The sequence below is a fragment of the Anolis sagrei genome, chromosome 3 (assembly GCF_037176765.1).
Source record: "Anolis sagrei isolate rAnoSag1 chromosome 3, rAnoSag1.mat, whole genome shotgun sequence".
NCBI lineage: Eukaryota > Metazoa > Chordata > Lepidosauria > Squamata > Dactyloidae > Anolis > Anolis sagrei.
In genome coordinates, this window is record NC_090023.1 from 14,834,110 (window position 1) to 14,946,924 (window position 112,815).

At 39.9% G+C, this 112,815-nt stretch overlaps 1 protein-coding gene across 11 annotated transcripts; it reads right to left on the reverse strand.

Moving 5' to 3' along the window:
• Positions 1-5,334: 5,334 nt before the first annotated feature.
• PICALM (phosphatidylinositol binding clathrin assembly protein) lies at positions 5,335-106,152 on the reverse strand. Of its 11 annotated transcripts, none has more exons than XM_060771146.2 (24): positions 105,717-106,152; positions 61,540-61,682; positions 57,801-57,876; positions 56,381-56,483; positions 51,852-51,945; positions 48,782-48,893; positions 44,470-44,576; positions 42,724-42,765; positions 41,256-41,341; positions 39,614-39,737; positions 38,938-39,068; positions 34,719-34,819; positions 29,994-30,140; positions 28,764-28,847; positions 28,414-28,494; positions 25,649-25,756; positions 24,089-24,220; positions 23,944-23,974; positions 22,037-22,136; positions 20,195-20,218; positions 15,886-15,945; positions 13,934-14,038; positions 8,613-8,701; positions 5,335-6,943 (listed from the first exon to the last, which is right to left on the reverse strand). In XM_060771146.2, the coding sequence occupies exons 1-24, from the start codon at positions 105,844-105,846 to the stop codon at positions 6,838-6,840; spliced, it is 2,316 nt and encodes a 771-aa protein (XP_060627129.2). In that variant the 5' UTR covers positions 105,847-106,152; the 3' UTR covers positions 5,335-6,837. The 11 variants fall into 11 exon arrangements, with proteins under 11 accessions (XP_060627129.2, XP_060627128.2, XP_060627130.2 ...); XM_060771145.2 differs by having other exon boundaries at positions 38,938-39,074; positions 105,717-106,151; XM_060771149.2 differs by having other exon boundaries at positions 6,856-6,943; positions 8,598-8,701; positions 38,938-39,074; positions 105,717-106,151.
• Between the last annotated feature and the right edge of the window lie 6,663 nt (positions 106,153-112,815).

Sequence of the window (112,815 nt, forward strand, 5' to 3'; positions counted from 1 at the left end):
AATTTATATTGAACTGTTTGGGAGGTTGTTCAGTTTTAATGAGAAACAGAGTCATGATTCAGTAATCTGATATTTAATATCTCCTATTAACTATTGCTGGGAATCAGCAAAAGGCTCTAACACAGGTGATTTTTGACAGAATGGAGTGGTTCTGTCAGTAATCACAGCTGCAAAATTCAAGAATCAAGCTGTTGAGAAAGGGCTGAAAAAATGAAATGCAAAGATACAGAATGGGGGATGATGCCTGGCTTGACAGCAATACGTGTGAAAAAGATCTTGGGAGTCCTCATGGGGAGGAAGGTGAACATGAGCCAACAATGTCATGCAGCGGCAATAAAAGCCAATGGGATTTTGGCCTGCATCAACAGGAGTCTAGTGCCTGGATCCAGGGAAGTCACACTACCCCTCTATTCTGCCTTGGTCACACTGTGTCACTGGATCCTCCAGGGACGCAGTGGGTTAAACATCTGTGCCGGCAGGACTGAAGACCAACAGGCCGCAGGTTCGAATCCAGGGAGTGTGAATGAGCTCCCTCTATCAGCTCCAGCTCCTCATGCAGGGACATGAGAGAAAACTCCCACAAGGATAGTAAAACATCAAAACACCCGGGCATCCCCTGGTCTATTCCCTCACACCAGAAGTGACTTGCAATTTCTCAAGTCGCTCCTGATACAACAACAACCCCCCTCCCCAAAAACAACAACACTGTGTCCAATTCTGAGCACCGCAATTGAAGGCAGATGTTGACTCTAAGCTGGAATGGAACTTCCTGACTGTGAGAGCCGTTCAGCAGTGGAACTCTCTGCCCCGGAGTGTGGTGGAGGCTCCTTCTTTGGAAGCTTTTAAGCAGAGCTTGGATGGCCATTTGTCAGGGGTGGTTTGAATGCAATATTCCTGCTTCTTGGCAGGGGGTTGGATTGGATGGCCCATGAGGTCTCTTCCAACTCTTTGATTCTATGATTATATGTGTCCAAAGGAGGGCAGCTCTGATCAGGGGTCTGCAGAACAAGCCCTATGAGAAGTGGCTTCAAGAGCTGGGCATGTTTAGCCTGCAGAAGAGAAGGCTGAGAGGAGACATGATGAGCGTTATGTATAAATATGTGAGGGGAAGTCATAGGGAGGAGGGAGCAAGCTTGTTTTCTGCTGCCCTGGAGACTAGGATGTGGAACAATGGCTTCAAACTACAGGAAAGGAGATTCTACTTGAACATTAGATAGAACTTCCTGACTGTGGGAGCTGTTCAGCAGTGGAACTCTCTGCCCCGGAGTGTGGTGGAGGCTCCTTCTTTGGAGGCTTTTAAACAGAGGCTGGATGGCTATCTTTCGGGGTGCTCTGAATGCGATTTTCCTGCTTTTTGCAGAATGGGGTTGGACTGGATCACCCACAAGGTGTCTTCTAACTCAATGATTCTATGACTGCGCTGGGTGCCTTGAACAAATATATTTGAAATGGGAAGTGGGAGAGGTGAATGCTTCCCATCCTAGTGGATTCTTCATTAAATTTATACCCTGCCTTTCCATGGGAAAATGACCCACACAAAATACTGAAAAACAATGTTGAAACCATAACTCTAGTTGAAACAGAAAAACCAATCAATTCTAAACATGGTTAGAAAACAATGGAAAAGAGAAAGTCATAATGTAAATTGTTAAATATCCTACAGCAGACCAGTTTATGGGCCAATGGCCTACCTCAATAAGAAAAGAATCTGCTTCAGTTCAAATTGCTGCTGGGAGAGCCTGTTAGTCAAACTTTATTGAAAAGATTATGCAAATTAGTCAACAATAAAACATGAGATGAAGCCACTGCTATGCCTAAGGGCCCCAATATCCTAAGCCATTGTTTAATTTAATCTTTCACCCCATTTAACTAAACAGCCACAAGGTGTTAAGAGAAAACAGTGGATATGTGATTGGACAATCTAGCAGGAAGCCTTGGCCAGAAGAAACTGGCCACTCAGAAAAGTCCAAGGCTCTATTTACATAGAGAGAAAGAGGGAGAGATATGGGCAACATATGGTCCACCCTTTTCTGAGGCCATCTGACACCCTTATGATCACATACATTTGAATGAGAAGGGCTGCCATTCCCCTGTAAGGTAGGCATGGACATTTTTCTCAGGTCGCAATTGTCAACAGCATCTGCAAGTCTGCAAAAGAAATCCAACTGTCCTTTACCAAAATTTTCTGGGGATGGTGACCTAAATAAGAAGAGACCCCATACTTAGGCAATCCCTCGTTGTCCGAGTATGATGGCCATCCAAATGTAGTGTCTTGGAGTTGGATTACGTAGGTGACTGTGGAACCCTATTGTTGATCCAAATGTACTTCCACAGTGAGTACATTGGTTTCCAGGTGGATGGTGGTTCCGGTCAGGGTTGGCTTGATGCACTTTCCTCTTGGCATGTTTCTCCCTTTCACCCTCCATTTGTGCCTCTTCAAATTATGCAGCACTGCTGGTCACAGCTGACCTCCAGCTAGGGCACTCAAGGGCCAGGGCTTCCCAGTTCTCCGTGTCTATGCCAGTTTTAATTGTTGTCTTTAAGCTCATGTTTAAATCTCTTTTCCCATCCACCAACATTACATTTTCCGTTCATGAGTTGGGAGTATTCTAACTGCTTTGGGAGACGGTGATTGGGCATTCAGACAACGTGGCCAGTCCAGCAGAGTTGATGGCGTAGGAGTATCGCTTCAATGGTGGTGGTCTTTGCTTCTCCCAGCAAACTGATATTTGTCCGCCTGTCTTCCCAAGAGATTTGTAGGATTTTTCAGAGGCAACGCTGATGGAATTGTTCCAGGAGTTGAGTGTGATGTTTGTAGACCGTCCACATTTCACAGTCGTATAACAGGGTTGGGAGGATAATGGCTTTATAAACAAGCACCTTGGTATCCCTACTTATGCCCCGATCCTGGAACACTCTCTGCTTCATTCAGAAAAATGCTGCACTCACAGAGGACGGGTTGTATTTTAGTGCCAATGTTGACTTTTGTGGAGAGGTGGCTGCCAAGATAGCAGAAATGGTCAACATTTTCTAATGTTACCCCATTAAGCTGTATTTCTGGCATTGCAGAGGGATTGGCTGGTGACTGCTAGAAGAGCACTTTGGTTTTCTCAGAGGTCCAATGAGGCCAAACTTCTTGTATGCGTCTGCAAAGATGTTAACAGTGGCACTATCTGGGGATGGTGACTTAAATCAGAAGATACCCCATAATTACCAGTTACTTAAGGTTGCAGAAACTAAGGGAAAATATGTTTCTCATGAGGCTGGGCTTCACAGCTTTTCCCATATGCATGGTGAGATAGAATCACAGGAATCCCTTGTCCCAGATCAAAGATTCACCCAAAGCTCATGCTTCCATGTCTCTGAAGAATTTCAAATGCTCTTGGGTCAAACATTTAACACCTAAGAAGCAACCATTCAGTGACTAAGATGGACAAAGCATGAGGCAGTAAGGCTAACAATAGTATCAAGTAACCCAGATTCCTGAGCACTCCAGTGACGCTGTTTTTGTGGCAATTATGAGAGATTTGGACATAGCATTGGATAAGAAAGAGGGGCTAGAAGCATTGGATAAGAAAGAGGGGCTAGAATCTTCCTTTCTCTCTCTCTCTGTATATATGTATGATTTGTCCCAAAAGTAATGAGATTTTTTTGTGTACCGCATATACATGACAGGAAAAGAAAGTGGGGGTTGAGACAGGTGGAGGGAGAACCCAGGCATACATTTTTACTTTCGTCAGTTGAGTCCGCACCTTTGTAGCAAAGTGCTAACATGAATACTTCCTCCACTGATATGAATCATAGCAGAAATACTGGAAGCACTATATTCAATTACAAGGACCCTATCATTACTTTTGGGACAAACCATATATCTATAGGGGGGGGGGGGTCTTCATCTAGAAAGCCAGAAATCAGGGCACAGTGTTCTTCCCAATGTGGAGCTCGACGTTGTAAAGCTTAGAAACACTCACTAGTTCTGTGATGGCTCCCTTCATCAAAGGAAAGTTAGCAAAGACCAATGGCGTAAACCTGACACAATTTGGCCATTATCTACTGAAAAGTGAATTTGCTTATTTATTTATTTTGAGTGAAGTATTTTGAGAGGTGATCATTTTAAGAGATTAGCTGGCTGTGAGGACCTACAAGCAGTTTCAGTTGTGATGGCAGCTTAAGTGCATATTTTCCACTTGGACCATGAAGCTAGTGATAAACAACCAGGATGTCAATGTACACTTGTTGATAAACAACAGACTCCTTATAGACCAGTGGTTCCCAACCTTTTTTTGACCAGGGAGCACTTTGGCCAGGGACCACTGTCCAACATTAGTTCCAAAAGGGTTACGAATCATCGAAGGCTTTCATGGCCGGAATCACTGGGTTGTTGTAGGTCTTCCGGGCTATATGGCCATCAAATCACCTCTCAAAGAAAGATTCCCCCAGGCACTTCCAAGCCATTAAATGCTAATCAAGGTGGTCAGTTGAAACATTCACACCTAGCTCCAGCAGACAAGAGTTCTTTGTCCCACCCTGGTCATTCCACAGATATATAAAGCCTTTTTCCTAGTTCCAACAGACCTCACTACCTCTGAGGATGCTTGCCATAGATGCAGGTGAAACGTCAGGAGAAAATGCTTCTAGAACATGGCCATATAGCCCGGAAGACCTACAACAACCCGGTTACGAATCAGTTTTTGGCCAACTTTAGATTCAGAAAATTGCATTGGACAGACCACATCAGCTCTAGTTTCTGATACAGAACATATGCCACCAGTAGTCACTATCTGATCACCCACAGAATACCATATTTAATAATCTAGAGCTGATGTGGTCTACCCAATGTAATTTTCTGAATCGGCACCCCAAATAACCCTAGGAACAGGTCTAAAAACACAGACACCAAGGTGCCCCCGCTTCCAGGCATCACATGGAACGGCTCCGTTCAAAGGGAGGGAAGGGGAGGAGAAGATTTGATCCCCTAGAGAAAAAGGAGGCTTGTTATCGTGGCTTTCATGGGTAGTCAACCTCACCCCTCCCAACATCCCCATTGGCTCAGGACTATAAGAGGGTTTTGTGAGACCAGTCACTCTCATTGTAATGGTGTAGTAACGGTGAGGCCACAGATCATATTTTAGTTCTTGATCCATAGACCACAGGTTGGGAACCACTGTTATAGACCAAGGATATCAAACTTATTTTCAGCCTTATGGTTGCCTTCAAAAGGCCTTTTGTAATTGTAGGACTGTAGAAATGTACAGATTATACTTGTATAATCATACAATCCTGAAAACAAAAGCCACTCACAAGTCATTGTAGATCTTCACAACATCACAAAAGTTCTGTGGAAGCTGCATTTTATTTGAAAATCCACCTTTTTTTTTTTGCTAACGTACATTTTAAGATTTTAAACAAAAATAGAATCTGCGGAGACAATGCAGCAAGTATGCTTAATTCATGTACAGAATTGCTTTCATACCTCTGACTATCCTTCTTAAGGCCCCAGATGCCACCCGAACTGGTATGATGTATTTACACAAGCACCGATCAACAGTGCCGCTTCAAATTATGCAGAAAACTAAAAGGACTCCTACACACCAAGAGGACGGCGCCGCACCCGGACGTTCTCTGGCACAAGCCCCCCGAGAGCGGTGCTTCTGCTGGAGAACTCCAGGGTGGATTACGCCCTTAATAAAGATGCTACTTCCCTTCTGAGATTTCATTCTATGTCATGGTACATGATCACGGAGATGGCACTAGCCAAATGAAGAGGGAGGGAGGTCAAGGCGGTTTTCTTGTCACATAATACCTCAGAAGTTGCATGTGTCCCATGTGGGTTGTTTTTGTACAGAGAAGAAGGAAAGTCTTTGAAAGTGAAAGCAATTCCTCACATTCATTTTGGAAAGGCCGTACGTCAAGTGTAAGATAAATGACATGCCAAGCACAAAGCAAGGAAAGTTCATTCCAGAAGCACCGACGCCTGGTCAGAAATACTGTGCTCCTCCCAATCGGTCAGCTGCCCCCCCTCCTCCCCAAACCTCCTTGCCACAGTCCTTAACGGAACTGACCGTTCAATACACCGACACCTCTAATTCCTGTGGAAATTTGACAACGGGTGTTTTTTCAGACCTTTGAACATACTCAGTGCTCTGTGTGGTTTGGTGCGTACTGAATGACGATGCAAGTCTCAACCAGCATCGTCCTTGTGGATAAAAACGGGAAAAGGGAGGGAAAAAAGAACTCCAAAAGGGAGACATACTGTATACATCCACACTCATTTCCCCACATAGGAGACTTTGCGATACAATGTTACTTGAACTGATAATCATAAATAAATACAAACAATAATACATAAAGGAATGTCTATGCAAACGGAATATATAATTCTTTTTCTTTTAAAGTTAAACTTTTTTTTCATTATTGAGTCTAACGTTTGTGAAGATAGAAGAGAGGAAAATTGTAGAATTAGAGAATTAGGATTTGATCCCCTAGAGAAAAAGTCATTGGCGTTAATGGTAAAAGGTTGCCCAGCTCTTTGTTCCACATGGCAGTTCCAGGTACACGTTTTACCCTTCATAGGAGAACAAGAGGCTTCTTTTTTTGTCTATTATCAATTGATGTTATGGAACAGATGATGAACGTTACGGACATGTTAAGTAATGGGGAGGGGGGTAGAGAAAAAAATTCCCACACCACAATTATGGCAATTCTTGGCTTTATACCGAGTGCAGGGAGGATGCCGAGGCTTCCCTATAGTGCCGCTCCCACTGTTCTTGTTGTTGTTGTTGTGGGCCCTGGGTGATTTTACTGGATGATTTTGGTGAAGGAGAGTCTGAGACACCATCAGTTCTGATCTGGCTGGAAAGAAGGGTTTATCTTTGAGCACATGTCTCCCTGGAACTGTTCCCATTCCTCTCCGCTCCATCTGGCATGATCACATGAACTGTATCTGGAGAAGACAAGACAGCATCAGCATTACACATCCAAAATGCCATCTTCAGACCCTACGGCCAGCAAAACTCTCCTTTGATCATCCACAATCTTGAACATGAAATAAGGCTCTGTGGTGGTGGACCAGAAAGACACTGCACAATGGAAGTGTAAACCCTTTTGGGGAGGAAAAAAAGAAACTTTCTTTATTCATGCAAAGGAAGAAAAGTGTGACAGTTGGTGACTTAACTCTGCCCCAATCTCACAAGACTTTTAAACATGCAATTTGTCTATGAAAACTGATGTATATGTTCTAGCTCAATGAATTCAAACACTAGGCTGGTGCTGTTAGGGGATGAGAGAACGATTCTGCAAGTAAGATTTAATGCTGCACGTGACAACTGACTATCTTATGCAGAAAACAATCTATAAAGTGAACTTTAGCACAGCTGGTTAATCACCAGCAGCAATAAGATCATACCAATCAAAAGGTTGGCAGTTCGAAGCCCGAGTCAGGGTGAGCACTCAAACTTCAGCCCAGCTCAATGTCAATCTAAGCAGTTCCAAAACAGCTGTGAGTACAGAAATTAGGCACCACTTAAGCGGGGAGGTATTTTACGGCACCATAAAAAGGAAGTACTGGCGATCAAAGAATGGAGGAAATCTGTGATCAAGGGCTCTTTGTCATAGAGGATGGAGCGACAGCACCCCCACCACGGTGGCTAGAATTGAGCACAACCTCCAGGATGCCAAAAATGCCGACATACACCTCATCTTTTGTCTGTCCTGTCACTTTAACAGTATTGAATGTTTGCCAAGTATATGTTCTGAGATCCACCCTGAGTCCACTTCGGGGTGATAACGGCGGAATATAAACGATGTAAATAAATAAACGGCATGTTTCTACAATAAACTGAAGCATCTGAAGATGGTGAGACTTTAAACCTAGGAGACTATGCTCAAAGTTTTCACCACCAGCACAGTGAAGTAAGTTCACTTTCTGAACTATTACAATGCCAAAACATTGAAATATAGGATAAAACTACAGCTGTGCCTTATTTTTCTACTGTTTTCTTTTGCTCTTCTACTTTGTCTGGATGGCCATCTGTCAGGGGTGCTTTGAATTAGATTTTCCTGCTTCTTGGCAGGGGATTGGACTGGATGGCCCATGAGGTCTCTTCCAACTCTATGATTCTCTGACTACCAAGATTTGTGGAAAAGCTGGTTTTTTTGCATGTTGATCGAATTAATTTACAAAAATGAATAATGTGGGATGACCAACAAGTTGTGGGAGTGACTACTCTCAAAAATGGGGAGATGCAGAACCATAACAATTGCTAGCAGCTCCCTTTGGATAGAGACCCTCCTTTCTTCTTCACAATGCATTAAATTTTAAAATCATTTCAATGAACAAAAGTCTGGAGGTGTCTTTCACATTGACCAGAAGTTTTCTTTAACAAACACAGAGTAATTTTCAATGTGCTACTCAGGCTCCTGTGTTCCTCGTGAGCTGCAATAGTTTAAATGTGGTCACAGAATCAGAGCATGCAAATCTGTGGAGAGCCCCCCCCCCTCCCCCAATGTTTTAATGTGATAATAGGGAGGTGCTCGGGCTTATACACATATGAGACAGTCTGCACATCGCCAACGCTTCCAGAGTTAGCATGCAATACCTAAAATTGTCCTACAAGAAATCCTGGTGGGAGAGCTCTGCAAAAGGATCCTTCCCTGAAGCTCTGTGAGGACTCTGAGTGGATGGGCTGGAAGCTGCAGACAGCTGGGAGAGACGATGGCGGAGAGGAGGGAAAGAGAAAAAGAAGGCCTCAATGACAGAAATATGAAGGCAGAAAATGTAATGATGGAGGAGGCAGTTAGCAAGACAGTGCTTCGGGCTGAAGCAGCCTGGTTAAAAGAAGGCTGGATGCATGCACAGTTGAACCTGCTGCAATGGTATGGCAGGTGCTGGTTATGCTGGAAGTGAAGAAGCATCCACACTTGTATATAGAGCAGTTAGGGACAGAGGGAACCCTGTTGTGCAGGCCTGCTGTGTCTTTTCTTTTCTTTTTTTTTGCACTCTCTTTCCTAGATCTATGCACTGACTATTTTGCTTCCTGTACAGTATATTTCCCTGGTTACAAGGGATCTGTAAACTCCTGTATGTTTACTATTTATTTAACAGTTGTGGGTCTGTGGACCGTAATAAAGTTCTTATTTCGCTTCCTGTCTCATATAGAGACCACTTTCCCTTTACTTCTCAGAAGTCCTTAGTGTGCTTTATTACCCTGTATTTGAAAAAGGAACAGCATCAGGCTTTATTCTCAAGATAGCTAATACACAAGAGTCAACGTTAGGGACTCTTCTTCCAAAGTTAGGTAACTTTCTTTTGTCTATGTACTCTTTTATAAGAGATGTACTCCCTGGGGTAATAAAAGTAAGTCTCTACACCTTTTTAAAACCTTACCAGAGCATTGTGCATATTTTCTCTCCTCTTTCTTACCATAACCTCATATACAGCCCTGGATACACTACACTCTAGTCCAGTGGATCTCAACCTGGGGTCCCCATATGTTTTTGGCCTACAACTCCCAGAAATCCCAGCCACTTTACCAGCTGTTAGGATTTCTGGAAGTTGAAGGCCAAAAACATCTGGGGACCCCAGGTTGAGAACCACTGTCTAGTCTGTTATAGATACCAAATATTCCTACAGGTTAGAGAATGGCCAAGGTAGCCATGGTGGCACAATGGATCAAACCGTTGTGCTGGCTGAACTGATGATCTGAAGGTCAGTGGTTCAAATCTGCAATATGGGGTGAGCTCTCGTCTATCAGCTCCAGCTTCTCATGCGTGGGCATGAGAGAGGCCTCCCACAGGATGATAAAACATCCAGGCGTCCCCTGGGCAACATCCCTGCAGACAGCCAATTCTCCCACACCAGAAACGACTTGCAGTTTCTCCAGTCGCTTCTGACACAATAAAAAAAGAGAGAGAATGACCAGAGCCAAAGTGAATTGGAGGCAGCTGGAAGAAATTATCAGCACCTCGGACAGTGGTCAGACACAATATCTCAGCAAACACAAAGGTCAGGTCCAATCACATACTACAGCATTGCCACTGGCCAGTAATGGGGGCCAGGGCAAGGCAACCTTTGCTAAATCTCTGACTTCTTTGGTACTGGCACATTAAACAAGGCCAGCCTGCAGCATCAGCTGCTAAAAGCAGCAAATATTTGCAGAAACACCAAGAGTTCTTATCTGTTCTATCTGAAGGCTTGAAACAAACCTATCCCATTGGGAAGAATGCAATGGGGTTAGACTCAATCGATCTCATATGGCAATTCTGACCTGATAAATTTTACTATAACATTGATTTCTGGCTACTAAACTTTACTTTCTAAACCTATTTGTCTTGTATTCATATTGTATGATGTAGGTTCTCAAAACAGCTGCTGTCCCATTTTTATATCAGTCTAGCCTCTCTCCAATGTTCTGGCTTAGTCATCTTCTAATTTCCTCCCATCTTATGAAGATGACACCTTCTGTAAGTTATCAGAACTGCTTTCTACATCTTAAATAAGAAATGGTTGTTGCTGATGACGCAAATTCATGTTGCTACAATTATAGGGAAAATCAGTATACAAGCAAAGCATCTTTCGGATTACTTTTCACCTGGCAATGCAGAATACACTGGTGACGGAATATATATATGGGATGCTGGAGACGTATGTGATGCCTTCACATGAAGTATGAAGTGGAGAAGGAGAGAAGGGGGCAGGTATCCAATCATAAAACCACAACTGATTGTCCGTTCAGAAATTAGTAATTAGTAACACAACACAGTCTTTGCATGCAAGGAGTTCCAGGTTTAAATTGATGCCACCTCCAAGTAAAAGCTTCAGAACCAATGATAGGAAATCATCTTGTGCAGGACAGAAGAAGTAATGCAGGGCTAACATGAACTACTAGTTGGCATTGGCTAACTTCCCACCTCCTCTGAAAGGAACCAGATAAAAAGGAAGGATTCTTGTTTGTAAATCTATTACTACTGCTGCCATAATGGGCATATTCATTTAGAAGCCCATCTCACTGTGTTCAATGTTCAATTCCAAGTATACAAAGAACTGCAAAGCCTTGGGACAAGAAATCAAACTGACAATCTTTAAATTAACTGTCTTGTCTTCTTCAAATTGTCATTTTACTCTTGTACTCATGGCACACTGTGGCCTTTCACACTCACCCCAGATGCAAGGACATCCCTCCCTTTTTCACTGGGGCCCCTTCCACACAGATGAATACAATCCCATATTTTCTGCTTTGAACTGGAATATATGGAAGTGGACTCAGATAATCCAGTTCAAAGCAGATACTGTGTGATTTTCTGCCTTGATATTCTGGGTTATATAGCTGCGTGAAAGGGCCCTGGATCAACAGCATACCATTTTATCCTTCAAGAGTCATGGTGATGATACAATCTATTCAAACTCTATACACATCTCAACTTAAACACCAGGTGTTGTGTGTGTGTTCAAAACTAACACCGAATTTGATATTCTTGCATTTTCTGTTATCTATATAATTTCTTGAAGAGGGGAAGAAACCTTTTCGTCTGTCGTTCAGTCTAATCAGTCACCCTCAAGAAGAGTTATACTCAAAACATGGGGCACACAGTTTTTCTTACATTCCTGAAGTCCTCTTCTAACATTATTGTATAAATATTGAGTGTCTTCCTGTTACTACAGACAACGAATTCACCATGCGGGGGAAGCACAACATAGGATCCATTTAGCTCAGTGGTTCTCAACCTGTGGGTCCCCAGATACTACTACTACTACTACTACTAATAATAATAATAATAAAACTTTATTTATACCCCGCCACCATCTCCCCAAGTGACTCGGAGTGGCTTACATGAGGCCAAGCCCAACAGTAAATCAATAAACAAAACAGTAAATACAATACAATTAATATAAATCACATATAAACAATAACCAAAAAACAGTAACACACAAAGATTAAAAACCTATGTAATTGTTTACAAATTAAAAAATAAACACTGGGCATGAGCAAGGTATGATATAACTTGTATAGGATTTTCAAAGAGAGATGAGGGAACGCAGTCAATCCTAACCTGGTAGTAAAGTGCATTCTGAAGGCATATTGCTGAGAGTTTTCTTTATTCTGGGAAGGCACACTGGAACAGCCATGTTTTCAAGCTCCTCCTAAAGACTGCCAGGGTTGGGGCATGCCTGATGTCCTTGGGAAGTGAGTTCCAGAGTTGGGGGGGCCTTCAACTCACAGAAATCCTAACATCTGGTAAACTGACTGGGATTTCTGGGAGTTGTAGGTCAATACACCTGGGGACCCACAGGTTGAGAACCACTGATGTAGCTCCACCTAAGTAAAATGTCTGAAACTTCTCATGACTTGTTGTAGCTGCTAGCAGGTGTTGCTAACAGTTCTAACAGATGCTGCAGTTGCCCAGTTTAACCTTCCCTCAAGACCAGACTACTTCTCAGACAGGACTGCAACGACAGAACAACAGCACCACATCTATGAAGCAACAAGCTCTCCATCCATGGCTGTAGCAGCTGCTGGAGACTCCTCATTGTAACTCTGAAAAGGAGACGTGAACTGGGACACAGGCGTTTGAGTGTATGAATCCAGGTCAGGAATTAAACAATATTTTTCTTCCTGTGTGTTTGGAGGTGAGGAACTAAATGTGGAAACGAAGAGGAAGAATAAATGCCACAGATGGTTACAATGGAAGGGGAGGAGACAGTGTAATGAATGATCATGTTCAGTTTCATGGCACTGATGGAAGCTGAGGCTCATCCACTCAAGTTAGTTTTGAAACACATTTGATTCCCATTATGCGGAGGGCTCCTCCACCCGCGTCCGTGTAGCTTAAATAACAAAACATCTGCCAATACCAACAAGTGACCGAGAAGGAGAGGCTTTTTCAGAAGCCAAGCAAACACAGTGCACAATGCCTCTAGTGTGAAAAAACAGGAGGCAGAGTGAAGGCCCAACACTGCCAAAACTTATGGCACCAACAAGCTCCCACAACGGGCCTTTGTTTCCTCCTCAAGAACCACTAATAAATCTGACATCAGCAAAGTCAATCCAAGCACAAGGAGGAAGGACAAAACTCTCAATCCAATGGCCAGCTCAGCAAGTGCCTCAATTACGAATATGCTGCCAATCCCATGTGTGGTTTCCACAGGAAATGTATTTCTCCACCCTTTAAGAACACAGTCAGGACCAGCTATCCAGGTGTTCCAAAAGGCAACATGGTACAAATCCCTTTCAAGCCATATCAGTCATGGATATCTGTGGGGAGGACAGGAGAAATAGCAGTGTTCCCAGGATTCACCTGGATTTCCTTTCTACAATGATTCCATCCAAAGGTGCAGACTGTGAGGAAGAACATACAGTCCATTTTAAAAAGTGCACCAAGAGGACAACACTCCTCTATTCCAAATACATGTATGTTAGAACCCACAAGGGAATAATGCTTCTCACCGTGTGTGCAAGCAGCCCCTAATCAGCAATCATGCACTTTCATACAAAAGTTGTGCTAATTAAGAGGGAAATGTGTCACATCAGGAATATGTCTTTAAAATGAAACTGTCGCACACATTAAACTCTACATATCTATTCCCCTGCATTAGTCCTCTGTATGTGCTTTTTAAGATCACATCTTCTTAATTCCTGTACCATCCTCTCCTCCCTGCCAAGATGCCTCTTTTCTTAAAATCTGCTTTAAAGGAGACCTTCTTATGATTCCACTTTCCTCAATGATATGAAAACGTCCGAGTCTTGTCAGAGCCTCTGTATTATTTACTTTGATTGCAACTGTCTCTGCAGAGCCCATTTCATGTCTGAAGCAGAAACATCATGCTTCCAGACAAGACAACAGCGTATGTCATTAAAACACAGGAATACAGCATGCAATAGATCATGTTCTTGTGCTGCTGGAGACTTAAAGCTTTAGAGTCCAATTCAATACCCACCTGGGCTCCCGATACAGGGCCAAAAGGATTTGGAGGTCTCATGACAGGTTGGCTGTATATTAAGGTTGGTTGTGTGAGTACTGGTACTCCTCCCATTTGAGATGGCTAAAATCCAGAAGAGCACAGAGTTAATTTTATATGCACCTTTTTAAAATCACCAAGAGACAAGAATACTTCCAATAATCAGTTCACAGTGCTGTAGATAAAACATTTAGAAAATATCAAAATCTGGCTACCAGTATGAAAAAAACTCTAAAATTACAACAGCAAAACAACAGAGAGGAAACAGGAACTAACAAGCTACACCCAAAAACTGCCAGGCCATCAAATGCTAATCAAGGTGGTCAGTTGAAACATTCACACTTAGCTCCAGCAGACAAGAGTTCTTTGTCCCACCCTGGACATTCCACAGATATATAAACCCCATTTTCCTAGTTCCAACAGACTTCACCACCTCTGAGGATGCTTGCCATAGATGCAGGCGAAATGTCAGGAGTGAATGCCTCTAGAACATGGCCATATAGCTTGAAAAAACCTACAACAACCCAGTGATTCCGGCCATGAAAGCCTTTGACAATATATCAGAAGTGTTTTGGATTTACAATCATCACTAAAAGAGCACTAGATGTACCTCTCCTGAACGCTAGTTCTCTTCCCATAAGCACCTTCATTCCCTCAGGACTGATGAGTGATAACAAAGTTTTAGCACAGCCGGTTAATCACCAGCAGCAATAGATCACACAAATCGAAAGGTTGGCAGTTAGAAGACCGGGTCGAGATGAGCATTTAACCTCCAGCCCAGCTTACTGTCCACTTAAGCCGTTCCAAAACAGTTGTGAGTAGAGAAATTAGGCAACATAAAGAAAGTACCAGAAAATGCTGGTGATCAAAGGAAGGAGGAATTCTGTGATCAAGGTTCTTCATTATAGAGGATGGAGCGACAGCACCCTCATGTGGACAAAATCTAGCACAACCTCCAGGACGCTGAAGTTGGGAAAAATGCCGACATAATCTGTTGTCTGTCCTGTTTGTTTAACAGCACTGAATGTTTGCCATGTATGTGTTTTGCGATCTGCGCTGAGTTCCCTTCGGTGTGAGAAGGGTGAAATATAAATACGGCAAATAAATAAATAAACAAACAAGTTCCATGTTTCCACATACAAGATGCTTTGGTGGAATCAGCTAAACCCAAAACTTTTTAAAAATACCAATTTTAACAAATAAAAGTCTTTGGCTATGCCTTTCTTTATACACTGACCGCAGCTATATTTGGAATGAATCCACACGTGTTCTACAATAGTGTACATGTATGTGTAATCACCAATATTTGTTATATTCTGCATGAAATTTCAAAAATGTATATCCTGAATTCCCACAGTTAAAAGTGTTCAGGTCTACCTGTTCTGAAAACAATAGAATTGATTGAACAAGCTAAACCATAGACACAATAGCAGCTATAAACCCATTACAATAGCAAATCTGTCAGGTGTGCAGTGGTTTGTTTGTAGAACACTCCACTATCTTCCTCCCTACCACCGACATGATAGCCATGTATAAATATGTGAGAGGAAGCCACAGGGAGGAGGGAGCAAGCTTGTTTTCTGCTTCCCTGGAGACTAGGACGCGGAACAATGGCTTCACACTACAAGAAAGGAGATTCCATCTGAACATGAGGAAGAACTTCTTGACTGCGAGAGCCGTTCAGCAGTGGAACTCTCTGCCCTGGAGTGTGGTGGAGGCTCCTTCTTTGGAAGCTTTTAAACAGAGGCTGGATGGCCATCTGTCGGGGGTGATTTGAATGCAATATTCCTGCTTCCTGGCAGGGGGTTGGACTGGATGGCCCATGAGGTCTCTTCCAACTCTTTGATTCTATGATTCTATAAACAGCAGAGAAAAGCAATGCTAACAGCCGAGACAAACATTTAACCTTACACAAAATGAAGTTTACTTACCATCCCATATCCCATCATTCCTGTTGGTGTTGTAGCAGGATAAGCCATGACAGGTGGTGCCTAATCAGAGAAAAAGAATGTTAAACTTAATAAAAGAGGTAAAAATAAGTTCTCCGAAACAGTAATGACTTGGCTAGACTAGGAAAGTGAAGTGACAGCTAATTTCCTGATTTACCAAGACAGCCATTAACTGGCACTCAAGCAACTTCCTAGAAAGCTCACATTGCTATCCTCATAGGGAACTCTTTCCTTTTTAAGTTGAACACAGCTGAAAATACCCAAGGTCGCACATGACAGCTGGTGCCCAGCCATGACAAGGTAGAGTGGCATGTTCCCATAGAGGCTTAACTGATAATATGTGCAGTGATTACATTTTGGGAAAGGAGCTTACAAAAAGCATAAATGGAGGTGCTGTCAACTCATTTTTAAAGCTGCATAAAAACCACAATGAGGAGATTCACTCAACCACAAGGAGCTTGAATAACACCTGAATGTCTTTCCTTTTCCTTTTATCTAACTGTTCTGAAAAGGAAGCTTTAAAATTTGATCAGTATCAGTGCAAAATAGTTTCAATCAAGAATTTAAACTGCGAAGTTTTTTATATGGAAGGTTTTTTTTGGTTTTTTGGCAAAAATTGTTAGTTGACTTTTAAGATATTACAATTAATATCTGGGGTTTTAGAGTTGGGTGCCACGTATATGCAGATGACACCCAACTCTATCACTTTCCACCTAATTCCAAGGACGCTGTCCTGATATGAAACCAGTGTCTGTCATTGGTAATGGACTGAATGAGGTCAAACAAATTGAAACAGACAAGACAGAGGTGCTCCTGGTCAGTCGGAAGGCAGATCAGGAAATAGGGATTCAGCCTGTACTGAATTAGATTACACTCCCCCCTGAAGACACAGGTCCATAGTTTGTGGGTCAATGGACTCAATGTTAAAATTGGAGGCCCAGATATCTGTGGTGGCAGGAGGGCCGTCAAACAATTAAAACTTGTGAGCCAATTGCGCCTCTTCCTTGAGAAGCCAGATCTGGATATGGTGGTACATGCTTTGGATACATCCCATCTGGATTATTGTAACGTGTTTTATATGGGGCTTCCTTTGAACAGTGCTCGGAAATTTCAGCTGGTCCAAAGAGCTGCAGCCAGGTTGCTAACTAGGGCTGGCTACGGGAAGCACAATGATTTTAACAGGACGACACTGGAGATGACGTTTTCAATGGTTTTAATTATTTATATGGTATTTATAACATCAGGTTGAATGTTTTTTAATTGTACGTTATGAATGTATGGCATCAAATTCTGCAAATTTCTGTAAGCCGCCTTGAGTTGCCATAAGGCTGAGAAAGGCAGGCTACAAATGTCGTAAATAAATTAAGTACATCTATTTGCACCTTACCTAGCTGCTAGCATTCACCCAGTTAAATTGCTGTCCCCCCCCCCCCCAAATTTTTTAATGTAATTTTAGAGGTTTTAAATGATATTTTAAGGATTTAATATGTTAGTAATTATGTGGATTATTTTATGTCTTGTTTATTTATGTCCATTTATAATTTACCGAGTTGTTCTTGATTTGTTAACGGCGCTCTATCCAGTCATGCCGGCCACATGACCTTGGAGATGTCTATGGACAATGCCGGCTCTTCAGCTTATATATGGAGATGAGCACCACATCTCAGAGTCGGACATGACTGTACTTCATGTCAGGGGAAAACCTTTACCTTTACCTTTTCTTGATTTGTTTACATATTACTGTTGGCATTGAACGTTTGCCATTCTATATTTTGTTGTGAGCCGCCCTGAGTCCATTCGGGAAAATAAGGTGGGCTCTAAATAAAGTTTCATTTCTCCTGTTACAGCAGCTTCATTGGCTGCCACTTTGTTTCCAGGCACAATTCAAAGTGCTGGTTATGACCTTTAAAGCCCTAAGATGGCTCAGGTCCAGGCTATTTGGCTGACTGCATCCCCTTGTATGAACCTGCCCGGGCCCTGAGATCTTCAAGAGAGGCTCTTCTCTTGATTCCACCTCTATCTTAAGCACATTTGGTGGGAATGAGAGAGCTGGCCTTCTCGGTGGCTGCCCCTCGACTATGGAAGTCCTTATCCAGGGAAGCCAGAATTGTCCCTTCCTTGCTGTCCTTCCGACTGCAGACTAAAACCTTTTTATTCAGGCAGGCTTTTAAAGAAGCTTTTAAAGATCAAGTCAGGGGTTGTTGTGGTTTTTAGCTTTGTTTATGTTTTATTAATTTTAACTGAACCCTTTTATATTTAATTCTATTTGAATGTGTGTATATTGGCTGATTTTACATTGTGGAGAGAAAAAGTGGGTATAAATAAAAATAATAATAGGTAAATTACAAAAAAATTAAATATAATAATATAATTACAGAAGAGAGGATATCCTCTCCATGTTTGAGTCCCAATCTTCAAAATAACCTTGACTAAAAATCTTTCAGTAAAGAGGAAGGATGTAAGTGCATAAGTAGAAATTCCACTCAAAAATCTACCTCTGGCAAATTCTCACATCATAATCAAGAAATCTTTAAAAAATGTGTAAAAATTGCCATAAAATATGGTAACTTAAGGAAAAATGCATGACTATACAATCCACACTGGGACTTTATCCTGTGCAAATCCTACCAGAGCTAAGGGGAAGAAATACAAAAGCATGGTTGAAACTTGACATGGTAGCATTTCTTCAGGAGGTTTAACCCCCTGCAAACAAAATTGCCCTGGAAAAGGTGGAGGAGAAAGGAACAACATCGCTTTTCAGAAATCATTGCTTCCATGAGTCAAAATATCCACTGGACAATGGGATTTCTCATCTTGCAACTGGCTATCATGGTTAATGAAATGATACAGCAATTAATACTCATAAAGCTAAAGAAGCAAAGTATTATGCATATGCAAACATATGGCCATACAGTTGCTGGGCTGTTTAAGTGCTTAAGGATAGCTTAGGATTTTCCCCACAATGAGAAGAACACAGGGAAAGACCAACAGTAACACGCAAGGAAAAACAAATTATGCGGAAGTGAGATATAATTATACCTATAATTATACGAGCTAAAGAAATAAATATGTTGTTGAAGTCTTTCATGGCCTGAATCACTGGGTTGCTCTAAGTTTTCCGGGCTGTAGGCCATGTTCCTGAAGCATTCTCTCCTGCTATTTCGCCCACATCTATGGCAGGCATCCTGAGAGGTTGAGGGGTCTGTTGGAAACCAGGCAAGTAAGGTTTATATATCTGTGGAATGACCAGGGTGGGAGAAAGAACTCTTGCCTGCTTGAGGCAAGTGTGAATGTTGCAATTGGCCAACTTGATTAGCATGTAATGGCCTTGCAGCTTCAATGCCTGGCTGCCTCCTGCCTGGGGGAATTCTTTGTTTGGAGGTGTTAGCTGGCCCTGATTGATTCTCGTCTGGAATTCCCCCGTTACTTTTTATTTACTGTCCTGATTTTAGTGGTTTTTAATACTGGTAACCGGATTTTGTTCATTTTCATGGTCCTCCTTCTGGCTAAAATTGTCCACATGATTGTGGATTTCTGGAACATGGCCACACAGCCCGGAAAACACACAGCAACCTAAAGAAATAAAGCCATTACATTTATGGATATGAAACAATTCATAATATCCAAAGTTCGATGTGTAAAGCAAATAAGTATTTGGAATAAGTTACAAATATTAGTGACTTTATCCTTTAGCTCTTATTGCATCTTGTCACCAGTTAGGCTTACTGGCCATTTGTGTGCGACTGAGTTGTCATTTTAACTACTATTATTTGATGGTTTTTGTACAGAAATGAGATGGGACTCTTTAAAAGGAGAATTCAAAAATCATGATCGACCTTTTAAGGATCAATTCACCCTTCTTTATCGTTTTGGGACCTATTGGTCTCTCCCCATTTGAAAAGAAGTCTATACATAGTGGAGTGTGAATAGAAGCCTGTGAGGTTCCATGCAGTAGTTATTCACACGCACAAATGCCTTTTTTATTTACTTTATTCAAATGCATTAAAAAAGGCCATACGGACACGCACACCCACACCAGCTCTCCGGCAGCAAATGGCAGAGTTGAAAGCAAGAAATAAAAAATCATCGTAAGATTTTTCCATGCCGTCATTGGCGTCAAGAGACCTGCAGGACACCCGTAAGATCTGGAGCCCCTCAAGATTTCCAACATGCCCAAAGATCTTAACATAAGGAGAGTGTGAAAGAGCAGGATAATGAGGTTCTGCTGTAGTGGTTAATATCAGCATGCCGATTTGATTGCAAATAAAGGCTGCAGGTTTTGTTCACTTACGTATTGTGGAAAATGCATGCCATTCTGTTTTTCCCCGGAAGAACAATTACATAATGCAATAACACTGGATTAGAAATGAGTACTTACACAACAGAATATACACAGGAGCATTTTAGTCACAAGTGCGCTTAACAATCCTGAAAACACACATTCTTATAATCCAAAGCCCTTTATGTGAAGCATCTGGTAAAAAGGACACTGACAAGGTGGATGAGCCCACAACCAAATATTGCACTTGTTTTAAACATGTTTTTTTGAGTGAAAACATGGATTTAAAAAAATAATAGAATCCACCCATTAAAGGCCAAGCATACACAAGGAAACCAGAGGACAAATGAGTTAAAGCAGAAGATGAAGCAAACAAGTTAGTCCTTCCTGTCCTAACATTACAAATTTTAGGAACTCTATACAGAACACAGATGTTATCCTGTATCACAAACACTTGGAATGTGCCCAGAGAAAGGCGACTCAAATGATCAAGGGTCTGGAGAACAACCCGTATGAGGAGCGGCTTAAAGAGCTGGGCATATTTAGCCTGCAGAAGAGAAGGCTGAGAGGAGACATGATGAGGGCCATGTATAAATATGTGAGGGGAAGTCATAGGGAGGAGGGAGCAAGCTCGTTTTTTTGCTTCCCTGGAGACTAGGATACGGAATTTTAAAAAATATTTTAATGTACTGCTGATGGTTGTTTGTTTTATGATGTTCGGCATCCTATGATCCTTTTTTGTGAAGCTTCCCTGAGTCCCCCCTCGAGGGTGAGAATGGTGGGGTAAAAATATGGCAAATAAATAAATAAATAAATAAATAAAATTGCTTCAAACTACAGAAAAGGAGATTCCACCTGAACATTAGGAAGAGCTTCCTGGCTATGAGAACTGTTCAGCAGTGGAACTCTCTGCCCCAAAGTGTGGTGTAGTCTTCTTCTTTTGAGGCTTTTAAACAGAGGCTGGATGGCCATCTGTCGGGGGTGCTTTGAACGCGATTTTTCTGCTTCTTGGGAGAATGGGGTTAGACTGGATAGCCCATAAGGTCTCTTCAAACTCTGATTTTATGATACATGAACTGGACCTAGCATTACAATGGTTTTCTATGTGCAGAGATTGGAGAAAGCCTCTGCAGTAGGGCATAGTACAATTCAGAAAGAGCAATTATCACATAATCATCTGGCTCTGGAAGTACTGTTACTAATTTAGAAGCAACAATCTTTGTACAGGAGCAGTTAGCAGTGAACTATGAGTCACTAGAGGAATTAGAACTTCCCAATTATCTGCCCATCACAATTTCACTGGAGATTGAAATCCTCAGAGAAGAGGGGAAGACCCTTTCCTGCTCATCTTACTTGAAAACTGGTCATGTATAGAAACGTCTAACTCTTCTTCCCTCCCAAAGCTGGAATAACTAAAAGGGAGAATCAGCCAGCACAGAAATGAATAGCCTTTGCTCTCTCTTTCTGATCCATCCCAGTATAACATTCCTATGATCTCTGCAAACGCATAGCTAAAAATGAGCCTTTAGTTCCCATTTTAGAGTACAAAAATAGCAGCAGAAGTGGGCCACGTTGTCCACAAGTTAGTACATGCTTAAAACACACAATTTCAGAAGCACCTCAAAATCTGGGAAATTACTTCAGTCCCCCTGTTATGTGAAAGGGCAAGTGATCTGATGGTCCATGGATACTGACTTTAAGACAAATGACCAATGACCACTTGATGTAATATGCCCTTAAGTAATATCTATGTAGTGATCTTGGTTTTTAAATTGCTCTCCTGCCCAAATCTTTGGGTTAATTCACTTTCCCAATACATTTTGAGCTGTTGAAGTTATGTCTAGAATGGCTTACCATTGTTGGGGCATTCCATGCTGTCGTGGGTGCAACTTTGGGTTGCCAGTTGGTGCCTCCTGTTAGTTTCTTTTCTCCTGGCTGTGTCCAATTCACATCACTTGAAACAAATGTTTTAACATATTAACAATTGGATATTATTTTCTAGCTTATTTTCTTGCAGATGAAGTACAAAAGAAGAACAAAAACAAGTTACAGCCAAATCTGTCTGTCTTTCCCACAAGTATCAACATCCTGGGCGAAAAAACTGTACAAGCCTTCAAATATAGCTTAAACATTATAAAAATGAAAGTAGACAAACTTTATTCATATATTTCTAACCTGAGGTGAACAACATATCACTATCTTCAACATGATATTGATCAAGCCAAATAAGTCAGGTAGAAGGCAAATAGGCATGAAGAAGTTTAAATGCAGGAGGTAAAGCTGAGGACGTACTTAAATGAGACACCATGGTTAATTCTGAGAGGCAATGATAGTCCCAAAAGAGCGACAGATGTTGTTTTCGGAAGGCTATTTGTCCACCTTCAGGTCTCGTCTCTCTAAAAGGGTTTAGTACACCCCATTACCCCATTGGTTTAGTTCAGGAGCACTCTCAGAAAAAGAAACTCCAAGGAAGGTATAGTGACAGCAGTGCTCTCTCCTTTCCTACCAAAGTTACTGTATATACTCAAGAATTTTTTGTGTTCGATCTTTGATTTTATATTGCTGTGTTGTTTATTACATTGGTTTGTGCATTTTATGTCTTGTGTATATTGTGTCTGTGTTGATGGGCGTGACCTCATGTAAGTATTATTATTATTATTATTATTATTATTATTATTATTAGCATAAGCCGACCTGAATATAAGCCGAGGCATTTAATTTTACCACAACAATGTAATAAGAACAATAATAGTAATAATAATAGAGTAAGATAATAAATATAATAATACCAGTAATAAATAGTCAAATAATAAATGTAATAATTTCAATAATGGAGTAATATAATAAATGTAATACTAATAATAAATAAAATAAAATAATAAATGTAATATTAATAAGAGTAAAATAATAAATGTAATAAAATAATAATGGAGCAAAATAAAGGAAATGTAATAATAATAGAGTTAAATAAATGTAATAATACTAACAATAATAAATAGATTAAAATCATAAATATAATAAATAAAGCCCTAAATGGCCCCAGCCCAGTTTACCTATCCAAACGCATCTCCCTTTACGAACCACCATGAAGACTATGATCTTCTGGGGAGGCCCTGCTCTTGGTCCCACCACTGTCACAGGCGTGTTTGGCAGGGACGGGAGACAGGGCCTTCTCAGTGACTATGGAACTCCCTTCCTAGTAAGACTAGATCAGCCCCTCCCTCCTGTCCTTCAGAATGATGGTAAAGACCTGGCTGTGGGACCAAGCCTTTGGGGCAGTGCAATGAGGTAATAATAGAAACCTATTCTGCTGATCAGAGCCAGTATGGTGTCTTGGGATGGTTTTAAACAGCTGATTTTAAAGTAGATATAAGTGATTTTAATGTTTGTGTATATTTATAGTTTTATGTCCCGGCATTGAATGTTTGCTGTATATATGGTTTTGCTCCGCCTCAAGTCCCCTTCAGGGTGAGAAGGGGTGGAATATAAATGTCTTAAATATGGTAAATAAGTAATAAAATATTAATAATAACAGAGTAAAATAATAAATAATCTTGATTCAAGTACAAGCCGAGGGGGCTTTTTCAGCCTTAAAAAAGGCTGAAAAACTCCATCTTATATTCGAGTATATACGGTACTATATACGGCAGAATACTCATGGCTCCCACAATCAATTTCATCAAGGAATAACAGCCTGGATTTGAGATAAAATGCTGTTGAGGAGATGTGCTCTGATAAATTCTCTATTAAGATATACTCACTTCTTAGTTGTTCCATTTCCAATGCCCAAATCTGTTAGAAAACAAAACAAAAAATTATTAGACGCAACTGTTTATTTTTCCTTTCCTTTTTTTGGGAAAAGGCTTAACAAGAGGGTACTGTAAAGCTTGCAGAAAAAACACTTACTGCCCACAAGATTGGCTAAAGATGAATCCAGATCATCCAAGACTAACTTGTTTGGTGGTGTTTTGGAAATTGGAAGACTCTGATTTTGAGAAGTCACTGTTGGTTTTAGGAGTCCACCCAATTCATCAAATCCTTACAAAAAGAAAGCAGGGTGCATTAAGTATCATTATTACATAATTTTAAAATATTAAAATATTAAAAATTATTTTTGTATGATAAAGTTTCAAAGTACTTTAGAAGAAACTGTTCTCCAATGTTTCCAGGTGAAAAACAAAAGTAGGCTGATGTTGATTCTTTTGCAAGAAAGAAATCTTACTACAATACACTTGGAATCCATGACCCAAAAAAGAAGTGCCAGAGTAGTAATAATATTGCTTCATTGCAGAAAAAAGTATTGAGATGCTATATAGATTCATTGCAGCATTTTTTTTATTTTTGCGTGTTAATGTCTATATGTCAGTTATATTAATTGTACTGTTTTATTTGCTTATTGCTTTGTTGTTTACTGATGTGTTGTTGGGCTTGGCCTCATGTAAGCCACCTCGAGTCCCCTTGAGGAGATGGTGATGGGGTATAAATAAAGTATTATTATTATTATTATTATTATTATTATTATTACCATTTGTGAACCAGGAACTACAACATTTGGGGAGAGCGCACCATCAATGAACATTCAGGTTTCCCATGAAGTCATCTGTTATAGTTCAGCCTGTGATTGTGCCTGATGTTCACAATTGGAATAGGGATGAAGGGTTTTCTGGGCCTTGGCCTGTTGGCAATGGGGACGAGGGCTTGCCTGGGCCTGAGTTAAGCCCAGACAAGAGACCCGAGGTGTTTCATGAAGATTCACAAGGTCACATTCCTGGGAGAGGTCCTCAACAGTCTTTCTCTGAGAAACTATCTTCTGAAGATAATTTATCAGGTGCAGAATTTAATGGGAGTGAAGATAGAAAGCAAGACTTTTGTAAACAAAGACAAAATTCTCAGACACAACAAAGGTCAATTTGTTTGCAGAAAAAGCGAGATAAGAAACTTTTATCTGGTGTAAGAGCAAGAGTAATGCTTTCCTGTAGGTTCTTGGGTCTGGAAAAAGCTTTGTATCGGAAAGAACTGCCTCAGTCTCAACAACTTTGGAATTTCATGACGGTCTGGTTTCCAAGTGTTCCTAGTTTCATGTTCCAAGTTTTGCCAGGCTCCTGATCTGTGTATTGGATTTTCATGCTGCCTTGTTCTATGGATTTTGCACCTTTGCATCTTGTGTTTTACATTGAGCCTTGAAGCTCATGGACTATCCTTTATCTTGGGACTATACTGTTTTTACCATTTTTACTGCTTTGCCTTCATATATTCTTCAATAAACTGCTTGCTGATTTTACCAAGCTGGTGTGGTGTTTAAGGTCAGAGGTGTTCCTTCTCTAGTGCACAACATCGCCCATAAAACCTTATTCAAAAATGAAAGTATTGCACTGTTTTTTAAGATACCCAGACAATTTAACACAACACAGTGACATTCCCCCCTTCTTTGCTCAATATTACATAACTGTTACTTGGAAGACCTACCACTAGAATCCACTGGTACATTTGAAGTTTTGTTTCCAAACACAGACTCAAAGTCAACGTTAAGGCTTGCAGAGGGCTGCGATGGAGCAACAGGAGAGGGAGAGAACCCTATAAAAAGACAATGAAACAATGCTAAGCTCGTTTATATGCACTACATGAACTCTCAGCTTCCATACAAATAGCAGCTAGGTGGGCATACATAGATGATGGATAGACACTGGAAGAGATGTCTGCGTCTGCAAGAACTGCATGTTATGTGACTCAGAGAAAGTCTATAATGCAAGAAATGACACATTCAATACTGCTTGTTGCATATAAAATGGGTGGAAGTATTTTGAGGACCAACTTCTAAAACTGGGCTGTGGAGCAGCTAGTTAGTAACCACCTGCATTAAATCACTACTGACCAAGAGGGCATGAGTTTGAAGCCAGCTTGGGTTGGAATGAGCTCCCGACCATTAATATAGTCTAGCTTGCTGTTGACCTATGCAGCCCGAAAGACAGTTGCATCTGTCAAGTAGGAAATTTAGGTACTGCTTTATGCGGGGAGGCTAATTTAACTAATTTACGACATCATAAAACCTTCCAGCAGCGTGTGTAAGAATGAGGAAGTACTCCATCAAGGACTTGGTGTTATAAGTGGACGGTGAAGCGGCAGCTCTCCCTGTGGCCAGAATCGAGCATACACTCATGAAGCCAGAAAGCTGGAATGTTAAATTGTCTCTGTGTCTGTCTATATATGTTGTATGTCTAATGGCTTTGAATGTTTGCCATGTATATGTGCATTATAATCTGCCCTGAATCCCCTGTGGGGTGAGAAGGGTTAAATATAAATACTGTAAATAAAAAATAAATAAAACTAAAGTTCTATGGTGTTGATAAGTTTCTCATTTCCAGCGTTCTCTTTCATGCGGAAAAAGTTCAATTCTTCAAAAGAAAGGGACCTGTGATGGAAATTGAGTGTCAACTGCTACGCTATTTGAGAGTCATTTGCTGTGGAGGCCTTCAAAGCTTCCAATTTCAGTTCATTACTTCCAAATCTGCCACCCCTGTTCTTGAGGAATATCCAGAATTGCAGACTCTGGTTCTCCTGACTTTGTTGTCTCTATTACCATTTCCCAGGCCTGGCAGCTTTTAAGGCAGCTATGCCACAAAACCACAAACGGTTCATTGAGACTCAGAACCTACATCACATTTACTTCAACTCTAAGCTGCTGCACTAAGTGTCCATAAATTCAAGTTACTCACGAGCCAAGAATATGTTTTAAAGTCTTTTTTCCATCTGGCATCCATGTTACACATTACACATTCTATTTTCCTTCCTTTTACAAAACAGTCTCTTGCCAAAAAATGTACCGGAGTTTTAAATAAATGAATGCGTCAGTGTGGTACCATAACGAAATCAGAAGGAACATCCATCATATGAAAAATAATTACTGCGAGTTTCTTACAGAGCATATAGATTAAGCTTATTTCCTTTTACTGAGAATCACAATGATGAATTTCCAGCATGCTGAGTGCTCCAGAAGGGCTTCCCTAATCAAATCAGTCTGGTGCAATTCTTAAACACAGAAAGACACCAAAAGAGCTGCAAGTGCACCTATGATATGTAAATACACATATGCAGCAGTTTGGGACCTCTCAATCTCATATAGATGGAAATGAAATAGAATAAAAAGTTTTTAAAGCTAATATGATTTTTTACCTTACAAAGGAAGGCTAAAGAAAATGTGGACTTATTGTTTAGAGAAACAGGGGGGCATGATAGAAGATCATAGAGATGAACACTACAGACAGAATATTGGAAAGTGAGATACCAAAGTGTAGAATAATCTGATAAAAATAGATTTAGGACAAAAGGGAGTACTTAACACAAAATGTAAAGAAGGTGCTATTTCAGGAGGGTTTAGTGATCAGAAGAACAGACAGATGAGCCAGACTCGAACTGCATCAGACCATAATATAACGTGATGCTGATCAATAGGTACCATACAAAAACAAGGGAAATCCTTGTGTTGTCAAAGGCTTTCATGGCCGGAATGACTGAGTTGCTGTGAGTTTTCTGGGCTGTATGGCCATGTTCCAGAAGCATTATTATTTATTTGCCATGTTTATACCCCACCTTTCTCTACCCTAACAGGGGAACTCAAGGCGGCTTACAATGGCACATACACAGTGCCTGAAAACAACAAATTCACCTTAAAATATAGTGTTCCCTTGAACTAGGCAACTGGGGTTTCATGTCCATGGTGGGAGAAAGAACTCTTGTCTGTTTGAGGCATTTGTGAATACTGCAATTGGCCACCTTGATTAGCACTGATTGGCCTTGAGGCTTCAAAGCCTGCCTGGTTCCGATCTGGGGGAATCCTTTGCTGGGAATTCTTTGTTAATCGGGCAAGCTAACACCTTCCAACAAAGGATTCCCCCCAGGCAGGAACCAGCCAGGCTTTGAAGCTGCAAGGCCATTCAATGCTATCAAAGTGGCCAATTGCAACATTCACACTTGCCTCCAACAGACAAGAGTTCTTTCCTCCCTCCCTGGATATTCCACTTGCCTAGTTTCCAACAGACCTCACAACCTCTGAGGATGCCTGCCATAGATGCAGGCGAAACATCAGGAGAGAATGATTCTGGAACATGGCCACACAGCCTGGAAAACTCACAGCAACCCAAGGGAAATCATCTCTATGGTGTCCATTTGTCAGCTTTGCATAGATTAGGTGGACTTCAAATGGTTATGTTCTAAAGACTAATACTATTACCTACCTCCAAATAGACCAGCTACAGTTGAGGGCTCACTGCGGAAATGGGAAGCATTAGGGTAAGCTTGTGGACCACAAAAAGAATCTGATAAAGGCATATGAAGCAGAAAAGCAAAGAGGGAAAGTTACAGAAAGAAAGAAATAACAAACAGGACATACTCTAGTTGCACAATTAAATATCTGGAAGGTAAGGTAAGACTATACCTACAACACACACATACACAGAGTCGATATAGGTGCAACTTCTAAAAAGGGGAAACGTTACACTACCTAAAGACATTAAGGTTCAAATGCCACGTTTTACACCTCTAGTAACATAAGAAAGTGTAAAACCTCGAGGCATTTGTATTATACCTGAAGTAAAGTGACAGAGCTGAACAGTGGATGCATATTTGGTTGTCACAAAGGGGTTTGTATCAGTAAATGGATTGAAGTGATCTAGAGAACCAGAAAAAGTTAAATTGCAAGTCATATGCATGACATGATGGTCTTTAAATTTATGCTTTTGAAGTCAGGCTGCCCCCCATCTATCTTGGATTCTGAACACTAATTCAGGGAAACCAAGGGCACACCTATAAGCTACATGTGATCCATAATAGCCTGTTGTACAACTTGCTGAAGCTTCCCGAACCATTCTTATCTGGATACCCAACAACATCTATATGGAAGACTAGGTGGCTGCATTAATCCCACAGGAGATATTGGGGTGTCCTTAAATTCCTGCTAGGGGACATTCTGGTTGTGTTTCAGGCCCTTATTTCAAGGCCTTCAAAATATGGGTAACTTTCCTATGTTCAGAACTGCTGCGATGTAGATAAAGACCATGGCCCAAATATCCACCATGCCCTGTGGGGATTGAATACAACTCATAGCTGCATTTTGCCCAGGCATGCTAGTTGAAATGATGGCAGTCTCCCACCCATCCCTTTTTGGGGAGAGGAATGTCCCCAAAAGCAGTGATCACAGGGGTTCAGGGCAAGTACTATCAGGATGATAAGGAAGTACAATAAGTATATTAAGGTAAATATTTCCCCTGACTTTAAGTTTAGTCGTATCCGACTCTGGGGGTTGGTACTCATCTCAATATCTAAGCTGAAGAGCCGGCTTTATCCGCAGACGCCTTAAAGGTCATGTTGCTTGCATGACGGCATGGAGCGCCGTTGTCCTCTTGCCGAAGTCGTACCTCAAATTTGCATGTTTTCAAACTGCTAGGTTGGCAGAAGCTAGCGCTAACAGTGGGAGCTCACCTCGCTCCCCAGATTTGAACTGCCAACCTTTTAGTCAACAAGTTTAGCAGCACAGTGGTTTAACCTGATGTGCCACTGGGGGTTCCTATGATAAGTATATAAGTAAATATAAAAATCAGTAAGGTTGGGATGGAAAGGATATGACGTCCTCCTCCCACGGTTCCACCCAGCTCTGCTCTCTATTGATTAAGCTAGATAACCTTCAAAAGCTGGGCCATAGTTTAAACTAATAGGTGTTTCAGCTTATTTCATTTTTAATCTTTTGGAAATCCTCAATTTGCTCAACAAAGTCCGGTTAAAGCAGAGAAAGGGGAAAGACAGTCAGACAGTACTTTACCAACAAAGATTTCATGAGTTGGTGTCCTAGAAGTGAAAGTAGGTAGTACATCAGAGGAGACAGAGAGGTGATCGCTAGATTTTGTGAGGAAAGGATTTAGGCTTGGAATGGCATCATCGACCCCATCAGCAGAAGAAGTAAATGGATCTGCGCGGCCCAGACAGAGCGAGAAGGAGAAAGAGAAGGAGCAGGGAGATGGAGTAAGCTGTGTATTAGTAATCAGGAACAGCATTAGTGGGGTAAGAAGTTACTTTCTTTCAAGAATGCAAGCTAGCATCCCTGGACATATATTGTAAGTGTAAGTGAAATCTAAACGAATTCTTGGAAAATGTCTATGTGTAATCTCTAGGTTACATAAGCTCCTTTAAATGTGCATCTGAAAAACTTCCTTAGATCATACTGCACATTACTTTTATTGAGATCAGTTCCTCATATAAGTTTTGCAAAGCTTGTCCTGAGACTTTTCAACCCCCCCCTTTAAAAAAAAAACTTCCATCCACCCAAGTTGTAGATGGCTAAGCTTGGTAGCAAATTGGGCTTATATGAACATAGCACATTCAGAATACAGACAAAGAGGAGCCTATGCCATGACTGATCAAATATCTGGGAACTAAATGCACAATTGGCAAAGGTATAAAACAAAAATGAGGTACTATAATTCAACAGCTTTGAAATGGAGTGGCAGTATTCCAGTCATTGTTTTGGATATTATCTCTTGTATACTGAAGCAATTAGACACTGATTTGCACTTGAATTAGAAGGTGCAAACTTAAGCAAGGGCACAGTTAGTGTATGTGTCAGGCATAATGGATTTAGATTATTTTCTTTCTCATAGTACACTTCAAACAATGGTAAGAATTAAGGTGTCTCATTTACATTTGAAGACTACTTTCCACAAGAGCAGATGCATAAAGTGTTATCCAAAGTTGCCAAGTTACGACATATGTAACTCCAGAGGAAACAGTCCCTCTCCTACATATTTGGTTAGGCCTTTAAGAATTAAACAATATTCAAATTACATAATGGTTCCTCTGTTTTTTTCATATTACATCAAGATTCAAGAAAATTACTCTTTAATGTTTTGGTGATGTGTGTGTGTGTGTGTGTGTCAGGAGCAACTTGAGAAACTGCAAGTCACTTCTGGTGTTAGAGAACTGGCCATCTGCAAGGACGTTGCCCAGGGGACGGCTGGAAGTTCTGATGTTTTACCATCCATGTGAGAGCCTTCTCTTATGTCCCTGCATGGGGAGCTGGAGCTGACAGAGGGAGCTCAACCTGTTCTCCCCGGATCGGTCAGCAGTCCTGCCCGCACAAAGGTTTAACCGACTGCACCACCGGGGGCTCCTGTTTTGGTGATGAGCACATCAATCTGATTTTTAATACTTCTATCATCAGTAAAGACAGGACAAGTTGCACAAAGCCTTTTGTGGTTCCCACTGGGAAACAGAGAAGCAGGACAGTCTTTGCTTGAGTGCCAACTCCCAAATAAACCATAGAATCATAGAATGATAGAGTAGGAAGGGACTTCATGGGCCATCCAATCCAACCCCCTGCCAAGAAGCAGGAATATTGCATTCAAGGCACCCCTGACAGGTGGTCATCCAACCTCTGTTTAAAAGCTTCCAAAGAAGGAGCCTCCACCACACTCCGGGGCAGAGAGTTCCACTGTTGAACAGCTCTCACAGTCAGGAAGTTCTTCCTAATGTTCAGATGGAATCTGAAGCAATTGTTTCGTGTTCTAGTCTCCAGGGAAGCAGAAAACAAATTCGCTCCCTCCTCCCTGTGTGCTGCTTTGCACATTTAGAATAACTTCCTTGTTAAAAACTTTGGGGGTACATGTAATTAGAACATATAGTCCAAGCAAAGCATAACAGCCTGAAAAGTATCTTTCTAGAGGAAAAACCTGCAACAGCCAAGATTACAACTTTAATATGGAACAGCTGTATTGCACTGTATTCATTTATTTTCCACCAAGGTCAATTCTAGCAGTTGGGATATAGAGACTTTTGCTCAAGCAGGCACATAATGAACAAATAAAAAAATAGTAAGTATCATAAAACAATGTTTCTCCTCTTATTAACCCATAAGAGATTTTGTGGTTTGAAAAACGGGAATTGCAAGAGTCCAATAACAATGCAGAAGATGAGCTAAGTATTAAAGATAAGGAACCCAACTAACTACACTTTAAAAACAAAATCCAAAGACATATTTTGTTTAGAAGATGGTAAAGATATTGCCCAACACTTTAAAAGGCATATGAAATATGCTGTATCTCTTATTTCCAGTAATTATTGTACAGAACTATGCAACTTCTCAATTCATGTAAAGACTCATTAAGAAAAGAAAGCCAGGGCTGTTAGTATACTGACTGTGGTAGCAGATATAAACACAAATATAGAAAGTATGTACCACTTAAACCTGGGGTAGACAACAATGGGAGGCCAAGGGGGCCGCACTAATCCCCTAGGAGACCAGGAGTGGGGACAATACATGCCACCATACAACGCACCACAAAAAAAACAACAAATGTTTTTCCCCAAATGCCCACCCACCTGGGGGATATTGTAGATACTGTAGGGAGTATAGTATCACATTTTAGGCCCCCTGGTACACTTGGGGCCTAAACATTAAGAACAAGACATTGGTTCCAGCTGTCAGACTATAATCCTAATAGATGCACTAAAAAGAAGTCTCCACTGCACACTGGAACTTACTTGTTTTCCACATACCTTCCCACTCAATCTGAGGCCACTAAATCAGAACAGGGCTCTCAAAAAGTAATATAGTATGATGTGTTATTGAAGGCTTTCATGGCCGGAATCACTGGGTTGCTGTGAATTTTCCGGGCTGTTCCAGAAACATTCTCTCCTGACATTTTGCTCACATCTATAGCCGGCATCCTCAGAGTTTGTGAGGTTTGTTGGAAACTAGACAACTAGGGTTTATATATCTGTGGAATGTCCAGGGTGGGAGAAAGAAATCTTGTTCTCTTTGAGGCAAGTGTTAATGTTGCAACTGGCCAGCTTGATTAGCATTGAATGGCCTTGCAGCTTCAAAGCTGCAGCTCCCAAACACGAATCAAGGAACATGAAAGATTGCAGACTAATTCAACCAGATAAGTCAGCCATAGCAGAGCACCTGATGAACCAACCTGGACATAGCATATTATTTGAGAACACAGAAATGTTGGACCACTCTCTCAACCACCATGTCAGACTACACAGAGAAGCCATTGAAATCCCCAAGCATGTGGACAATTTCAACAGAAAGGAAGAAAGGAACAAAATCTGACTACCAGTATTAAAGAAACTCTAAAATCAGGAAAGTAAATAAAGAACAACACTTATAAAACAGGGGAATTCCAGTCAGGAAACAATCAGGGCCAGCTAACAATTCCCAACAAAGAAGCCCCCAAGCAGGAAGCAGCCAGGCTTTGAAGTTGCAATGCCATTTAATGCTTATCAAGCTGGCCAAGCACAGCCTCTGATAATGATAATGATGATAATAATAATAATAATAATAACGATTTTTTTTGTCGTGTCAGGAGCAACTTGAGAAACTGCAAGTCGCTTCTGGTGTGAGAGAATTGGCTGTCTGCAAGGACGTTGCCCAGGGGATGCCTGGATGATTTGATGTTTTTATCATCCTTGTGGGAGGCTTCTCTCATGTCCCCACATGAGGAGCTGGACTTGATAGAGGGAGCTTATCCACCTCTCCCTGGATTCGAACCTGCAACCTGTCGCTCTTCAGTCCTGCCGGCACAGGGGTTTAACCCACTGTGCCACCGGGGGCTCCAATAATAATAATAATAATAATAATAATAATAATTTGTCCTATCTCCCCTAAGGGATTCCAATAATAAAAGGCAAACATTCAATGTCTGAATCAATCCAAGGATGTCGGCCATAGATGAGGGTGAAACGTCAGGAGAGAATGCTTCTGGAAATGGTCATATAGCCCAGAAAACTCACAGCAACCCAGTAATACAGCTTGATTTCCTACTAATGCAATTCACATGCAACAGGACTTCTGATAAGTAGCCATATAGTTATAATCTTTGTTTAAAATACTCCATAAAATGAAGGCTTGCCATTCTCCAGGCAGTCTCAAGTATGCAACCTTATTCAGATTATCCTCCACAAGGATGCTCTGGAAGACTTGAAATATACTCTGGTTTCCCTCCTATGTCCTCCAACAGGGATTTGTTTATAGTTCTGTACTCAACACAAATCATCTATTTTCCTCTCAAGGTGAAATTCTATTCCACATTTTCCTATTATTGTTTGGAGAGCACACAGAAATTGTATTCTGACTATCAAGCTGTCACTCCAAAACAAACCTTGATGTTTTTATGTTGCACCTTGGGAGTGCATTTGTAAGCCGCCCCGACTCCCTCTGGGGAGATGGTGGTGGGGTACAAATAAAGATGATGATGATGACCATTATTACTACTTTACAAAATTCTTCTGCCATAAGGATGTAATTACAAATCCACAATAAAAGAAGAAAACCAAAACAAAATAAAACAGTGATTCAAAGGGAATGCAAAGATATATTCAGGTTCACTGCTTGCTTCCTGATTGTCCAAAGAGTTAGAAGAATTAACTGATTGGGACATTTAGAAAAAATCTAGTTAATTAAATTTGCAAGTAAACAGAGCCGAGATTCAACGATGATAGAAACGGCAATCTATAATCACAAATGGTATGTAATTGAATTTCTTACCTCCCCAGGTCCCTCCTACTTGTGGTGCAGAAGATATGGGATGCACAGAGGGATGAAAGCTTGGCTGCAAATCAAGCAGGTCATTTGGCAGCTTTGATGTGCTACAGAAACAAGTGAGACAACTATCAGAGACATGGAGAGGACTGCCATTCTTTCAATAAATGTACCAAGCTGTTTCAAAGAACAATCATGGAGACATACTGCTTTTTGCTTAATTCAGCTTCCTGGGAATCCAAGGTCACGATCAAAGATGCACTTTAGGCATCCCTGAGATTATCAACATGACCAGAGGGACTGGCAGATTCTTTTTGGAGCAACAGATTACACATACTCACACTATTACAAAACTGTATTCGAAAATCTCTTTCAAAACAAAGATGCTTTCTATTTGAGAAACAGACCCACTGGGCTCACAGATGTCATTGCATTGTTGTTTGGTTCCTGTCCTGGTTTTCATATTATTTTGTTTCATCTATATAAATAAAAATGTAATGTTCGTTTGTGGAATTAACATAACTCAAAAACCACTGGACGAATTGACACCAAATTTGGACACAATACACCTAACAACCCAATGTATGTCCTTCACTCAAAAAATTGATTTTGTCATTTGGGAGTTGTAGTTGCTGGGATTTATAGTTTACCTACAATCAAAGAGCATTCTGAACTCCACCAATGATAGAATTTAATCAAACTTGGGACACAGGACTTCCATGACCAACAGAAAACACCAGAAGGGTTAGGTGGGCATTGACCTTGAGTTTGGGAGTTGTAGTTCACCTACAGAGAGCACTGTGGACTCAAACAATGATGGATCTGAACCAAAATTGGCACAAATATTCCATATTCCCAAATATGAACACAGATGGGGTTTGGGGGAAATCGACCTTGACATTTGGGGTTGTAGTTACTGGGATTTATAGTTCACCTACAATCAGAGAGCATGCTGAACCCCACCAATGACAGAACTGGGGCAAACTTCCCACACAGAACCCCCGTACTTAAGGCCATCCAGTCCAACTCCCTTCACCAGGACAAGAAAACGTAATCAAAGCCCTCCTGACAAAGAACCATCCAGACATATATATAAATAGATATATATGGTTCACAGACAGATATAGTTTCATAGATTTGAAAGGGACCCTTAAAGAAGGACAATTATATGTTGCATGTTCCAGAGTAGGCAAACCAGACACTCTCCACATCAACACTGACAAAGAAACAAGAAATATTGTTTACCCACAAGCATAAAGAAATTACATATATTACAAACCAACACTTCCTCATTACTTTATTTTCCAGATCACCAGACTGGGCCACAGCAATGTGTGGCAGGGGACGGCTAGTTTTATTATAAAGGCTCTCACTCTCGCAGCTATATGTCAGAAAGTACACAGGCAATGCCAGTGGCAATGTTCGATGTCAGAGATAATAACTGAAGTATTGAGGAACGAGAGATAGGGACACCATGTAGACAAGTTGCTTTTTTTGGAACTAAACGCAATCCTCCGCATTCATTGGGTTGAGGATGTAGGACCGCCCCAACAAAAGTGGGAAAATGTGATTAAATCCCCCTGCTATTTTAATAAAAGAGAACACCATTTTCATGGTCAATGGTTGGCCACAGATTATAGCTGGGAGAAATCCTTATATAGAACATATTAATCAAATCCACAAATTTCAAATCTGTATATGTCAATGGCTGTGTGTATCTCCTTCAGAATTCCTTAGCCATCGTGATTATATGAGAGATTCTGAAAGAGACAGTCTCAGCAAGCAATTTGTTTTTGAAGCAAAGGGCAGGGATTCTCTAACCTGTGTTATTTTGGCTACCCACAACTCAAATTATAACTGTGAAAAGCGCATTCTAAAACAGGGAAAAGTAAGAAGGCAGCTTGTGGCACATTTGTAGATATCTTGGTGTGCTTCAGATCTTCAGTTAAAATGTGTTTCCTTCTGAAATTTGTTTGGTTTTATTTTTTAAATTACCGTATATACTTGAGTATAAGCCGACCCAAATATAAGCCGAGACATCTAATTTTACTACAAGAAACTGAGAAAACTTATTGACTCACATATAAGCAGCTACTGGTAAATTTCAAAATAAAAATCTATATCAATAAAATTACATTGAGGCATACAGCTTCTCCTCTCGGCACAGCAACAAAGCTGCAAAGGGGTCCTTTCAGCCCCACGCCTTCCTGTCAAGACCCTCACTCGAATATAAGCCAAGGGAGACATTTTCGGCATTAAAAATGAGCTGAAAAACTAGGCTTATATTCGAGTATATACAGGAAAAAGATGTGTGGGTGAAAAAGGCTTGAAATAGTGATTTTGGTACTGACTGTGACATGCTCAGAGGCAGACTCCTGTTTCTTGGTATATAAGTAAAGGTAAAGGTTTCCCCTGACATTAAGTCTAGTTGTGCCCAACACTGGGAGGTGGTGCTCATCTCCATTTCTAAGCCAAATAGCTGGCGTTGTCCAGTGACACCTCCAAGGTCATGTGACCAGCATGGCCTGCATGGAGCACCATTACCTTCCTATTGATCTACTCATATTTCCATGTTTTTGAACTGCTAGATTGGCAGAAGCCGGGGCTAACAGAGCGAGCTCACCCCGCTCCATGGATTCAAACCACCAACCTTTCAGTCAGTAATATATGAATCTAAATAAGCCACGATTTTGCACAGGCTACAGATGCTAGAGTAGATCCTGAATCCTGATATAAAAAACTCCTGTTCCCAAAAAATATGCTCTTGTGTTTGCAAGTGAAGTCTTAATTTTAAAAGGCTGTGTGTACTCTGCAGAAGAAAGTCAGCGGTAACACAATGAAGTAGTCAAATTGCTCCACAATACAGCAATATACAGGCTGGAGGGGGACTTGAGAGACGTGGATAGGGCCCTTCCTAAACCACGGAACTCACTAGTTGATTTTAAGCCAGCCACTCTTTCTTAGTCTTATTCTGAACTTCAAAAATTGTTGTGAAGTTAAAGGATGCAGAAGATGAGAAATATACCCTACCTTGAACTCACAGCAAAAAAGGTCAAGATATAAATATACATGTCACATTTTTCAAGTTTAAGATCAAACTCATGATAATTTTATTGGCTTGCTTAGCACATGACTGAGATTTCTGAATCACAACTCCTGATTAATATATAAATAAGCCAGGAGTCTTCAGAAGCAAAACTGAATCCTGGCATATATCTCTTTTTGGTCATGTGATAGGAAGACGGGTAAAAGCATGTGAGTCCAAGCTGTCACTCAAAATCCTTCCTTGTTGAGAAACTTTGGTTTAAGTTTTTGTAAACAAATGCAGCCCATACAACTTGAGTAAATTAAATTCCAGTTTAAATAACTTCACTTAAAGTTTTGGGGATTCTTGAAATACAGGCAGTCGTTAGCCTCTGTTCACAATCCTACAGGTTCATGACAAAACAAGTTCTTGATCGCCAAAGGCATTTACATAGATTTGCACACACAAGTATGTCTATAGAAAGAAATCTACTTTCCCCTTATGAAATATGCATGCCTTGAACAATTGCATAGTAAAATATTCTCATGCCCCAGTGTTGATGTCTGGGCTGTGGGTCCTCAGAGATTTTGGCCTTCAACTCCCAGAAATGCTAACAGCTGGTACACTGGCTGGGATTTCTGGGAGTTGTAGGCCTAAAACACCTGGAGATCCACAGGTTGAGAAACACTGATCTAATAGCTCGTGCCAACATAATGCACAATTAAAGAGCAGGCTCATATTAAGGATCCACTGTGGCTAGAATCAATCTTTTTCAACTAGCAGTACTGAAATAGTTATCTACAAATCTGTCATCTTCACTGTCTGTTTCTAGGCTTAACATGAAGTGCCAGTATTAATATTTCAAGATGGAGATGGTTCTAACCCAGGTTACCTGGAAAATACCTCTTCCCACATAAATCTCAGATCCTATCTTCTGAGATCCTCCTACATGCACCTCTGACAAATGAGGCCAAGCAGGTAGGCCTTTTCAGTATTAGCAGACTAGTTTATGGAACAGCTTCCTAGAGCAGCATGACTGATATACACACACCAGGAGAACACTTTTTATTCTCCTAGGTTCTTCCATCTTAAATATTTTATTTTTGTGCTGTGCTTTTAATTTTTTTATGAGAAAAATTACCTCACAATCTTCTTATGGGCAATTATAATTCCTGGCAATAAAAAAAATGAGTGCAATACCTGTTTGAAGAACTAGGTGTGGAGAAGATGTCAATGGCTGGTGTCGTCATTATACTCCCTGCTGTATTCGACACTGGGGAGGAGGCTGTAGTTAAGGAGGTATGAGGTTTCTTTGCAAGTTCTTTTAGACGCTGTTCCTATTCAAAAACCAAATCAGCATAAGAAACTTGGAAACAAGGTAGCAATGGTTAAACAGGAAATCCCTCAAGCAGTTGTCGTTCTGGGGCTCAACAAATCATAATAAAGAAGAGATTCTTTACTCCTCAGCAATACTGGTCATCTTACCAAATATTTTAAGGCTCTTAATTGTGAATGAAAAAGGACAGGTCAGAGAAAAAGAAGGTAGGAACATAAGATAATGTCTTTTTATTATTTTACCACATGTATTCATTTTATTCATATATATATTACAAACACCTATAGTACACTCCATTGCTTCTTGGTACTGTGTAGCCCTGCGGTTCTGTGCCACAAAAACCTTTGTGCTATAACTGTTGTAAACAGCAATGCTGCAGGGCACATCACTCAGAAACATCACATATAACTCAAATCTTGGCTGGCAGAAGACGTGCTCCCTCCACTCCCCACTCACATTATTTATGAATCTTGTATGCCCACAGCCCATTTTTCAAACTAAAAGTGCAGAGATAATTAGGGTCACAAGAATCACGCCCACCTTTAAAGCTTTTAAACGTGCTTGCTCTTCCTCTAGTGCAGCTTGTTTTTCCCTTTCGTCTACTTTGGTGAGCGACAGGCCGGTGCTTGCCAGGGAGGAGACAGCATTGGAGAGAGTGGTAGCCCTAGGAAAGGTTGACAAGAGGAAACCTGGCAATTACATACATGGCACGATAGGGAAAGATGCTCTAGAGTGTTTTTCCCCCACTTTATTCAAAAAGGTTTTACAGTGCAACACTTGTCTTTCAAAGGGACATGTTATTGTAGGTATAATTTGAGGAGGAGAGCCTTTCGACTTCCTTTCTACTACTGTATAGCTAGTAAAATTTAACCACCCTGTTCAAATGTCTAAAAGTGACCTACACTGGAGGATATATGTTTTTTTTAAAGTTATGGGACTAGCAGGGGAAATATATGCTGCAGCCTCAAAACTGTCAAGTACCGTATATTCTCGGGTATAAGCCGACCTGAATATAAGCCGAGGCACCTAATTTTACCACGAAAAACTGGGAAAACGTATTGACTCGAGTATAAGCTCAGAGTGGGAAATGTAGCAGCTACTGGTAAATTTCAAAATAAAAATAGATACCAATAAAATTACATTAATTGAGGCATCAGTAGGTTAAATGTTTTTGAATATCTGCATAAAACTGCAATTTAAGATAAGACTGTCCAACTCTGATTTAATCATGATTCTAACCTTCTTCAACATAAATGTGCTTACATATCCTTCCAATAATAATAAAGGGATTAAAATAATAAATGTAAAAATAATAGAGTAAAATAATAAATGTAATAATAAAAATAGTAAAATAATAAATGTAATAATAATAAGAGTAAAATAATGTAAATGCAACAACAACAACAATAATAATAGAGTAAAATAATAAATAACTGACTTAAGTATAAGCGGAGGGGGGCTTTTTCAGCCTGGAAAAAGGGCTGAAAAACTTGGCTTATATTCGAGTATATATGGTACGTTTTATTACAGTGTGGAATATAAAGCGTGAAGATATTAAGGCACTGGACAATGCTGCAAATGTTCTATGGGATTATGTTCAGGACTGAGATTATGAATAAAATTGCCCACAATTTTATGACCATCTTCTGGACTTCAAGGGAATTAAATGGAATAATTCTATTAAGGTTGGATCCAGAGACCATCATTACACTTAACGCAGGTCTGATGAAATAATTAAGCCTAATTTATTTCAAGAGGATTTGAAGCTTAACTTCTCCAAAGAAGTAAGACACTAGATAGCTCCCAAAATAAAAAGAAATACTGTGTGGCAGTTGCAGTTCTTTCTTATATTCAACAGATTCAAACCGTCAGGTTTTGATGGAACTATGCCACTTTTGCCATGTTGAAATAATTTCCTAGAACACTTTTTGCAGCTAGTTTTCTCTTTGATATATGACTTGATTATGTGCAGGAGTTCTGCTCCATGAGGTAACATGAAATATTTAATTATTCATCTCCAAAGAGATGCAGTCCAGAAAAGTGGTTAAGACCTGCATCTGTCAGACACAGGCAGGCTTCAACAGTTGTCTGAAGCTCCTTATTCCAATGAAAACATGCAAACCGTATTCGAGAAAGTTTCAAGCACTGTCCAAATCCATCATGAGGAAGAATTAATACATGCCTGCTTGCAGCAGTGGAGTCTTTGATTTTCTTTCCTTCCAAAGAGCCTAAGTGCTGTTCCAATGCATCAAGAAGGCTGCTCGGTGCCTACAAAATAAATCAGCAGCCTTTCAGGAATTCAGGTCAAATAACAACAGCAGCTCCCAGTAACCACTTCCCTCAACACAACTACGCAATATCCAATGACAGTCAATAGCTCTTAACTGCACTAACACCAAAAATGTATTAAGCACTACATAGAGTAGTGTGGTTCCATGATTCATTAATCAGGACTACTTATTTAAACGTCTATCCATGAAGAGAAAGCACAAAGGAAAACAGAACACTGAACGAAGGAGAAATTACTTTAAGCCATATAAACATGTTAACGCACTATAAATCTCTGCCATCCTGACTAAGCATTTGGCATTTCTATGGTTTGGTTTAATAGCTTATTAGAAATCAATAAGATGCAATGGCGCTTAACACTACAGATATATGCAACTGTACCACAGCATTTAAATTAATTTAAAATGTAGGAATCTATTGCTTTAAGGTATAATCTTTTACTATGGATCCTCAGCAGTAAAACAAAGCAAAATAGGAGGTTTTATACCAGTATTTGACAACAGATAGAACATCAGATTCAAACCCATTTTTTAAAGCCCTATACACATAACATGGTGACAACCAATTAAAACAGTGTTTCTCAACCTTCTTAATGCCAAGGCCCCTTAATATATTTCCTCATGTTGTGGTGACCCACAACCATAATATTATTTTTGTTGCTACTTTATAACTGTAATTTTGATACTGTTATGAATTATCATGTAAATATTTAATATGCAGGATGTATTTTCATTCACTGGACCAAACTTGGCATGAATATTCAATATGTCGAAATGTGAACACTGGTGGAGTTTGGGGAAAATAGACCTTGACATTTGGGAGTTGCAATTGTTGGGATTTATAGTTCACCTACAATCAAAGAGCATCCTGAACCCCACCAACAACAGTATTGGGCCAAACTTCCCACACAGAACCCCCATGCCATGAAGGGACTCGCTGGAGCAAGCCTCGCATGTTCTTCCTCGCCCGCACATGTGCACCACACTGTCATGCGCCGAGCATGCCTGCTCTCCCCTCCCTGCTTGGAGTCTCAGAAACAGCCCTCCACTTGGCTGACAAGCCAGCTAATCACAGCAGAGGAGGGCTTTTAGTGGGAAGATTTGCCATTTGTTTCCAAAAAGGATGAGAAGGACAGGCAGAGATATCTTCGGTCTTCTTTGCCAATAGGGTTCATAAGACCATCAGAAATATATGTTTTCTGATGGTTTTTGGTGACCCCTGGGAAACCCCCTCATGACTCCCCCAGGGGTCCCGACTCACAGGTTGAGAAACACTGAACTACAGCATTAGCAACTAAATCAAATTCTTTAAATTATAAAACCCCCAAAACAAACATACATGATGCGTATTACATTATCTACCTGAGAAAGATCGGGTATGTCTCCTCTGTCTATTCCCACTTGCTGCAATAAGAAATACAATCACATATTTAAGATATAGACTTTAAACATGCTTGGCTGAATCTGTAATTTAAAAAAGTACACTGAAGACCACTGAAAAGAGAAAGAAAGATGGTTTGCACATTATGAAGACTTATAGAACTCAGAACCTATATTGAGGTGGACACATGAGGCTGGTCTGGGGGCTGTTTTTTCTGCCCCAGGGACTTTTATAGGCCATACTGACTACCAAAAATACCAATCAAATAATGAAGAAAAAAGTCAACTAAAGTCTACTTCCAGTTTTGCAAACTGGATTTTTGAGGAGGTATTTAAAAGCTGAACTCTTTCCTGGAAACGCCCTGGAAAGACAATTAATTGAGGGAGAAGGTGGGGAGGAAACAAAAGGATACAAAAGGAGTTGTCAGGAGTCTGGATTGATCCTGGGGTACAAAAACAGCTTTGAGGACCCCCCCCCCCCCACTGCACCATCTCCATAGTCTTTTCAGTATCAGAATTTCAATCATTCTGTTCCTCAATTATTATTTTTATACTAAGCTTTTATCTTGAGTTCTTAGGGCAACAAACAAACAGAGCAATAACATCCATTTAAACAATTCCAAATTACAGTCAATAATTTAAACAAGATAAAAACATATTAACACAATTCAAACATGCTGAAAAGGCTTTAAGAGGCGAAAAGAGTTAACACAAGCTTCATGTCTAAAAGTAAATTAGGTCCCAAATGACCTGGTGCCAAAAAGAAACTAACTTCGGTCCTAATTGAACTTTAGAATCATAGAGTTGGAAGAGACCTCGTGGACCATCTAGTCCAACCCCATTCCACCAAGAAGCTGGAAAATTGCATTCAAAGCACCCCCGACAGATGGCCATCCAGCCTCTGCTTAAAAGCCTTCTAAGAAGGAGCCTTCACCACACTCCGGGGCAGAGAGTTCCACTGCTGAACGGCTCTCACAGTCAGGATGTTCTTCCTAATGTTCAGATGGAATCTCGTTTCTTGTAGTTTGAAGCCATTGTTCCGCGTCCTGGTCTCCAGGGCAGCAGAAAACAAGCTTGCACCCTCCTCCCTATGACTTCGCCTCACATATTTATACATGGCCTTCATCATGTCTCCTCTCCACTTTTCTCTTCTGCAGGTTAAACTTGCCCAGCTCTTCAAGCTGCTTCTCGTAGGGCTTGTTCTCCAGACCCTTGATTATTTTAGTCACCCTCCTTTAAAGGGAAGGGCATTCCACACGTGGGATGCCATAGTAAAAAAAAAAGCCTTCTTCTATATTTAAGTTAGCCTTTTATGTTACTTTCGGTTTTGTTCCTTTTCTTTTTGTAGACTGGACTTCCAACTAAAATTCAGCACTTTTAACTGCTATTGTTATATTTTAACATTCTTTTCCTGACTTATCCAGAGATTTTGTCATGAAGAGGCTTTATAAGCAAAGTAATAAAATCAAAAACACTTTTTAATAATATCAGCTCATTGACAGTTTTTGTTAGAGAGGTTGGTAAACTGCTGCCTTGAGTCAATCATTTATACAAGATGCATTCTGCACTAATAATCCTTCAGCCTGGTATGAATGATTAAATTAAACAAATTAAACTAAAGCATTCTGGTTTCACAATTTTAATTTTTATCCTCCGCAATATTTTCATTGACATCATTCTGTCAGCATAACACATTACAGAATTCTTGATATGACCAGCATTTGTTACCTCTGCAACTTTGAGAAACTCAGAAATCCTTGTCATTCTGGTCAGAAACTTCTTATATATGTCAAGGCCTTCTTTGCATTGGTTTTTTTTCATGTCGAAGTACTTTTCTACGAAAAAGAATTTAAAAATGAGAGCAGTCAAGGCAACTTTCTTCTTGTTTACAGCACAGAACCATAATGCATAACACAGCAGAAACATACACTGGGCATGTTTGCCAAAGAAATTGATGGTCTCTGTAGATTTTTCTCTTCATTGTGTCATTTTTTTTCAGGTTCAGAAACAAAGGGCTGATTGGAGGCAAATTTGGAAACTTTGGTACAAAAACTAACATTCCAAATTAAGAGTTAAGTGGGAAGACTGGAAGTCACAGAAGGAATTTAATTTGAAGTCTAAAGTATATTTTTAGAATTTAAACACAGAGAAGGCTATATTTGAGTCTCTGTAAAAATGTCACTGGAAATATATTTAAATTATGGCAGAAATTATCCTCATTTTTAAAAATTACCAATTTGCCCTGGTGAATTAACAAAGCCAGAAGCTATACAAATAGTAGAGCACTTCAATTCAGCAATCTATTTCATAACAGATACCCAAAATACAGACAGTGCCAAGAGTCAAGAGACAAGAAGTCAAAAAATTGCCCCCAGAACATGGCCATATAACCCGGAAAAACCTACAACAACACACAGTCAAGAAGGAGTTTTCTCTATCTCATGCAGATTTAATGAATGACAAATTGGGGGAATAAATTACTGGGTGTAAATAATCATGTAGCTATCATTTTTAGTGTTCATTAGTTTAACTGTTGCCCACAATTTTTTTTGCCTTCTCATTCACCCAATGGGCAAATTATCATTTGTCATAATGTATGATTGTCACCTGTGGATAAAATTCAACAGTTCAACCTGTTGTGCAAATGCACCTTTCTCAAAAGTGTATCACTTTAAACACAATAAAATATAGTATATGTTGCCATTTGTAAAGTGTTTTAATTTTCTTAATTTGCTTGACTGCAAATAGTTCCCATTTTATTTCAGAAAAATAAATAATTATCCTTGAAAATACTGTATATACTCAAGTATAAGCAGAGTTTTTCAGCCCTTTTTAAGGCTGAAAAAGCCACCCTCGGCTTGTATGCGAGTCAAGGTTATTTATTATTTTACTCTGTTAATATTATTTTTATTACATTTATTATTTTACTCTATTACTATTATTATTATTATTATATTACATTTATTATTTTTCTCTATTTATTCTTGTTATTACATTTATTATTTTACTGTATTGTTACATTTATTATTTTACTTTATTATTACAGTGACACAAAAGCACAGTATGACACAGTAAATGAAATCTGTATGCTGGATTTTGTATCACAAAATCACAAGTTGAACACTTCCCAAGCATCTAGGACTGTGTGACATATTTTTGAATGATGCGCGCAGATCCAAGTCAGGTAGCCTTTTACAGTGGACAGATCGTGATTTTGTCAATGTTTATTGTTTCCAAATGCTGGCTTAGATCTTTTGGCATGGCACCCAGTGTGCCGATGACCACTGGAACCACCTGTACTGGTTTATGCCAGAGCCTTTGTAGTTCGAGTTTGAGGTCCTGATCATGGCTGAGTATTTCCTGTTTTCTTCGTCAATGCGACTGTCACCTGGTATGGCAACACAACATCAATAATCCATTTTTTTTCCTTTTCCACAATCATGAGGTCTGGTATATTGTGTTCCAAAATGTCGTCAGTCTGAATTTGAAAGTCCCACAATATTTTTGCATATTTATTTTCCACGACCTTTGCAGGTTTATGATTCCATCAGTTCTTTACTACTGGCAGGTGGTACTTGGGACATAAGGTCCAGTGAATCATTTTGGCCACATAGTTGTGCCTCTGTTGGTAGTCCATCTGTGCAATTTTCTTGCAGCAGCTGAGGATATGATCAATGGTTTCATCAGCTTCCTTGCACAGTCTGCATTTTGGATCATTAGCTGATTTTTTGATCCTGGTCTTAATTGCATTTGTTCTGATTGCTTGCTCCTGGGCTGCAAGAATCAGGCCTTCTGTCTCCTTCAGTGTTCCATTTACTTTATTATTATTGCTATTATGTTTATTATTACTATTACTGTTATTATTACATTTATTATTTTACTCTATTATTACATTTATTTATTTATTGTATTTGTATACTGCCTTTCTCAGCCAATCAGCAACTCATTTATTATTTTACTCAATTTATTATTATTAAATTTTTATTTTACTCTATTATTACTGTTATTATTACATTTCCATTATTTTACTATTTATTATTATTAGAAGGATACGTAAGCACATTTACATTTAAGAAGGTTAGAAGAATGGTTTAATCAGTTAGAGTCTATTATTAATGCTATTATTACATTTATTATTTTACTCTATTATTATTACATTTATTATTTTACTCTATTTATTTATTTATTTTTTCAGTTACTTCTACCCCGCCCTTCTCACCCCCGAGGGGGGACTCAGGGCGGCTTACAAAAGAAGGCACAATTCGATGCCTATGTCAAATATACATACATATATAAAAGAAATTAAACAGTTAACAGGTTAAAAACATCTGTACATAACACAATATTGTTACTGTTATTATTACATTTCCATTATTTTACTCTATTATTACTTCTACTACTACTACATTTATTCTTTTACTCTATTATTATGGGAAGGATACGTAAGCAGATTTACATTGTAGAAGGTTAGAAGAATGGTTTAATCAGATAGTCTTACTTTAAATTATGGTTTTATATAAATATTCAAAAACATTTAACCTACTGATGCCTCACTTATGTAATTTTTATTGGTATCTATTTTTATTTTGAAATTTACTCTCAGCTTATACTCAAGTCAACACATGTTCCCAGTTTTCTGTGGTAAAATTAGGTGCCTTGGCTTATATTTGGGTTGGCGTATACTCAAGTATATATGGTAATAGTGCCCTACCAATGACTGCAGGACTTTGGGTTGTTGTAGGTTTTTTCAGGCTATATGGCCATGTTCTAGAGGCATTATCTCCTGACGTTTCACCTGCATCTTTGTCCCACCCTGGCCATTCCACAGATATATAAACCCAATCTTCCTAGTTCCAACAGACCTCACTACCTCTGAGGATGCTTGCCATAGATGCAGGCGAAACGTCAGGAGAGAATGCCTCTAGAACATGGCCATATAGCACGAAAAAACCTACAACAACCCATTGATTCCAGCCATGAAAGCCTTCGACAATGCAGGACTTTTGTTTCTATAACAATCTCTCATTTAAACATGTACCAAATAGATCACTATAGGCATTCATTCTCTTTATTTCTATCCCATTTGTTTTCCCAGAGTTGGAATGCAAGGAGCTTATATTGAAGCTAATGACATTATGAGAACTGGGCTATCTTGTACAAATTTAATAAACAAAGAGCTTAAAAGCCCCATGTGCATAAAAGCCTCCATCCATCAGCCAACCAGATGACTTTGGAAAGACTACAAGCAGAGCATAAAGGCAAAAAAATCTCCTTTCCCATTGTTGCCTTTGTGCCTTCAGAAATAACCCTGACAATAGGAATTCTACAAATGAAAATGAGCCTTTATCTTTTCACAAACCCCAAATACTACCAATTTTTCCTCTTTGCGCTGGGTTGTATCCAAATTTAAATACAGGGTTAGTCAAAATGCATAGGCCAATAAGCCATTCAATTGAATGGCTTATTGGCCTATGCATTTTGACTAACCCTGTATACATAGATCAAACATATTGAAATGAGACCACAACCATGGCAGATTTCACCAGGACATCTTAAACACCACTAAGTCTGGATCCAACCTAATGTGTTTGGGACAGCTTTTATTCAAAGGATAAGGAATACTTCGTTTTCCCTCGTGAGGTCTGGCAGCTAACCAAAAATCCAAATGCAGACACTCAATCCCACTAATTTCATTTTACGAAAGTCACCCTGAAGGCAGAGAGTTGATTAAAGACAGGCTAAAAGTTTAAAATCTTCACAAAATTGTCACCTTCCCAAAATAGGACGCAAAGACTAAATAGTCAGCTTTGCAACCTGGTCATGTGGCAGTTGGACATGCACAAAATTATAGTGCAAGGAAGTCACTGTTCTTGCCAAAAATGTTCCAGAAAAGCTTACATTTAGGCATATTTCTGTTTACATATAAAGAGATACAGCCCTGAAAAAGCAGCCTAAAACTATCTTTAAGGAAGTCAAGTCAGATAGATGACTACCTTGCTTACTAAGTACAAGGAAGAGATGTAACAGAGGTGGTATTTACCCAACAGATTAATAATCCCTTCATTATATGCTGCAAAGAGTCTAATGGCATCTTTGAAGAGAAGCATGAAGGCAGCATTAATTACACCATTTGTAAGCTCATTGCTGTTGACCTGCCAAGAACAAAAAAGGAATTTAGTTCAACTGGAGGAACTTCTACAGTTTTCTTTTGTGTCAGTACAGAAGACGAAGACCCTTCTTTCCCATTTTACACAATGTACTACAAGCTAGCGTAATCAGATCTTGTCAAAGCTAAACCATCTATTTGGTTTCAATTAACAAGGCTGAAACAAAATGTGTTCACTGCCTATAAGATGTCAAAGAAGACTTTCTGGTGAGCAGGAAATGCACATGAGCATACAATACTACTATACAGGTCCTTGAAAATGAACTTTTGTGATTCATGTTTCTATTACTGAGTAAATGTCTAACTCATTTACAGCACATTGTAACACACCATTCATCATTCCCAAAAGAACACATGAATTGTTTATAGAGCAAGTTACATATAGCCCAAGAGAAATTCACTTACTTCTAGTGTTCTATACTGCCCTCTGACATTGCCCTCTGGTAAATAATGAAAGGAGCTCATGTATTTCCAACTTAGAGTAAAAGGAAACGCAAACTGCTCCTTACGCAAATGGTGAGCTACTAATGGCACAAAAAAACTATGAGGAATTTTCCTAGTCACCTTATTTTATCAAATGTCAAGTTTAAGTGGAAACCTTAAGTTTGGCATCAGGGATCTCAGTTTTCCAGAAAAAGTACAACTTTTTCTGAAATGTTCTGCTGCTTTTCCATTACCCCAAATAATATTAACTGATTTAGCATGCTTGGCTTAATATTATATCCAAATATATTCAAAGCCTGTATGTGTAATAATATAAAAAGACCAGAATGTACTTCCCTATATGTAGCACTAATGACCACATCTGAAGGAATGTTATTTTTACCACACATGCTACATAGAGCTGTAGCTGATATATATACAGAGTTTAACTTTGTTTTTGATGAAGTATACAGGCAATCCTCATGTTACGAACAAGGTAGGTTCTGTAGGTTTGTTCTTAAGTTGAATTTGTTTGTAAATTGGAACAAGTACATTTTTTCAGCGTAATTCCAGCCACACACACACACACACACATACACTTTCGATAGCATATGGAAGGGTTAAAGACCCCTATCATGTTTGTTTTGCTGTCTGTTCCTCTCTTCAAAATATTTCACCACACTTTCTGTCCTTGTGATAATCGGATTTTTTAAAAAATGGCTTGTTATGGAAACAGGGATTGGTGAGAAAGCTTCAGTGGAGACACCTTTTGTCAGAAATATCAAAAACTAACTAGGTATTTTTAATTACAAAAATGTGAGTCAAGCACTGAAAGAGTTAAATGGATGCAATGACTCGGCAAAAGCTGAAGTTCTATATAAGCAGGTGTGTCTGTAGCTTAGTAGCACTCAGTTTGAGGTAAATCTCAGTGGGAGAAAGGTCTCAGTCTGTGAGAAGGCCTCAGAGTGTGAGAAGCTTCAGTGAGAGAAGCCCAAGGTTGTAAAGCCACATGTGTGAAGCTCCAGTGTATAAAGGCTGCTGTGTGTAAAAAGTGTGAAGCTCTAGTATAAGTTCGCTGTGAGAGGAGGCTCTGTGATAGCGAAGCTGTTTGTCTGCATGAGGAAGAAGCCCAACATGTAAGCAAAGAAGGAAGTATGAAAGACTTTCTTTGTGTTGTGGAAACCTTGTTATTGTAAACAGTGCAACCATATTATTTTACTACAAAGAAAAGCCTCCTATGGAAGAGATAACATTGGTCTGTGTGTTTTGTTCATTTTATCACTTTGTACATTTATGGGGAGGATCTTTTGTTAATAATTCCACTTGTCCAACACCTTTTCCCCCCGTGATAACTCTTTTCAGGAGTGAATTCTCCTTCAGAAGTGTAGATTTCCCTTCCTTTTCAGTTGTCTCACCCTTGTTCTTAACTATGAGTTATATGTAAGTCAGATGTTTGTAACTCGGGGACTGCCTGTAATGGTAGTAGTTTCAGGACTACTTATCAGTTCAAAGTCTGATTCAATGCAACCAACTGTGAAGGCTTTATTTAGTTTCGAGTGCAGTACCACAACCCAGACAGCTATAGATAATTTTGTGTGTGTTTGTGTGTGTTATGTATAGGTTTTCCATGGGAAAACATAGCATTGCAAGATTTTATGGAAAATTTCTTTGCCATTTTGGTAATTGGTTGCAAAGACAGACACATTAATTCTCTGCTGCTTAGCATCATATGAACCCAACATATACCTGCAGTTCTGGAGTGAGAAGATAAACACAATAATTTGGGAAAGAGAAACTGAAGTATACAGAGTTCTTTAGCTGCTAAGTGCTGAAATAGGTTCTAACTCCAAGTTCAGAGCTGGAGAAAGATGGGTGGGATCATTCACCCACCTGCTCAGCATATACTAATGCCCTTTTCAGCTATAGGGACCTTACATACTGTCCTTTCCAGCTGCACATGACAATGCAATGTATACCTACTTCGAAATAATATGCCCAGAACACCCTGGAAGTCATTTCCAAGTACAGACAAAAGGAAGGAGCAAACAGGGTGCTAGTAATGCAATGTATTATATTATATATAATATATTTATATTACATGTAATATTACTAATAATATTACAATATAATGGTATAGTACAATATAGTAATATATGATACTGATAGCATGTGCTATGCTAATAATATAATATATTGTATGTATATATATCTTGTAAGCTGCTCTGAGTCCCCTTCAGGGTGAGAAGGGCGGCATATAAATGCCATAAATAAATAATGTTTGTCTTAGCTCCCAAGATCCATCAAAAAGGGGAGAATACCGCTCAATTCAGACATCACACTAACAATGCTTAAGGAAGCTGCATGCTGTGGTTTGCTTGTGTATATGAAAGCTTAAACCACCCTTGGTACTGAGTAATAATAGCTCAAACTATGGTATTAGGGAAATATCTGATTTAACTACCGAGCTGATTCTATACAGTATTTCATGCTTATACATGCAGTAACTTTTTTAAAAACTTACATTGAAATCAAGAAGTGCATCCATTTGATTTTGTATAATTGGTACAGTTTTTAAGAGTTTCTCTGTATTCATTGTCCTCATGACCCCATCAGCCCTAAGAGAAAACAAAAACATAGTATAAACAAAACAAACCTATTTAATATCATTCATTTTTTCTAAGGGCCCATGAACACACATAGATAACTGTTACACAGATTAACAGATATCTTTCATCATAGCAGTAATAACTCTCATCATCCAATGTTTTCCTCAATATATACCCTATCTTAATACCAGAGGTAGCCTACATGCCACTTTATAAACTGTCCAGAAATAAAAAGAGCTTTTATGACAACATAAAAGCTAAATGCTATTAGGGCAAGTAGCACCATGTTCCTAGGACCACTACGTATTTTTAAAAACTTAATTTTGTATTTAAGGAATTCCTAGCCTTCGACACTACCTCCATTTGTATTTTACAGTAACAATGGCCAGATTTGATCTTTCTCAGCACAAGGCAGTATTTTCAAATCAATACTGAGCCAAAGTACAAGAACAAAGTAAAGGAGACTTTGGCCAGAATTCACTTGGGGACTTGTGTCTTCGTAAGTGGATTTGTGGCTGTAGGAAATCAAATCTAGCAGCTTCACAACATCCATAGTCAGCAAGAGGCTGCTATTGCATTACAATGCGGGAGAGCCACCAAAGTGATCTTTGCACATTGTAACTGATGTAAAAAATGACACCAACTGCTCATGCACAATGAGACATTCTTGCCCATTACACATCTTTGCAATTCATTAACAGGGTTCCTTAGCAACTCTGTAATTTAGCTGATTATATACAGACTCATGCAACATAAACCACCATAAAGAATCCCAGCACTTTCCCCCCTAAGAATATCAGGGGATCCCATGATAGCAGAGTCCCCATCTTACCACTGGCAATTACCCACACTGTTGTTAGTATGGCTTTCAGCTATGAAAAACACATCAAAGCTAGATCCTAACACAGATTTATACTGCAACTTAAAAAAAAACTACACAATTCCGTTGGGAGCATATAGTTTAAAACACACACATTTAAAACATGATTGAAAACATACAAGATAATAATACAGTATGCCATTTTCAAACATTGTTCTGCCCGGTGCTTAAAAATCAAAGGCCTATCTAAATATAAAGGTCTTAATCTGCTAGAAAAAAGAAATCAGGGAGACATACAATTGGACCTCAAAGGAAGCGATTTCTCCATCCTAGGAGAAGCCACTGTAAAAGCTCTCTCTTGTATCCTCACCAAATGGGTGTATAATGGAGGTGAGAAATATCCTTTCCTGATTATTTTTTGTTTGTTTCATTGTTTTGAGGCATTGAATGTTTGCCTTGTGTCTCTGTATGCTGAAATCTATCCTGAGTCCCTTGGGAAGATGGGGTTCAATACAAATAGTGTTGCTGCTGTTATTATTATTATTATTTTACAACTCACACTAACAAATTTTCAATTAAAGACACAAAACTGGGTTTTCTCAAAGATATCCCAAGGAGAGAAAGATACATTTTGAGTGGCAGACCCCAAATCTATCATTATCACTGACTATGGGTCAAGCCAACCCTGACTGGGACTGCCTTTCACGTGGAAACTGATGTCATCACTGTGAGAGAATGTGCGGATTAAGAATAGGGCTCCACAGCCACCTATGGACACACCGCCAAGACACTACACTTGGGAGGACCATCATTCTTGGGCTACGAGGGAACGCCTAAGTAAGTAAGTAAGGGGATATGATGTTTATGTAACAACAGCTAGCATCAGAAGGTATATGTACTGAAAACAAATTGCTATGGTTCAACCATGAGAAAGGGGAGGTGGGGTGATTTCAATCCACTTTGAAGATTTTAAAGGAGCATCAAGTTGGTCAGTTTACTAGTTAAATCATAGAATCAAAGAGTTGGAAGAGACCTCATGGGCCATCCAGTCCAACCCGCTGCCAAGAAACAGGAATATTGCATTCAAATCACCCTTGATAGATGGACATCCAGCCTCTGTTTAAAAGCTTCCAAAGAAGGAGCCTCCACCACACTCCGGGGCAGAGAGTTCCACTCCTGAACGGCTCTCACAGTCAGGAAGTTCTTCCTCATGTTCAGATGGAATCTCCTTCCTTGTAGTTTAAAGCCATTGTTCCATTGTGTCCTAGAGGAGCCCCCGGTGGCACAGTGGGTTAAAGCCTGTGCTGGCAGGACTGAAGACCAACAGGTCGCAGGTTCAAATCCCGGGAGAGGCGGATGAGCTCCTTCTGTCGGCTCCAGCTCCTCATGCGGGGACATGAGAGAAGCCTCCCACAAGGATGATAAACATCAGAAATCATCCGGGCGTCCCCTGGGCAACGTCCTTGCAGACAGCCAATTCTCTCACAACAGGAGCGGTTGCTCCTGACACGACAAAAAAAAAAAGTGTCCTAGTCTCCAGGGAAGCAGTAAACAAGCTTGCTCCCTCCTCCCTGTGGCTTTCTCTCACATATTTTATACTTGGCTATCATATCTCCTCTCATCTTTCTCTTCTTCAGGCTAAACATGCCCAGCTCCTTGGGCTGCTCCTCATAGGGCTTGTTCTCCAGACACTTGATCATTTTAGTCACCCTCCTCTGGACACATTCCAGTTGTCAATATCTCTCTTGAATTGTGGTGCCCAGAATGTACATCTTGCCTTTCCCCCAATATGCTCATGTCATATTTGGCTTCCCTCCCTGATTATCCTCCCCACAGCCTTCTGAGAAAGACTTGCCTAAGATCAAGCAGTGCATTTTATGGCTCACTGGGAATAAAATCCGGATATATATCCGGTTACAGTTCAGCACTAACATGGCACTTTCTCCAGTAGAACCTGGACAGTGGACCAGAATGAGCCAGCAAGGTTCTTCTTATGTTTGTTATCACATTCAGAATCTTAAGCTTTCTATGACTCCAACAAAGGTTTGTCACGCAGTACGTGAGACTACGATTGAAGAAGCATGTATCCAAAAATTATTTGGCCTGCAGAGTTGTTTGTGTAGGGTTTCAGGTGATTATAGAAACAAGTGTTGGGGTTCAGCCTGAGTTTGAACTTGAACCTGATTCTCTGTTTGTTCCTCCTGATGCTAATGAAAGTATATTTACTGATGCTAGTGGAAATGTACCTTTTGATGCCAATGCTCCTGAAATTAGTGAGGAAGAAACTGCTGTAGGTTTGGAAAATGCCAATGTTCCTGAAATTAGTGAGGAAGGAACTTCTGTAGATTTGGAAAATGAAAGTAACAGTGTTCATGAGAATGTTTCAGAGGGAGACCTTGAACTTTCCCTCCCTTCTGCACCTGTTAACTGTAATGACAACAGAAGGGGCCAAATTTGGGAAGACAGAAGTAAATCACTCAGTTTGCGTCGATCCTCCCGAATTCAAGAATTAAAAACATTGGCTTCAAAACAGAAGGGCGGTTCACGGAACCAATTCTTGAGTTTTAATTGCAATACGCCGGGCTGATTGTCTAAGTTCAGGCATCGTTTCAGAATTGATGAAGACCTTGGCAGTTCTCCCGGTTCCCTGGCCATAGTTTGGGAAGATTTCTAGGATATCAAGTACGGTTAGTGGATTGCTAACAGATTCCAGTATTTCCCAGTGAGGCTTTTGGTTTTGCTTTGTCCATTTAAATTCATGTTTGCTGATTTTGCTGTGGCTTTTGACTTGCATTTTTCCTTTATTTTGTAACCATTTTTCTTCAATAAAAAAGGATTGTTTTTCACAGCCAAGTGTGGTGGATAGTTATCTTAGGGCCTTGTTCCCTGCTCTGGATTGCAACAACAAGACTGGCTATGACCTCCAGATGCTTGTCTGATGACAATATGGCATGAAGGATCTAAGTTAAACTTCCATAGAATTTAATATATTACAAATTGCTCCTGGTGAAAAACGTTTGGGGGTGTTTCCTCTGCTCAGATTATCCACCAGGATTAAATATTTTAAACAGAACACATCCCTTGGATACTTGACACCATCAAGTACAAGAATATGGGATTAATTTTAAGAACTATACATGCCAGCATATTTTCAAGGGCTACCTTCATTGATCCATTCTCATAAGTTACTATGCTTCCAGCCTCCAAATAACATTTTGAGTGAAAAATATGTATTTTCACACAGATTGCTGATGCTTCATATTTCAAGAATGATCATGGAAGACATTCAAATGAGCACCACAGCAATCCACTGGTAAGCTTTCTTGCTTTCTCAAGAAAAAACACTTTTTTTACTTTCTGAAACGAAAGGAAGTGCATGGGAATCAAACTATCCACCAAAAAATAAAGCACAATGTGAACATTTTTATTTATGTAATGATATCTCCAGGCAACTTTTCAACCTACTTTCAGATTCTGGGTGCATGGCCAGTAGGCCTGTAGCCTTGTGGAAATTAAATTATTTGTTTCAAAATGGGCTTATTTTAAAAATCCTTAAAGAGATTTTGGAAGCTATGCACAGGGTAGATCGGCAAAGTGTTTCATGCCAGGCATTACAATCCTTACCCTCTTTTTACTTTTGTGAAGTCAAAAGCTACTTGTCTGTAGGAAACTGCTTTTTCGTTCAGATACCTGCTATACCGCCTGATAAATGTGGACATATCATATCCTAAAGAAAGGAAAAAGAACAGAAGTTAACTCCCTGTTTTGTATGGAAGGATATCAACACGAATAAGGCACATTGTGAAATTCAAGGACTATCAAGTAGTTACTGTACATGTCCATTTACTCTGTGTTACTGCAAAAACCACTGGGCAATTAAAATCCAGAAAACATATATATTATCAGTTTTAGATCATGATACTGTGTTTTGAGTGTTCTGTTTCAGTTTCCAACATTTTCTAAGTTAAAAACCGATTCCCCATCCTACATGCACACACTTCCTCCCACTCAACCACTACAGAAACTAGTACAGACTAGCACTATCAACTGTCATGGCTGGCATAGCTTGGTTGAACATAAACAGAAATAATATCTCTTCCTTATCCATAGAAATGTTAGTTTTGTTACACTCTGGGGGAAGATGGGCACTTTCCTACTTAAATCTAGTCTGACAACTCTAAATAGAGGCCAAATATTTAAGTATGTGAAAAGGTAAAGACTCAGTTAAAATTTCAAAGAGTAACTGAGCTGTGAAGATAATGCCTTGTTGTTCAACCTTCAACCTTTCTAATGCCATGATGCATTAATACAGTTCCTCATGTTATGGTGGCCACAACCATAAAATTATTTTTGTTCCTACTTCACAACTGTAATTTTGCTATTGTTATGAATTGTAAGGTAAATATCTGACATGTAGGATGTATTTTCATTCACTGGACCAAATTTGGCACAAATACCTGATGAGCCCAAATTTGAATACTGGTGGTGTTGGGGGGGGGGGGGGGGGTTGATTTTGTCATTTGGGAGTTGAAGTTGCTGGGATTTATAGTTCACTAGAGCATTCTGAAATCCAACAACAATGGAATTGAATCAAACTTGGCACACCAAACTCCCACGACAAACAGAAAATAATGGAAGGGTTTGGTGGACCTTGAGTTTTGGAGTTGTACTTCACCTACATCCAGAAAGCACTGTGGACTCAAATAATGATGCATCTGGACCAAACTTGGCACAAATACTCAATATGCTCATATATGAACACTGGTGGAGTTTGGGGGAAATAGATCTTGACATTTGGGAGTTGTAGTTGCTGGGATGTATAGTACACCTACAATCAAAGAGCATTCTGAACCTCACCAACGATAGAATTGGGCCAAACTTCCCACACAGAATCCCCATGACTGACAGAAATTACTGTGTTTTCTGACAGTCTCTGGCGACCACTTGACACTCCCCTCATGATCCCCTAGGGGTCTCGATCCCCGGGTTGTGAAACACTGTTCTAAGGTGTTATGACATGCTTGAAACAAACCAAGTAATTTACCTTGCAATCCGCTTTTGTCCAAGAAATTGCTCAAGTTAAATAATGTGTTTCTGGAAGCCAGATATTGGATGAAACGCTAGAGAAAATAAAATGACAGTTATCCATTGTTCAATGTGTATATTTTGCATCAAGAGTTACAATAGTCAGCACTCCCATGTGTCACACCTGCCACTATACAGTTGATAAAAAACCCTCTGTTGTGTGTGCTCATGAAGAGCTCCTTTAAAAACTTCTTTTGAAAAAAGCAGTGAACACAAAAGATGACAATATATAATACTCTTCAGTGAATCATCCCATGCACCAGTTATAATAATCTAATCTTTATTTTCCTACGGAGGAGGAAATAAGAGCTATTGCTGAAAAGCATGTGGACTCTGTACAGTTGCTCAAGGCTGTGGAATGCTCTACCTGACAACTGTATGCTAGCAGCTCTTTCCTTGTTTCTAATAGGATCTGTTTGGCATTCATTCCAGCTTGTATTTCAATTGGCATGCTCTTCCTTCCTTGTTTTAAAGTAGCTTCCTTGTTCTAATTGTTACTATACATCACCTTTGCATGTTGATAAGTAACCGTTTGTTTTCCTAAATGAAATTGAGACATTGTATCCTGATTTCTAAATATATATCTGAAAAATCAGAAACTCAAACACTTCCATAATACGTCCATGTTTACGTTCATGCCATTTTTAATATGTCATTATTGATTGTTGTTTTTGTTATGTGATTTATATGATTTGTATTTTATTGATTGTTTATTAATGTTGTGTTATTGATGCTGTTTGATGTACTTCGGGTTTGGCCTCATGTAAGCCGCACTGAGTCCCTTGGGGAGATGGTAGTGGGGTACAAATAAAGATTATTATTATTATTAGTAGTAGTAGTATTAGTATTAGTAGTAGTAGTAGTAGTGGTGGTGGTGGTGGTACAGTTTTATGTGTAGTATGACGACTGAACTGAAACTGTGAAGCCTGGCTACATGCTGAAATAACCTTCATCCTGAAAGTTTCTGTGGGTGTATGTATACAAAACCCATACACTTATTCTTTTCTCAACATTACTCTCTATACCTGAGAGACACTCCTCTGTGCAGTTTGTAAAAACACTTTGGGTTTTGGTGAAACCTGAAGTGTTGAAAGGCAAGAAATCTTAAAAGGCTCAACTGAGCAGTAATAGGTAAACTTGCTGAAAGTGAGGAAAAGATTAGATGTAAAGGCTCCTGCTTTGTTTTCTTGGTCTGAATCACAGACTAGTTGTCGTTTTGACCTGAGCAGATGGAAGTCTCCAGAAACAATGGATATGTACCAGTACAGTTCGAATTACATTCTAACAATGGAATCTAATCCTTACAGCAATGATTTACTCAAATGATTGGATGGGATTATATGTATTAAAGGTGAGTCTCTCTGGGCATTTAACCAGTCAACGATTTAGTTATGTGACGATGATGCACACTTCAGATGATTCATATTATACCCATTCATTTCGCAGCCTTAGGCAGTCCACAACTTCCTTTTCCTTCATTGATCAAACCCCAACAATTCCATAGACATGAAGTGCTTGGTATAAATAACACTTTTGTATAACATGAGGTAATAGCTTCAACAATACAATCATGGATATATTGCAGGGGGTGGGGGGTGGCAGCATTGTCCTGCAAACATACTCAGCAGCCCCTTCCCCCGTCAACAGAGATCAACCAGAGGCAATTGCTTTAATGATGATTTAGAAAGGATTGTGGGCTCTTCTGTGGCACAAAGTAAAGGATCCTAAAGTCTGGGGAATTCAAGTCTGGGAAATGATGTTTCTCTCTGTGAGAAAACTGGCCCGGAAAGTGCAGAGCCTCAAGGCCAGTCCGAGGAATCAGAAATAGCAACAGCAGATAACAAATTGAGTGAAGAGCTCAGGAGGCTTCCCAGGAGAAATCACCTGTAGCTACAGAGATCAACAAAAGTTTTCGTTTACAAATTAAGAGCTAAAAATTGATTACACAAGTATGAGATTATGTGGGAAAGTTGGGCAGAAAATTCACGGGAGACATAATGCTTTCATGGGTGTCTATTAAACAACAAGTTGTTAACCTTAAGGGCAGTTCAGGCAATGTTGCGTTAGAGCGAGAAGCTAAGCCTAAATTCTTTGATTTTGGATTTTAATCCTGGAAGTTTTCCATGTTCCTGTTCATGTACTCTTGTTCAAGTTTTCCTAGTTATACCTCCATGCTTGTGGACTTATTTTATACCTTTGATTTCTGGCTGTTCCCGGACTTTGTCACCTTTGGAACTTTATTAGACATTTGATTATTGTTTGGTTATCACCTGTTGCTAAACGTTTTTGGATTATATATCTTCCTTCTTTATTCCTGCTTTTTATGTGTTTTACAATAAAGTGTTTGATTATATTCCTGGACTCTTGTGTGGTATGGTGGTCATAGGGGTTTCCAGACCTGGAGTGCAACAAAACCACACCCTATTGCCTTAATCAGGAAAGGCAATATTAGAGCCGCAAAATAAAGGAGTATTCCACATAAGAGAATTCCTTGGATTCCTCCATGTTATACACATGCCTGCGATGATATAAAACTGAATAAATATGGTAGGTCCATGACATTTTTACTGAGTTTTCATTTTATTGAGGCTTGGTTTTCCCCAGTTCTTGAACTATTGCAAACTCTTCTGAAGCATGTTTTGTTGAACTCTGGTATACACATATTTAATAAAGGAAACATTACTTTCTGGGTTAAGTGAGAGACAAATTAAATCATGCAAAGGAGGAAGTCACATTAAGCATCGCAAAATATCATGTTCTGTGCTACCATTATGCATTAAGTAGCTACTCTATATGAAACATTAAATTTAAGCCATTATATATTGAAGATAGGTTACAAAATGCATACTATGCAGAAACTGATCCACACATAGGGTGGCTTATTGCTCTAGTAATATTCTGATCATATTTTTTTCTAGTTTGACTTTAGAAATGACAGCTATGCTATGAACAGACCTTCCTTTAGAAGACTGTATATAGGCTAGACACATACATCTCCATGACTTAATTACCATATAAACAATTGTAGCTGTGTTTTATTATGCATGATATCCCATTAGGCCCATGTTTCTTTATACTCATTTCTAATTTGTAACAGATAAGTCAATATACCCAATTATTGTTCTCAGTTTGTTTGTTTTTAAAAACCCTTAGGATACATTAAAAATTATATATATATATATTGCTTTGTGGCTGATATCTATTGCACTTTTGGAGTAAGTACTCAAAAATGACAATTCATTTTGAAAAGTTATTCTAATTAATGTAGAGATAATTGGGAGTTCTTGGACATATGGGAGACTTGCATGAATTGCTGTCTTTGTGCATATTTTCAGACTTCTCCACGTAGCGTTTGGACAAAGGTGCTGTAAAATTGTGCCAACAGTTTTAAAATTGGGGGAGTTGGGAGACTGGCTGTTTCAGGGGCTTAAAAAGTGGATCCAGGGATTACATGTGGTTCTATGCTGCAGTTTGTACACCTCTATGTTCAACAAACCTACAACCTTATCTGTCAGATGTAGGTGCTCTTAATGATGTACCTCAGTGCTTACAGAGCAAACATTAGGGCTCATTCTTTAACCTTCATACACTCAGGCTGTTTTTAAAGAACAATTGCTGTCCATGACAAACAACAAAAAACAGGTTGCACCGAGAAAGTAAATTCTCTAAACTTTAAGTGGTCTGCAGTAATCAGTTACCTCATTTCCATACACCATTAGATGGTGAGTTGTGATGAGCGACTTAAATACCACTACCCAGCTGCTATTCATCGTCCTTTCAAACAAGCTGTCCGCCAACTGTGGGATATTTACGTTCATCTCATTTGTGCACTGTATTAAATCTGCAGTATAAAAAATAGATATCGTTATTTCAAATAGATAGCCACCAGATCAGATCAATGAAGGAGACATTTCTCCAAAGATAGTATGAATGAGAAAGAAACATATGTGTGAGTGTGTTTTCTGAAATGCATCTTCTGATGGTGCTGGCTGTTTATGTTGTGAATGATATTAATAATAGCAATATTGCCATTCGAACCCCATAGCAAGGGAAGTCCAACTGCTGTAGAAAGGAAGGTAGATTGGAAAAATTCAAAATCAGTCTGCACAACACTGACCCAAGGCTTTAGCACAGTGGTTCTCGACCTGTGGGTCTCCAGATGTTTTGGCCTTCAATTCCCAGAAATCAGTTGGTAAACTGGCTGGGGTTTCTGGGAGTTGTAGGCCAAAACACCTGGGGACCCACAGGTCGAGAACCACTGCTTTAGAGTAAGGAAAAGATGGAAAGATCTAAGGTGCCTCTGGTTTTTGTTTTAGCTTGCTCTGAAGACATGAAACGAAGAGGAAAAGTCTAAATAAAATTATGAACATGATGAATAATTTGTATTCATTCTCCACACTAAAATATAACCCATTAGAAATTATGGTAATGAGTTCAAATGCAACAAAAAGCGAACTTTTGTACAGTACATAATGAGTATACATAATTATTTTATGGTATTTGTTAACAGCATGGACTTTAAACCCCCCCCCCCCCACAAACACACACACACAAAGAGCAGCACAGTACAAAAATATGATAAAATGCAGGAAGACACTTTTACTAGAACCTTTCTAAGCATGTTGCCTAAAGATGTAACAGAAAACATTTTGCTAATGCCTTTAACCAAGGCCTTAGATTAGAACCTGTAGCCCTTTATATGGTACTAGCTGTACCCGCCACGCATTGCTGGAGCCAATTTTCTCTCCCTTTCTCTCCTTTCTTTCTCTCCTTCCCTCCCTATTTCCTTCTCTCCTTCCTTCTCTACCTCTTTCCTTCCTTCCCCTCATTTTTTCTTTCTCTCCTTTCTTCCTTCTCTACCTATTCTTGGACTACAACTCCCAGCAGTCCTCCTGATTGATCTGTCTAGCTACTATCTATCTCTATCTAATCTCTATATCTTATCTATCTGAAGGATTGATGGGAGTTGCAGTCCAGGAATAGGAAATATGCAGGAATTAGGATGCTCTCAAAGAATTCCAAGAAGAAGTAAGCTTGCAGCTTGGAAGCAGTGCATTTGGAGCACCCCCCTCCCCAAAAGGGCCTGGTCTAGGGGATGCTGGGAGCTGTTGTTTTCGCACATGCGCTGTATCATCATTTAGCTTTTTGCGGTTTAAAGACATTTCCCCTGTTTTTAAGCAGGGGTTTATGAGTGATGGTCACTCGTTGGTCTGTTAGGGATGTAGTGTCCAAATTTGGTGTCAACTTGTCCAGTGGTTTTTGAGTTATGTTAATCCCACAAACATACATTACATTTTTATTTATTTAGATTGGAATGGGATTTAGCAGCATTCCAAGTTCCAGGTCTAACTTTGTTGCATTTGAACTGAGAAGTCTATCAAAAATGTTATAAAGAAAGACCCACTTCCTTGTACCCACAGATCTGTTTCTGTGGAGATACTAAGTAGGGATTCTAATGATGACGATCCACGAGGAAGCTCATACGTAGTCTATGTCTTAAAGGAAACAATCTAATCCCAGATCATTATGATTTTAAACACTGTACACTAGGTTACGGATTCTGAAGATGTTGTTGTTGTTCATTCGTTCAGTCGTCTCCGACTCTTCGTGACCTCATGGACCAGCCCACGCCAGAGCTCCCTGTTGGCCGTTACCACCCCCAGCTCCCTCAAGGTCAGTCCAGTCACTTCAAGGATGCCATCCATCCATCTTGCCCTTGGTCGGCCCCTCTTCCTTTTGCCTTCCACTTTCCCCAGCATAATTGTCTTCTCTAGGCTTTCCTGTCTCCTCATGATGTGGCCAAAGTACTTCAACTTTGTCTCTAGTATCTTTCCCTCCAGTGAGCAGTCAGGCTTTATTTCCTGGAGGATGGACTGGTTGGATCTTCTCGCAGTCCAAGGCACTCTCAGCACTTTCCTCCAACACCACAGTTCAAAAGCATCTATCTTCCTTCGCTCAGCCTTCCCTAAGGTCCAGCTCTCACATCCGTAGGTGACTACAGGGAATACCATGGCTTTGACTAGGCGGATCTTTGTTGCCAGTCTGATGTCTCTACTCTTCACTATTTTATCGAGACTGGACATTGCTCTCCTCCCAAGAAGTAAGCGTCTTCTGATTTCCTGGCCACAGTCTGCATCTGCAGTAATCTTTGCACCTAGAAATACAAAGTCTGTCACAGCCTCCACGGTTTCTCCCTCTATTTTCCAGTTGTCAATCATTCTTGTTGCCATAATCTTGGTTTTTTTGACGTTTAGCTGCAACCCGGCTTTTGCGCTTTCTTCTTTCACCTTGATTAGAAGGCTCCTCAGCTCCTCCTCGCTTTCGGCCATCAGGGTGGTGTCATCTGCATATCTGAGGTTGTTAATGTTTCTTCCAGCAATTTTCACCCCAGCTTTGCATTCATCCAGCCCCGCACATCGCATGATGTGTTCTGCATACAAGTTAAAAAGGTTGGGTGAGAGGATGCAGCCTTGCCGTACGCCTTTCCCAATCTTGAACCAGTCTGTTGTTCCGTGGTCAGTTCTGACTGTTGCTACTTGGTCCTTGTACAGATTCCTCAGGAGAGAGACAAGGTGGCTTGGGATGCCCATCCCACCAAGAACTTGCCACAATTTATTATGATCCACACAGTCAAAGGCTTTAGAATAGTCAATGAAGCAGAAGTAGATGTTTTTCTGAAACTCCCTGCCTTTCTCCATTATCCAGCGGATATTGGCAATCTGGTCTCTCGTTCCTCTGCCTTTTCTAAACCCAGCTTGAACATCTGGCAACTCTCGCTCCATGTATTGCTGGAGTCTTCCTTGCAGGATCTTGAGCATTACCTTACTGGCATGAGAAATAAGGGCCACTGTACGGAAGTTGGAGCAGTCCTTCGCATTTCCCTTTTTTGGTATGGGGATATAAGTTGATTTTTTCCAGTCTGATGGCCATTCTTGTGTTTTCCATATTTGCTGGCAAATGGCATGCATCACCTTGACAGCATCATCTTTTAAGATTTTAAACAGTTCAGCTGGGATCCCGTCGTCTCCTGCTGCCTTGTTGTTAGCAATGCTTCTTAAGGCCCATTCAACCTCACTCCTCAGGATGTCTGGTTCTAATTCATTCACCACACCATCATAGCTATCCTCAATATTATTATCCTTCCTATACAGATCTTCTGTATAGTCTCGCCACCTTCTCTTGATCTCTTCAGCTTCTGTTAGGTCCCTGCCATCTTTGTTTCTTATCATACCAATTTTTGCCTGAAATTTACCTCCAATGTTTCTAATTTTCTGGAAGAGGTCTCTTGTCCTTCCTATTCTGTTGTCTTCTTCCACTTCCATGCATTGCTTATTTAAAAATAGTTCCTTATCTCTTCTAGCTAACCTCTGGAATTGCGCATTTAACTGGACATATCTCCCCTTACTATCACTGTTTCCTTTTGCTTTCCTCCTTTCTTGGGCTACTTCCAGTGTCTCAGCAGACAACCATTTTGCCTTCTTGGTTTTCTTTTTCTTTGGAACGTACTTTGTTGCCGTCTCCTGAACAATGTTGCGGACTTCTGTCCATAGTTCTTCTGGGACTCTGTTTACTAAATCTAGTCCTTCAAATCTGTTCTTCACTTCCACTGTATATTCGCTAGGAATGTTAGTGAGATCATATCTAACTGGTCTGTGTATTTTCCCTGATCTCTTTAGTTTTATTCTAAATTGAGCAATAAGAAGTTCGTGATCTGAGCTACAGTCAGCCCCATGTCTTGTTTTCACCGACTGGATGGATGTCCGCCACCTTTGGCTGCAAAGGATGTAGTCAATCTGATTTCGGTGCTGATTTCTGAAGATACAGCTCTTTTTTTCATTTTGGGAATCTGATTGTTGGAGCCAGAACAATAACAAGGCCAAGAAAACCACCTAGTCTATATGGTGTGCAGCTTAAAGGGAAATGTGGCCATGCTGAAGAAATTAACAAAGAGTAAGGCATGGAAGTGGGTTCCATGTGCTAAACAGACAGTATGCAAGTCAACTCCATGATGAGCCAAAAACATCTGAGAGGCTCATTTACAGTTCTTCTTTATTTTCAGACAGACTGTACCAGCAGACATATCAGGTTGGTGCCCAATTCTCATGCTCCCTGGCTCTAGCAGAGAAGCGTAAATAACCAAACTGGCAGAGTTTTACCATTCTGAACACATGAGCCTTTCAGATTTTGTTAAATCTACCCTTCTTATACAGCAGAAGAAAGACCACATGAATCTAGTGCCACTTCTAATACGACTCCAAATATCACCCTGGGGGAGAATTAACATCTTTATAGAACCTAAGAAGTTTCCTCCCTCTGAGTTTTCCAAGTAGCAGTTCTTTCACACAATTTCGGTTCACCTCTCAAGTGCTACAAAAAATGAGTCATGGTTAGAACCATACTTATATAGCACAAGGGCCATTCAAACTAAATTCTTCCAGATTCAAGCACTGTATGGCAATAATATGCTGCAAATATTAATTCTAGCCCAATACGTAAACTGGTTCAAATCTACTGGAACACTGGAGAAGGGGAAAAACACCCAAACATGGAGGCAAGAAAAGTCAGCTACCAGCTTTGTCCATTAACAAGGATAAAGCTCAACTACACCAAGACTTTCTTCAAAGTTAAGAGATTTATGTCTGGCAGCCATCGAAATGCTTAAGTGATTTAGCAGATTAAAAATGTTAAAGCAGCATTACAGCCATCTAAGCTACCCATACTGCCAAGTTTTAGTTTAATGGCTTTAATATTAGTGCACCCAGGAAGAAGGGGGTGGGGAGACAAACAAGACAGCAAATGATCTGGGAGTGGAGCGGGGGGGGGGGGGGGGCAACATTTCCTTTTACTCTTCCCTGAAGCTTCTGAAAATAGTCTTACAAAAATAAAGCCTTAACATGCTCACTAGAAAGGTATTCACCATTTCCTTAAACCAACCCAAATAGCTTCCTGCCCCCACCTTTCATGAGTAAATGTTAGCTTCCAGTTGCCGTCAGCTGAAGTAATATGCAATAAATCCAACCACTGTTCAGCTCTATAAAAAGATGCACTATTCTCTAAGTTTTGCTTAAGAAGTATGTACATCGAGCTTCCAAAGACCTTTAAGAGTTTTGGCCGTACATAGAAGATTCACACATGCTGATCCAAGATGAAGCATTATAAAATAGATAGCGTAACGCAAAGCACTTTGGATTCGGATTTTAGGTCACATCCATAAGTCTTACATCATTCACACCTACAGAAATACACTGTAGACCAAACACACACCAAAACCATTATTTTTTTTGCTCAGTCTGCATATTATCTGTATTTTCACTGGAGCTTCCAAGTTTCACAACATACAATGTTCCCATTCATATGCAATCTGGAAATGAAAGGACGGTCCTGTCTTACAAATACAACTTTCTAGCCAGCCTCAAGCAAGATAGTCACATTGCAAAAGCTCCAAAAAAAAAAAAAAAAAAAAGCATCTTTGTAAGTACAAATGATTTTTCTTAATCCTTATATACAATACAATACAATATAATGCTATAAAGAGTTGTCAGATATGTTTTCATGGTGGATCAAGTGAACTCAAATGCCTCATATATCTAGAAAATGCAATAGGTCATAAATATGAAGTAGACCTCTAGAACAAGTGGGAGCAAGAAACACCTAGTTGTTCAAAGTCAAGGTTTCTCAAACTTTTAAAGCTGCTGAGCTCTTTTTGAAGGGAACGTTTCTCGTGTGGCCTCAAGAAACTCTCGGACACAGGGGACACATTGCATTTTTAAATTTGACAGATGGGCTGGGCCAGTGGCAAATAGATGGTGAATGTTTGTGTGAACAAACTGAAAAAAATGAACAAATTATAGAATCATAGGATCACAGAATTGGAAGAGATCCCGTGGGCTATCCAGTCCAACTCTCTGCCAAGAAGCAGGAAAATCGTATTCAAAGCTATGAACACTGCACATATCTTATTTGTAGTGCCAGAAAGAAAGAAAGAAAGAAAGAAAGATACAATATTTAAAATGAAGAACAATTTTAAGAAACATAAACTTAACAGTATTTCAGTAGAACATCCTAGAGATTATCCAGACTTTGCAATACAATGACGACAACAACAGCAGCAGTAGCAACAACCCAGGGACCACCCAGTCCAACTGTTTCTGCTATGCAATAAAAACACAAATCAAAGCACCTCCAACAGATGGCCATCCAGCCTTTGCAATAACAACAACAATAGGCTTTGCCAAAGGAGGCATTGGGAAGGCCCCGCAGGTCACTCAAGTCACATGCTTCCTATACGGGGGGTGGGTGGGGCGCATGCGGTGCCCTGCACGGCCCCTAACTATGCTTTCCAGCGCACAGTTTGAGAACTGCCACTCTAGATAATGACCCAAAACACCAAAACTGTTTAACATTGTCCTCCATCTTGCTAGACTTCATACTATGTCCTGCCTCACTCTGTTCCCCCTCTGAAACTACTAAAGCTTTGCTATAAGTATAAGAGATGGACTTGAACTGCAAGAAGATCCAACCAGTCCATACTTCAGGAAATAAAACCCGACTGCTCCCTGGAGGGAAGTATATGAGAGGCAAAGATGAAGTACTTTGGCCACATCATGAGAAGACAGGAAAGCTTAGAGATGACAATAATGCTTGGGAAAATGGAAGGAAAAAGGAAGTGGGGCCGACCAAGGGCAAGATGGATGGATGGTATCCTTGAAGTGACTGGTTTGACTCTGAAGGAGCTAGGGGTGGTGACGGTTGACAGGGAGCCCTGGCGTGGGATGGTCAATGAGGTCACAAAGTGTCGGAAGAATCTCTGGTGAACATACAGGTGTTATCGGGATCCCTACATTCTCGTCAAACCCATATAGAAGTAAATGGAAGGCATGGAGAAATTTTAGTTTTAAGTATGGATATGTTCAAGGTATGCAAAAGGTATGTAAAATTTTCATTTTTCAAATACAGTGATGCCTTGAGTTAAGAGTTTGATTTGTTACGTGACTGGGCTCTTAACTCAAATCACTCTTATCTTACAGCAAATTTTTCAATTAAATGCTATTAAACTGTTTTTAAATAAAAAATGTACTTTATAAATAACAAATAATGTATAAATGCACATTCACATGGAACAATAAAAAAGAAAGATCAACTTTAAAATGTTAGAAGCACAAAGCAAAGAGGCCGAAGCATCTTTTTCTTCATGCTGTACTTACTCCAGCCTCCCTCCCTCTCTTGCTTTCCCTCCCTTTCTCTCTTCATGAAGCCAAACATACCAGGAATAAAAACCACACAAAATCCACTAACCCAGATTTCCTCAAAGTGGATAAGAGCAAAGCCGACAAGAGCAAAGCAGACAGCTATCTCCCAAACTGGACAAGTGCACAAGGCAACGAAACATGAGGCTGCTCCTTTGAAACCCTAAATCCATGTACTCACATGCTAGCACTTAACTCAAAACACTTCTCGTATCTCCAAGCAGAACCGGGGCCGAGCGGTGGCTCTTAAAACACCTTTAAGTTGGGACAGCCTTAAGTTGAAGTTCTACTGGATTAACAACAACAACTTTATTCTTATATCCCGCCACCATCTCCCCCCACAAAGTGCCTAAAAACAAACATAAAAGTGAACACAATATAAACTACAATAAAACACATGCACATATAAAAACATTAACAACAGGATGGATTATAGGCTCAAGTTACACTAAGTCAACTCAGGTTTTGGGTTGATTTTTGTCAAATATTTCCTCAACTTTGACATGAGTACATATGGTACGTGTCATAACAGCAAATGATGCACACTACAGGGCAACTAATGTAAAATGCATATACATCTTCTAGCTTTTAGACCAGGCATGGACAAACAAAGGATCAGAGACGGGTATGAGCCCCTGGGCACTTACCTCAGGCCCTCCATGTCTCGTTTCCCTCCCGGCATAAGGATGGGGCAAATAGCCTCATCCTTATGTCAGCAGGACATCCTTATGCCAAGAGGCTGCTTGCCCCATCCTTATTCCGGGAAGACAACCTGAGGATGACACGGGCCCTGCCCTGCCTGCTCCTGGCTCCACCTTCTCACAGGCCCTTTCCCTTCCAGCTTGGCTCTCCCGGTTGGGCCCACAAAGTTTGCCCATGTCTGGGAACAGCCATCTGAAAACAGTATTTCACTATTAGTACCATACTGAGCCCAGGATTCAGTTCCTACAATTTTAGGTGCAGTTTCCCATGTCCTGTAGGCAGGAGATTTCACCCCTATTTACATTCTTTATGCAAATAGATATAATATTATAGAGAAATAAAAATTTGGCTCTTGATTTCAATGTCATAAAAAACATGCATCGGTAATACTGTATAAGCCGTCAATTTATGGATTGAAGAAGTGAAAGGGGCAGGAAAGAATTAGCATGTCTATGTTTGCCAGCCATTGTCTAGAATCTGTAAATGAAAGTGACACATCTCCATATTCCCTGAAAATTTCTACATATCTAGGCAATGAAAACATTAGATAAATCTGCAAGCATTTGGCTACAACAATAATGTTCCATTCAAACAAGCAGATCCACAGAATTGGGATAGCTGAAACTTGATAGACAATATATTGTGCTTTTTAAGATTTAAAGTTCTTTAGTTCTTCCAACAACCTGATAGTAGCTACAATAGTAAAGGTAAAGGGTTTCCCCTGACATTAAGTCCAAACGTGTCCAACTCAGGAAGCTGGTACTCATCTCCATATCTAAGCCGAAGAACTGGCATTATCTGTAGACACCTCCAAGGTCACGTGGCTGGCATGACTGCATGGAGCGCCGTTCTCACCAAAGCAGTACCTATTGATCTACTCACATTTGCATGTTTTCGAACTGCTAGGTTGCCAGAAGCTAAGGCTAACAGTGGGAGCTCACCCCACTCCCTGGATTTGAACTGGCGACCTTTCGGTCAGCAAGTTCAGCAGCTCAGCGGTTTATCTCACTGAGCCACCAGGGCCCCCAGTAACTACAATAAAGGTTAGCAAAAAAAAAAATCACATTAGATATAAATAAAAGCTTTGACCTCAGAAGCCCCATCAAGGTGTACATATACATGACCCCCTTGAAAATACTTTTTTTTAAAGTTAGAAAATTTTCCTTAAAATATACAAATAATTTAGCTGCACAGATTTATGTTATATAATTTTTAGAAGATAATGAACCTCATACAAACATCTCATATCAGTCCACCTCTGTCTTTCCATTTTGCTCTTTGAGCTTTGTGGCTCCTATTAATTTAACTACACCTTGATTTTATCTGCACATTACTTCATTTTTATTGGTGATAATTAGCCAGGCAAAAAACTAAAGGAATGCCACTGTCCAAAGGGCAGCCTTAGTGCAAAACTGACAGAAATGATGTAGATATTTCCTCTCCTTAAAGTAAAAGAGGTAAACAACCATACAGCTGCTATGGCTTAAGCAAGGTACTTTACAATTAAGAGTTGTTGTTTTTTTTTTTTTAATGAAGCTTATTTACCTTCACTCTGGGCACTTTTTCTAAGAAAAAAGTCACATTCAACTAATGAATTGCCTTGGAGTAAAAAAGGATCCCTTCACTAAATCACTGCAGCTCATAGACAGCTAGGTTACAAAACTGAGATCTGTATACAACAATAGTCTTGTTTAGCTCTCACATCGTCTCAATCATTACTCAAGAAAAAGCTATAACATAGATACTTGTTTGTAAATAATGATGGTTTTTTGAGACTGCTCCATAAATTCACTGTGGCTATTGATCAACAGCTATTGTTATGATGGCTGAAGGAAGTCTCTGAGTACCAGTTTGCAACCAAGTACCAGTTGCTGGTGGACACCATTGCCATCATGACCTGTTTGTAGTCTTCCCAGAGGCATGTGATTGATCACTGTAAATGAAAGAGTGCTAGAATAGAACTTCTGTCTGACCCATCAGGCCTTTTCTCAGCTTCTAATAAGCAAGCATCAAGTAAAAACCACTGTACTACTCCATTCTAGTAGAAACAATATATATAGTAGATTGCCCTGTCTTCTAGATGCATATCTAAGGAGTCTTAATTTGATCATTCATTCATCGGGTTTCACTAAAGCAAACGAACCAGGCATTCTGGAGAAAAAGGTGGGAACAAACTGAAGTTCAGATATGGCAGTACTACAGGTTCAGAATTCTACTCCAAAACCATCCAAATGGGTGGCTGAAATAATGATACCTTTGGCTTTCTTGCGATTCAATGTACACAAATTGTACTTCAGGCACAAAAATATCTAAAGTACTGTATAAAATGTTCCTGCTATACGTATAAGATGTAGACAAAACATAAATGAGTTTCATGTTTAGAGTTGAGTCCCATCATCAAGGTATCTCTTGGTATCTCTTGTACTTATAAACAAATACAGGCATTCCAAACTCTTTTTTTCCCCCGCGAGTTGACTAACTGCAAGTCGCTTCTGGTGTGAGAGAATTGGCCGTCTGCAAGGACATTGCTCAGGGGATGCCTGGATGTTTGATGTTTTACCATCATTGTGGGAGGCTTCTCTCATGTCTCCACATGGAGAGGTGGAGCTGACAGAGGGAGCTCAACCCACTCTTCCCGGATTCAAACAGCTGACCTGTTGGTTAGCAGTCCTGCCAGCACAAGGGTTTAACCCACTGCATCACCAGGGGCTCCTAATTCCAAAATCTATAAGAATATGAAATCCACAGCACTTCTGATCATTTGATAACCGATACTCAACTTGTAGTACTATCCTGCCAAGCTGTTTTTTCCTGGTGTTGTAAGTTCTCCTTCTGTGTTCACTTAATAACTCAAATGAAGACTAAGTCTTGATCATGCCTTTGCACCAGAACATTCTGGTGCAAGATCTGCCCAAGATCACCCAAGTACAACGTCGCTATGGAAGTGAACTAAAAAATTATGGATTTCTGCACTGCTCATTATTGTGAGTCCTTTGATTTATTTTTTAATTATATTGGAGAAAATTCTAACTGTAAATATTTGAAATTCCAGCAAGACAAAGATATCACAGATTGTTTGCTGCTTATCCAATACTAAAATGGGATTGACTTATTGTAATAGAGGTACTATGATGGGTAATTTTTTGATAGAGAGAACACAGAGGCTAACAACGGTTAGAGCATGCAGCAATATTTCCTTAGTTGTAGAAAGGCAACATAATGCAGTGGCAGCTGCTGGGAGCTGTGTAAGCCAGTAGAGATACTGATGCATTGCTACTTTTGGGGCAAGTGCAACTCAGAAAAGGAAAGCAGCCAATTCCATAACAAAAATAGCGATGATGGGTATACGTGCCTTTCACTTGTACTTGTAGCTTGAACGCAAGTAAGCAAAATCCAACTACTCAAAGTGACTGGTTATGAATGTTTTTTTTCACAGGAAAATGCAGTGTATCAAATTTCTGCTACTTTCCATTTTGGTCCAATAGTGAAAGTTAATGCCCGTTAGCATAGTCAGAAAAACATAGGGTTTTTTCCCCCATTTTAAACATTAAAAATACTGAAGACAACATACATCTATGACACATTTTGAAAACACATTTTAAAAACTAATAAACCAAGGTCTAAGTACCATTATTTTCACAATGACTATCTGAACAAGGAATACACAGATAATATGTAAATGTGACTTAAGAAACTAGAGGTGATGTCATCAGTTTAAAAGTATGTATACAATACACACACACACACACACACACATATGGGGAGAAAAAGGAATTTACGGAGTTTATCAATGCAACAGAATAATCAAGAATGCAAATGCAACACTGCACATTCCTAAAATTCTTATTCTCCTGAAATTATACCTTGGTAAATTTTATCTAGGAAGAAGGAAAACAACATTTCCAGTGGCTAAGAGGCAGGTGAAAGGTAGTCTGCCAAAAGTCCTAAATCCAAACACCAGAAAAACAAAGTTCACAGAACATGCATCTGCTCAAAGTTTATTTCTCTTCCTGCAATTAGAGAAAAAGAATGCAGAATCTAGTGTTAATTATCACCCTTTCAGTTGTAATCTAGCATCTTGCACAATCCAAGTCAAAGTTTATATATATATCCATGTATATATATGTGTATGTGGGCGCAATGTGTGTTTGTGGCCAATTTTCCTATTTGCTCCCACTTGTAGAAACCACTGTGATCCCCACCGATGACCACACTTGGCACACAGAACTCCCATGATCAATGGAAAATACTGTAGGGGTTTGGGGAGACTGACCCACCGGGTTGGGAGTTGTAGTTCACCCTGCATTAGACAGCATTCTTAACCTCACCAAAGTCAGATATGGACCACACTTGGAACACAGAATCCCCATGACCAAAAGAAAATACAGGTTGAGGAGGGATTAACCTGGCATGATGTGAGTTGAAGTCCACTCACATCCTTATATCTTTTCTTAATGGTACTAGGAAATCCCAATTGGATGGCCCCCCACTAGGGTATGCTTCCAGGGGCAAACCAAGAATGGGCAATTTGAAAGTCCCTGAACAGACTCAGAAGTGGGGTGGGCAGATCAAAAGACAACCTGGCAAAATGGTACAACCTAAAAGAATCCTCCAACATATGTGACTGTGGAGCAGAACAGACAACTCCACATCTATAGGCTTGTTCACAGTGTCCTGCCTCATGTACAGACAAAGAATAGTTGAAAGCTACAATGAGGTCACTGTTGCACGTTTTTGGTCAAGGAGTATTCAGCTGCTCCTTCTGTTTTTATCAGTTTAATATTTACTTGTGTAATGCTTTTGATACGAAATACCATTCATCACAACTTCTCCTATTTCCTAATACTGTTACAAATTACTAAATATCTAACCCGTGCATTACTGGTTACCTAAGTTAGTATTACAAATAAATGCATCTGGAGTTCAGCAAAGGACAAGAGGGATCCTCTCACCTCTGCAGGAGTCTACCGTGTACCATGCAGCTGTGGACAAGTCTACATAGGGACCACCAAACGCAGCGCCCAGACACGCATCAAGCAACATGAAAGGCACTGCAAACTACTCCAACCAGAGAAATCAGCCATAGCAGAGCACCTGATGAACCAACCTGGGCACAGCATATTATTTGAGAACACAGAAGTGCTGGACCACTCTCACAACCACCATGTCAGACTACACAGAGAAGCCATTGAAATCCACAAGCATGTGGACAATTTCAACAGAAAGGAGGAAACCATGAAGATGAACAAAATCTGGCTACCAGTATTAAAAAACTCAAAAATTACAACAGCAAAACAACAGAGGGGAAACAAACAGGCACATTAAATCACTCTCAACGAGAGATTCCCCCTGGCGCTTCCAGATCATTGAATGCAAATCAAGGTGATCAGCTGAAACATTACCCTGGTCATTCCACAGAAATATAAACCCATTTTTCCTACTTCCAACAGACCTCACTACCTCTGAGGATGCTTGCCATAGGTGCAGGCGAAACGTCAGGAGAAAAATTGCCTCCATAACATGGCCATATAGCCCGGAAAAACCTACAACAACCCATTCAGTCTTTCCCTTGAGAGACTTGCTTGTGTGTGCACTCTCTCTTGCTCTCTCCAGTGTGTGGTTTGTTTCCAGGTTGCCTTAAACAATTTTAAATTAATGTTTAAGTGAATTGTGTTTGATGTTTTCATATTTGTATTTCAAACTGTTTTATCATATATTGTGAGCCACTTTGGAGCCCATATGGGAGAAAAACAGTTATTAAATATGTAAGTGAAGCTGGAAAGTCCTGCTTTAAGAGTAGAAGCTTCATTACATAATGTTCCTTGGTATCTTCAATTGTTAACCTTGCCTTCCCCTCATTTCACTGGAATTTCTTCTTTGTTCTGTCATGTTATCATTTTCTGTGACCGCACACAGATTTCTGCCGTATTCCTCTTCTACACAATCAGCTATATATGTCACTAGCTGTGCCCTGCCACGCGTTGCTGTGGCCTATAGTAAAACTTATCAAAGTTGAGGTAGATATCTGGACTATTATGAAAGAGAGGTCCCTACCTATTCCTTCCCCCTTTTCCTCCCCCTTTCTCTCCTTTCTTCCTTCTCTACCTCTTTCTTTCTTTCCTTCTTTCACTACTTGGTTTCATCCTTCTCTCTTTCCTTCATTCCCTCCCCCTTTCTTCCTTTGCCTTTCTTCCCTCCCTGTTTGCTTCCTTCTTTCTCTTTTTATTTCCTTTTATTTCACCACCATCATAACAATAACAATAATGCAATGCATTGCCTCCGTGACCTGACACCTCTCCCATTCCCCCTAAAAGGGTCTCAGAGGAATAATAGCATAATAATAATAATAGAAATAACAACCTTTACCCGCCACGTGTTGCTGTGGCCAATCTTCCCTCTTTCTCTCCTTCCTTCCTTCCTTCCTTCCTTCCTTCCTTCCTTCCTTCCCATCTTTCCTTCTCCTCTTCTTTCTATCTCTTTCCTTCCTTCCCCCTTTTTCTTTCTCTTCTGCTGTCTCTCTTTTCTTTCCTTCCATCTTTCCTTTTCTTTCCTTTTCTTCTTCCTCTAACTTTCCTTCCTTCCCCCTTTTTCTTTACCTCCCTTTCTCTTTCTTCCTTCTTTCCTTCCTTCCTGTCTTTCCTAGATTTTGACAGGGCGGGAAGGGGCGGGGTGGGGTTTGGAGGTGGCGTGAAGTAAAAGGAGGTAAAATTGGGGCAGGGGAGTGATGGAGCGTGGGGTTGCATGTGTGTGTGCGGCAGCGGGGGGAGTGATGGAGCCTGGGGTTGCGTGTGTGTGTGTGCGGCGGCAGGGGGAGTGGGGTTGCGTGTGTGTGTGCGGCGGCGGGGGGAGTGGGGTTGCGTGTGTGTGCGGCGGTGGGGGGAGTGATGGAGCGTGGGGTTGTGTGTGTGTGTGTGGCAGCGGGGGGAGTGGGGTTGCGTGTGTGTATGCGGCGGCGGGGGGAGTGATGGAGCATGGGGTTGCGTGTGTGTGTGCGGCAGGGGGTGTGTGTGTGCGGGAAGCGGTGCGGCGGGGCTTGGAGTGGGCATGGTTTCCGCAGAGGGAACGTTAGCCGGAAGGCCATGTGCGCGCATCAGGGAACTTGCGGCTGGGCGCCAATGCGCATGCTCAGTTGTTTTGCCGTTTTGTGAGTGTGGTGTTGTGTTGTTTTTCATTTTGAGTAGATATGTTTGTACCTTGTGGGTTGTGTTATGGGCACGGGGATTTTAGTTAAGTTTCGTTGGGGTTTTTTTTAGTTTTGTTCTTTTGCCGTTTTGTGAGTGTGTTGCTGTGTTGTTTTTCATTTTGAGTAGATTTGTTTGTACCTTGTGGGTTGTGTTATGGGCACGGGGATTTTAGTTAAGTTTCGTTGGGGGATTTCTGAGTTTTGTTGTTTTGCCATTTTGTGAGTGTGTTGTTGTGTTGTTTTTCATTTTGAGTAGATATGTTTGTACCTTGTGGGTTGTGTATGGGCACGGGGATTTTGGTTAAGTTTCGTTGGGGGATTTTTGAGTTTTGTTGTTTTGCCGTTTTGTGAGTGTGTTGTTGTGTTGTTTTTCATTTTGAGTAGATATGTTTGTACCTTGTGGGTTGTGTTATGGGCACGGGGATTTTAGTTAAGTTTCGTTGGGGGATTTTTGAGTGTTGTTGTTTTGCCGTTTTGTGAGTGTGTTGTTGTGTTGTTTTTCATTTTGAGTAGGTATGTTTGTACCTTGTGGGTTGTGTTATGGGCACGGGGATTTTGGTTAAGTTTCGTTGGGGGATTTTTGAGTTTTGTTGTTTTGCCATTTTGTGAGTGTGTTGTTGTGTTGTTTTTCATTTTGAGTAGATATGTTTGTACCTTGTGGGTTGTGTATGGGCACGGGGATTTTGGTTAAGTTTCGTTGGGTTTTTTTTTAGTTTTGTTGTTTTGCCGTTTTGTGAGTGTGTTGTTGTGTTGTTTTTCATTTTGAGTAGATATGTTTGTACCTTGTGGGTTGTGTTATGGGCATGGGAATTTTGGTTAAGTTTCGTTGGGGGGTTTTTGAGTTTTGTTTCCTCGTTGGATGCCCCTAACAAATTTATATATATAGATTTCACAACCTTTTCTTTCCAGCCATATCCCTACTTTATATCTCGCTGCCTCATTTCTCTTTTCTTCTGCAAGTTCTGCAATTCAAGTGAATAGAAGTAGGTCAGAAGATATGTTCCAACAGGTTAGATAGAAAGCCTTTGGGGACTTTTCCACAAAGAAGTGATACGTTGCCACAAATAATATTCAGCATTTTCTCAGGCAGTCACACATAGGCAGAAGGAGGAGCAGAATGGCCTTCATGACCTATGTTGGGCATGCCTGCTATAGAGATCCGCTTAAGCCCAAATAGTTTCCAGCTCTTTAATATTTGAATGGGCTCTTCTAGAATTGTCAATAAGCAAGGCAGTTATAGCAGCTTTTATACATTTTCTACCGTTGAAAAACTCCAAGCTGGCATAAGATTACAGAACAGGTATATGAATTGCTGCCAGTGTGTCTTCTGAGTATTCAGTTGGAAGCAATTATTTTCCATTCCTTAAGAATGACAGAGACGGGTCAGTATGGAAAAATATTTCATTTAATAGCCAGAACAGACACTGGTTTTAACATGCTCATACTATTGAATGATTCCAGCAGGTTTTTAAATTTTGCAGTTGTTCTGTGCTGGGAAGGTAGGAATATATGAATATTTTCAATATTCTACTACATTAAGGATATATATATATATATATATATATATATATATTGTTCTTAAATTGGGAATACTGTCATTCTGAAAACACATCATAGACTCTTACTACCATGGTTACAACTGCAAATCTACTGGTGGTTTGCATCCCATGACTTGGGTATAGCACAGAAATAGGGCAATATTTCAGAGAAACATTACTTTGTTTCTATTAATACTGAATCTCTTTCGAACGTTTTACAGATATATTTTTGTACTTTTGAGTTAGACAAGCACATAAAATGCCTAGACACAGACAGCACTTGTATTCACACACTGCTTTAAAAATGAACTTTAATTTCTTTATTTCCAAACTACATTATACGAGGGGTGTTCATTAAAGATTTCCTCTGACCCACTTCCTGTGGACTGAGAGCAACGAAACTTGGCACAGTTATAAGTCCTTCTCTACATAGGTGCCACCTAGGGACACACACTTCTCCCATCTTTTTAAGCAAATGTAAACACCTCGCTTGTAGAAGTGGACAGGTTGTTTCAAAAGCCACGTTGTGACTTCAGAAATCAGAGTCTCATCATCTGAAAAATGCTTGCCGTTCAAAAATAATTTCATTGTTTAAAAGAGGTGGAAGTCCAATGGTGTGAGGTCAGGTGAATAAGGGGTATGTGGTAGAATTTCAAAGCCACGGAAGCATTCTTCTACTTGGGCAACATGTGAGTTGTGAACTGGTGCATTGTCTTGCAGAAGGTGGATACCTTTGGTGAGCATGCCACATCTCTTGGTTTTGATGGCCTCCCGCAATTTCCACAACAATGATGCATAGCATGGCCCAGTGATCATGATACCCTTTGCAGGGAAGTCAGCCATACTACTCCGTGCTGGTCCCAAAATACTGTGAGCATGACCTTGCCTGCCGAGAACTGGGCACGTGCCTTTCTTGCAGATGGTGAGTCATGATGCTTCCATTGCACCAAATGGGCTTAAGCCTCAGGATCATAGTGATGGACCCAGTTTTCATCCTGTGTGATCAGTCTGTTGAAAGAGTCCTCCGGGTTTCCATGGCACATCATCAATAGAGCATTCGACTCATTCCTGCTTCTGGAAAGGTGTGAGCAGCCGGGGGACCCAGCGTGCGGATAGCTTATGCATGTGAAGATGGTCTTGGGTGATTTTTTCCACAGACCCCACACTGATCTTGACATTTTGGGCTAGGTGGCGAATGGTGATTTTCCAAAATGGCAGCCTCCACTTGCTGGATGGTGTGTTCATCAATAGCAGAGTGGGGTCGCCCAGGAATTGGAGGTGTTTCGACTGAAGTCTGACTACATTTGAATTGATGATGCCAGTTCTTGACTGCATCATATGATGGGGAATCATCACCATAAACCTCTTTCATCTCATCGAACGTCTCCTTTGGTGTGCAGCCCTTCAAGCAAAGGAACTTGATGACTGCTCTGTATTGCACTGGGTCTACTATCAAACCTAACACCATTTCAGCACCTGTAAAATCAATAACGTTATCATTTCTGAGTTGTAAATTGCCATGTAACCTATAGAGACCTATATCATTACACATGTACATTTTCAACATCCTGTGAAATAAATCCGCAAATAAATAAATAAATAATAAATAAATAAATAGAAGTGGGTCAGGGGAAATCTTTAATGAACATCCCTCGTACAAAACACCCAGGAATAGAAGTAGATAAAAGAAGGAAGAATTTTGTGGTTTCAGAGTGCTTAGGGACAGTTAGGGTTCTTCAGAGAGAGAAAATCCATAATCAAAAAAATTGAGAACCGCTTGCTTAGAGAATCCAAAACAGAATCTACAACACCCCTAGCTGGATTTCATCCAATCACAATTAATCAGCATGAGGCTGATCAGAAATGATCACCTAGTTGCCAAGATCCAACTAAGCACTATTTTTAGCATCACGCCAAAGTGAGGACACCACTGCATATATAATAGAATAGAATGGCCATGAAGCCACTTTCAACCAACCTTTGATCCAATTGGTTCAATATTACAACATCTCCCTTATCAATTAGCTGGGTGTGGTAGCTCCAGAATTTCAGAGTCTCACTCTACTTTTATTGGAGAGTAAACCTTTTCTTTCCCTACATTCCTTGGTTGTACTCTCCCATTGGTCATGGGCTATTCTAAATGAGGAAAAGGATTAATGATCTCCATGTCTGAAGCCAAACATGGGCATGTTTGCTGTTTAATTATATTCCAACACATAGTAAGCTGTTTATCTAGGCTTAGACACCATTTCATGATCCAGTTTATTTAAAGCCATGAAGTCTAAACATAATTCATCCAAAAATCATGTAAACTGTTTCCCATTATTGAAGACAACCTGATACCATTAAGGACATGTGTGACACTGTACAGAAAAGAACACAATACTCCACCTCCTGAAAAAACATAATTACACCAGATGTGGGCTTTGTTTGAAGCTCTGAAGCTTCTGGAACCTGTTAAGACTACCACAACAATTAAATTGAGACAATTCTGACAACAGGACAAGCCTAATGTTGTGTGCCTAGAGCAGCCATTGCCAAACTGTGTTCCACAGAACCCTAAGGTTCCACGAAAGCATCACAGGTGTTCTGCGAAAATATATTTAAAATATTAATCTTTATCAAAATAAAAGTCCAAGAGCAGCTTCCAATAAGAAGAAAACTGTTGTTTCACTTGATTCCAGCTCACTTTTAATTCATTTCCCGGAGAAGTCATTGCTTAACCAGGTATCCCAGGGGTCCCCCCAGGGGTGAGAAAAGCAGTATATAAATGCTGTAAATAAATAATATCAGATGACATCTTACCAATCCAAAACAAATGACTTTTGCACCTTTGCATAATAGACGTGCCTATCAATTGTGGGTGTGACTATTATGCGAGGAAAACAAAAATACAATTTTAGCACGCCCAAAAGGAGGATGTGACTATTATGTGATGAAATACGGTAGTTTCATTCTTTTTGTATGAGTAGGTACATATAAAACTATACATTTCTGATTTTCCAACTACTGTGAGTAGGACATAGCAGATAAATACTAAACTACATGTTCAACAAGGCAATGCCACCTAAAGAGCTAGATAAGTTCACATTGTCTTTATTCTGTAAGTAAAGAAAGACAGTGTGGTTCATAATGTGATATTAGAACTTGAAAAGTTGCTCAAGGGTAGGCTAGTTCCCAAACAGTACCATTTAATTAGTTGCAGCAAAGTTATTTGGAGCTACCCATGTGATTGAAAAACATGCCAGAAAACAAATATAAAGTTAAGGAAGCTTCACCAAACTCACTTAGTTTAAATTTTAAGTATATTTTGCTATTAATTTTTTAAGTCTAAGTCATATTGACCGCTACAAGGTTTTGCTTGCTAAGTCAGTTCATAAATTCATTTATTCGTAGCGGTTTCATCCACAGAGTTCAGCCAAAGCTTCCTGTTTAAGCAGAATTATTGTACTGATATACCAAACAGAAACAAATTCAAATACATAATTCTATAGGTTTCAAATTTCTCTTTGTATTGTTCAAGGCCAAAGTAAGACATGCAGTGTTAACTGAAAGCAGGTTAGCACAGGCAATGTTTAGCATGGCACACAGGTGGAGTATAATGAATGGGTTGGGTAAAATTGTGGGTGACACACAAAGATTTGGGTTTCATTGTGTGGGTGTATGCATAACATTCTATGAATGATATCAAATTGCAAGAGCTTTTAAGGGCAACTGAAAAGTTATACAATCGTTGTGTACTGTTGCTTGTACAGCATATTAATTAGAATCCTACATAAGCACAATAAAAACAGCAGTAAAACCTCAGTTGCAAAAGATATGGAAAACCTGTTTTAACTGCAAATATAGTTATAGCTACACTAGAATATGAAGATACAATCACAATAATTTTTTTTAATTATTTCCCAGTAGTTTTTCAGTAAAGAGCAAACCACTGGTGATACTCTGAAATATGGGAGAAGGGGAGTACATACAAGTTGTATCATCTCTAAATATACTAATTCCCAAGAAAAACTGAAACATCTACTTGATAGAGAAATAAAAGAATTCCATGACAGGTAAGATCTTAATAGTTTTCAGTTGTAATTACTTAAGATAGTATGAAAAATGTAGTAGGTGAGAGTGAGTGACATCCACCCAATTTAAAGACCATGAAAATAAGTGACCTACAAATTTTCAACAATAGGGTGAAACAGGAACGCAAAACCTATCACAAGAGAGGAATACCACTCCTCTTAATTTCTACCAGACGGAAAGAAAGATGAAAAGTAAAATATAAATGCCCTGAAAGTGGCTGAGAACTTTTGGCTCAGCTAAGGATTCTAGATAGACCAGTTTTTTACTCAACAATAAAAATCAAGTATTCTTCATTTCTGGTATCTTACTATCCTTCCAAATATGACGTATTTGTTTTTATATCCAAGATGGGACATCTGTTATAAATGAAGTTTGTTCTCTTAATTAATATGGGGATAAACAGAGGCTGTAAAATTATTTCTCATTAGATATATAATTCATTAACTTCCAACAGATGTCATTTTAGCAACAATAAACACACTTTCCTTAAAAAATATCTACATTCCATTTCTGTTACTGTGGTGATCAAGTTGAGACTCTAACATAGTTATTATCTGCTCACTGTCTACTTGCCTCACATTTTTTGAAAAACAATGAACATTGGTATATCTTTTACAAAACTGCTTTTGGTCACCTACAACAGAGTTTCTCAACCTGGGGGTCAGGATCCCTGGGGGTTGCAAGGGGGTCGCCAAAGACCATCCAGGAAACATATATTTCTGATAGTCTTAGGAAGCCCTTTGGCAGAGAAGGCTGAAGATCTCTCCGTCTGTCCTCTCTTCCTTTTTGAAAACAGACAGTGAATCCTTCCACCAAAAGCCCTCCTCTGCTGTCATTGGCCAGCCTCCCAACCAAGCGGAGGGCTGTTTCTGAGACTCCAAGCAGGGGATGTGAGAGCAGGCATGCTCGGGGCATGGGAGTGTAGTGCGCATGTGTGGGCCAGGGAGAACACGCAAGGCTGGAGGGAGGTTCGCACCAATAAGTCCCTTCAAGGCTTCGGGTTCTGTGTGGGAAGTTTGGCCCAGTTCTATTGTTGGTGGGGTTCAGAATGCTCTTTGATTGTAAGTGAACTATAAATCCCGGCAACTATAACTCCCAAATGTCAAGGTCTGCTCTCCCCCCCCCCCCCCCAATTCCACCAGTGTTCACATTTAGGCATATTGAGTATTCGTACCAAGTTTGGTCCAGATCCATCATTGTTTGAGCCCACAGTGCTCTCTGGAAGTAGGTGAGCTACAACTCCAAAACTCAAGGTCAGTGCCCACCAAACCCTTCCAGTATTTTACACTGGTCACGGGAGTGCTTTGTACCAAGTTTGGTCCAATTCCATTGTTGGTGGAATTCAGAATGCTCTTTAATTGTAGGTGAACTATAAATCCCAGCAACTACAACTCCCCAATGACAAAATCAATCTCCCCCCCACCTCCACCAGTATTCAAATTTGGGCGTATCAGGTATCTGTGCCAAATTTAGTCCAGTGAATGAAAATACATCCTGCATATCAGATATTTACATTACAATTCATAACAGTACCAAAATTACAGTTATGAAGTAGCAACGAAAACAATTTTCTGGTTAGGGGTCACCACAACATGAGGAACTGTATTAAGGGGTCGCGGCATTAGGAAGGTCGAGAAACACTGGCCTACAGGAATGAGATTTTCTTTAGATGGATTCATGATCCTGACTCTGCCTACTGAGATTCACTAGGCTGCTCATGTGTCACTCTTGGTGTGGTCACATTTCAAGGTACTAATTATAATTACAGTTAACCAATAAAGTATTGCAGAAACTTAAGTGAAGAAAACGTTTTACAGCCATAAGCTTCTTATAACCAGAGACTATTGGCAAAGCTTTCTTCACCTTGCTGCCAAGTAAGTTCATTAACTTATGATCATTCGCCAAACACTAAAGCACCTTTTTGAAATAAGAGTGGTAGCATTCTGTTAACGAACTATGTTTGTAGTATGGCTGAGCTACAAAAATAATCAAAATATTAGCCAGTTGACAGTACTTGACAAATAGACTTTCAAGCCATCAATGCAGGTGAAAATCAGATCACTATTTCAAATACTGTTTACATTAGGAAGTGTATAAAATAGCATGCTTTGCTCTGTGGGAGCATCTGAATTATATCTGAGTAAGGATACAAACTGTACTGAGCCCAAAATGCCTGTTGCATCATCATACTGATAGCCAGGAATACACAACAAGCATAAGAATTCATGGCATGGAACACCACGGTTATGAAACCTCTTTTCTAAGAAATGAACCTAAGTCAGAAAGTTGTTCAAGGCATTTGGAAAATCTGCATTAGTTCATAACACAGTAGCTTGGCATGTAACATGTTGGTTTTTAAATGTAAGAGAACCACTGTCATTTAGTCTTAGGATAGGAAAGGCTGGCATTCACCAAGAACACTGTTCTATTAGACCCAAAGCTACCAGTAACTTGTAAGTAACATATCTAGTCAAAATTTTATAAGAGTCTAGCTAAACTATTATGTACACATGTACTCTTAATAAAAAATACTTTAATTTACAGAAGTCATTTACAGGCATCATATATTTTGTCCACTATGTCACATTTCACATAAGAATATACCCAACATTCTAACATGATACTATAATGCTAGTATTTGTTGAATTTACCTTCAATATCAGGCTACAAAGAGATTAGTTAAACACTTATTGGAATAGCAATGACCTGAATATGCAGAAATGTAGCTGAATAGCCATGAACAATTTAATATTCCTTGTCCCTTGAGTCCCATGTCAAAAATATACACACATCTCAAATTAGAACTGTACCATTACAGTTCTGTCTCAAATAACTGAAAGATCAGAAACAAGCATCTCTGCATGCAATAGGTGGCATGATTCAGAAGTAATATTGGCCAATCTTGCATATGTTACAAGCCCAAAAGGTTACCGTAGATCCTCAAGTACAAGACAACCCAAATATAAGCTAAGGCACCTAATTTTACCACCAAAAACTGGGAAAATGTAGTGACCCGAGTATAAGTAGAGGGTGGGAAATGCAGCAGCTACTGATAAATTTCAAAATAAAAATAAACCTGTCCAACTCTGATTAAACCATTATTGTAACCTTCTTCAATGTAAATGTACTTACGTTTCCTTCCAATAATAACAATGGAGTAAAATAATAAATGTAATAAAAATAATAAATAATAGTAAAATAATAAATGTAATCATAATAAAAATAGAGTAAAATAATAACTGTAATAATAATAAATAGAGTAAAATCATGTAAATATAATAAATAATAATAACAGAGTAAAATCATAACTTTGACTCAAGTATAAGCCGAGGAGGGGGGGATTTTTCAGCCTAAAAGGGGGATTGAAAAACTCAACATAAAGTGCAATGATTGGTTAATGAACACTGGAATGGAACAATGGATGACGAATCTGGAACATGTTTTTGATGACGAGACGACAGTGAATGGGTATTGTAGTAACTGTTTATTAATTGTGTAATGTGTTAGGTTGTTAACTGTTTCTATACTGTAGCACTGAATTTTTGCTGTTCATATTTGTTGTGAACCGCTGTGAGTCACCTTCGGGCTGAGAACAGCGGTATATAAGTAAGGTAAATAAATAAATAAATAAATAAACACTCGAGCATATACCGTATTTGTTGTAACTTTAAACCTAACGAAGTTCTTTCTCTGGTTTCTAGTCCCACAACTGGTCCTCTGTTTTTGGCACCTTGCTAATGTAAGCATCATAGAATGTTAGACAGACTCATCCTCCGGTAGGTCTGTTGAGCGAGGAACTTTACACAATATCTTCAAAACACTAAGTGAACATTTGTGCAAAGAAGCGCTAATGTGCTAACATTAGCATTTAAACTGCTCAGAAAAGGCACTATAATACTCTCACAGGTGAATAACTGAGTTATTTAACACCACCAGGGTTCCAGATTACATATGAAGGGACGTTTTGCTGACCATATGACAACCTAGTGAGGCTCCTAACCTGTAGGCCGCAGGCCACGAGGATGAAAATTTGGTCTGTGAGTCTCCTTCCTCTTTATTTATTTTATTTCCATTCATTTTGTGCTGCCTGCAAGTCCTTCCCTGTCGCTGACCATGGCATATGTTCTGCATCAGAAACTAGAGTTGATGTGGTCTATTCAATGCAATTTTCTGAATCAGAACTCCAAACTGAATCTAAAGTTGACCAAAAACTAATTTGCAACCCTTTTGGTACTAATGTTGGAAAGTGGTCCCTGGTCAAAGTAGACCGTTTGAAAAGAGTCATGGTACAAAAGAGAGATTCTCCTCTGCAACACCTTCCTCTTCACAATAACAGCAACTGAGATTAAGCAATTCCCAGCACAGCTTCTCTCTTTAATGAATAATTATTTGCATACATTGACATTTCCCTGACCAATTCCCTTATTCCTATTTAATACAGAAATACTTAGTCGATTTTAATGTTTATCACTATTACCACATTATTTCACAATTTGTTTTATTTATCCTGCTTTTATGTTTTGATTTTTTTAAAAGAAAAATAATATCACAATGCTTTTCAATAAATACAAAATATATACATTCAGTTATAGAAAGATTGATACTTATTTTGATAATGGGAATCTCTTACCCATACATTTATATATCACCAATCTCTCAGCCATTTCTTCATTTTTAAGACTTATGTATTATATTTTAAAAGGGGAGAGAACTGACCATAATTTTCAGACAACACACCTTGGAGCTCGCAATCAAGATTTACACAAGCAATCTCTGAGAAACAACTTAAAATAGAAAGGAAAAAGGTCAATTTTTTCATATGGAGTCTTAATATAAAAATAAATAACATGCCAAAAACTTAATACTTCTAAATTGTCCAGAAATATTCTGAAAATAATGTTAAATGCAATTCGTTGTTGGCACTCCTATCAGGAAAAGTGGGAAATACTCTTGTATATTCAATAAGGATAGATCAAAAAACAAATACACCAAATCTGAATGTATAGTGTTTTTTTTAACAAGCAGTTATAACTGCAGAAGGTATCTCAGTATGAGGTATCTTTAAGTATATAATTATCTGGAAATCTCTAAATGATTTAGGATAAACCAGTTTAAGCTGGATATGCCAACTACCACACTGGATGTTCAGAAGCAAAACATCTGAACTGACAGGCTTTTCAGTGGTTTACAGTAGTTAGCCCAGCAGTAAAAGAACATAAGTACACTTAGTATTCTCCGCAATTCTTTAAAAATGTGAAAACGTTCTAGACAGCAACAGAAGAAAAGAACTGAAGGCTGAATCATATCAGCCTGTCATTACAAAATGTTGACAGGTATTCTACTTAATAGCCAATAGCCATGTTGGCTGGAGAACTCCAAATGCTGGATAATCCAAAAATAAATTTGGCTAGCCATATATGAGAGAAGCAAATGTTGAAAATACTGATGCCACCACTATTACTTTTCAGAAACAATAATGACTTTGACCTCTTTCACATATTTTGAACCTTCTGGAACCAACCTGCATTCTAATCTGAAAGAGTTGGAAGATTTTTATTTAAAAAAACAAACAAAAAAAAAACAATAGCATTAGCATGTTGAACAAGGCACAACATCCTCTATTTCAGTTAGAACCTCTTAAGAGAGTAGTTCCCAACCTATGGGTCCCCAGATGTTTTGGCCTTCAACTCTCAGATATCCTAACAGCTGGTAAACTGGCTGGGATTTTTGGGAGTTGTAGGCCAAAACACTGGGGACCCACAGTTTGAGAACCACTAACTGATTTTAATGATGAGACGCTGAGGACTTGTACTTTGTGGTTTTAATTGTTTATTGTTTTAATATGGTTTCTATTATATGTAATTGTTTTTCACTGTATTATATCTTGTGGGGTATTGATTGCCAAATGTAAACCACCTTGAGTTGCCTCCGGGCTGAGAGGAATGGTATACAAATATAGTAAATAAATAAATAAATAAGCTACAAGCTATTGCTTTTGTACGGAATTTTAAACTATTAATAAATAGTTTGTACAGAATTTTAAACTATTAATAGAAACTCTGAATTAGTTATAGAAAAATCAAAGAAGTTTTCAGTTACAGTATTGTTATATTCCAACTACTTCACAGATTGAACAATAAAATAACTGAAGGTTGCAGTCCATTTCAAAATCTGAATTAGCAGCAAATCTACCATATATGCTCACGTGTAAGTCAGCCTGAATATAAGCCAAGACAACTAATTTTATTATAAAAAACTGGGAAAACGTATTGACTCGAGTATAAGCCCAGAGTAAGAAATGCAACACCTACTGGTAAATTTCAAAATAAAAATAGGTGCCAATAAAATTACAATACTCAAGGCATCAGTAGGTTAATTATTTTTGAATATTTACATAAAACTGTAATTTAAGATAAGAGTGTCCAACTCTGATTAAACCATTATTTTAACCTTCTTCAATGTAAATGTGCTTACGTATCCTTCTAATAATAAAGACAGCAAAATAATAAATGTAATCAAAATAATAATAAAGTACTAATGGGGTGAAATAATAATGTAATAATAATAGAGTAAAATCATAAATGTATAATAATAGAGTAATATAATAATAGAGTAAAATAATAAATGTCATAACTACAGTAATAGAGTAAAATAATAAATGTCATAAAATAATAGAGTAAAATAATGTAAATGTAATAATAATAATAATAACAATAATAATAATAAATTGAGTAAAATAATAAATAACTTTGACTTGAGTATATGCTGAGGGTGGCTTTTTCAGTAACCAAGTTTTCGAAAGCATCCTTTGCTTACTTAAAGTTTGAGAACTTATAATACTACAATTCCTTCAATTAACTAAGTTATCAATATAGAAGTCCTAATTTTGCAAACTTAATTTAACCTATTTTAGACAAAGGTGGGGCCTGTTCCAATTCTGGAAGTAACAAGGGTAAAATGAGGAAGCAATATAGTTCTTTAACAAGCAAATGATTTGCTGCCCAAAATACTAAATTGGAAAGTAAAGGTGAATAAGGAGTATTTCCTTTTGAAAACTTTTACTGAGTATTAAGAAGCAAAGAAGTGGTTGATTCAGCAATGCCTTTGCTTTTCATAGACAAGGGCACAGAAAAAAAGTCTCATAATCTCCCTCAAATATCACTAACCGCTCCCTGGGCAACCACCCCTGTGTCTCTGTAATCCTGAGATTATCGTTATAGCCAGAAAGCATAGTTTCAGTCATCTGCCTCAAGCACTGAATAAATAAATGTAATGAAATTAAATGTTCCAAAATTAATCAATTTTGAGATAGTTAATGCTAATTGGTTTTGGAATACTGATAAGCATCCTCCACTTTAAACGTGAAAATGAAAACGAAAAATATGAAATGAAATGAAACTATTTATAGCCTGCCCTATCTCCCCAATATGCCCAAATGTGAATACTGGTGGGGTTGGGGGAGGGGGTGTGGAATCAATTTTGTCATTTGGAAGTTGTAGTTGCCGGGATTTATAGTTCACCTGCAATCAGAGCATTCTGAACTCCCCCAACGATGGAATTGAACCAAACTTAGCACACAGAACATAAAATACTGGATGGGTTTGGTGGGAATTGAACTTGGGTTTTAGAGTTGTAGTTCTTCTTCATCCAGTGAGCACTGTGGGCTCAAACAAGGATGGATCTGGACCAAACTTGGCACAAATACTCAATATGCCAAAAACCGATGGAGTTTGGGGAAAATAGACCTTGGCATTTGGGAGTTGTAGTTGGACCAAACTTAGCATGAATACTCAATATGCCCAAATATGAACACTGGTGGAGTTTGGGGAAAATAGACTTGATATTTGGGAGTTGTAGTTGCTGGGATTTATAGTTCACCTACAATCAAAGAGCATTCTGAACGCCACCAACTATAGAATTGGGACAAACTTTGCACGCAGAACCCCCATGACCAACAGAAATTACTGTGTTTTCTGGTGGTCTTTGGCGACCCCTCTGACGCCCCCTACCAACCCCTCTAAGAGTCCCGATTCCCAATTTGAGAAATGCTGATTTAGCCCATTTTTTGTTACCACACCCAGAGACTAATAGAAGAGAACACTGCTTCCTCTTGTAATAGGAGCAAGGTCCTCCCTTCCATCCCCATCGCCACTGACCTGGCCTCAGAGAGACAAGGCAAGCAGAGCTATATCATGCCATGGCCTAGAACAGTAATTCCCAAGCTCTGGTCCTCCAGGTGTTTTGGACTTCAGCTCTGACAGTTCCTAACAGCTAATAAACTGGCTGGGAATTCTCTGAGTTGAAATCCAAAACTGGAGGACCAAAGGTTGGGAATCACTCAACTAGAAGGTCAAAGCCTCCCCATCCCAACTTCCACTAACTGGTATTAAGAGAGAGGGAGGAGGCAATGGGCACAGCTTTAGCCTGACTAGACCCAGAAACAGATGAAGCTATGGGCAAATTCAGTCCTTCCAGGGTTTTGGACTTCAGCTTCAAGAAATCCAGCCAATTCACCGGCTGTTAGGAATTGTGAGAGTTGAAGTCCAAAACATCTAGGGGGCCAAAGTTTGCCCTTGCCTGATGTACAGTGATGGTAAGATATAACTGAATTATGATGACAGAGGAACACTGAGAGTCAGCACACTGGTTCATGCAAACCCAGACATTACTCGTTAGTCATCGGATTTTTAAAAATTCTATAAGAATATCCCTGTTATTTTGGCACTTTCATATGCAAAGTTTGTGATGTAATAAATGAAAGAATATTACAAACCATTATTCAACAAGGAATGTGTGTGGAAAGTGCATCTAAAAATGTTTTGTTAGCTATCGGTGTCCCAGAAATATGATACACAGTAAAATTCTTATTTCAGAGATCACTGTTAAGATATCAGAGATCAGTGTTAACTGTAAATACAAAATGACATTTCAGTGAAGCCCAACCTAGATCCTGTTTAGTTATACTAAACAGGATCTAGATTCAAATAATGCATTTTAGAAATCAGCACTATCTGCTTAAATTTCTGGAAAGGATATGCAAAAGTATGAGGTTTATCTCTGCCATTACTTATAAAATGGTGAGCAATAATTGAATAATATAGTTTTGAATAAAGATCAAAAGCAGTACAATTAATGTATGTACAAGTTACTTGCAAAAGTTGCGCTGAGAATCTCAGTTCTATCATATGAAGTAACTTAAATTAACATATATAAAGTAAAGAATATTTTTCGGAATTTTAGATCTAAAGGAAAGAGCCTCAGGACTATTGCTCTCCCTTTCCTCATATGTTGATTTAAACTGTTGTCTGAAAATGGCTTATAAACTACCGAAACTGAAGATCACAGAAAATGATAGTTAACCGATGCAGTTTACAAAAGAAGTATAATCTAGAATTGTCGATTAATAAAAGACTTTGCTATTCAACTACACATTATAATTTTAGATATAATCTAAGCAAGTTTCCTTGACATTTTAAAGCAAGATAAGCTGTCCTGTGCACACTAATATAGAGCCTAAAAGAGCTACAAAGCAACATAATTTAAAACAAGTTTAATTGATTGGTCAATGAAATACTTTTGCACACTGATAAGTTATCCTTTCTACTGGGACCATATTCATTCTATCATTAAGCTCCCCAATGTATAAGAATGGGTTATTCATGCTTGAAAGTAGACTTCTTGTGTGCAATTTAATATCCTGACCATCCACAAAAGATGTGTACTGACATTTATTACTTAATTAAAAACTCACCCGAAGAACCAGAAAAAACAAAATGACTCAATTCACGATTTCCTAGAATGAAAAATCACCACAAATCCACAGTTGATGCATGAATGCTATATAAAACTTACAGTGGATTGCCCTTTGCCTGAGCCCCACCTGTTTGACCTGGTGTCCTCTCCAGATGCTTGTGGAATACAATTATCCTCCCTTCTATCTAGGATGAAAGCAGCTGCTGTCCAAGGTCAAAATCCAACTGCTGGTCCCACTTAAAGCACATCCACTGATACAAAGTGATTCATTTACACACTGACTTATCTTTCAGCCATTGACACAATGGCTGCACTCCAGTTATGCCTAGCAACTGGATAAAGTAGTTTCAATACATCTGGATGTATCAATGAATGCTTTACAACCTTGCTACCAGCACAGTATAATTTGAAATAATGGTTCTTGCAAAATCACTGCTCTAAAATAAAGGATTTTGATACTAGGAAATAACCACTCTTGTTAGAATCACATACAGTTCTAAAGAATCACAATCATATTCCTGCTTTAAATCAGCGATTCCCAATCTTTTTTTGACCAGGGACCACTTTAACCAGGAACCTCTCTACAACATAGTACCAAAAGGGTTATGAATCAGTTTTTGGTCAACTTTAGATTTGGTTTATTTGGGGTGCTGATTCAGAAAATTGCATTGGATAGACCACATCAGCTCTAGTTTCTGATACAGAACATATTATTATTATTATTATTATTAACTTTATTTGTACCCCGCTAGCATCTCCCGAAGGACTCGATGCGGCTTACACGGGCCGAAGCCACAAAACACAATGCAATAGAAAACATAACACAGCAATAAACAAAGCAAATCAAACAATTAAGCAAATAACCACAATGACAATACATCAAGACACTATTAAAACTGGTTCGGCCAACGCAATGGGGTACAGGGTTAAAAGTGCTGAGATGGCAGGAGGAACGTAGGATTAAAAGTGCGGTGTGCAGCAACATTAGTTGTGCTAAAGTGCATCTAGGACTTGGGATGGGGATTCCTAATCTGCGAAGGCACATCGGAACAACCAAGTTTTTAGGTTCCTTCTGAAAACTGCCAGAGTAGGGGCCTGACGAAGCTCTTTTGGGAGGGCATTCCAAAGTCGGGGGGCCACCACAGAGAAGGCCCTGTCCCGCGTCCCCATCCAGTAGTCGCCATCTGCTTGCCCAAAGAAAACCATATTTATTTATTTATCCATTTACGACATTTATTATATGTATATACAATATATTACATTATATTATTAGCATAGCACAGAAGACAAGGTGGAATGTCCCCTGGCTCCCTCTCTCTTCAAGCCTCAGTACTATTTTGTGAGACCAACCGCTCTCATTGCAATGGTGTAGTAACAGTGAGGCCGTGGACCATATTTTATAGTTCTTGCAGACCACTGGTGGTCCACTGACCACAGGTTGGGAAGCACTATTTTAAATTAAGAGAATTCTTAAAGGCAATTCTTAGTACCAGAAAAAAAATATTTTGCCTTCCACATAACGTGCATGGATAATAATTGTCAGTCTTCATAGAAGCAACAAGTGGATCATTATTACTCCATCCATCAATCACTGTATTTATGACCCACCTATGACCCAAAGCTGAGACTCCTCTCAAATAGGGAAATGAGGTTGTCAGCAATCTATTCCATGCCATTCGATTAATAGCTCAGAAAGGACTGTCCTTTTGAGATGAATGGACAAGCCAGTGTATAACACCATCTGTTCTGACATCAACAATCAGCAAAAATCTACAACCATATGCAATATACATGTGGATTTCTTTACAGTTGTAAAGATTCAGTATCATCATATAGATATAATATAAAACATGAGTTGTAATACAGTTTCTAGTCACTGAGATCACACAAGAATCCTAGGGGTCAACATACAGTTCAAAGAATATGATATACTTCTGCCAAATCTACTGACACCATTAAAATTCAATATCTTTAATCAGAATCACTAAATTTCCTTTCAAAGCAAAAATTGTCTCCATTAACATTTATTCAAATTAATTCAGGAGTAATTCAACCAGAATAGAAAAAACTTTGCCAGTTTCACACTGTATTGTACTTTATACTCAGAGGTACTGCATGAAGATGCAATGTGTTTTTCACTACCTTCCTCTCACAATGTTGAGCATTTTTTCCTTTGCACTTGGATATGCAACCCAGTCTAGAAACTGACTGACTATAATTTAGTGTTAGAAAGACTTAAGCCTCAAAGACTAGTATTTTGGGGTAACTAATCATAACTTATATATCCCCACTAATCAACACAAAAATATTTCATACACAACCTTGAGCACTGAGCCAATACAGAATCATCCCAATATATACTCCAATGCAAAGTATCAAGTACACAGACAATTTCTAAAAAACCTACAAAAGATTTAAATACTATGGAAAACTAGAACTTAAAACTTTAACTTTAACAAGGCTGTATGCCTTTTAGGAAGTATCAAAACACATGAAAACATGTTCTCCTGAAGTTTCAGCAGAATTCAACATGCTGCAATTTAAGTTGTACAGTGTGTGAGGTCTCGATGTTATACAATCCATCTAGACTTCAGCAACAGCCTCCAAATTACACAGTTCAGGTCTGGCTGAAGTTGTTAGTAATCCTGTGAAAGCGGCAATGCAATCCCACCAGGATAATTTTCTCTGCCAGATCAGTTTCCCAGAAAGATTCTCTTCACTCCTTAGTGACATCGTCTACTGCCATCCATAAAGCAATTATAACTGAGACACTGACAAACTAAGCACATACTACACATGCATAGCATACTTCTATTCTACTAACTAATGACAATGTGCTAAACTGGGGGGAAAGGCGAATGAAGCACTTGGTATTATAAAACACTGCAATCGAGAATTTTTTAATTCAATGATTCCAGAGGCAGCAGAGCATATGGTAAAAGGCATTACTGGGAAGCTGGAGTGCTCCTAGTACCAAATGAATGTTGTCAGTTAAGGGATTAGCCATTCAATATCCACATGCTGCTCACAGAATGCAAGGAGATCAATCACAAAAATCACACTGTACTGTCGGGCTTCTGAAGTCTGCAGCAATTGCAAGCCAAGATATTTCTCCTTGAACCCAATGATCCCAGTTTTGAAAGACATCACCAGGTTTACTCCTTGGTTGCCGGACAACCTTGCAAGGAACAACTGTCTATCTGAATTATTTAATGCTAAAGATCAAAGTCACCCCTCGGTGATAATAAAACAGGTAAGAACTGAAGGCAAAATAGATCAGTCAAACTTGTGCTATATTGACTCTCAAGTTTTCCTAAGAATGCACAAATACAATTTGAATCAACTACTAGAGCCAAAGGACACACAAATAAAAGTTTATGAGCCAAAGAGTCCACTCAAAATATTTATTTATGCAGCATATATACTAATATAGCTCCTATGTGAATATAGGAGCATCTTTTCTACCATTTCTAGTTGCTGAAGGCAGCAAGGGCACTTTGAGAAGATAGCTGAGAAGACCCCAAAGGCCATCTGCTTCCATTCCCAGTTAAACATTACAATCATTCACCAAGTCTCCACATACCACTCTAAACAATCCAGGCCACACTGGATCAGACTCAAAGTACAACTGTATCATATTAATGAGTCAGCAGTGCAAACAGCTCCCGATTACTCAAGCCATTTCAAGCATCTGCCAAGGGAGACATCTTTCTCCAACAAGCTCATTTAATAAATCAACATGGACCAAGGAGTCCTTCCTGGTATCACGTATGGTAGTCACACTTGACATATATGAAAGATCTCTCCATCAAGCCTTCCCAATAGAAATATTGTGGATGAGACACCTAAGATTGTTATTCCAATTTTATTTATTCGTGATGTTGCAACTGATTTTTCTCACCTTAAGCAGAATTTCTATACACTAAAAGTCTCATCTACAACTAAATTCTCTAGAGATAAACTGGGTACATATTCCTGTTGAAAATGCTCTGAACCAGAGAAGAGGGAATGAAACATTGGCAGGCCAAGAAAGAAAGAAGCCAGCTGGAACCTTCTTCCGCTTTAGCAGATCAGTCTTCAAAACCGATGAGAAAAAACTCCTAAAGTCAGATGAAGATTCCTACGGGAAATTATCAAAACACATCTCCTGCACCTATGGCTCAGCTTCACATGAGGCACCTTTCTTAAGCACAATATTAACGAGGATGCAAGAGCTAGTCTATCGACCTTTATTGTGAATAGCTACCTCAACTGTGTGTATGCTACAATTATTACAGAATCATGGTAAAGAAACCTAAATCTTGTAGCCACAAGTATGCTTCCAACAACAATATGTCTTCGATTACATTATGACAAATCTTGGAAGGAAAGAGGAACCAAAATGAGGAAGGAACAAAAAGCTTAGGGTCAAATGTAGAATGCAAGGAACATAAATAAGGAACGAATCATTCCAAAAAAGGTTGTTGGCTCTTCATCAAACATCACATGTACATATTTAAGCTTTCATTTGCAATTTGAGAACTAAAGCTAAGTAATCTTGTTTGAGAATTAAGGCTGTGGTTCTCAGAACAGATCTCTACCTAGCATAAGAACTTAAAGTACAGTGTTCCCTCGCTACTTCGCTTTTCACGGACTTGATGTTTTGTGGTTTTTCAATAAATATGAATTTAAAATATTTATTAAAATATTTTAAATATTCTCCCCCGCAACTTCCTTTCCTTCTCCCCCATAACTTTCACGCACCCTCTAAGCCCTCAGTCTCGCCTGGTACCTGTGAGGACCCCCATGCGGATTTGGTGGTCGTGGTTGGTTAAAATAATCCCCTCTGACGCCATGTTTCCCAGCACAGCCACCGCACTGACAGGGAGGCGGATAGGGGAGCCATGGTTTGGGGAGGGGGGGAGAAGGAAGATGTGGAGAGGAAAGTGAAGAAGGAGCGCGCAAGCGGGAAGCGAGAAGAGGAGGGGGAACCAGGTGTGCGACGAGGAACCAGTGGGAAGTATGGTGGGCATGGGGAGAGGGAAGGAAGGGAGGGGGAAAGAGGAGAGGAAACAGAAGATGAAGGGACTGAATGAGTGAGTGAGTGAGTGAGTGAGAGGGGGGAAGTGGAGAAAGGACTGGGCAGAGCTACTCCGAGGAAGGGGCAGTCTAAAAGTTGCTGCTCAACTAAAGTGACTGAATGATTTTGTTTATAAAGTAAATGAAAAGGGTTATATAGTGTATAAATGTGTGGGAGGGTTTATAAAGACTTAAAATAGTGTATAACTACTGAAATAATGTGTAAATATTCAAATAAATATAGCATCCCTACTTTGCAGATTTTCACTAATTGCGAGTGGTCCTGGAACATAATACCCACAATAAGTGAGGGAACACTGTATAATACTGACTAGGTCTTCCAACAAAATTAAAGTTTACTCCTCTTTTATAAAGCTACCAAGACAATTTCTCATTAAGTAATGTCTTATCATTTCAAATTACTTGGGTCTACTAATACTACAATAATAATTCACCAGCAACCCATTTCAAACTGATCCCAGGGAGATAAGCCTTCAAGACTATTTTATAATGTAAACCTGTTGACTTTAGTATATTTGTTATTGTACTGTCTTACAATACAGTCTAGGATCCTTATAAGAGAAACTAAGTTAGCTTAAGTTAGCAATCTCAGTTTCTTTTATGATATGACAAGGAAAAACACATTAATAGGCTGCTTGCTCTAGATATGTTGAAGAGTACCTTTTTGCTCTACACACAGTGAACAGTGAAGACTTCATAGGCTATTAGCTCTGATGTAATTCAGTGACAGTAAACATTCTCCAATGAGAGCTGCTAAGACCCAAGGTTAAATGTCATTGCCTGTAAGACATGGCCAATCAAGGATACAAAACGGTACATTCCTAGATATCCAAATTAACAAGTCAGTGTTTCAGATTTCAACATAACATTGTAAAGTAAGCATGAGAAAAGACACCCAAATTTCAAGGTATCTATTTCCCCACCTTCCTTGAAAAGATCACAACCAAATCAGACTTGCAACCACAGATAAACCCTCACACATAGCTGCAAACATGAAAAGAAAATGTAGGCTCAGATGCAATCAAATGACTATATAAAGTAGAAAAGGAATTGTGAAATATTATTCCAATGATGATGGAGGACATCATTACACAATTGTCTGCTCATCTTCAGCAAATGCTACAGAAGGACCAAAATATGTTTTTTTAAAGATTAAGGTATTATAATAGACAAACTACAGTAAGAAAGAAATGGGAATACAATTGTAAAAGCAGAAAACAATCATCATCATCATCATCATCATCATCATAAAAAATTCATATTCTGCCCTATCTCCCCGAAAGGACTCAGGGTGGATTCCAACAAACAACAAAGGCAAACATTCAATGCCTCAGTACAATAACAAATATAGATATGTCCCAGAATAACCCCATATGTGAAAATAACATATATGACATGAATAGATTAAATAAAGATGCCAATGTTAAAAACAAGTAGCTATGGGTGTTTTTTATCCAAAAGATATAACTGTCGTGTTATTTTTATCCAAAAGATATTGGTAACACTGAATTAAAAAACAAAACAAACAATTCTGAAGCAATTTTATTTTTACTATACAATTGTAAAAGAATAGAAAAGTGAAATATGCTGGCTGGCCTTAACAGGCCTACTGGTTGTAAAGCTTTTAAAATATTTTATTATAATCCCTTCTGAACTGTCATTAGTAAAGCTTTTAGAACTTAAAGAGACAGATTGATTAAAATGTCTGATAGTGGTGGAGACTGGATGAGGGTTGGGTGCGTAACTCAAGTTCAGCCATGAGAACTTTCAATGGAGTATTTACTCTAAAGCAGTGGTTCCCAATCTTTTGTCCTCCAGGTGTTTTCAACTTAAACCTCCAGAATATCTGACATTTGGTCAAGCTGGTTGGGGCTTCTGAGAAGACCAAAGGTTGGGAACCAGTGCTTTAAAGGAAAAATCATAAAAGGAAAACAGAAAGAATTGGTCACACATGCGAAAAGCCATAAGCAGCTGCCCTGCCTCCACCCTTCCTTCCCAACTATTCAGAAGCATTCGGAGTTCAGCTAATAGCATTTCCTAGACTTCTTCGCCTCTGTGAAAATTCTTCTGAGAGACATCCAAACCACTAGCCAGAAAATTTTCTAAGCAGTAAGCAAAAGAATTCCAAGCACAGTAGAGGAGGGGGTGAAAAGGAAAAGAAAGTTTCAAATGAAAAGCATCAAAGGAACCTAGTGAGACAAAAATGTGGAGTAAAAATACAAAAGGGGAGAGAAAAGAAGATGTAATGTGCTACATACAAGTAAGGTAGAGAGACAAATGATTATTTTTAGGCAGCAGTAACACATTCACAACATGTAAGAGAGGTGATGGGGAAAGGAAAAAAGAAGCAGTGTCTAGAAGAAACATTGAAGTAATACCAATTTTCACTATAATGTAAATTTTCTCTAGGAATGATTGGGAGATGCAGCTGATGTTATACAGGTTGACTTTAACTGGGAGATTACATTGATTATTTTAATAGAAGTAGTTATACTTAAAAATAAGATAATATAGATTTGTTCAAATATAAACTGGGGAGCAGAATGAGAAATGCATTAAGATGAGTGTTTAATATTGCATATATATGGACAATCCATATACTTTTTGTAGAGAATACACTTATAAAGCAATATAATTTTGATTTGAATAACCAAACATTATACCTGGTAGGGAGGAGGCATGGAATTAGTATAGGAGTATTGATGGATCTTATAGTTTGGTTTAATAAGAGACATTGAAGGCTGCTTTTATCTTTTTCTTCCTTTATATCTCTTCTACTAGTTTCGCTTTCTTTTTTGTCTTATGCATTATTGTTACTCTATTTCATACAATCCCTTACCCAGAATTACAACATTCCTTATCCTGAATGACCAATTCAAGAGGCTTCAAAACATTCCTTATCCTGAATGACCAATTCAAGAGGCTTCTGTGGGTCAAATGTCCACAAACTTGGTTTCAGGTACAAAGTTATTTAAAATTTTGGGTACGAAATTACCTTCTAGAAGCAGAAATGAATATTGTGTTCAGACTTGGATCCAATCTCTAAGACATCTCATTATATCATACAATTTATAGGGTGCATCTACACTACAGAATAAATGAAGTTTGACACCACTTTATCTGTCATTGCCCAATGCAATTAAATCCTGGGATTTGTAGTTTGGTGAGAAACCATCACTCTGGAAGAGAAGGATAAAGACCTTGTAAAACTACAACTCTCTGGATGTAATTGCATTGGGGCAAGGAAGTTATACTAGTGCTAAGCATCATTCATTCTACAGTTTAGATGCAGTCAGAGTTAGGAGAGACCCCAAGGCCATCCAGTTCAAGCTCATTCTGCCATAGAAGACATAATCACAGACGTCCACCTGTTTAAAAACATCTAGAAAATGTGTACTCATTACACTCTGAGGCAGCTTATTCCAGTTTTGAACAGCTCTTACCACCAGGATCCCTCCCCCTAATGTTTAGGTTAAATCTCTTTTCCTGTAGTTTCTGGGGAAGCAGGGGAAAGAAATCTGACTCCAGTTTCAATATGACAGCCTTTCAAATATTAAACAAGGGCTATCATATCACCTCTGATTCTTGCCTTCTCTCCCTAAGCTACCACTCACATGGCTTAACTTCCAGATCCTATGGAAGTGAAAATATGCCAAAATCTAAACATATTCCAAGATCCCAAGCACTTCTGCTCCCAAGAGATACTCAGCCTGTATTTGGCAAGCTTAAAATAAAAATTGTAAAACATGGTAATACCGATCTACATAGTGAAGGTTTACCTGGAATACTGTGTCCAGTTCCAGGCATGACAATTCAAACAATATTGACAAGTGGAAAATGGTTTGGAGAAGAGCGACCAAAATGATCGAAAGCCTGGAAGTAGCAGCTTAGAGAACTGGGTATGTTTAGCCTGGAGAAAAGAAGGCTAAGAGAGGACACAATAGCTATATTTAAATATTGGAAAGGATCTCCTTCCATTTCTTAAAGGAAACTCAAGATAAGAATGGCTATATAGCCTCAGCAATGCTAAAGATTTACAATTCATGGCCGATTTCTCTGGTTGAAGTAGTTTGCCGTGCCTTTCCTGTTCCTTGATTAGTGTTTGGGCAATGCTGCATTTGGTAGTCCCTCTGTAGACTTGTCCACAGCTGCATGGTATACGGTAGACTCCTGCAGAAGTGAGAGGATCCCTCTTGTCCTTTTTTGAACGTAGCATTTGTTGGATTTTCTTGGTGGGTCTGTAGATTGTTTGTATGTTGTGTTTCCTCATCAGCTTCCCTATGCGGTCAGTGGTTCCCTTGATGTATGGCAGGAACACTTTTCCTCTGGGTGGATCTTCATCTTTACTCTCGTGGCTTGTTCTTGGTCTTGCAGCTTTTCTGATGTCTGAGGTGGAGTATCCATTGGCCTGTAGAGCCCGGTTTAGGTGGTTCAGTTCATCTTGGAGGAGGTGGGGTTCACAGATTCTTTTTGCACGGTCTGCCAAGGCTTTAATGGTGCTTCTTTTTTGACTTGGGTGATGGTTGGAGTTTTTATGTAGATAGGACAAGAGGGATCCTCTCACCTCTGCAGGAGTCTACCGTATACCATGCAGCTGTGGACAAGTCTACATAGGAACTACCAAACACAGCATTGCCCAAACACAAATCAAGGGACATGAAAGGCACTGCAGACTACTTCAACCTCCTCAATATGACAATTTTTCAAATATTTAAACATTGTTATCACATGCCCATTAACTGTCACCAACTGAAAGGTTGACTGTTTGAATCCCAGGTCAGGGTTAGCTCCTTGTAAAATTAACTAAGTAGTACAAATTAACTAAGCATACTACTTCAACCAGAGAAGTCAGCCATAGCAGAGCACCTGATGAACCAGCCTGGACACAGCATATTATTTGAGAACACAGAAATGCTGGACCACACCAACAACCACCATGTCAGACTACACAGAGAAGCCATTGAAATCCACAAGCATGTGGACAATTTCAACAGAAAGGAAGAGACCATGAAAATGAACAAAATCTGGCTACCAGTATTAAAAAAACTCTAAAATTGCTACAGCAAAACAGCAGAGAGGAAACAACCAGGCACATCTTAACACTTCTCAACAGAACATTTTCCCAGGCTCAGCCAGGCCTTCAAATGCCAATGAAGGTGGTCAGTTGAAACCTTCACACCTAGCTCCAGCAGAGAAGAGCTCTTTGCCCCACCCCAGCCATTCCACAGATATATAAACCCACTGTCCTAGTTCCAACAGACCTCACTACCTCTGAGGATGCTTGCCACAGATGCAGGCGAAACGTCAGGAGAAATGCCTCTAGAACATGGCCCTATAGCCCGAAAAAACGCACAAGAACCTATTATTATTATTTACTTATTTCTATCCATTCCATTAGCCTTTCTTAAAGGAAACTCAAGATAATAATGGCTTAATACACCCAATAATGCTGAAGGTTTCGAATTGAATGAATGGCAAGCGGCTGAACTGGATATCCCGGGGGGGGGGGGGGCACCACAGAGAAGGCCCTGTCTTGATATTATATTTATTGATTCCCATCTATTCCGGTTTCCTTTCTTAATGGGGACTCAAGATAATAATGGCTTAATAACCTCGATAGTACTGAAGGTTTGGGATTCAATGCATGGCCTGGACATCTCTTGGGGGGCCTAACATTGCAATTCTATTATTATTATCACATGTATTGATACCTAACTATGCTGGTTCCCTGTCTGAAAGGAGACTCCCTCCAAGGGACAATTCGAGAGGCTGCTGAGCGAAGGAAAGGGGAAGGGATATTTCAACAGAAAGGAAGAGACCATGAAAATGAACAAAATCTGGCAACCAGTATTAAAAAACTCTAAAATGTGGGGTTGCCTTTGAAGACTGCCCGGAAGCTGCAGCAAGTCCAACGCGCGGCAGCCAGATTACTAACGGGGGCTGGATACAGGGAGCACACCACTCCGCTGTTACGCCAGCTCCACTGGCTGCCAATTAGCTTCCGAGCACAATTCAAAGTGCTGGTGTTACCCTATAAAGCCCTAAATGACTCCGGCCCTGTTTACCTCTCCGAATGTATTCTCCCCTATGAACCATCAAGATTATTAAGATCGTCTGGAGAGGCCCTGCTCTCGGTCCCACCGGCCTCGCAAGTGCGTCTGGTGGGGACGAGTGACAGGGCCTTCTCGGTGGTGGCCCCGCGACTCTGGAACTCTCTCCCTCTGGAGGCCAGAACCGCCCCATCCATCCTAACATTTCGGAAACGGGTGAAGACATGGCTGTGGAGTCAGGCCTTCGATGAATGAGACAACACCATAGGACCCTGGATAGAAGTGGATATAGATCCATCTTAATAGGACGACTGACCACTGTAGTTTTATATATAGTGTTTTTAAAGTTGTTTTTGTAATTGTGATATATGATATTTTAATGAGTGTATAGGCTTTTACAGCTGGAAACCAGGCTGAGTCCCTCAATGAGGTTGAGAAGCTCGGTATAGAAAACTGCGAAATAAATAAATAAATAAATAAAATTACAACAGCAAAACAGCAGAGAGGAAACAACCAGGCACATCTTAACACCTCTCAACAGAACATTTTCCCAGGCTCAGCCAGGCCTTCAAATGCTAATGAAGGTGGTCAGCTGAAACATTCACACGTAGCTCCAGCAGAGAAGAGCTCTTTGCCCCACCCCAGCCATTCCACAGATATATAAACCCATTTTTCCTACTTCCAACAGACCCCACTACCTCTGAGGATGCTTGCCACAGATGCAGGCGAAATGTCAGGAGAAAATGCCTCTAGAACATGGCCCTATTACTATTATTATTATTATTCCCTGAGGGAGGGAGGAAAGAAGGCAGGAAGGGCTTGAGATGCTAATGAAGGTGGTCAGTTGAAACATTCACACCTAGCTCCAGCAGGGAAGAGCTCCTTGCCCCACCCCAGCCATTCCACAGATATATAAACCCATTTTCCTATTTCCAACAGACCTCACCACCTCTGAGGATGCTTGCCACAGATGCAGGCGAAACGTCAGGAGAAATGCCTCTAGAACATGGCCCTATAGCCTGAAAAAACCTACAAGAATCTAGTGATTCCAGCCATGAAAGTCTTCGACAATATATTATTATATTTATTTATTCCTTTCTATCTCGGTGTCCTTTCTTAAATGGGACACAAGATAATAATGAGTTAATAATTTCAATCATATTAAAGCTTTAGGGTTCAATCCATGGCCTGGGCAGCCTTTGCGAGTTTAACATAGTAGCTATATAATACTATTATATTTATGTATTCCTTTCTATTTCACTGCCAACGTTGGGGCTTGTCTGATGTCCTTGGGGAGAGAGTTCCAGAGTTGGGGGGCCACCACAGAGAAGGCCCTGACATGATATTATCATTATTGCTTCCCATCTATTCTGGTTTCCTTTCTGAAAGGGGACTCAAGATAATAATGGCTTAATAACCTCAATAGTACTGAAGGTTTGGGATTCAATGCATGGCCTGGACATCTCTTGGGGGGCCTAACATTGTAATTCTATTATTATTATCACATTTATTGATACCTATCTCTGCTGGCTCCCTGTCTGAAAGGAGACTCCCTCCAAGGGACAATTCGAGAGGCTGCTGAGCGAAGGAAAGGGGAAGGGATATTTCAACAGAAAGGAAGAGACCATGAAAATGAACAAAATCTGGCTACCAGTATTTAAAAAACTCTAAAATTGCAACAGCAAAACAGCAGAGAGGAAACAACCAGGCACATCTTAACACCTCTCAACAGAACATTTTCCCAGGCTCGGGCAGGCCTTCAAATGCTAATGAAGGTGGTCAGCTGAAACATTCACACCTAGCTTCAGCAGAGAAGAGTCATTTGTCCCACCATGGTCATTCCACAGATATATAAACCCATTTTTCCTACTTCCAGCAGACCTCACTACCTCTGAGGATGCTTGCCATAGATGCAGGCGAAACGTCAGGAGAAAATGCCTCTAGAACATGGCCCTATTACTATTATTATTATTATTCCCTGAGGGAGGGAGGAAGGGCTTGAGATGGTAATGAAGGTGGTCAGTTGAAACATTCACACCTAGCTCCAGCAGAGAAGAGCTCTTTGCCCCACCCCAGCCATTCCACAGATATATAAACCCATTTTTCCTACTTCCAACAGTCCTCACTACCTCTGAGGATGCTTGCCACAGATGCAGGTGAAACGTCAGGAGAAAATGCCTCTAGAACATGGCCCTATTACTATTATTATTCCCTGAGGAAAGAAGGAAAGGCTTGGCGTCCACTCACAGTCGAGGTGCTTCTTCTTGGGGCCCATGACCTCGTGCGTGGTGGCCTTGCAGACGGTCTTGGAGACGGCCGAGCCGGTCACGCTGTGCTGCGCCGCCGTGATGCGGTCGGTCAGGCTCTGCCCAGACATGGTGGCCGTGGTGGCGGAAAAGAAGGAGGCCAGCGAGAGAGACAGAGACAGAGAGAGGAGGAAGGAAGGAGAGCCAGGCCCACCACAGCCGCCCAGCGACTCCGGTCCGCCCTCCGGAAGGGCCGGGCCTGTGCTGTCCTGTCACCCGGGAAGGGGCCTCCTCCTTCTCCTCCTTCCCCGCCCTGCAGCCTCGCCTCTCCCCTCCTCCTTCTCCTCACACAGGCATCGGTCTGTGGCCGCGGCGAGAAAATGGCCGCCGCCGAAGCCGCTCTGGAGCATCTCCCGCGTCACGTGACTCCCCCAGCATTCCACCTTTTAAAGAAGCAAAACCCCTCCTTCTCCCTCTCTCTCTTCAGCATTTGTCGCCCTTGTCACGTGACGCCCCATTCTTGGCCCCTCCCTCCTCCACACCTAGGCACGTGACCTCCTCCTCCCCCCCCTCACTACGCCCCGCCCCTTCCGTGACGCGTAATAAGGAAGGAAAGCGATGACGCTATTCTTTTTTCCCCTTCTTTGACGTCACTTCGCCACGCCCCTTTCGGGATGGGAGGGGCCGCGCGCATTGTAACGGTCACTTTGGCTTCCTGAGGGAGATTTCAAATTCCTGCCTATGGATGCAACTCATGGAGTTATAGTTTGGGGATAGGTGCTTTGTGTTGACTCTCCTGCCTCAGGGGAGCGTGCTTGCTCCATCCATGCCCAACATCTACAAATGAGCAGCCACTGCCAGAAGGGACAGAGAGTTTCATCTATGCAGATGATCATGCCATCACCGCTCAAGCTTTGTGCTGACTCTCCTGCCTCGGGAGCGTGCTTGTTCCATCCATGTCCAACATCTACACAAATGACCAGCCACTGCCAGAAGGGACAGAGAGTTTCATCTATGCTGATGATTGTGCCATCACCGCTCAAGCACGGAGCTTTGAGATGGTACAACTCTACTACTCTTTTCCACCTAATTCCAAGGAGGCCTCTCGGGTACTGGACGAGTGCCTGGCCGCTGTGTCTATCTGGATGAGGAGGAACAAGCTGAAGATCACCTACGTGGGGTTGCCCTTGAAGACTGCCCGGAAGCTTCTGATGGTCCAGCGCTCGGCAGCCAGGTTGCTAACGGGAGCGGCACTCAGGGAGCACACCACTCCTCTGTTGAGCCAGCTCCACTGGCTGCCAATCCGCTACCGGGCACAATTCAAGGTGCTGGCTTTAGCCTATAAAGCCCTAAACGGTTCTGGCCCCACTTACCTCTCCGAACGCATCTCCACCTATGAACCGACTAGAACATTAAGATCGTCTGGGGAGGCCCTGCTCTCGATCCCGCCTGCGTCACAGGCGCGTCTGGTGGGGACGAGAGACAGGGCCTTCTCAGTGGTGGCCCCTTGGCTATGGAATGCCTTACCGGTAGACATCAGACAGGCACCTTCGTTGCTGGCGTTTCGGAGAAAGGTCCAGTCATTTCGATGGCGTGGCTTCGAATCCCACCGCTGCCACCAAATATAATGAAATTAAAGGCTGACCCTAAGTTAAATATGTCAGTGACCGAATGTTCTTGGTAGTATTAGCCGCCACCACCTCAGAATTATTGGCCTGAGGAACCAAAGGTGTGAAAGTATTATAGGTAAGGGGTGTTTGAGCTCTTGATTCTCCTATGGCTTACTCACTGGCTGACTGGACTATAAAATGCTTTGACAAAGTGAGTTCTGAGGAAAAGGATAGATTGAGGCATACACCAGTTAAAAGTTAACTAGAAAGAGTTTATTGAACTTTATATTAACAACAACTCATAGAAATGAGTGGTACAGAAGCGTGATTCAGTTGCAGAAACTAGGTTACTTAAACAAATAGATTCCCTGACAGAAAAGCTTTTAACAACCGTGAGACTCCTTAAACATACTGTTCTAACTTTAGACACAGTATCCCTGGAGAACAGATCCCTATCTGTCTCCACCACAGGGTAGTAAGCTCTGGAGACAAATCTTTCTTTTACTGGCTCTCACAACACAGTAAAATACTAGCCTATTGTCTCAGCCTACTTCCCTAAACTTAAGGCTCACTAAAAGCTCTTCCCTTTCTGTCAGATCCCTGCTGTAACTTCCTATCTTAAAATCACAACCTTCTCTGTCTCAAGTCAAGACTCTTCTCCTTCTGTCAAAACTGGCAGCTTATTTTCCCTCTCTAAACCGACTCCTCCCCCAATTGCTATACCCAATCAGGAGTCAGCTTGACTCCTCCTCCTGCTCTGCCTGCCTCCCAAGATGACAGCCACTGTCATGCAGGCTTCGGCCTAGTCGACTGAAAGGTAGTTTTCATTACACTTGGCTTTATGAACAAGCGTTTGGTTAAACAGTGCAACTGTACATAGGAAGACGGTAAATGGAACATAGGAATGGCACAAGGATTATGAGAACGGATCTGATTTCACTGAGGCGTTATGTTTGTTTTTGTTAATTGTTGTTGATTGATGTTGTTGATTTTGTTGTTGCATTTGTTGCGTTTTTAACTGCACTGACATTGTTGTGATAACTTGTACCTTGTAAACCGCATTGAGTCGCCTGTTTGGGCTGAAAAATGCGGTATAGAAATAAAGCAAATAAATAAATAAATAAATAATATCAATCCCGACAAGACAGAGGTCCTCCTGGTTGATCGCAAACCGGACCGGGGTATAGGGTGGCAACCTCTATTGCACAGGGTTGCACTCCCCCGAAACCACAGGTCTGCAGTTTGGGAGTCCTCTTGGATTCATCGCTTACACTTGAGGCTCAGGCGTCGGCGGTGTCCAGGAGGGCTTTTGCACAGTTGAGACTCGTGCGCCAGCTGCAACCGTACCTCGCGAAGGCTGATCTGGCCGGGGTGGTCCATGCCTTGGTCACCTCTAGATTGGATTACTGCAATACGCTCTACATAGGGCTGCCCTTGAAAACGGCTTGGAAATTTCAACTGGTCCAACGGGCAGCGGCCAGGATGTTAACTGGTGCTCCCTACAGAGAGAGGTCAACCCTTCTGTTCAAGGAGCTCCACTGGCTGCCGTTTATTTACCGAGCCCAATTTAAGGTGCAGGTGCTTACCTACAACTGTCGATTACCACTGGGACCACCTATACTGCTTTATGCCAGAGCCTTTGCAGTTCAGTTTTGAGGACCTGATAACGGCTGAGTTTTTCCTGTTGTTTTTCATCAATTCGACTATCACCTGGTATGGCGACATCAATAATTCAAACTTTTTTCTTTTCCACAATCGTGATGTCTGCTGTATTGTGTTCCAAAACTTTGTCAGTCTGGATTCAAAAGTCCCACATTATTTTTGTGTATTAATTTTCCACTACCTTTGCAGGTTTGCGATCTCACCAGTTCTTTACTACTGGAAGGTGGTACTTGGGACGTAAGTTCCAATGAATCATTTGGGCCACATAGTTGTGCCTTTGTTTGTAGTCTGCCTGTGTGATTTTCTTGCTACAGCTGAGGATATGATCAGTGGTTTCATCAGCTTCCTTGCACAATCTGTATTTTGGGTCATCAGCTGATTTTTCGATCTTGGCCTTAATTGCATTTGTTCTGATGAAGATGAAGATGATGATGATCATTTATATCCCGCCTTTTTGCTGCATAAGGAGACTCAAAGAGGCCAACATTAAAAGCATTACAATGCAATTTAAAATATACAATATTGAAACAGCATGATTAGTTTTAAAAACAATTCAGATTAAATACATAAAACATATAAAACCACAGCAAGGCCCATACAGTCCAATTCCTTGCCATGCAATTAAAACACTACTGACAGATATCCATCCAGCCTCTGTTTAAAAACCTCCAAAGCACTGCGCTCCAAGGCAGCACATTCCATTGCCGAATATTCTACAGCATATTCCACAGTTCTTAACCATCAAGAAGTTCTTTCTAATCTCTCTTCTGCAATTTGAATCCATTACTGTGTTCCTTACTCTGTAGAGCAGCAGAAAACAAGCTTGCTCCCTCTTCAATATGACATCCTTCCACATGTTTAAACATGGCTATCATGAGGTGTTGTGTGGTTTCCGGGCTGTATGGCTGTGTTCTAGCAACATTTTCTCCTGACGTTTCACCTGCATCTGTGGCTGCCATCTTCAAATGGCTATCATGTCTCCTCTCAACCTTCTCTCCTCCTAACTAAATGTACACAGCTCTGTCAGCTATTCTTCATAAAACTTTTGATCATTTTGGGCACCCTTCTTGGCATGTGTTCCAGCATCCAGAGAAGGGCGACCAAAGATTAATCCAGGTGAGGTCTGATCAAGCAGAACAGAGTGGGACTATGACATTCCTTGATCTAAACACTATACTCCTTTTGGTGCAGCCTAGAATCACATTGGGTTTTTTAGCTGCCACATCACACTGTTGACTCATGTTCAGCTTGTGGTCTACAAATATCTTCAGGCATGTACTGCAGTTTCACCATCACCTAGGCCAGCTCCTGCAGAGATACCTCCGTTTTCCCCTTGTGTTTATACACATTGTCCTTGGCACATTTAAATAATTGTATGGAAGATGGGATTTTATCAACTCTATTTGAATGTTTGGGCTTTGAGAGGTAGATAATAACAATATGACAATTGTAGTGTGCGGATTTACTTGCTCAAACTGTAGCAGTGATTTGCTTTAAAAAGATAAAAACAGAGTCTTATTCTAATTGGCATAGCTGAAGGTTTGCCAGCACAGTCCTGGACATCAACAGGCATACAATGCGTTTCATATTTATGGGAAAGGGAAAAGGGGAAGAATGTAGTACTTGGCAGATAAAAACAGCTGTAACCAAAACAATTTTTAAAATAGGACACACGTAGCTAAACATGTTTGTTTTATCAGAGCATAAGCCAAGTATTCAATGGTAGTGCTAAGTTAGCTGAGACAGAGAAAAGAATCATGAAATACAAATGAAGATCTTTTAATAATCTTGTACAAATTCCTGAACAGCACCATGTCTAGTCTAGAACTCTGCTTCCACATTGGCCAGACAGATGTTTCTGGAAAGATCATATGGACAACATCTGGAATTGATTCAGGAATAAAGATAAAGCTGTATTTTACCAGAAAGAAAATAATACATCTCAAATATTGGGGGAAATGTCACTTCCTCATAACAGAAGCAGTAGCTTGAGGGAAGACATCTGGATCCTGCAAAACAACATATGAGCAACAATTTTGCAATCGCTGCACTGTAGTCCATTGTTAGGATTGGTGGCTCTTGGCCAGAGCAAAGCTCACTTATCAGCCCCACATAATGTCAGTCTCCATAACTAGGTTTTACTAATTCAGGATAGAGGTGAAGGATCTGGAAATAAAGGTGTGAACTCCACATCCTCAAGAAGGGCTTTGGTGGAATGCATACAGAAAGTCTTGGGTTCAATTGCTGTCATCTAGGATTTTTTTTTTTCATGTCAGGAGCGACTTGAGAAACTGCAAATCGCTTCTGGTGAGAGAGAATTGGCCATCTACAAGGACGTTGCCCAGGGGATGCCCGGATGTTTTACCATCCTTGTGGGAGGCTTCTCTCATGTCCCCGCATGGGAAGCTGGAGGTAACAGAGGGAGCTCATCCGCGCTCTCCCAGGATTCAAACCTCCGAGCTGTCAATCTTCAATCCTGAGAAGGATTTGAAGGAGAAGAACCAAGAAAACTTCCCAATTCAATATGTCAGGAAGGAGTATGGGGGATAGTCAATCTTTTTCATATATATCATAACACAATTCTCACCATCTTCAGCTGACATAGCTATTGTGTTTGCCTTCAAAACTATACAGACCAACATTTTTTGGAACATGAACCAAATGGGCTAGATGATACATATGTTAGGGCCATGTTACTAATTCCACTAAGTCCTAAAAGGAATACCTGTTAACAGCCTGGTGAAGAAACCTGCTTCACTTTATCCCAACTGGCAAATTCCCTCATGGAGTGAAGCCAGATACCTGAAAAAGCACATCAGTCATGATGGCTTTTTTTACGACAATCCTCAGCAGTCAAGAAGTACATAGACTAGGCAGTGCAGAGAACAAACCTTGAGATCATGAAAATCAAAACCAATTTCTTTGACTTCAACAGCTGTTCTGGCTGCTTTGCATGCTGTTTGTTATATTGACTGGGAAGACATGTTGCATTTGAAGGGCTCAGCCACAAGTAAGAGGAAATGCTTCTCCAAGTACGAGTTGAGTCATCTTTGTGGTGATCAACAATCACTGATTTGAGAACACAGAGGAGGTGATGATTTTAACCAATGGGTGCGGGGGGGGGGGGAGCTCTATGAACCACATTCATTTGCCAGAAGTCCAGATTGCTCAAAGGATAGTGTAAAAGCAGATGCTTCACATCAGGGATACATATAGTAAAGCTTGAAGGCTGCATGCAGTCCTTGTGGTCCTAAAGCCCCCAAAAGAATTTAAAATAACGAGGCTGATTTTCAGACAATGTTTTGTCCCATAGTCCTCCGAAACATGCCCAAACCATAGCCGTTTGCTTTCCCTAATCTTCCAACTCCCCTGAAATGTCCCCAAAACACAACAGTAATCTCACAAATTGGCCAAATCAATAAAAGTGATCTTGTGAAATTTCCAGTGTGCCAAAATGCCAGGTAAGCACAAAGTGAAAAAGTGTTTCCATTCTATACGTTATTGGCCAACCCCGCTTTACATAAATATGCTGTAACAGCAGAGGAACATAATGAATTTTCCTCAGGTACAAAAACAGTGTTCACTAAATCCAAACATTCCTGAATCAATTTAGAAATAGAATTTACACAAACCTCTCTTGAGAGGTATCAGGGTCTGCTGAATTCATGAGCAGCTGTTTTATGTTGTCAGCAACTTAACTGCAAACAGTGAAGTATTCTCAGGAACCCATCAAGCATTCCCATTGGATCCTCCTGGATAGGAAACAATATAAAAAAGCTTCCAGTGGAGCCTGAACTTTGCTTGAGAAAAGGTCTTCACATTCAGTGT

Excerpts from the sequence above, each read along its gene's own strand:
- PICALM (XM_060771145.2), bottom strand. The coding sequence starts at position 105,846 with ATGTCTGGGCAGAGCCTGACCGACCGCATCACGGCGGCGCAGCACAGC. Across the intron at positions 39,738-41,255 it reads GACTCCACTGCTGCAAGCAG|GGCTACCACTCTCTCCAATG; the intron begins GCATGTATTAAT and ends AACCTTTCCTAG. Across the intron at positions 20,219-22,036 it reads CATGGAATGCCCCAACAATG|AATGGCATGCATTTTCCACA; the intron begins GTAAGCCATTCT and ends GGGGAAAAACAG.